The 120,234-nt window shown below is 33.7% G+C and overlaps 12 protein-coding genes across 16 annotated transcripts; 5 read left to right on the top strand and 7 right to left on the bottom strand.

Annotated features, from left to right (window-relative positions):
• Window positions 1-5,537: 5,537 nt before the first annotated feature.
• LOC123701304 (tryptophan 2,3-dioxygenase) lies at window positions 5,538-26,612 on the top strand. Its single transcript, XM_045648729.1, has 10 exons — window positions 5,538-5,663; window positions 9,373-9,542; window positions 11,783-11,916; window positions 21,614-21,736; window positions 22,004-22,095; window positions 22,464-22,608; window positions 23,186-23,307; window positions 24,861-24,988; window positions 25,529-25,622; window positions 26,251-26,612. The coding sequence occupies exons 1-10, from the start codon at window positions 5,647-5,649 to the stop codon at window positions 26,399-26,401; spliced, it is 1,176 nt and encodes a 391-aa protein (XP_045504685.1). The 5' UTR covers window positions 5,538-5,646; the 3' UTR covers window positions 26,402-26,612.
• A 250-nt stretch (window positions 26,613-26,862) lies between these two features.
• Window positions 26,863-32,415, bottom strand: LOC123701394 (galactose mutarotase-like). The gene is made up of 6 exons (XM_045648847.1): window positions 32,340-32,415; window positions 30,049-30,184; window positions 29,348-29,563; window positions 28,704-28,966; window positions 27,609-27,768; window positions 26,863-27,288 (listed from the first exon to the last, which is right to left on the bottom strand). The coding sequence occupies exons 2-6, from the start codon at window positions 30,175-30,177 to the stop codon at window positions 26,974-26,976; spliced, it is 1,083 nt and encodes a 360-aa protein (XP_045504803.1). The 5' UTR covers window positions 30,178-30,184; window positions 32,340-32,415; the 3' UTR covers window positions 26,863-26,973.
• Window positions 32,416-32,851: 436 nt separating this feature from the next.
• Window positions 32,852-35,910, bottom strand: LOC123701305 (galactose mutarotase-like). Of its 2 annotated transcripts, none has more exons than XM_045648730.1 (6): window positions 35,883-35,910; window positions 34,932-35,064; window positions 34,425-34,640; window positions 34,024-34,286; window positions 33,552-33,711; window positions 32,852-33,225 (listed from the first exon to the last, which is right to left on the bottom strand). In XM_045648730.1, exons 2-6 carry the CDS (start codon window positions 35,058-35,060, stop codon window positions 32,935-32,937), a joined length of 1,059 nt encoding a protein of 352 aa, XP_045504686.1. In that variant the 5' UTR covers window positions 35,061-35,064; window positions 35,883-35,910; the 3' UTR covers window positions 32,852-32,934. The 2 variants fall into 2 exon arrangements, with proteins under 2 accessions (XP_045504686.1, XP_045504687.1); XM_045648731.1 differs by having other exon boundaries at window positions 34,932-35,061; window positions 35,883-35,900.
• Window positions 35,911-37,262: 1,352 nt separating this feature from the next.
• On the bottom strand, window positions 37,263-39,915 carry LOC123701546 (galactose mutarotase-like). The gene is made up of 7 exons (XM_045649050.1): window positions 39,901-39,915; window positions 39,317-39,450; window positions 39,008-39,223; window positions 38,483-38,756; window positions 38,102-38,250; window positions 37,599-37,899; window positions 37,263-37,312 (listed from the first exon to the last, which is right to left on the bottom strand). Exons 2-7 carry the CDS (start codon window positions 39,443-39,445, stop codon window positions 37,263-37,265), a joined length of 1,119 nt encoding a protein of 372 aa, XP_045505006.1. The 5' UTR covers window positions 39,446-39,450; window positions 39,901-39,915.
• Window positions 39,916-42,341: 2,426 nt separating this feature from the next.
• LOC123701545 (galactose mutarotase-like) lies at window positions 42,342-44,981 on the bottom strand. Its single transcript, XM_045649049.1, has 5 exons — window positions 44,853-44,981; window positions 44,265-44,480; window positions 43,743-44,005; window positions 42,985-43,144; window positions 42,342-42,653 (listed from the first exon to the last, which is right to left on the bottom strand). Exons 1-5 carry the CDS (start codon window positions 44,979-44,981, stop codon window positions 42,342-42,344), a joined length of 1,080 nt encoding a protein of 359 aa, XP_045505005.1.
• A 2,646-nt stretch (window positions 44,982-47,627) lies between these two features.
• LOC123701300 (cathepsin O-like) lies at window positions 47,628-67,240 on the bottom strand. Its single transcript, XM_045648723.1, has 7 exons — window positions 66,955-67,240; window positions 65,936-66,234; window positions 51,795-51,927; window positions 49,481-49,674; window positions 48,937-49,056; window positions 48,036-48,230; window positions 47,628-47,861 (listed from the first exon to the last, which is right to left on the bottom strand). Exons 1-6 carry the CDS (start codon window positions 67,144-67,146, stop codon window positions 48,041-48,043), a joined length of 1,128 nt encoding a protein of 375 aa, XP_045504679.1. The 5' UTR covers window positions 67,147-67,240; the 3' UTR covers window positions 47,628-47,861; window positions 48,036-48,040.
• A 1,245-nt stretch (window positions 67,241-68,485) lies between these two features.
• LOC123701378 (ecto-NOX disulfide-thiol exchanger 2-like) lies at window positions 68,486-76,815 on the bottom strand. The gene is made up of 9 exons (XM_045648819.1): window positions 76,347-76,815; window positions 75,957-76,160; window positions 75,004-75,494; window positions 74,566-74,709; window positions 73,805-73,988; window positions 71,321-71,427; window positions 69,760-69,864; window positions 69,385-69,519; window positions 68,486-69,043 (listed from the first exon to the last, which is right to left on the bottom strand). The coding sequence occupies exons 1-9, from the start codon at window positions 76,630-76,632 to the stop codon at window positions 68,678-68,680; spliced, it is 2,022 nt and encodes a 673-aa protein (XP_045504775.1). The 5' UTR covers window positions 76,633-76,815; the 3' UTR covers window positions 68,486-68,677.
• Window positions 76,816-80,252: 3,437 nt separating this feature from the next.
• On the top strand, window positions 80,253-81,467 carry LOC123701544. Its single transcript, XM_045649047.1, has one exon. It carries the CDS (start codon window positions 80,253-80,255, stop codon window positions 81,465-81,467), a length of 1,215 nt encoding a protein of 404 aa, XP_045505003.1.
• A 2,170-nt stretch (window positions 81,468-83,637) lies between these two features.
• Window positions 83,638-85,391, top strand: LOC123701543. The gene is made up of 2 exons (XM_045649046.1): window positions 83,638-84,601; window positions 85,259-85,391. Exons 1-2 carry the CDS (start codon window positions 83,638-83,640, stop codon window positions 85,270-85,272), a joined length of 978 nt encoding a protein of 325 aa, XP_045505002.1. The 3' UTR covers window positions 85,273-85,391.
• Window positions 85,392-85,393: 2 nt separating this feature from the next.
• LOC123701380 (RNA-binding protein 41-like) lies at window positions 85,394-88,495 on the top strand. Its single transcript, XM_045648825.1, has 5 exons — window positions 85,394-85,407; window positions 85,505-85,780; window positions 85,886-86,435; window positions 87,038-87,185; window positions 88,329-88,495. Exons 1-5 carry the CDS (start codon window positions 85,403-85,405, stop codon window positions 88,445-88,447), a joined length of 1,098 nt encoding a protein of 365 aa, XP_045504781.1. The 5' UTR covers window positions 85,394-85,402; the 3' UTR covers window positions 88,448-88,495.
• Window positions 88,297-108,291, bottom strand: LOC123701379 (SWI/SNF-related matrix-associated actin-dependent regulator of chromatin subfamily E member 1). Of its 4 annotated transcripts, none has more exons than XM_045648821.1 (15): window positions 108,181-108,291; window positions 107,630-107,709; window positions 98,692-98,736; window positions 98,146-98,390; window positions 97,685-97,888; window positions 97,255-97,330; window positions 95,768-95,872; window positions 95,204-95,337; window positions 94,574-94,714; window positions 93,994-94,113; window positions 93,023-93,203; window positions 92,463-92,573; window positions 91,553-91,627; window positions 90,471-90,656; window positions 88,297-89,611 (listed from the first exon to the last, which is right to left on the bottom strand). In XM_045648821.1, exons 2-15 carry the CDS (start codon window positions 107,694-107,696, stop codon window positions 89,574-89,576), a joined length of 1,728 nt encoding a protein of 575 aa, XP_045504777.1. In that variant the 5' UTR covers window positions 107,697-107,709; window positions 108,181-108,291; the 3' UTR covers window positions 88,297-89,573. The 4 variants fall into 4 exon arrangements, with proteins under 4 accessions (XP_045504777.1, XP_045504776.1, XP_045504779.1 ...); XM_045648820.1 differs by lacking the exon at window positions 97,255-97,330 and adding an exon at window positions 96,436-96,517; XM_045648823.1 differs by lacking the exons at window positions 90,471-90,656; window positions 97,255-97,330 and adding an exon at window positions 96,436-96,517.
• A 4,779-nt stretch (window positions 108,292-113,070) lies between these two features.
• Window positions 113,071-114,471, top strand: LOC123701542. Its single transcript, XM_045649045.1, has one exon. It carries the CDS (start codon window positions 113,071-113,073, stop codon window positions 114,469-114,471), a length of 1,401 nt encoding a protein of 466 aa, XP_045505001.1.
• Window positions 114,472-120,234: the final 5,763 nt, after the last annotated feature.

Below are 120,234 nucleotides of genomic sequence, written 5' to 3'. Positions count from 1 at the left end.
ATCCAGTTGAAAATAAGTTTCCATTGCATTGTATCATGTATAGAGTATAACTAAGTATCAAGTCCTAAAAATAACTATTGAATCAAAATTGTTGATGTTTACTTGCTTACAACAATAATATATCATTATATCAACTTATTTATAATTAATATTATTGAATTATTTAGGACATGCCACCAAGTAATCACTTTGCAAATATGAGAACTAGATAATATATAGGCACTCACTAATTAGATAAGATAAAACTCCTAATGAACTCAGGATTATAGAATTATAGTTGAACTGGGGAAATTTATTATCTTGCCAATAATAACATCGGATGTGGTCTAAATTTTAACAGTTTCATAGCCCCGAGAATATCTGAACATGACTAAACTCTGATGTCATTTCCTCAGCTTGCATCATAACTATACAAAAAACCTTTAAAGGTACAAAGCCGCACAAATAATTTCATATTTTTCTGATAATATCTCCACTTATCACGTCATAATTACCTTTATACGTATTATCACAAAACAAAGGTAAAATATCCGGTAAACTATAATTTTACACATATTATACACACGATTTTCTTGTATCCTCTAGCTTTAGGTTTAATTAACTATTATGTATACTTACGTGTTTTATAATGCAGCGTTATTGTAGTATATTATTCACAATTAATTTGTAGTGTTTACACTTTAAAGAAACATAAAATTTCAACAAATTCCAATAATGCGTAACAAACAAATCGTATTTGACAAAATTGACACTTGACAATGTGATGTCATAATTTGACATTTTCTGTTTATACGCTAGCGTCAACGTCATTATTGGCATTTGGCATTGACTATCTTTGACTATCGCCCCGTCGCCCCGTAATTATAAACAGACTTCTACAAAAAATATCTAATTATCGCATATAAATGTACTAAAAACATACATTTTGTTAATTATATGTATTAATAGCTATTTTAACTCAGAGTTAGATGCTAACTACGTAAAAGTTTTTAATACCTTAAAATTTTTGCTGCCGGGATCATAACTAATACTAAAATATATTAGTATTGTTTATACCTACACTTGAAAAGAGGACACTATCCTCTACTCATGTTCAAAACTATGTTAGAAATAAAACTAATTTATATTGTGAACCGTTCATTCTAAGTGTTCATTATAAAACAGGCAAAATTACATTGACAAACAATTTTTTTTAAACTTTCCTGTGCTTAGAATAAAATAATAGAGATAATAAATCATTGAGCAAAAAGTTTTTCATAGCGTTTAATTATCCAAAAAAGAATTACGTAAATTGGTTAAGAAACCTTGGAGTAAGTAATCGGTGTACATACATCCAAAAAAAAAATTATACCGGCCGAATTGATAACCTCCTCCTTTTTTTTGAAGTCGGTTAAAAATATATACCTTTGTACCACTACAATTTCAAATCTAGTAGGTACCTACCTAACTTGCAAAAGTATCTAGAATCTATGTACGTAAGTACCCCATACTACAAAACGCCGTATTTGTCTCGCATGATTAGGCATGACGACAGTATCCATAAATGATCATATTAGTGTTTTCAAGGGAAAATGTATACTAAATAAATTAAATGTAGTGACTTAAAAATCTAAAAAACATTAAGATTAATGAGATTATCAATAAAATAAAACATTAAAATTCTGCAGTTGGCCATTTTGACTAAAACACGCGTGACGTCACGTTTAAATAAACAACTCACGTCAGATGTATTTTGTTGTTATGAATATGTTGAGAATACGCATTTTTATTTATTTTCTTTTTTTTCACGTATGCTTTATCGACTCAGAACAGAAATATGATTGCGAATTCACAATACGTGGTTTCGGGGTTCTCCACGCCCACTTTATACAATCATTTCTTATTATTTTCTCGCTTGAAATAATTACTAACACATTTTTGAGCATTATTTTTATGTGGATTCACACTGCAATACTGCACACCACTAATTATAAACTTTGAAATTCGTTTCTATAACACATATTAAATAAATATTTATTTAATTTTCTTCGGAATGCGTACAAATAATTACGTATTTACTAAAGAGTGACGTCACACCTACGCCATGACACCTGCGAGCTGTTTTGGCACAGTTTATAAATATTTTTTGAAAAATGGCTTTTATCTTCGTTAAATTTAAGTATATTACCGAAATATAGGGTTTTTCTTGTATAGTAAACGTATACACACATTATGGAAGAGGATTTCAAAATCTTTCGTCATGCCTATTAGAAGTACATTCATAAAATATACATAATATAAACAGTAGCCCTGTAGACCCGTCTTGAAAAAAAAAATCAATTTGAAATAGGTAGGTGATGTACGTTTCATAAATTTGCTTGAAATTCAATAGAAATCCATTTAATCTCCCTAAATCTAGACAAAATACTTTACGAGTTGGGTCGATCAACTTTTATTGGTCCGACGTGTACGGATCATGTCCCTGAAGGATAATTAATAAACATGAAATCATAAAGAGTTAAATTCGTTTTAATTATATTCCTTTTAATATTTTCTAGCATTATTGCGAACAATATTTTACTTGTTTTATTAATTTGTGCGTTGTTTCATGGTTGTCGAGGGACTAAATGCAATTTTCCAGTACTATCACATTTGTCCCCATGCCACAATGCATTAACAAACTTCGCATCACGAACACATACTATCACGACCATAAATACCAAATACACTCTTTGTTTCAGTACATAATTATTGACATCCAAACATACAAACCATTTTTTTTTTATTGGATATAATACGATTTTCAGGCATTTTACTTTTGTCCCCATAAATCACCTACATGACACAGGTCTCACAGACAACCGTAATTTAGTTATGAAACCAAAACACATATGGCGCGGTAGATTCCTAAACAACAAGCTAAACACAATAATTAACTGTCGGGCTCAAACGCCACTTTGATTTGTATAAAATCACGGCAACAGTCGTCCGAGCGTTGTTGGTGAGTGTGGGGTGGCTTTTTTGTCAGTCCGTCAGACAACTGTGATTAAAACGTAAGTACTTGATGCATTGTTATCAATTATACTACACGAGATGCGCTTTCGTCTATATTTTAGTGTGAGCTGAGATTAATATATAAAATAACAATAGTATTTGCTTGGCGGCTCAAAATTTAAAAAATGTCCCGCGGACAACCAGTCACTTGGTCAACCAAAGTGGTTGTACCATGGACAATTTGGTTGTCCCTAGGACAATAATTATATAAAACTTATACTTTAACAGTTAAATAGTTCATGTTTTGTTTATTACTCGGATGTTTCGGGAACACATTTTTATTACGCGATTTTATGTCTAGTTTAATTGTAATTTTAACATTTCAAAAATCAAGACGCTACTACTACAACTAAGATGTCCCCATATGAAAATCACATTATACTTCATTCATTCAGTTTTATCGAGAATCAGTTCATTTTAATTAAGTAAAATCAATAATACGATACGTAACAACCTCGCCTTAATAGTTTTTTTGTAAAAAATATCACTATTTCCGCTTTACTGAAACTTTTTTATATATGAAACATTATTTGGTTGTTCAAAAGACATCATTCGTTTCAATTTTAATAAAAATATTTCGTATTTTGGGTGTAAATAGAACAAATATCAAAATATTATTTATTATTTAATATTAGAAGAATTTGTTTTAATTCTTAAGGGAATTTAACATTTAAAAAAGTACTATTGTGTAAGTTGTCCAAAGGACATTATTTCCCGTGAATAGATCGGTTCGTGAAGTTAAATCCACAAATGTATTTAATCAACATCACTGCTGCTTATATAATCTTAATCTACGAAGAATTATCTTCTAAATGAAATAGTAAAATACTGAAAATTAAGTAAAAAAAAAAATACGAGGAAATTATGATCGGGACCTTTAAAAATTGATTGACCCAGTTACATAATTTTAGTAAAAATAGAAAAAATTATGGTAGAATCGAAGGTTGGAGAACAACTGAAAGTTGAAAGTTGAGTCTCTTCGCGGTTAAAATAAAAACAATATTTGTAAAAATTTTAAGGATTTAGTTAAATCTAAAAATTAAAAAAATAATGTAATTATAGTTAGGCCTTATTATTGCAATTATTAAATTGTATTATGATATTATCTTACGCTAAGTTATATAACGTAGATTTACAAATAAATAAACCTATCGAATTTCCACTATTTCAAAATGTACTTCATGCATTCCACGAATTACATAATTTATGGTGTTACATCATGCACTGTAATGATGAAATTACTAAGAAGTTTACATACGCTTCCTCTTTAATTGATTGAAAGTTGAAACTAATTAGTTATGTACATAATTAATTAATATTATGTAATATGTATTCTAATAAACTATAGGCATCTGCTACACACTTTCAATTCACTAAGTGTATTTTATTCTCTAGCTGTAGCCTGTACCTAGCGCCTGTGCCGCCTATATAAGCTATACTAACATAATATTATTATTATAATATTAATTAGGTATTGTCTCTATTCTCATAAGTTTAAATGTAACTCAGATCAAAAAGTTATATTTATACGGCTACATCTAAGAAAAATACCTATCCAAAACAATATTTTCCTTTTGCTTTGAAACGAAGAAATTCTGTATCAATTCATTCAAGCCGAAAGGCACATACCTACAAATTATATTTTGTGACAATCTTTTTTAAATTTCGAAAAAGCGAATGGTCACAGGCTCCGGCGCGGACGCGGCACCTACGTTTTGCGAAAGAAGAAAGAACCTTTATGTATGTAGTTACATATTATAAACATATCTAATCTAATCTAATATCTAATATATAAAAATCAATGCCACTTTTCGTTGTAATTCCATAACTCGAGAACGGCTGAACCGATTTCGATAATTCTTTTTTTATTATATTCCTTGAAGTACGAGGATGGTTCTTATGTAGAGAAAACGTTAATATGTACCACGGGCGAAGCCGGGGCGGACCGCTAGTATATTATAAAGGTGAAAGTTTGTAAGTATGGATGTATGGATGTATGGATGTTTGTTACTCTTTCACGTAAAAACTACTGAACCGATTACAATGAAATTTAGCACACATATAGAGGGTAACTTGGATTAACACATAGGATAGTTTTTATCCCGGAAATCCCACGGGAACGGGAACTATGCGGGTTTTCCTTTGCAAACGCGGGCGAAGCCGCGGGCGGAAATTTAGTAAAACAATAAAATCCATTAAAAATAATTGGTCTACGTTTCAATCACTGAGCAATCGTCAACTAAATATTAATAAATACCTAAATCGATGATGAAATATATATTCTTTTTGCAGCGAAGAATACCACTAAGTCATAATAGTGTACGAACTTCATTCAAATAATATCTTATTCATTAAATTGTAATATTGCTAAGAATGTTAGATAAACGAAAAGCATTCATAACAAGCGAAAACATTGAAAACATGAGATAGTAATAATAATAATAAATTAATGGCAATTCGTCGTCGACCCGCGACTGCGGCCGTCAGTCAGTTACGTAGTTTATTGCTTACTCTGTGGTCAGTTCAAATTGGTCGCGTGAAACGAAGGCGCGTATTTCGCGCGTTTAGTTATTTTGAAAAGTGCATTGAATTTATTTATTTATTTTGAAAAAAATGGCGTGTCCTATGAGGTATGTACTGAAATTTATTTGATTGGCTTCCTATTACAAGTTAAAAATTATTTTTTAAAGATAGCTTAAATTTTAAAATTAAATAAAAAATATGGAACTAGGTAGTTAGGTAGTTACGTCTTACTTAGTAACTTATGAGATTCAGAAATTTATATAAATTTGGAGAAGCTATTATTTTATCCTACTTTTTTAAGGCTATCGTACAATATTTTGACTTACAGAATCAATTAATTTCGTTTCGAACATCCAACAATTTTCTGCAAAATTATTTTCAAATAATCAACCAATAAAACCTAATTAACTGTAAAATATAATGCATACCTTGCAATTAACTACATATATTTTTACCATTTATCTAGATTTAATTTTATACCGAATTCAAAAAAAGGAGTAGGTTCTCAATTCAATTCAACATTTATGAAATTAAGTCTAAAATAACTACTTACCTACTTACCTAGTTATTAGGTACAAATAAAAAAAGCTTACAAAAATGTTATCAAAGTATCATCAACGAGAAGTTTTAGTCGTTTTCGTACAGTTCAATGACCCTTTATTTAATGATAAAAAAAAATCAAAATTTTCTTTATTTAGGTAACTAGGTAGGTATGATAACATTTAGATTTTTTTGCAGTCATATCGACTTATCCGAATGCAAATAGCAAAAAAATGAGACCTCTCGCACCCTTATCAGTTCAGTATCAGAAAACAGATAAGTAGGTCGTTAGTGTTCAACTTAAAAAAAACTAATGATTTACGAAAACATGATCTATAGTTCATATGACCTAACCTAACAACACGTGTGTTTGTTTATATTATGATGCATTTTGCACGTTACCAATAATTATTAATATAGTAGGTAACTAGGTAGGTATAATATTACTTACCTAGTTAGATACAAGAAACATTGATTTGTTTTAAACATATTATGAACTATGTTAGGTAGGTACCTACCTATTGAGCCTACTTACTAGCCTTGCTAATATTATAGGTACTTAATGCGAAAGTTTGTTTGTTCGTTTGTTTGTTACTCCTTCACGCTAAAACTACTGAAACGATTTTTATGAAATTTGGCACACACATACAGGGTAGGCACATAGATTAACACATACTTACTATTTATTATCCCGAAAATAACACGGGAATAGTTCCCGACTATGCTGCTTTTAAAACTAGTAACTACCTAGGTAGGTATTAAATATCATTTTCTGTATTACTCATTTGGAGCAGTTGATTTTATTTACATTGGAGATGGAAGGAATATTTTTGCACGCTTATCTGTCTTATTATATTTAGTCGTTCCATTCTAAACACAAAAAAAAAACTTGGCAAAAAAATGTCACTTGGAAATCCATACTAATATTATAAATACGAAAGTAGGTAACTCTGTCTGTCTGTCTGTTACTCAATCACGCCTAAACTACTGAACCAATTTTCATGAAATTTGGTATGGAGATATTTTGATACCCGAGAAAGTACATAGGCTACTTTTTATCCCGGGAAAATGACGCAATTCCGGAAATCCTACGGGAAACGGGAACTATGCGGGTTTTTTTTTGACTGCGCGGACGAAGCCGCGGGCGGAAACCTAGTAAGTAATAACGTAACTTTCTACGGGTGATTTTTTAAGCCTTCAAAAAAGCCAAACTTGAAACTTTACCTCTTCTATTAGTCCTACTAATATTATTTCAACTGCGAAAGTTTGTGATGGATGTTTGTTACTCTTTCACGCGAAAACCACTGAACAGAGTTTGATGATACTTGGCAGTGATGTAGCTTATGTATCAGTATGAGCTGATAAAGACTTGTTTTGGTCCCCTGGTTCGCCTGCGGATGGAACCGCGCGGCACAGCTAGTATGAGAAATATCATATAACCACGCTAGCTTACGCATGTGGTTTCTGTTATTGATACAATATTGAAATTAAATATAGCATACAAACGCAGCAGGACGTATGTGCATGTATCATAACTGCTTAGACCACAAATTACTTGCCTCGACACATGTATCCAATAACGAATTACTTAGGATTCTGTTTTATTTTATTCAGCTTATAAATTTTAACAGGAAATTTTTTAAGTTGACCAAGGATAAAGTACTTGAAAAAAATTAAATTAGGAATTATATAAAAGCCAAATTACAATTTACTGTTAGGTAAGTCTTATCAGTATACTAGCTTTCCACCCGCGGCATCGCCCGCGCAGTCAAAGAAAAACCCGCATAGTTCCCGTTCGCGTGGGATTTCCGGGATAAAACCTATCCTATGTCCTTTCTCGGGTATCAAAATATCTCTATACCAAATTTCATGCAAATTGGTTCAGTAGTTAAGACGTGATTGAGTAACAGACAGACAGACAGAGTTACTTTCGCATTTATAATATTAGTTTAGATTCTTTATAGACTGAATATCTTCTAAAATGGTACCTATATAGGTATAGGTAACATTTTAGAAGATATTCAAGTATACAGGTATAGGTATACATTTTACATACTGTAATCCTTATCGCAGTTACATTAATCTTTACCTTACAACGGTTATAAATTATAATCCATAGCTTATAAGGTCGCGAATAACACCTAGTACCATAGTATAAAGACATACTATGCTAGTACCGTAACAAAAACGTTAGACGGTTAAATAACGATAATTAATCGACCACTCATAAGCTGGGTCAACGGTTCTATTGCTCTATAAACCGTAAAGAATTATTAATTATGGACAATTCGATCATAACTCAATTCACTTAACGTTAACTGTGCTCTCGTTAAGGGAATTATTGCAGTGGGAAAGTTTAGGAATTCGTTAAGATTAATCAATAGCCCAATAGATTATGGTAGATACCTTATTATCATAATAATTTATTTACTTAATATCTATTCCTAAAAGTAGAATGAAATGCTAGAAATCAAATACATACAAACACCTTATTGCGATAGTTTTTGATCTGTTTCCTACTAAATAGAAAGTTTTATTTTTAACTAGAGGTCCGCCCCGGCTTCGCTCGTTGTACATATTTCGCAATAAAAGGTAGCCTATGTCCTTTCTCGGGTATCAAAATATCTCCATACCAAATTTCATGCAAATTGGTTCAGTAGTTTAGGCGTGATTGAGTAACAGACAGACAGACAGAGTTACTTTCGCATTTATAATATTAGTATGAATTTAAAATCGTGTCAAAAATGTATATTTATAAATAAATATACGTTTACGGAATTATTAAAATGTTGACCAACGCGGACGGCTCAAAATAAAAATACCTTCCTTTCCTAATAAATATAGGGTTGTTAAAAATAATATTCAAAGTGCATGCACCTTGCATGCACACGTGCAGTTGTCACATCAACAAGTTGAAAATAATTACATAATAATTATACCTACTGTTATTATACTCGTATAATTATGTCCGAATATTTTTTAAGTAACTATAAGGTAGTTCTAATTTTAGAATAAGAGCATAACGTAAAAAAGATTTTAGTCCGTGGGTCGATTTAGATTTTAGATAATTGTTTAAAGAAAACGATTCTATACCATACCTAAAAAATAGAGGACGAAACTAACATAATGTGAAAAGGCACTAAGAGTTGCGAAAATCCAAATAAAAAAGACGAAGGGAACAAAAAAACTTGTAGAGTGTAGACTCTATTTTCACTAGAAGTTACTTTAACGTTGTTACGTAAAAATTCGTTTAATGCTAAGTAAAATAATTCCCAGATCAGCAATAGAAGACATAGGGCAGGATGGCAATCACCTTGGCAACGAGGCTGGTATGCTTTATGGAGAATATCTGATGCTGGACAAGCTTCTAGATGCACAGCGGATGCTCAGCGCAGAGACTTCTAAACCAGTGCATGATGAACATCTTTTTATTGTTACACATCAAGGTTCGTTTATTAGGTATATGATATACATATAATCTATACTAATGTTTATAAAGCTTATAAGTTTGTTTGTTTGAACGTGCTATTCTCAGGAACTACTCGTCCGATTTGAAAAAATATCATCACGCTAAGACCAACAGGAGCAGAGCCACGCGAGTGAAACCGCGGGAGGCAGCTAGTAATTTTATAAAGATACGTTGAGGATATACTGTGTACCAGGGATGTAACGGAGGTAGTTTTATCGGAACCGAAATCGGAATCGGAGTTTTCAAATTTGGTTTATCGGAATCGGAATCGAAATCGGAATCGAAATCGGAGGCAGGGTCAGTTTGTTTAAGGACAAATAAAACATGATTTATAGTCAATTCTTTTCATTTTTATATTTTATTATAAAATAAAAAACAACTGTGAAAAAAATTGGCATAATTCCAAATGAACAAAAGATAAAATTAATGAATTTAAAGTTTAATTAAAATTAAAACCCAAAGTAGCGTGTTACATTTGGTGACATTACAATAAATGAACAATAGCTAAAGCAAATTAAATCAAAATGGACTCCAAAAGTAATGTATTGTACTTTATGAACAAAAGCTTTGATGCTTTGTTCCCATCCAATCTATTTCTTAAAGAGTCGTAAATTAGGCCAGCACCACTAAAAAGTTGTTCGCTAGCTACCGAGCCCGGTCGACATGACAAATATTGCCGGGCAATTGATTGTAGGGGCTGGAATTTTGTACAACTGGACTTAGGTTTCATTATCCCACACAAAAACAGATCACTTTCATTGATAATAAGCCGCAAAAATCAAAACAATTATCTATAACCTATAAACGTGTCTTGGGCGTAACAAATAATAACAAGTGAAAAAATAATTGATGATAGAGTGCACGTAGTGGGGGTCGGGGGATTCCCCGCGCGACATGTATGAACCTGTTCGGCACAGGCCGTCGCGCGCCGCCCGCTTTGTTTCGTTCGACCTCCGATTAACATCCGATACAAAAGTATCGGAACCGAAGTCGGAACCGAAAGTGTAATAATAATCGGAAGTTCCGACTTAACGGAACCGGAATCGAAGCTCCGTTACATCTCTGCTGTGTACCTGTGTACCAAATTCAAATTAGAATAGGATCAGCGTAGAGTCATATGACGTCATTATTGTATATTTTCTTGTTACGGGACATTCGAAAATTTCGTATAGAATTTTAAATTTAACTTGTTCAGTAATAAAATATACTACCTGATGTGGGTGAAGGCTTTAAATTAACTTTAACTTGAGTAACATACAGTAACATAACACTTCACAGTACTAATATGGACATATAATTTAAATTCTTTTTCTCGGCATCAAACTTTAATTTTGAATATTTGCAGATATTTTTAATAGCCGCTCGTATGCTTGAGAAAAAAAAATGACCCCTTGCTTTGCTCCGTGCATCAACAGTTGCAATAACACGATCGAAAATCTTGTTTCGTGCAACTGTGGTTGCAAAGCGACTTTCTTATTTCAATTGATTATAAACCTTATTTCATACTCTCAGAGTCTAATTTTTACGTATTTAAACCAAAGACAACTAATTGATTCATCTATTTCTACCCAATACTACCAACCTTTCAAACAGAATTTTGAGAATATCTTAGTTTGTATCTTATGTGTCTTAGAAGGAAGTGTTAAAATATGCCGTAATTGTTGTTTTTATTGATTTCTACTCGTGTTTACTTACCAAATTATTCTCTAACATGTGTTTTATTGTTATAAAGTAATATTTTAGTGACCGTTGTAATAAATACATATGTAATAAAGACGACTTTAAAAGTTAGTAGACTTGAGACGATTTCATAACTTTTAAAGGTATATGGTAATCATATATTGTTAAAATAACACAGATTTGTATAGTATTATTTCAATAGCAATCACAGATAGCAATCGATTACAATCAATATATTTGAAGTACTTACTCCTCTCGCGGAAGTCATAAATTAAGTTTTAATAGCGGTGGGTCGAACGCGCGGCGCACGTTCCAGAGCACTAGCAAAGTAGGCTACCTTTATTTTTTTCGGAAGCAATTTAGCGTATTTCATTTTTGCAACTGTGGTTGCACAAAGCATATGAGCGGATAGCCATAAACACAGAACCTTTTTAGCATTGTATTTGATCCATAGACACCATTTTCCATGTGAACAATGGTAGCCAAAACTATTGTAGTTTCTGCAAAGCTCTTCTTATTTTATCTCTTGTTCTTCAGCATACGAACTATGGTTCAAGCAGATTATCTTCGAAGTGGACTCAGTGCGGTCCCTGCTAAATGTGGAAGGGCTGGATGAAAGCCACACTATGGAGATTTTGAAGAGGTTGAACAGGGTCGTGCTTATATTGAAGGTAATAAGGTTTTGAAGTGAAACTTCTTTATCGGGGTTGGAAAAAAATATAGTGTAACATTTTACCGTTACGCGTGACTTTTTTCCGTTACGCGCCATCTTTTTCTTATCCCTACCACGCGTGATTCGACGTATTTTTGTAAAGTTGCATATAGTAAATTATTTTTTGAGAAATAAGGTCATAAAGAAGTTTCATTTCTAACGTGTGTACACTAGTGCACGCACACATTTTTTAATAGTAGGTATTACAAGCAATCCTAAAAATTTTATAAATGTTTGTGATGGATGTTTGTTACTCTTTCGCGTAAAAATCTATATTCCACGAAACTTTACAGTAGGTAATATAGATAATACATCTTAACATATGAAATAGGTAGGTTTGTGCCCGCGGGTTCGTCCGTGGATAAAACCGCAGGGCGCAGCTAGTTTTGTGTTTCTTTGCCTTTCAGTGGTAACTTGGTACTAGTATTACTTGTTCTTATTTACAATTTATTATTATCCGATATCGTATCTCATTTTACGACTAACTACTACACTAATAATTATTGTAGTGAATTTAAAAACGACGTAATCCAATCATTGCCTTCCTCTTAATCTCATCTTAATCTTAAACTGCAAATCATTGGTCATCATCGACCATAAAACATAATTAAAACGCACTTCTCAAACAGGATAAACCAGTAATATACAATTTCTTAATCACAAAACTGATTTGCATATTTATTAAAGCCTCGATTGCAATTTTAAAACCGTGCATTGATTAAAAATGATAACGTCAAGAAGACCAACTTGACCAACTTGACAGTTATACGTAATACTTTATCACCATGTTTATCACTATATTTTGTTTGTTCATATGGTCCAACCTTGAGTCCAACAAATATCTTCAACAAATTTCGAATTTACTTTTAAAATTGACATTTTCCCCAAAAAAAAAAAGTGTTGTTGTACATACATATTCTCATTAGAAAATATCTTTGTAATATTATATCGTAGCAATCCTGTTTATTTAGATTAAAGGTAGGTAGCTGAGCTGACGCACGTTTTAATTTAATTAAAAGTACCCTTATATACACACACCGGCACAATTAGCGGAACAGAAACCGATACGCGAGAACATCGTCTGGGATTTGAACGAATGGCAGCAGGTTCTCTTTACTGATGAGTGCAGAGTTCTTTTAAAACAGATCAATGGGAGACAGCGAATATGGAAACACAGAGGAGAACGCCAAATATAGTCTAATTTTGAACACACAGTGGCTTATGGTGGCGGCTCGATAATGGTTTGGGGAGGGATATGTTTGAGAGCTCGCACGGAGTTATTGATAGTCACAGGAGGGACCATGACAGCAGATAGATACATCAGAGACATTTAAGAAGAACATGTTGTACCATTTGCCCCATTTATTGGTGACTACTTTATTCTAATGCAAGATAATGCTCGTGCTCATAGTGCACAATCGGTACATCGGTAGGCATATCTGAGCCACGTAGGTATACCGGTGATGCAGTGGCCAGAAAATTCCCCCGATATGAATCCGATAAAGCATGTCTGGGACTTGCTAAAAAGAAGGGTTAAATCCAGAATGCCACCCCCCAACAATCTGAATGAACTTGGAAACGAATTACTTGAGAAGTGGGAGCGGTTGCCTCAAGAAATCATCGATAACATAATCTGTAGCAAGCCCAGACGAATGGAAACCGTAATCAGAGCAAGAGGGGGAAACACTCGTTATTAATTTTGCTTTAATTTTATTGTCAAATCATTTAATGCTTACTTTTTTATTTTTTTGTGATGGTTCATAATCATCTAAAAATTTCACTTATTTCAAATTTCTTAATTTTTCAATAAAAAATAACGAAGACTTTTCAAAGTCGTTGTTAAAAGATGTTAATCAACTTGTTATTTTGTATCTAATTACATTTTCGTCAATCATATGCGTTATTATCTCATAGTCTCACTTTTTTTTTTGTTCCGCTAATTGTGCCGGTGTGTATATATAATTTGTTATCTACATGAGCAGGAATAGTCCCGTCTTGATCAGAAAGAAAGTCATAAAAATTATAAAAAAATCGATTGAAATAGAAATGTAATATTGACATGATGTTAAAAGAGCCAGAAGAGAGTTTCTTGCCGGTTCTTCTCCATAGAAACTGAGTGACTCTTTTAAGACGTTATAAAAGTGCTTCTAGAAGAAGTCTTATTGATTAGTTAAATAAATGTTTGAGTTTATATTTTTAAGCGTATATATTTCAATATTTATTAAATTTAAATAATCCATTTATACAAAATTACGACATCTTGTTTTCGTTTTGCAGACATATTGATGTTGTGAATTATATATTAACATATTTGATGTCCTTGTCTCAAAAAATATTTACATTAAAATACGTCCTTGATAAGTAGGTACAATAATATGATAAGGAATATTGTAATTCCCAATATTTCTTGCATCTCAATGTCAATTGACCTACTTATAAAAAAAAAATTCTGGATATTTTTTGCAAACCTTCATATTTAATATTTATTAATAAATCATAAGTTAATGTTTGGTAAAGTAACTATACCCATTGAGCACCGAGCGGCCCAATCGGACCACGAGTCACGACACAACAGATTTTCTATTGTGTCTGTGATTCCGGGGGCTGAGTTATTACGTATTTAAAATCACAAAAATAACTTATAAAATGAGAAACACGAGCCTCTAATAATTTAGATAATTATTTTGTTAATTAATAAAATCATTTTTACAATACTGATTCCGTAATAGGCACGGCCTACATTATATTCGAGTTCTATTATAATTTCTACTACTTTTGATTCTTTTCCGCCTGCTTTTTCCAACGCTAATTATTATTACCTAAGTACTCGTATTATCGTAATTTTTCAGAAAAAGTACCCAATCAAACCTTTAGATTACCAGTATGTATAGATTGTTAAATATAGATTCATTACCTTAATATGTAGATTGTTCAATATTCTATTCCAGGGTTATTTCTAACGATCATAATATTATGTTATAGATGTAACTTTTGATTTAATAATTTTGTGGATGAATAGTTGCCACTATTTCCTGTCAAAACCTGCTTAGCTGTCGAATACTATAAAAATATGCCGCTTTCCTTTGAATCGTGGCGCATTCGTAGTTCGTACGTATCGTGCCTAGGGGCTCGGACGTTGTTTATACGACGCGACGTTCGACCCAACTACCCTCACTTTGCTAATAGTCGTTGACTTGCTGCGATTTGTTATCAACTACCTACATCAATTAGGTAGCTGTGTAGAATCGCAGTACATTCTTATTACATTCAAACTAATATTTAACCCGGCCTCGCGTGTTATTTCTTACAATAATTGTTATACTCCATTTATTATTAAACTGATTAATGAATATGCATATCTTTAAAGTAGTTATACCTATCTCATAATATTATGTAATTCTTTTAAACTTTTTACTCGTTAAAAAACCCGTTCACCAGTTGATTGACCATAATATAAAAACGATTAAAAAGTGTTTTAATTAGTTCTCTTATTTAGAGGAACCACAGTTAAATATTTTCGTCAATTAATTGAGATAAACCATGATGACTAGACTCGTTATCAAAGGTTAGAGAACAATAATAATTATGTTTTTTCTCATTAATAATATCTATGTATTTTTTAATTAATTGTATGATGATATTTGGATTAAAGTTGTGTAATTATTTAAAGATTTTTTAATAGATATGTTAGGTATGTTAATAAATAATAATAATATTATGTAAATGCAATCTAATAATGAAAGTAGAAGTAATAGATCCTAACGATTAATATAATAATAAAGGCAAAAATGTATAAGGTCTCAGTCATGTCTCAGTGTATCAGCATTTACCTAGCTTAGTACCTAGGTACTGCGAAATAAACTTCGTTGTTTTCTATATATCTTCATCGTCCATTAGAATAACAAATTCCGAATAAACTATGTCATCAAAACATTGCGATATATTCTAAAGGGTTTCCACAAGAAAATAAAAATGAAATCATAACAAAAATGTCGTAGTACCTGTGCGTAGTACCTATTCACTACATTACAACAACAACAACTTTCAAATCCATTGACGTTGATTTGATTTTTACTAGAATTAAGTTTAAACCAGTTTCATAACATCAAATAATATTTATGTATAGGCCAAGGTATAGGCCTGTTATCAGATAATATTTTGACATATGACATAGGAAGACGTAGTTTATGATAGCCTTATCAATTATCATAATGACGTCGAAATGTGTTCATAAATCGTAGACGTGATTAATTCATTAATAATGCACTAAATTGCAAACCTTTCTTGTTAACAGATCATTCAACTTGGTATTTTCTTTCTTTCATATTATGTGAATTAATAACACAATATACAGATACAAGCAGTAGGGAAACTTCATACAACACTTTCGAAATGGCTCACGCACACAAGCAAGCATGTTTACAAGAATCAAGGGTATTTTGACAATTAACGTATATCTATACAAATATTATAAAGAGGAAAGGTTTGATTTTTTGTTTGTTTGTTTGTATGAATTGAATAGGCTCCGAAACTACTTGGCAGATTTGAAAAATTCTTTCACTGTTGGAAAGCTACATCATTTCTGAGTGACATAGGCTATATTTCATTTTCAAAAAAAATAGGCATCCTTACTAAAATTACGATAACGTAATCCAAGGTGTGAAAAAAATATCAAAAAACTACCTTACATCGCGTGCGCTGCGAAAACTGTTGATGATAGAACAAAATGATATACTACATTTTTTTAGAACACACCATTGTCTACAAAAAATCAGCGGCAGCATATCTCTAACTATTACAGTCATGTCACAATAAGCGTTTTTTTATTGAAAAAAAGAAATTAAAATACCACCGCTACAAAAAGCTCTTTATTTGTACCTTGGTATTAACCCTTATCAAAATAAATGATGTATTATTTAATATTATATATAATATTTTAATAGCCATAAATATTACACTGTTTTTAGCTTTGTTGATTCTACACGTTGGGAAATGTAATACTTATAATAAATGCGAAAGTTTGTGAGGATGGATGTACCTACTCACTCTTTCACGCAAATACTACTGAAGATTACATTGAAATTTAGTATACATATATAGAGGGTAACTTGGATAAACATATATGTATATCCCGGAAATCCCACAGGAACGGGAACTATGCGGGTTTTTTTAAACGCGGGCGAAGCCGCGGGCGGAATGCTAGTTGTGTTAATAACTTTAAACTGAGAGAGACAGAGCCCTAGTTCATAAAATATGCATCAGAAATTCATTCTTCCCCTACACAATTTATATGGCCGTTTTACCAGATTAATTACGAAATCCAATAATAAAGTTACTTAGTACGTTTTATCACAGAACACTAAATAGTATTTTACTTTGTACACAATATAAAGTTTTGTTTTTAAACATAAAGATACCCAAAACTATTGTTTACATAAACATGTCAAGAAGCGATGCAATAGGCCACTGCGTTTTTGTAAACTAACTGCGTCACGAATTTCGTCATACTTTTAATCTACCTATTTAAAAATACTTGTAACATAATTCGAGAGAAAACTGAGGTCAAATATTGTTTCATATACCGAGATGATTGCTTTGTATAATTTTACTTAATAAAGTAAAAAGTTAAATCATTCGTTAACTTAGATATTATACCTAGTTACCTAGTTAGCTTTATTTCATAATCGGAGTACAATTATTGTACTCCTATCATTTACTAGATCAATCATTTGACTGGTTCTAGTAGGTATCTAATATAGTAGAGTATGATAATATGTACAATGTACCTACATTGTTTCTGACAAGGCAGACAAAAAATAATTTATTCTAGTTTCTAGATAAAAATACGTAATTAAAGAGAAAATTTGACAAATATAATATTATAAAAGTAGATAATTATTTGTTCTAAAAAACTGGAATATCCACAACAATCGCAATAGAATTTGTTATTCAATGACAGTATTATACAAATTGTCGATTAATTTTTGTTAAATCTTTATCCCACCAAAAACATAAATGTAAAAATTGGAGCCGAGTTCAATCGTTGACTTAATTTGCCAAAAAAAGAAATGAGATCTAAATGTGTGCCAAGTTCTGCAGACAGTCCAGAAATTTATTTACAAAGATGTATTAAGTTCTTAGGTTGACTGAAAACTCAATTGTTTTATTTTCCCTTAGAGAACATTGTTTATTCCAAAATATAACTTTTTTAATTTGAATAATATAATTATTTTCACAAAGCAAACAACTAATGACCTATTGAACCCCATAATTTGATGAGGCTAGTTTTTAGAACCTCACAAAATATAAACAGTATGTAAACCTAGCCTCATCAAATTATGGGGTTCAATAGGTCATTAGGTAGTTGTTTGCTTTGTGAAAATAATTATATTATTCAAATTAAAAAAGTTATATTTTGGAATAAACATTGTTCTCTAAGGGAAAATAAAACAATTGAGTTTTCAGTCAACCTAAGAACTTAATACATCTTTGTAAATAAATTTCTGGACTGTCTGCAGAACTTGGCACACACGATTGAACTCGGCTCCAATTTTTACATTTATGTTTTTGGTGGGATATCATTACTTTTTGTACAGAAAATTACTCTGCAAATTTGATTTACTTTATAAATATAAATACTTTTTATATACGATTTTTTTTCTTGCGGTTTCTCTGTATGGTTTGTTTAGTATTTTCTATATTTTCTTGTATGTTATGAATGTCAGCGCACATTGCCCCGTCATTATCTGCAATTTTTTAAACTCGTTTTCTGTTTAAAAGATTACATGATTTTCTAAACATCCAGCGTGAATTTGTACACACACTATTACCAAGATGCAAAGATCGTTGTAGAAGAATCGTCGCCTTACTCCATGACGTTACCGTATTGCCATGACGCGATCTTGAAATTTTACTCTAAACGCGCCTAAAGATGTTTCACTCATATTAATATTACGCAAATTAAATCATTTCGACCTTCGACGAAGCCTTCTTCCATTACACCATTTATGGTAATTATTTTTGCATGCTTGATTGCTTGTATTGGCTGAACATGTTTGTGCTTTGTATCACCATTGAATAGGGGAAACTTGCCTAATTCGTACCACTTAAGGAGAACCTCAAAAATTTTGGAAATGAACAATGATACACAGTTATTTATATTAAGTAATTATAATTTCACTAATGTTCTATTAGTATTTCAACAAAAAATAACATATATCTTATAAACTTCTGAGAAATAAACAATTTTCAAAAACTTAAAAAAAGTACGATTTAAGACCATTCATCTTAAATCGTACTAGTATATTCTTAAATCGTACTTTGAGATCCTATCATTGGTTTACAGTCTTAAAAATCACAATCTTAATAATCTTCTCCTCTTTTTCTTAATTTTAATGTACCTAGATTAATTCTTATTAATACAGCGGATGGTCTTTGCCAAATCCTGACAGTCATCGCAGTAATAACATTTTGTTTTTTTAGTTGTCCCTGCACATAGCTCATGTAGGTAATTGTGAAGTATGGGTAGGTACCCATACTTCACAATTACCGCATTTAATCATGTTTTCTTTAACGTCTTCTTGACATATTTTGCAATACCAACTGTCATTTTCATCTTGTTCTTGTTTCTTTTTCTTGTTTCCTTTTTGAGGTGTTTTCGTTCGTTCGTACAGGTACGTTTTAAGAAGTTGCTGCGAGTACGAAATAGGCACAAGTATCAAAAGAATTTCAAATTTGCCGCAAAAAAAACTGTCAACGAACAAGCCGGCTTTACTATGTGAAATATATTCACAAATATACGCATAAATATAAAATAAACAGTTAAACAACTTATGAACGGTATACTTGGAAGACAGTTCTTGTGAAGTGTGCGAAAAAATTACTCAAAAAGTAAGAAAAAACTTACTTGATAAATATTTTAGTCGGGAGCAACGTAACAGGTATTTATTTGTCACATGGCAATATGGCCGACTATTATTGACATTTTATGCCACCAGCGGCGCTGGTAACTATTACCCAAGCCGAGATATAGACGAGGTACGATTTAAGCGCAGGTACGAATTATGCAAGTTTACCCTACCATGTTTAAAGCAAAATAAAGATTTTATTTATTTATTTATTTACACTGAAATTAAAACTAAACTAAACACTCATAAATAAAGAATAAATAAATGTGAATATGTAAAATTATATAATATTTTTAACTGTATGAGCAATTTTCTTTTATTTTACGTTTAATAACAGTTTTGAATAAAGAAATCATGCAATCGAAGTAATCCGCCCTAGCGATACTAGCGCGAGTGAGTGTGATGTCAGAGGCGCTTCGAATCTACAGATGTTTCGTCCTAAAATATGTAAACTTCAATAATCTATATCTCAGTCATTTATTGATGGATTTCAAAATTTTTTTCGGCCACTGATTAGTTTTGATCTATTTTTTTAAGACTAGTAAGGTGAATATACTATTTTCTATTTTTTTAAACTTTTCCATTTTTCCATACAAACAAAATTTATGTCATTGAAAAAAAAATTAAATACAAATAAATTCAGTATTTTCTGATTTTTTCCTTTGTACACTCACTATTACCTAGTTGATTACAAAATTTGAACTTTCTAGGTCATCTGGAAGTGGGTTAGGTTTTAAAAATTGCGATTTTTGGATATTATGTTTAATCTGTATTTATGAAATTTGAGGTTCTTGTTTATCTTGAAGTCCTCTTGATATGTACCAAATTTGGTTTATATAACTTAAATAGTTTTCGAGTTATAAGGGGGTGAAAAGTGGCTCGAAATGGTTCGTGTAAATATACACACGGCTGCTGCTCGCCAGTTCTCTTCGCTTGAACTCGGCTTGACACGCTGCCGCGTGTCTAGATCAAGTTCATGACTTGTGACTGGCGAGTCTTAAGATTATATTATGTACTTAGGTATATTTTTTTCAAGAAAAAAAAACTTCCTTTATTTTTTCGACATTTGTTCTACAAAAATAAACACCATGAACCAGTATATATCTTTCGCGCGCGTGGTCATTTAAATTTTCATGGGTCTAGAAATTATCAAAACCCTTTTCATAATAGTGCTATCTGTCAATATTATGCCGATCAGTCCATCCGATCGGGCTGTGCATTGATAAATAGTCACCTTTACGGTTTATGCATATTATAATAATTAATAATTACTTAGATAATTATAAGAAGAATGTTATTGATATTTTTTGGTAAGAATGATGAAGAGAAGAAAGATGGTAAGCTGAGATGTGGCCTATGCTGGAGCGCGTTTCCCTAGAAGGTACCCGTTCACTCTTCGCTTGAAGACCCTCATATTGTACTCGTTGGGGAACACATACTCAGGAAGCATGTTCCAGTCCCTCGCGGTTCGAATGAAGAATGTCGATTCGAACCGCTTTGTCCGGGTACATGGAACGTCCACCATAATTATGGCGATGCCTAGAGTCTGTACGCCTCGACGATCTATGGAAAAACGGGGATGGCGGAATTAAATCGTGCAATTCCGCAGCGCTCTCACCAAAGTGTATCCGATAAAATAACTAAAACTTGCCACTCTGCGACGGTGGGCGAGGTTCTGGAATTTTCGTCGACGCCTCTATCGCCGCAAGCGCCTCCATATTTATTATTAACAAGAATATATTTTTCCAGCTGCTCGTAGACCAAGTTATGATATTGGAAACTATGACGCCTCTTGACTTTATGGACTTCAGACAGTACCTGCGTCCCGCGTCTGGATTTCAGAGTTTACAATTTAGATTACTAGAAAACAAGGTAAATAAATAAATGTATTTTAGATATAAATAGAAATATTTCTTTTTATTATCAATAGAAATATTTCATTAAGAACGAACTAGAATCATCTTTTTTTGTAGATAGTGTTGGTATAGTTTCCTAATAGCTATCTATTCGAGAACTACTTACTTAATTATTAAATAAAGAAATTATTATGTATTACTTAATATTAAAAAGAAAAGCTGTAAAATAAAAAATAAATTCTACAATATACTTAGGCATTAATAACAATATGTTTGTTTTCAGCTGGGTTTAAAACAAGCATTACGTGTGAAATATAACCAGAATTATCAAACAGTCTTCGGAGATGATCCAGAAGCAATGGAGGCGTTAAAAAAGTAAGATTAATGTTTGAAGTTTATTTTTTTGTTATGAACACAGATTAAGTGAATATTTTTTTATATGTAGTAGAATTGAGATTTATTTCGATGGGTAATATAAATGGAGGTAGAAAACATGGGCATATGCCATCGTTAGGCTATTATTTATTTCTTAACATACCTAAATTTGTAGTGTGCATAAAGATAAAATAATACCACGCTATAGGTACTTATCATATATCTATGATATAAGTTATAATATTACACAATACCACCCCTAAACTTCCAACCAATATCTACTCAATCAAATCTATATCAGTATTTTATAATATAACTTAGAATAGTTGAAAATATTATAATCATAAATCATCTATTTCTCCTTCCAGATCAGAAGACGAACCAGCATTACTAGCCCTTATAGAACGTTGGTTGGAACGTACGCCTGGTCTCAATACTCACGGGTTCAATTTCTGGGGGAAATTCGAGGCAGTTGTCAACAAAATGCTGGAAGATGATATTGAGGAAGCTATGGTAAGTTGTATGTGAAATAGTGCCTGACGAGTGTGAAATTAAATTTAACACAAGCACGCACACACACGTATAAACGTACATAATAATATATACTCTGCACGCAAACACACACACGCAAGCTCTCATTCAAAATTACGTTTATGCTTAATGCTCATTTTATTCAATAAGATAATATTATTAAAAAAAAATAAAAAACAAGCCGTTCGCTTAAAGGGGTTAAAATCTAGTTTAAAGGAGTCGGATATAAACCTACAGGCTACAGATGAAGCAAATAAAGGTTTAATAATATATTTTATACTCTAAGAAATCCTATTAATATTATAAATGCGAAAGTTTGTGAGGATGGATGTGTATGTGTATGTTTGTAACTCTTTCACGCAAATACTACTGAACCCATTACAATGAAATTTAGCACACATATAGAGGGTAACTTGGATTAACACATAGGATAGGTTTTATCCCGGAAATCACACAGGAACGGGAACTATGCGGGTAATTCTTTAAAAATGCGGGCGAAGCCGCGGGCGGAAAGCTAGTAAAGCATAGAAAAAATAGTTTAAAATAAAAATATTTCCAGCGTGAGCCAGCTGAAGTGGTGCGTCATCACCGTCTCCAAGACATCGAGAACCGGCGGGAGATCTACCGCTCGATCTTTGATCCAACTGTACATGATGCACTACGATCTAGGGGGGAAAGAAGGTAATTTTTTTTAGAAAATAGAAACAATTCAATCACGAGGCGGGATTCGAACCCGCGTCTTCCGCCTGGCGGATATTATATTTATAAAGCATTTGAATGCTATAAATCTAAAATATTAGGAGGTAAATAAACTCACATTCCAATAAATGTCCAAAATAAAACTCTGCCTACATGTATATTGGGCAGAGTTTCCTAATGAGTGATACAATAGACTTTTAATATTACTGACACGTTATGCATTGTCGCCTTACTCCATTACGTGTCGGTATTGTCATGACCTTGAAATTTTACTCTCAACGCGCCTAAAGAAGTTTCCCTTCAAAAATTCTTATTCCATACAAATGATTTATTAAATACTAGCTTTCCACCCGCAGCTTCGCCCGCGTAAATAAAGAAAAACCCGCATAGTTCCCGTTCCCGTGGGATATCCGGGATAAAACCTATCCTATTTCCCAGGGTAAAAAGTAGCCTATGTCCTTTCTCGGGTATCAAAATATCTCTATACCAAATTTCATGCAAATTGGTTCAGTAGTTAATGCGTGATTGAGTAACAGACAGACAGACAGACAGACAGAGTTACTTTCGCATTTATAATATTAGTATGGATTTCACTAATATAGATAACGTTGCTAATATAGATAGCTGCTAACTCTGCTTATGAATATGGACAGTCTTATTACTTTGAAGTGAAACTTCTTAAGACGCGTCGAGAGTAAAATTTCAAGGTCGCGTCATAGCAATACCGTCACGTCATGGAGTAAGGCGACGATTTCGGTATCTTTAAATCTTGTCAAAGAAGTTTCACTTTGACACGTGTGCTCGGCACACACGCTATTTTTTATAATTCCTAGAAGTACGGGGATGGTTCTTATAGAGAGAAAACGTATCATGTACCACGGGCGAAGCCGGGGTGGAACGCTAGTATTCTATACATATAATTTACTAGCTTCCGCCCACGACTTTGTACGTGCATCCCCGTTTTTCCCCGGACCCGCAAGAATTTCGGGAAATCCTTTCTTAGCGGATGCCTACGTCCTAACATCTACCTGCTTGCCAAATTTCAGCCCGATACGTCCAGTGGTTTGGGCTGTGCGTTGATAGATCACTATATCAGTCACCTTTTTAGTTTTATATATATACTAGCTTACCGCCCGCGGCTTCGCCCGCTTTCTCTAAAACCATTTGAGATTTAAACTATCCTATCTCTCAAGTTGGATCGAACTGCACATGGTGTGCGAATTTTATTATAATCGGTTAAGTGGTTTAGGAGTCCATTGAGGACAAACATTGTGACACGAGATTTATATATATTAAGATATGTAGATTAAATGTTCCACAGGTTATCCCACAAAGCGCTTCAAGGCGCTATAATCTTTCATAGTCTTGTCAAAGAAGTTTCACTTTGACACGTGTGCTCGGCACACACGCTATTTTTTATAATTCCTAGAAGTACGAGGATGGTTCTTATGGAGAGAAAACGTTACACGTACCACGGGTGAAGTCAGGGTGGACCGCTAGTATTCTTTACATATAATTTATTAAATGTTCCACAGGTTATCCCACAAAGCGCTTCAAGGCGCTATAATGATAACGTTCTATAGAGACGAGCCTCGCTTCTCTCAACCACATCAGCTGCTAACTCTGCTTATGGATATGGACAGTCTTATTACAAAATGGCGATGTAAGTTTGTTTTGTGTAAATTATTTTTTTATGATGTACTTAATTAATTGTTTTTTTTTGTCCATGTTAATTTTGAAGGCGTCGCTGGTTAAAAAAATTGCTTCTCTTCAACACATTAATATAGCTATAGAATTTTTTTTGTGAAAGAATTTAAAAAAAATAATGGTAAGTATGATGCCAAAAATATACGTATCGTTAGCACACCAAAACAACATACCAAAAAATTTATAATTCTAACATGTGTAAACTATAAACGACTTACTGCACTTGAGATATCGAGATAAGTTGTTATCTTATCAACATTTTTATGCCCCCAGCCAGTTAAATTATAGTCTTATTATTTGTCAATACAAATGTAGAAACATTTGTTCAAATTGTGGCTTACACACACAGTATTAAACTAGTTCGGGGGCTGAAGGATTCATTATTTTTACCTTTATTATTTTGTCAATAAATAATTTTATTATTTATTTATTTATTTCATTTTCATTTTATTTCCCACTTTTAACAATCAGATATTTACCTATTTAATTATTCCAGATAATCACGTTATAATGGTACAGCGTATGATCGGCTCTCAGCAGCTCGGGACCGGCGGTTCCTCTGGCTATCAATACTTACGGTCTACTTTGAGGTAAGATATACTTAAAAGTTTTACCAAAGTATAAAATTCTAGGCACATTTTAGTGAATTTTGATTGTGTGTATTAAGAAACTTACTAAAATGCACGCCGCAGATAAAAACAGATTACCAAGTATTGTTCAGATAGGTCCTTCGAGCCGGATTAGTCAAACCAAAGGACCAAACTCGCTAGTTACATGTTACTAGGTATCATTTAAATATTATTTATTATAAATTGCAGAAATAATAACTATTGTTATCAAGAATTGCAGCTATAAAAAGAGTATTAACAGCACACTTTAATTATCCTACTAATATTATAAATGCGAAAGTTTGTATGGATGTATGGATGTTTGTTACTCTTTCACGTAAAAACTACTGAACCGATTACAATGAAATTTAGCACACATATAGAGGGTAACTTGGATTAACACATGGGATAGTTTTTATCCCGGAAATCCCACGGGAACGGGAACTATGTGGGTTTTCTTTTGCAAACGCGGGCGAAGCCGCGGGCGGAAATCTAGTTAAAAATAAAATTTAAGTAGCGGGTGTCTGAAACATTTTTGATGTACTAAGTCTTTTCCTAATACTAAAATAATAAAATCTTATGTTTTGCTTGAAATATAAATTTTCCACAGCGACCGCTACAAAGTATTCCTGGATCTGTTCAACTTATCAACATTTTTACTCCCACGGTCTCTAATCCCCCCTCTCGATGACGGGATGAAGAGGGACCTTAACCTCACATGGGGAGACCAGGGGAGGGAGAATGAGCAAAATGGATCTTGATAGAAGTTAAAATAATAAATAATAGAGATTAAAATAACTAAAATAATCATGAATTGCAATAAGGAACTTAGAATTAATTATTCTGAGTTACTTTTCTTTGAGTAAGGCTACTTTTCAGGTTTTATATGTATGTTTTTTTATGTTTTTCAAGAATGTAAGAGTGCATTTTTTGTGATTAATTTAATTTTCAATTGAATCAATCTTATATCAATGTCCTCATATTTTTAAATGATATCAATGAAAATAAGATCCAATTAATGTGAATGTAAATTAAAATGTAATGAATTAATTTTTAAATAATAAAACATCTATTCAATTTATTGCATTTTTATTGTATCTCCGATTATATATACAATTTCATTTTGTACTCATTAAAAAATTTGTTATTATTGTGATTACATTTTTAATTCAAACGATAGAAAAAATTATTAAAATATAAGTACTACTTATAGTTATACATAAGTTTCAAGATTATTCATAATTAAATAAAAAAATATAAATACAGTTTATCAGTTACGGCTAAAAAGCCATTTTTCCGAACAGTGGAAACAAAATGAACCTATCATTAAAAATCAAACGCTGACAACACGTGGTCCATTGTTTCTTTCCACACCAAAACGGTATACAACTTTATGTTCATACACATCTCCCGGCTTCAACACTCCATCAGGGAAATTATTATGATGTATGGCATCTGGATAATTTTGGGTTTCCAAACAAAATGCTCCATGGCGTCTATATCCGACCCCATCTTTACCAATGAGGGCAGAATCTGATGGATCTGGGAGAGAATTGCCAGTGTATAGTTGGACTCCGGGCTGGTTGCTGTAGAGTTCTAGATATCTTCCTGTGTCTGGATGGTATACTCGGGAGACGAAGGTCAAATCCTGAAAGAGAAGAACTGAAAGCTGGGAAATACTCGTTTGCTATTTCTTTGTATGGAAAAAATAAGTTGACGGTATGATAAACTGGTAAACTTAATTTTCTTTCGGTGTTTGCCTAGTTTAAGTGGTCATTAAATTTATATTTGAAGGGTGAACCTTTTGAAAGGAATAAGTTATTACACAATTTTTATCTCCTCAAGCTGCGTCCTGTATTTTAATTATGATAAGTTTAAAAATCTACGCAAGTAAAAAAAAAATGATATTAAATTATTGACCCAAAAATAATTGAAATCTATTTAAATCATTTTCATTAGCATACAAACCTTTCTCCCAAACGTAGTAACACAGAAGTTATCATCAAACAAATCGTCTGCTTTGCTCATAGCGTCTCCAAGACGAATGGGAATACGTAAGTCAAACGGGGTCCCGCCCACTTTGGTAAAGCGGCCGGTGGGGATAGACTCTGAACTTGTTTCTGTTATCCTGCAATTTACGATTGACTTAATATTGAGTTTTCTTTTTTAACATTTAATTATAATTTCAAGATTTTATTGTTATTTGTTATTTTATTCTACATTTATTTATAATAGATGTTAGAGCGTGGTTGTATTACGTAATTAAATACTGATATAATATTTCTTAGACATCTTTACTCGACCAAAGTCAAGACAAGAATGACTTGCAATTTTTTTTGTAAGGTGTTTCTCAATGTTAGGCAGAAGGGCTTCTACATTTTAACGCGGACGCGGGGGTGAACTGAAGGTTCACCCTGGTAGCGACATGCACAAGGGCGTCCCCCCTTGACGGGGACCACGAACCTCGGCTTGAGCTGTCGCTTGAGTGGAGGAGGCCAGAAGGGCCCTAATCGGACGGGATGACTTGCAACTGCAGACGACCGTTATTTATAGTACGATCAAAACAACTATTCGAGTGGTGTGACAGTGTGAGTCAGCGCAGGTGTTATTTGTGTTGTTTTGATCGTTATTTTGAATACGACATGAAATATTATTATTACTCGATAATTAAATGATTGTTAATACTTTTATCCAATTGGTTATTGTTAAAATAATTAATGAAGTTAATCAATTGATTTACTTTTAAAATATAATTTTATCTTTAAATTAAACGCGCTAACATAGATATATCTATTTAATATTTAAGTATTTGGTTTTGCTGCAAGGTGCGTAGCATGCTAAGGTTCGGTCATTGTTTCGGCTTGCTTACATCCTTGCTTGCAACAACTTTTTTTTCTTCTCAAATATTTGAGAAGAAAAAAAAGTTGTTATACTTTAAAATTTATCGACACTTAAAGAAACGGCTATTTGTTGTTTTGGTTTGTTTTATGTTTATCAAGTGTTTATACATTACCTACTAATAAATTAATTAATGTTCTTTGTATTTCTTCAGCAAATACTTACTTATCAGCATTAATACTGATTACATGATCAAATAAACCGTCTGCACCGGCGTCATGGCCGGCCAGGTTGAAATACGAGTGATTGGTCAGGTTCAACAAGGTCTTCTTATCTGTTATCGACTTAAAGGTAAGATGAAGAGCATCGTCATCTGTCACCTCATAGATGACGTTGGTTATAAGGTTCCCAGGGTAGCCTTCTTCACCGTCCTTGGATAAATAACTGAATGTTACTTTTGTACCATCAACTGATGAAGTCCAGTTTACCTGAAATTATGATTTTTTTAGCATGAAAGTATTAAAGGTACTGCTACTTCTACGAAACGTTTGGTCAAGACAATAGACGAATAATTGACTAACGGTAACATTTCATTCATTGCATTTGTTTACTAAAATATCGTTAGTTCATCACTTCCAGTTATGTCATAGTACCTACGAACTCCCCCTCTCCGGGCTTCATTCGGTAACATTCATATAATCTCGCTAATCTCAGGAACTACTTGTCCGATTTCGGTGAAATTCTTTCGGTGTTAGATAGCCCATTTATCGAGGAAGGCTATAAGGCTATCATCACGCTAAGACCAACAGGAGCAGAGAAATAGTAAAAAATAGTACAGGGCACAGCTAGTTTTCAATAGGAAGCATTACCTTGTCAAATCCGACGATTCCGCCATGCAAGTGATCATTACCAATATTCTTAGCCACTATATACGTTTTGCTATCTATTTGGAACTCAGCACCTCCTATTCTGTTGGCACATCGACCAACTGTAGCCCCCAGGTAGGGGCTATTTCTGGTCACATAGCCATCTAGATTGTCGAAACCTAGGACCACGTCTCTGCTGATACCATCTTTGTCGGGTACCTGGAAATTATTGGAAATTATATATACGCTATGGAACTTTTTAACTATTTCGAATTTTTTTCAAGAAATGAAATCATTTTCGGAATCATAGATTTATCAGCGTACTTATACTTAATTTTTTATCTTTATAATTTCAGAGTTAGTAGTTCAAGAAATCTTAATAATAATTTTCTTGGAGTCGCACATAGATTCAGCTGTACTTGCTTAATTCTCTGCAAAGTGAAAACAAGTGCAAAATCTAAGAATGGTACTTCAATGTTATATTCTCATATCACTGAGTGTTTATTCACCACGTACCTTTTGCCGCATCTAGCTAAATTATAAGTTATTTCAATTAATTAATATATTTTGGGTAAGTATTTTTATTTAATTTGTGTAGCCTTTCTTTCAATTATTATCATTATTTTAATTTATGGCGTCATCGGAAACCCGCGTATTTCAGTGTCGTAAATTTTTCAATATGGTTGCTGAATATATTAACTTACCCGAATAGATTGTATGATGGCTCCATAAGAAATCACAGACACAGAAAACCCTCTATCCGTCCGCCAAGTGAACTTCTTCACTATTTCATTTTTAAATGTACCGAAGTCTTCTTGATTTAGATACACCATTTTCTAGCTGAAATTCCAGGGTAAGTATTTCACGTGTTAACAATAAAATTTGAAACCTAATGAGTTTATTTTTGATGGTAATTTAACAACCTTAATTAGGTAACTGCATCAAAAATATGAAGTAAATTTATAAAATAGCGCGTGTGAATTTTTGACCACAATATTGAAATACCTTACCAGATAATAACATTATGCAAAATAACATTATTATTATATATTGTGGTTTTGTGTGTCGATATCAAGAAAATTACATTTGTGCAATAGGTATCTTCCCGCAATTCCATTTATTCCATTTATCTCGATATCACGATTTATCAAATTCGGCTTAACAGTTTCTGATTATCATCCTACTTATAACACTAGCCGATTCTCTATTAAATTCTATTATACTAATACATTACACTTAAATGAAATAAAGATAATTTCATAAATAACTAGATATTATAGGTGCCTACTTGAATAATCGAGAGCATAGTGTATAACCACTGATTATAAGATAATGCAAAAATATTTATAAATAGGTACCTAGTTAGTTAGTTACTTAAATATGTAATAATATTTATCTTTTTATAAATATTTTTGCGTAGGTAAGTACACACTTTAGAGAGAATATTTTTGTGTAGGTAGGTACATACTTTAGAGAGGAAGTCAAGAAGTATTTTTGGCATATGTGGGTGCATAGGACCTCCTTATTTCTAAAGAGTGATTTTAATTATAACCTTTTCTTTGGGCCAGGTAATGCCGTAAGTTCTGGATAGATTCTGGACCTAAGTACTAACTAGGTAGTTAGGTACTTTTAGAAAAATATTTATATTTTTTTTGCGATTTGTTATTTGACCATCAATATATTGTTAGTCCAGTTTATTGGTATTATTAAGATAAGTATTTTAAATGTGAACAGTGTAACTCGTTAATTTAACAACTTAGTAATCCCACTTTATTACTTATATCGCGAAATACAAACCTAACTCAATTCAAAAAACATTGCCCACTATAAAATCATTGTATCAAAAATGTCATTGATTAGGGGAAACTTGCCTAATTCGTACCACTTAAGGAGAACCTCAAAAATTTTGGAAATGAACAATGATACACAGTTATTTATATTAAGTAATTATAATTTCACTAATGTTCTATTAGTATTTCAACAAAAAATAACATATATCTTATAAACTTCTGAGAAATAAACAATTTTCAAAAACTTAAAAAAAGTACGATTTAAGACCATTCATCTTAAATCGTACTAGTATATTCTTAAATCGTACTTTGAGATCCTATCATTGGTTTACAGTCTTAAAAATCACAATCTTAATAATCTTCTCCTCTTTTTCTTAATTTTAATGTACCTAGATTAATTCTTATTAATACAGCGGATGGTCTTTACCAAATCCTGACAGTCATCGCAGTAATAACATTTTGTTTTTTTAGTTGTCCCTGCACATAGCTCATGTAGGTAATTGTGAAGTATGGGTAGGTACCCATACTTCACAATTACCGCATTTAATCATGTTTTCTTTAACGTCTTCTTGACATATTTTGCAATACCAACTGTCATTTTCATCTTGTTCTTGTTTCTTTTTCTTGTTTCCTTTTTGAGGTGTTTTCGTTCGTTCGTACAGGTACGTTTTAAGAAGTTGCTGCGAGTACGAAATAGGCACAAGTATCAAAAGAATTTCAAATTTGCCGCAAAAAAAACTGTCAACGAACAAGCCGGCTTTACTATGTGAAATATATTCACAAATATACGCATAAATATAAAATAAACAGTTAAACAACTTATGAACGGTATACTTGGAAGACAGTTCTTGTGAAGTGTGCGAAAAAATTACTCAAAAAGTACGAAAAAACTTACTTGATAAATATTTTAGTCGGGAGCAACGTAACAGGTATTTATTTGTCACATGGCAATATGGCCGACTATTATTGACATTTTATGCCACCAGAGGCGCTGGTAACTATTACCCAAGCCGAGATATAGACGAGGTACGATTTAAGCGCAGGTACGAATTATGCAAGTTTACCCTATAAACGCCGGTATCATTTAACTCCGAATACTTATACAAAATTATAACGCCTTACAATTTAAGCCTATCACGATACTAAAAACTGCTGCTTTCTTTTTTCATGTATTTAGGTATATGGTAAATATTCTACACACTTACCTAAATATAAAACCTACACCTACACTTGCTATTTGTGAACTGATACGAAAAAAGGATGTCATTTTAAACAATTGACAATATATGAACTGAAGTTAGCTGCACTCTCCTATCTTCGCGGCGTGTTCAATTGTTCAGTTTTCATTCTATTGCGATGATTCATCACTTTCTTACATTACTATGTATTACAATTTAGTTAATTATATAGAACTGTTATTTACAAAGAGTACATTGTCATGAAGAATTGTAATATTTATAAGTCTTAGTTAAGTTAGCTGGCTAATATTGTTCACATAAGAAGTAAGTAGTTTAAATTTAACAGCTGTTATAGTTAGGCAGGCAAACTGGTTTTACCGACCGGTAAACTAACATTAATTATTATTAAGATTTGTGAAATTATATAACATTTTACTCACACATCTTACAAATTTGAAGCGACTGCTCTATTTTTTTAATTTTGTAAGCTAAAGCCACCAAAGTAAAAAATATTGAATTAAGACAAATAAAAAAAAATATAGTTGCTTTCATACAATACATTTATTAACCAAACACATAGCAGTACAAACAGATACTTGTCTTATATCACATAATTAAAATATTATTCCCTCATACCACCAAAATTGTACATCACCCTATGATCATAAACTTCCCCTGGCTTCAACACCACAGACGGGAAGTGGGGGTGATTAATAGCATCAGGGTACACTTGGGTCTCGAGGCAGAAAGCTGCGTTTCGTCGATACTCCACCCCCTGCTTGCCGATGATGGCCTGGTCTCCAGGGGCTGGTAAGAAGTAGCCAGTGTAGACCTGAACACCAGGCTGGTTGCTGTATACTTCCAGGGTTCTACCTGATGCAGGGTGCTCTACTTTTGCTACGAAGTTGAGGCCCTGAAAAATATCGTGTACTTATATTGTCTGTTGTGCTACAAAGAGGTTAATTAGTCGATAACGCTATTACCTAAACATTGTTCGACTTTCAATAATTGTTAGGAATCAGAACTTTGTTTAGCCGTAGTTAAAAAAATGATAACTTGAATAAACTAACCATTTTCGATTTACTTAACAAAATTTATGCTGAACTGAACCGATTGAAGCTTGCCATTCCTTAAATTGAGGTACATATACCTAAATATTTTACGAATTCATAAATTCACAGTGTAATTTTAATTATAAAGTACTTATGTATAATAAATAAATAAATACTTAAATCTTACCTCCATGCCACTATCAGATACACAGAAATTATGATCGAATAATTTCTCATGTTTGCTGATAATATCTCCAAGTCGGACTGGAACACGTAAATCAAAGGGAGTTCCTCCAACTTTAAGAAGACGCCCGGTTGGTATGTTTACTGCGTTGCTCTCTGTTATCCTAGGAAAATGCAATAAATAAAAATTACGTTTAATTAATGAAGGAGAATCGAAGTGATTTGTTTCATAAGAAGCAAGTACTAAATAATGTACACAAATTATAGACATTATCATTAAAAGTTGTAAACCTAGTTCGTCAAATTACCAAATAGTTTTAAAACATTTACAATGAGCTTTAAATTGTGCCAAAATCCTTAAACATCTATGAAATAATCTAGAAACATACGTCTACCTATAGTTAATAGACAGTTCTACAGAGCGAGCAGCCTCGCGAAGCAATTGTTACGCGAAGCAGCAATATTAAAAAACTTACTTATCAGCGTTAACAGTAATCACGTGGTCAAACAACCCTTGCGAGCCGGACTCATGACCAGCCAAGTTAAAATAGGAATGGTTAGTCATATTGACGATCGTCTTCTTGTCAGTAGTAGCCTTGAAGTCGATGTATAAGCAGTCATCATCCTTCACTTCGTATGTCACGTTGACTAGCAATTCTCCAGGATATCCCTCCTCGCCATCTTTTGATAAGTAGCTGAAGACAACCTTAGTGCCGTCTACAACGGATTGCCAGTTTACCTGTAAAAAAAATATAGAAAAACGGTGTAAAAATATTTGCGCTATCGAAATGGGTAAAATTGCGTGTTTCATTTTCTTCGCTTAGAAGTCAAATATTTATGTCATATAAAAAAAGAAGAAACTTCATATGTTACCTACCTTATTGAAACCAATAATCCCTCCATGCAAGTGATTGTCTCCGTTATTCTTGGCCAGTTGATAAGTAACTCCATCCAACTGGAAGGTTCCACCGCGGATTCTATTAGCGCACCTCCCGATGGTAGAGCCGAAGAACCGAGCGTTCTTGGTCACGTAGTCTTCGAATGTATCATATCCTAGGACTACGTCTTTTATTTCACCATTTTGGTCTGGGACCTGTAAAATTATGAAATTATGTTTTACTGAAAACTAACCTAATACAACGTTGGTAACTCAGGTATACTTATAAATACAAATGTACTGGGTTCAATTCTCGGTGAAGACTAAAATGGTCTAACATCACACAAAAGGCTGATATCCTATTTGGCCGCAAAGAAAAGCGATCAATGAAGCAAATGTATTTTGCAGTTACCTCATACTTCACCAGAGTACAAGGCTTTACTTATACCAATTTAATTCATGATGTATATTATGCGATGAAATAATCAAATTCTTAAAAAAACTTACCTTAATAGATTGTACAATAGCTCCATAAGATATGACAGACACGGAAAATCCACTGCTGGTTTGCCAAGTAAACTTCTTCACTGGCTCCTCATTGAAACTTCCGAAGTGTTGTTCAGTTAAGTGCACCATGCTTCTGAAAATATTCCATAAAAACTGATTAAACAAGTACTTAATTATAAAAAAATATTTTTGTATTTATTGTTGTTTAATCAGTAGTTAAGGTAAAGTTCAAAAAGCCAAAGTTCGCTTACTCCAATTGTTCAAAAAGCCAAAGTTCGCTTACTCCTTACTCAAATCCTTGCCTACTCTAATTACTAATATACAACTTTTTCAATAGATAAATGTAAAATTAAATAATTAAATATGCTTCCGACTACCTTTTAGTGCCAATAAAAATATAAGCCTTGTGTTGGAGTTAGAGAATTATATAGCAACACAATTTAGAAAACGAGACTATCATATTAATTATTATGGTCAAATTGATGATAATGGTGACCTTAAGAAATAAAGGAATTTACATGGTTCATACTTCATTGTTACATAATACAAAAGATATTGTTTTCAAGCCAATAAATAAGTTTAAGAAATGAACTAATTAATAATGACCATCGTTTCTCTTTCATTGTTTCAGTAGCATAATTGATAATAGTTTTACGTCTTCACAAGGAAAAATTACATGCTTACAGGACAGGTACTACTTAAGCGTCTTCATATCGGTTATTTCAACTATACCTAATTTCTTAAAAGACACGTACGTCTATTTTCATTTTAGCGTAAGATTCATGAACTTATTTTTACATTTTTATCTTTTGAGGATAAAGTAGAACTGTGGAAGAAGTAGATTCGAATTCCGTCTCATAATTTTTTCTTAGTTAATAACTTATTAAAGGAAATAATTGATCACATAAAGCCGAATCTTAAATAAAATAAAATTATCAAATAGGTACTTACAATATATAAAGCGGCCGGTATACGATAAAGTCATGTGTTAACTAATCGTTTATCTTTGTTTTGTTTGTATCCATTATCATTATGTAATAAAATTATAAACATCTTATATTCCTCAATATATAATGACTATAAAATAGCACGTACGCCAATTTTTCGTTTGAGCAGATTCAAAATGATAGTTGCAAGCAATTGTTTCATAGTTAAATAAATTCAAGTTTAGGTAGTCCTACACATCTATTTTATAAAATGGCAAGATTGTTCGTTTGGTAATCTATGAGAAAAATATAAGAGTTTGTTTGTTTGAACGCGCTAATATCGGAAATATATAAGAGTTTGTTTGTTTGAACGCGCTAATATCGGGAACTAATGCTCCGATTTGAATCACACTAAGACCGACAGGAGCGGAGCCACGCGGGTGAAACCGCGGAGCGCAGCTAGTATTCGATAAAAATGGCCTATTCCCTACAGGCTACTGCAATCATATCAAACATAATAATAATATGTAAGGGTCAGAAACTCTACAAAACAGATTTTTTTTATATTTCTTGGTAGAAATAATGGGACTATGAAGCTTATTTTAGAAGCTACTGTATGGATTTGAAATATTTAAGGATTGGACAGAACATTTATAGACGGGGCCTGTCAACTATTTTAAATAATGCCATATGACCAATAATCTTAAGATCTAGACATAAGGCAAGATCTAAAAACATATAATAATAATAATACTTCAAAACCATTGCATTCGGTTCGTGTACGGTCTCCGTAAATACGACCATGTCTCTCACTTTCGTAAGAAGCTCAAGTGGCTCCCAATCCGCCTTCGCCGGAATGTTCATTACCTACTTCTTTTGTATCGAATCCTTTTCAATCCCAAATCTCCTTCTTACCTAAAAGACCAGTTCCAATTCCTGCACTGTGATAACTATTCTCTCCGATCTGTGGACAGGTTAGTGCTATCTATCCCTTCGCACCGCACACATTTCTATGGTGGCTCCTTTTCTGTTACTGCCGCCGGTTTATGGAACTCCCTGCCCGTTAGCATCCGAAAAGCTCAAATATTGTCTAGCTTTGCCAAAAAAGTCCGAAGCCATTACCATAACTTAAATTAGTATTTTGCTTTATTTTTTATTGTTATGGTTTTCTTCTTCCTCTTGGTTTTAAGGTATTGTATGAATAATGTATGTATTTTTTATATAGTGTTATTTAGTTTTATATTTTATTTTTTATATGTATTATAAATATTGTATGTATTTTGTGCATATGAGTATGTATATGGATTAGTAACATGTATGCATATATAAGTGTATGTATTTATTATTTATGTAGTTGTGTACTTCTGACCTACCTCCTCCTTTATTACTTCACACAGTGGGTTGCCTAGAAGAGATCACTCTTTAGTGATAAGGCCGCCCTCTGTGCTAGTTTAGCTATAAGTTTTAGTTTTATGTTATTTGTATAACTAGCATAGTTAGTAAAGTGTCATAAATAAATAAATAATACACACAGAAACTTTTCTGTTTTCCTTGGCAATATGTTTTGCAGTAGAGAGTAGTCTTGCTGGTTTTATATACCTATTATTCTGCTTATTACGCATGAGTTTTTTCAATCGAAAATAAATAAAACACAATCATACAACAAACATATTATTTATTAACATTTACAGAATCAACCCATAACCTTCACCCCATTACCATGACCATTACCATTACTTACCGTTTCCATTCCCATTCCTAACCACTCCAAATTTGTACTCCGTTTTATGCGTATAAACTTCCCCTGGCTTCAGGACTATTGAAGGAAAGTTTGGATGATGTATAGCATCGATATATTTCTGGGTTTCGAGGCATAGGCCGCTGTGACGACGGTAACCGACACCCTCTTTACCAGGAATGGATGGAAGGTCATCAGAGGGCATGAAGTTGCCCGTGTAGAAATTGATTCCGGGCTGGTCACTGTACACCTCCATGAAGCGGCCTGATGATGGGTGCACCACGCGGGATACGAAATTCATGCCCTGTTATCCAATTGCACACAAGACAGTAAATTAATTATATGATTGCAAAATCATGATATAATTTTATGTGTATAAATTGAACCTGCAGGCGTAAAATAGAGCTCTTAGACCAATTCAATATCGAATTAATAAACCTTTATTTATTATTACAGATTACTCCTTCTTTAATAAAGCTCTTATAAACACCGGCACCGTGCCTTACCTTATTGCCATTTGTAGCAACACAGAAGTTGTGGTGGAATAATAATTTCGAGAACTCTATAAATTCGCCCAAACGCTTTGGCGTATACAGATCCAATGGTGTTCCTGCTATTTTGATTAGTTTGCCTGTAGGAATCCAATCCGATCTGGCTTCTAACATTCTGTAAAGGTAAAGGGAATTTTAGTCTACGCTTTATTATAAATATGTATCTATTACATTGATTCAATTGTGAGATAGATTGAAATATGAAATGCTCATCACTTATTTTCTTGTAAAGAATTTCGATCAATGGAACCGATACCTACTGATGATAAGATACTTTTACAACAATTAAGGGACGGGATTTCATTTTAAATTCAATTAACATTTATCAGAGTTTACTCAATACATACTTATCAGCATTAATATTAATAACATGGTTGTATAATTCTTCAGCTCCAGTCTCATGACCAGCCAGGTTGAAGTAAGAATGATTAGTCAGATTAACAATAGTTTTCTTATCTGTAACTCCTTTATACTCTATGGACCACGTATCATCATCTTTAACTTCGTAGATAATGTTGATGAGAATGTTTCCTGGATAACCTTCTTCACCATCTTTTGATACTCTGCTGAAAATTACTTTGGTACCATCCACCGTGGCATTCCAGTTTACCTGCCATCATGATTATGTTAAGGTATGTTAATATTAAGAAATACCAACTTATTTGCTAAGTATGTAGTTAGTACATTATTATCAAGATTAAAAAAAAGTCAAATGAATGATTATAAAGTTTTTTATAAGTGTGCTTTTATAATTCAGTTTTTAACATAGCAAAAATTAAACAAAAATGTAATTGTAAACTGAACTGAAATCCTGAATATTTCATTTTTATAGAAAACAAAGCAAAGGACCAACTATAGAACCTTGTCGAACCCTAAATGGCCGCCATGTAAATGATGTGGACTGCGATTTTTGCTCAGGTTATATTGAACTCCATCTAGTTGGAATGATCCCTCAGCAATCCTGTTGGCGACTCTACCAACAACACAACCATAGTTCTCTGTGTTACGATCTATGTAGCTTTGGAGATCATCAAATCCTAGTACAATATCACTTAAATTTCCATCCTTGTCTGGTACCTGGAAAAAAAAATATTTTACATAATGCATAACGTCTTCAAGATATTATTCGATCTTTATACGGACAAATTTTGTATATTAACTATTAATTACATGAATATTTTGTACAATAGCGCCAAAAGAGAGAGCGGTAAGTGAAAATCCACTCTCGGTCCTCCACGTGAACTTTTTCACTGTTTCCCCATTCCACGTTCCAAATTCTTGTTCTGTTAGGTACACCATTATTTCTGAAAAATATTTTGATTGTTTGGTTTAGCATCATTCTGACTTATGAGTAAAAAAAAAAAATAATTTGTAATGTAAGTTGTAATGCATGTCGATGTTTTTTTAAGATCATTTTTTTCTGTTCTTCGGTATAAGAAGAACAGAAAAAAAAATATTAATTAATGAGTTAATTATTTTTAGCTTCTAGTGTTATAACTGAAATAAGTTTAATATATAATCATTTTAACAATCACTTAATAACGAAAATTTAAATGCACAGGTAAATTGTTATACAGTAATAGGTATTACATAGGTACAAGTAGATGCATATCATATTTGAGCTAAGTTCATGTTTAAATTATCCAAAATTAAACAGTTCACTCAAAGTAAGAAAACGATGAAATAAATTAACTTTAGCGTTAGTTACTAAATAAAACAGTTAAAACCCGAAAGAAAAACATACAATTACTTACTTACAACACGACCTATCACCAGCTTCTTGACAAATCACTATGGGTCATGGGAGATATCAGGCAGATGTCATAAAATATATCTTGATATTATGTAAACACTTTTGTATATAATATAGATAATATTTATCGTATTCGGTCATTTCCATAAAATATTACTGATTTTTTGAACGCATCTTGTGTTAAAAAAATAAAGATTGTATTCAATTTGTATCAAACCTTTTGCTGTTAAATGCCTTCAAGAATTACCGAGATTTTGGTATATACCTATATATTTTGATATACCATATACTCAGATTTTTTTTTAATATTAAAAGATCACAGCAATAATTTAAAAAATCGTAGTTACTTAGATACTGTAAAATTATGATCTTTCCATAAACGCATCAGGTATATCAGCAGTAAACAGGTAATACATAAAAACAGGAAATAAGACAACATTAAAGATTTTAAATTACTCAGCAATGATTTCCATGAAGCAACGCTTATTTTCAATCTTGCTTTTAATTTATAAGCATTATTCGCTACATTATTTTAATGTTGAATTCCCTAGTGCTTTACGTCGAAAGTCCGCCCTTGAAATTAATCGTAAAGATATATAAAAACACTATAATATTACCCTAAATAACAAATTAACTATAAATAATTTATAAAGAATAGAATAAATTCGATCACGATGCGGGATTCGAACCCGCATCCTTTCACGCCAATCATGAGACGCCTTTTTTTTTTTTTTTTTTTTTTTTTAGTGGAGAATGCATTTAAGCATACCCAGGGCACTCGGGGAAAGAGCCCTGGGTTATGTCGGACTCACCCTGCTGAGTGCAGGGACCTACCGACTAAACTCCACTGTGTTCCGCCGTGCCGCTTTATAGACGGGGCCGCGGGTATTCGGTAGAACCGCGTCCGCAGAGATCATGCGACGCCTGACCAATTCAGCCACCCGTAATTTTTTTTATTCAATGCCATAAAACCAAAAATATAAAATTCAACAAATTAGCTATAAAAAATTAGTATCTTGTTGTTATAATTCAAAACGACCTACCAATTATCACAGCCTTGACATTGGACATGTTATCAAAAGTTAAATTGACCACATAATGTAATTATTATCTATCAATGTGGTCCAATAAATTTTTGGGAACATGAGATATGGGTTTTTATAACTAATAAAATTCGTACATAAAAATATTATAACTATTATAGTTATTATGGTAATACTAGCTTTCTGTCTGAGACTTTGCTGGCGCTTTGCATTCAAAATCATACAGCGGACCAACAATGAAATTGTAACCGTTTCGAATTTAAATTGATTTAATAATTAGTATAATTATTAAGGTCGTCGTCGTCGTCGTTTCAGCCGTGGGACGTCCACTGCTGGACAAAGGCCTCCCTCAGGGTTTTCCACCACGACCGGTCACCGGCGGCCTGCATCCAGCGGCTCCCTGCCACTCGGACCAGGTCGTCTGTCCATCTTGTGGGTGGTCGTCCCACGCTTCGTCGCCCAGTACGTGGTCTCCATTCGAGAACCTTTCTGCCCCAACGGCCATCGGTTCTGCGGGCTATGTGCCCAGCCCATTGCCACTTCAGCGTGCTAATCCGGCGAGCTATGTCGGTGACACCGGTTCTCCTACGGATCTCCTCATTTCTGATTCGATCACGTAGGGAAACTCCGAGCATAGCCCTTTCCATAGCACGTTGAGCGACGCTGAGCTTGTGCACAAGGCCCTGGGTTAGAGACCACGTTTCTGTACCGTATGTCATCACTGGCAACACACATTGCTCGAAGACTTTTGTCTTCAGGCACTGAGGGATTTTGGATGAAAAGATGTTATGTAACTTCCCGAACGCTGCCCATCCGAGTCGGATTCGACGATTGACCTCTTTCCCGAAGTTGGACCTGCCTAATTGGACGGTTTGTCCTAGGTAGACATATTCGTCAACAACTTCGAGAGTAGAGTTTCCAACAGAGACTGGAGAGGGCACAACATGGACATTCGACATGATTTTCGTCTTGTCCATGTTCATGCTAAGGCCCACTTGTTGTGAAACTCTGTAGAGGTCATCGAGCATTGCATTAAGGTCTTCCAGGGATTCTGCCATGACTACGATATTATTAAGGTAATAATACCTAATACGTAATATGTGTCTTATACACTTATAGGTTCACAGGGAAACGTTTGAGAAAAACTATGTCAAAATTTTTATTTTTTCCCTTAAGATTTTTAACAACGTCTATTTCAAAAAAATACAAATTAATATAATAATTGAAAAAAATAATCATAACTGTCTTTGGCATATACATGAAGAAATTAAGCCGAGCAGAGTATTCAATAAAAAATAATCCCATTCAATAAAAAATAAAACACACATCTTTAATTTTTATCTTAACAATATTTTATTTTACGCCGCTTTATTTATTTCATCTTTAACAATATTTTATTTTACGCCGGCGCAACAACTCCATTTTGTTTTACAACACCGAATCTGTACTCCGTCTTCTGTTTATAAATGTCGCCAGGTTTCAAAATAACAGTAGGGAAGGAAGGATGATGTACAGCATCTATGTAATTCTGTGTTTCTATACACGTTCCTGCGTGACGGCGGTAACTAGCGCCATCTTTTCCGACAATCCCAGCTTCTTCTTTAGTGGGGAAATAATTCGCATTGTAAAAGAGAATACTGGGCTGATCGCTGTAGACGTCCATGAAGCGGCCTGATGGTGGGTGGTAGACGCGGGAAAGGAAGTTTAGACCCTGGAATTATTTAAGTTATTTTAATTTTTTAATCTTGCAAAACTGGAAACAATAGGTAACATTGGAGAAGCTATTTTATTGGAAAACAAGAAGAAATAAAAATGTTACCTGGTGGTTATAATGATAGCTTTTAGAGTTTCAATATATAGTATAATTATCTGATATGAATAAATTGTATTAGACAGTATTCCTACACAGTACCTATAGTTTCCATTTTATAATTGGACTAATCAACAAGGTGGGCAAGATGTACCAAACATTTTTTTTTTTTTTTTTTTAAAAAAGAACGAGACGTATTTTTATCTAACATAATATATTATTAATTAAGTACCTTGTTACCATTCTTCGTCACACACAAATTGTGGTGGAAAAGATTCTGGGAATTTTCTATAATATCTCCGAGGCGTTTGGGACTTCTAAGGTCAAATGGAGTTCCTCCGACGGGCAGGAGTCGGCCAGTTGGCACCCAGTCGGATCTTACTTCTACCACTCTGCAGACAAAATTAATTTTATTATACTGATTTTATTAAACCTTTATAACAAACGACTGGTTTTATAAAAGAAAGAAAATTTGAGTAACTATTATTCGATAAAAAGTAAACACAGGTACTATACTACAATATATCATACTCAAATTTCTAGAATCATTAGTTTAGCATACTTCGAATTCTTCAATTATAACCACATAGAGGAAAAGTTTACAATATCTACACGTTGAGAAAATCTACATACTGTAGGTTGTTGAGCTTAAGCATTTACACCAGACCCGATCACGATCACACCACAGCAGACAGCATTGAAAACCTTATTATAAGTTTCCAATTCCTACTAATATTATAAATATGCGAAAGTATGTGAGGATGGAGACGTGTGCCGTGTGTGTGTTTGTTGGTTAGGTACTCTTTCACGCAAATACTACTGAACCGATTACAATGAAATATAGCACACATATAGAGGGTAACTTTTTTTAACACATATGATAGGTTTTATCCCGGAAATCCTACGGGAACGAGAACTATGCGGGTTTTTCTTTGAAAACACGGGCGAAGCCGCGAGTGTAAAGCTAATAGTTTCATAAATTAAACTTACTTATCACAATTCATAGTAACCAGATGGTTATATAGGCCTTCAGCTCCACTCTCGTGTCCCGCCAAATTAAAGTATGAATGGTTTGTCATATTGATGATGGTCTTCTTAGTGGAGCTGGCGGTATACTCTATGTACCAAGTGTCATCATCCTTCACTTCATATGTGATGTTCACCATCAGGTCCCCAGGGTAGCCTTCTTCACCATCTTTTGAGAGCCTACTGAATACCACACGGGTGCCGTCTACGGTGGAACTCCAGTTAACCTAATTTTATTGTGAATAATAGATAAAAATATTGAGTAAGGCAATTTAAGTAGCTTATTACACACGTACACTGTAATTAAATCAAATTATACGAAAAATAAAATTACTTTTGCTTTAGTATCTTTTTTAACTCTAATTTCTACCTTTTATTAAAATTAGAGTGCACCAGTTTTAGTGAAATTCATTCTTTCCAACTTGGAAAGCTTTTTCTAGTTATTTTTTTTTTCGACAAACTTCTACAACGATTTAAAAACTTCACCTTATCAAAAGCCAAATTCCCGCCATGCACATGATGTCCGTCCTTATTTTTCGTAAGACGATGAGTGACCCCATCAATCTGTATGGTTCCCTCCGCGACCCTATTGGTGCATCTCCCGATGACTCCACCGAAATTCTTTATGTTCCTCTCTACGTAACTCTTGAGGTCATTGAAGCCAAGGACTACGTCGTTAATATTGCCGTCTTTGTCGGGCACCTGGTGAAATATAATTTATAATTATATAATAATCATTTATTAATAAGTAGGTAGGTACCTACATACCTACTTACCTATGGTTAGGTGCAAACACTATATTTTTATGTATGTTTGTCACAGAACTCGTAACCTCGTAAACGCCTTGACCGATTTTGATGATTTTTGGGTGTCAGCTGGATTTTAGAATGGTTTAGATTTATAATTCCAATACGAACGAAGCAGAATACACAGATTAGAAGAGATAGCTACTTTCTTAATAATAAAAAAAACAATGTAAGTATGCACTAAATAGTTAATTCCCAAAATTTGAATCATATCCTTAATAATTAATTATTCAACCCATAATGTAGTATGCATAAGGTTTATTGTTACCTGAAGGCTCTGGACAATGGCGCCAAAAGATATGGCACTTAGTGAAAACCCGCTGTCAGTTCTCCAAGTATACTTCTTCACGACTTCATCATTTATTGTCCCGAACTCTTGCTCCGTTAAATACACCATGTTGTTACTAAATCAATTATTAAAAGTGTGACATTATGAACATTTGAAATGGTGCCATTTCACTTTATCGTAGAAAAGTAACGTAGGAAATAAAATAGTTTTTGTAAAGATATTTATTATATATTGTAATATAAGTAAGTATTTGTCTTATTAAGATTATATTCGACTTGTATTAAAAGTAAAGAAAAATATTATAAAAAAAACCATCTACATTTACATAGACTTATAATACAATATTGATTAACTTCATAATATAAATTATTTTATTTTTTCATACAGTAATATCAATAAAATTGATACGGTACTTACATAACACAACCACGTCAAGCGCAAATCAGGCACTTAATTCACAAACAATTATTATGGTCAAAATATCAAGTTATCTGTTATCCAAAGTATCAACTATCGTTATATTATTTTGTAAACAACACCTCCATGGTTTTGTCGTAAAAAATCGAGATATTGAATACGTTTGTTAAACATTTATTAAAACAAATAAGCATGAATTGCTAAAGCACGTTACATGTATAACCGATTTAAAAAAAAAGAGTCATTAATTGACAATATTTTATTATATTTTACTTTTCAAATGCGAACACTTATTTCGTATTTAACGTGGTCAAGGAATTATGTGCCAAATTATATAATTTAATTATATAGGTAGGATTATTCCGTTTAGTGTATTTACACATTAATTATAGTGCGTAAATATTTATCAAATATAATAGGTAGGTACATCAAAATATCAAAACTAGTTGCGCCGCGCCGTTCCAACCGGCATAAAGATTGACAGGCAAAATGGCAAGCACTGTAGCTTATAAGTTACTGTTACAAGCTCTGTTACATCACTGCAAAGTATCATCAAAATCTGTTCAGTACTTTTCGATACGATTATAAGAAGTAGGATGTATGCATATTGGTCAATTGCATATCTTGCAAAGTATGTCACTGATCCTCCACACACCACACACACTAAATAAATAAAACAATTTCGTTGAATAAACATTTATTACAAAAGGTATAAAAATACAAAGGCACAATTTTTACAAACCTCATAATTTACTCCCCTTGAGAAATTTCTGAGAGAAAACATTGGAATGGAATGTTATAAATTGTCTCGAGTTTCAAATTACAATAACAATAATCAATTTTAATACAGTAGTTACGAATATAAATTTAATAATTCGAATTCTAATACAAAATTGTAATGTTAAACTTGTATAAATTAGTCTTTTAGTTTCTTATTTTAAAGCTTAGCCATAAATGATAGATATTTGTATTCTTACAATAGTAATAACTTAAATAATAGGAATGTCATGTGGATACTTAAAATAGAATATTAAATAGAGATTTTTTTTAATATCAACTAAATACATTGAATAATAATAACAACATTAAAAAAATCCTTTTGTTTCTTTATTTTCAAAATAATATGCTTGTTTTTCGAAATTTCAAACGGACGGATCGAATAATTATTGATTACAATTTAGTTCAATAGACGAACAGAAAATATAATTTAATGTATTAAATGGTTATTATAAAATATAATATGTGTAATAATTAATGATAAATATGTAAATGAAACAATAATATACTTAATACAATATAAAACGTAATAACTAAGTAATGATATACTAACTATTAATTATTATTTAAAAATAAACAATTACTTAGAGTCCTGTACTTAGAAACATCATGACATAACGTAACAAAAAAATATTCTAAATCCTATATTTATTGCAGTTTATTGCTATCTCTGTCTTTATCAACCAATAGACAAAGTGTGAAAGAGAAGGCACTATATGATCACCAATTTTAAAAATACTTTCATATTAAATTATTTTAAAACTTTCACCAATAAATATTCTTCAATAATAAATAATTATAATTTGAAGAGTACTTATTTATCAAACTAAATTTACAGTACGATTCACGAAAGATGACCACAAATGGCGGCCGTCTGCGCACGTTCACTCATGAAGAAAAGACATAAGACAAAATAATATTTTAATGTTGCTTAAGTAATTTATTTTTTATTTATTTAAAATTAAATCCGCCCGCGCCTCACCTCGCCTCCATGATAGGGACCTAAAAATTAAAATATGCCTTCTGCGTCGTGGTCATCTTTCGTGAATCTTACTGTAATGTAATCGAAAGAAAGTCAATTAATTATTCGAGATTTATTATTGAATACAATATTGTATAAGGTAACATTTTATAGTCGTTCGTCTTTTGTGACAAAAACGTTACATCTTATGTGTAAAGTTTTAAGGTACAAAATGGCAAGAGCTTAAGAATCTACTTTATATTAGTAATAATATCGAAAACACAATACACAACGAAGTTACCGTTATCCAAAAAAATAATAAATTAACATTTTACAGAATAAAATATTAATTTATTTTTCAAAATAATATGGATTTCAGTGAAAAAATAATAATTGAAACAGGCCGCATTGATCTTTTCCACTACATTTGTATAGTCCATATTTACCCGACTGTGGCCGTACCTTATCTAGAGCGGATCGTGTTAAGAAAACGAAGTATTTAAGAAAAGCAATAAATTAAACAAAATTAAGCTCAACACAATGATTATTTTAAGGTAAGTAGTTACAATGTTTTTCAAAAAAACATCTTAAATTTAAAAACACTTGTAGAGAGCAATCAAAGTAATAAAGAAAATTGATTCTTAATTATACTGTCATAAATTTAAAGAAGCTTTCAGAGAAATTAACAAACAATATTTCGAGAAAAATAAGAAATATTACGCACACAGTGGGTTTTCCTTGAGTATTAACACTTTAAGGCCACTTAACACTTTTCATTGACACCAACACTTTCCCAAAGTGACAAACACTAACACTTAGACACTTTAGAACACGTAAAGGGGTGACAGACGTACGAGTAAGTACGCGAACTTGTGGCTCGACGACCTTTTTCGCTCGTGTGTCACCCCAAGTACGCGTACTTAAAAACCGTCGAGTGTTCGTTGACGATCCAACATGTTTGAAATTTTACTCGAAGCCCGCCTTGGCTCGCACGTCTGTCACCGCCGTAACACTACACTATAACATCAACGCTAGCCACTTCATTGGCCAGGCCGCACACATTGCTCCCAATAGCGAGTTGTATATACCCGTCCAACCCAAAGCCTGTGCCCCACGAATTCTTTGCTATATAGTATGGAACTTCGGCTGTTAAATCGTAGCCTACTAATTCCACCGCGTGGTTCAAGTCTGCTGGTGCTCCACTGGAAAAAAATAACAAATAAATAAATCATTTGCCTAATTTATTATGTTTGTAAACATTCTTGTAACCTTTTAAGCCCTTGTGAAAAAGATAAATAAATGTATTTATTATTATTTTATTTATTGAACTTTCTAAGTTAAATCTTACATATACATGTAGGATTAATAGTGAAAATGAGTTTTTAGTACAAACGAGTGAATTTAGAAGTGATGGAATATGAAAAGTTTTTATGTTTTCATATTTTTTCATTGAAAACTAAAACTATATTGATCATAATATTAACACACAAAAATATGTTACGTTCGTAATTCGTATAATAAGTTCGATTACAGCATTAAAAAAGTTTAATTCAATTTAAAAATATTTCTACTTTTACGATATTACTTGTATTATTAAAATCTTATCCATAGTCTATCCAAAGAAATCTTGATAGCCAAAAGAGCAAATATCATGTTTATGCAAATAAGTGATAATCTCTTCAATATCAGTCCATCCAAGGTCAAATTTCTAACGGATTTTATATATTTATCCAAGTGTATTCATAATCCAGTTTCATTAGAGAATTTAGTATCATATTGATGACAGTAAAACAAAAATATTACCTAGTCTAGAAACATTATATACGATACTTGACTCAAATCAATAACAATAACATCTAGCTCCTCAAAATAATTAATATTCTCATGTTTTAAAGTCGGTAAAATTACCTGCAATGATACTGTATCACGCCACCAAGGTAGTTCTGCCACGTGAGAGCATTCACAGCGACCGCTACAGGACCGTGGGTTGCTATTGTGCTTAGAATCTTATCTTCTGCGCCGACTAGGCTGAAATCATAAAACATTTTTGGTTAAACATCCTTCATATATAAATATATGATTTACAGGGGTATAAAAATTTGTTTCCAACCTACCCAATATACCAATAAAATTTCATAAAAATCGGTCAAGCCGTTCGTCTCATAGGGCTTAGATAGTGATGTTATAGAAAGTGCACTTCAGTTTGCAGGTTACACTATAGCTATAATCATTGTAAGAAATTATCAAATTAACTAATAGTTTTAAACGCTTGTTTTCGAAGCTATTTGATAGGAGTCGAAATTCTCCTTAACCCAATAGATTTTCTATTGTGTCTGTGGTTCCGGGGGCTGAGTTATTAAAGCCACTGCTTACAGTATTACCGAATATCCAACAAATCTAAGGAAAGAAGAATAAATTATAATACAATTATAATCATATTTTAAAAACTCACTCATCACAAGTAAACGTCTTCACCCTGACTCCGGTCGCGTTCGCGTTCAACGCACAGACACCGTTCATCAACTTTAGCGGATATTCCTTATCACTGGCCACGGCTGTATTTGTCATTAGTAACCAATCGAGTAATAGGCATATATCCCCGCCAGCACAACCACTGTTACCTAAACCAGCGCAGTCTATTACTTCCTGGAATAAAAAAAATCAGGATAAATAATATAATTTTTAGGCCCTGCGCAATCTTTTACCTCCTGGAATAAAAAAGCCAGGATAAATAAGTATTTTGAGCTGGAGAAAGACGTCTAAATGTTTTTTCGTTTTGTAAAAATAAATAAACTGAAAAGTGTAAGCAAGTATCACAGCTTTATAGATCTGTAAAACCTACTTTGTTAAGCACATAGACTAGAAAAATCTACTAAATGTAAGTTTGTCCGCCTACCCTTCTTCAGTACGAGTATTACTTAGGATTAATAAAATAATTTTGAACAGCAGTCAAGCTCCTAGTATCGCAAGAGGACAGGACTAAATTCGAATAAAAAACAATTAAAATTGTAATTAATGTTTTACAATATTTCTTCATTTTTTTCTAATGTATGCATTTGTATTCTAAAAAGGTCGCATTCGCAATCCATTCTCTAAATAAAAATAAAAGATACCAAAGACATAAAACAGAAATTTAGACCCTAATCAATGTTATCAGAGCATATTTTCCTGTAGCAGGATAGTCCCATAAAACCAGTGCACCCATCGAGGCAGCTAATTATAATGTTACAGGGAAACCGCAAAAGTGCGAATTGCATCGAATGACCATAAGCTCGCTAAGCTTCGCGAACCTGCGGCGTGTAATATGAACGTTCTAGTGTCTGGACATGAGGGAACCCACTGTGAAACCCGCTTTGCATTGTGAATAATATATGCTATTGATTTAATGACGTTTTTATTTTCTTTTGTACCTTAGTTATCTATCATGGTATAAATACGTGAAGCAAAATTTATAACCCCTTTTTACGAAAATTGCACGGCACGATCTGCGTACTACACTCAGTATGGTCATATTTTCTTTTTTAAACATTTAACACACATATCCATATGATTTCTGCTCATGGTTATGGTCCAATTTTGCCTACTGGGCTACCAGACCATTAGTAAAATTAACAAACAGGGTGTTCCATTCCAACATAATATTTTAGAAACGATAGTCGTTACTTTCGTATGCAATGGAGATTTTCCAAATATAAGTTTCCTCTCGATATGTGCAGTGGAACGCAAGAGACATTAGAATGAGAAGGTCGTATTTCGTCCACTTCTTACTTACACGATAAGTAAGGCGATTTGTCAAGAGTCAGATTACCCATTGAATTACTGAGCCGTGGAAAATGTTGCAACTAAGAAGTGCTGAATGTAGAATTTGTATCTTGTTCACAATTTACTAGAAGTATTTTAGACCTCTATGAAGGTAAAATTTAATGTTCCTGGGCCAAATATTTTAAACTACTAAAACGACTACAAATTCATCAATCGAAATCGAAATTACAACCAATTTGCTTAATCTATTTTGTATAATAATTGAATTAAGTTCAACTAATAAAGGATCGCAAAACACCAGAAACAACCTGCAGGGCCAGCCAGTTTTGAGTTCAATGTACTCTTTTTGGATGGGATGTATAAATAAACATGTGTTTTATTTTTAACTTTTGCACAGGCTATATCCGGACCCCGTAACCAGGTCAATTCATTTTAGCAACAAGTTTTTAAAGTTATATTAACTCTGTCCGCGTCTTAATGTAAAGATTTTAAGCTATATTTTAATGATGAGTAAACTCAAAAATTAAGAATTTTTCATTATTTCTAAACAATAATGTTTGATAAATAACCAACTTGACTCCCATTCTAATGAGGTCATCGAAATTTTCAGTGCATTTCGCGTGTCAATCTTTAGTCTATTGTATCACTCACTAGAAAACTCTGCCTAGTATACGTGTAGACAGAGTTTTAGTTCTGTGTGCCTAGTGCGAGTTTTTATCGAGTACGAAACGTTACTATCGCGTTTGCGTCACAGCCGAATTAGTATCGGAAATCGAACAGCGCCCCTAGCGGACGTATGGGGAAGCTTTGATTCCCCATACAAATTTCGCTGTGACGCAGACGCGATAGTAACGTTTCGTACTCGATGAAAACTCGCACTAGGCACACGGACAGTTTTAGAATTGTGAAGACAATGTTTTGAAATTACTATTTTATCATCGTTTTTCTATTTTCTTCTTGCTTTTTTATTTTATTTTTGAGCATAAGCTTAATATTCTTCTCACCTGAACACTCAACGGTTGAAACTTCCCCGTAGAGATAGCCGCCATGGCTTCCATAGCCCCGATGGTGCTGAACGCCCAGCACGCACCACAGAGCCCTTGGTCCTTTACTGGACCGATTACACCTTGTGCCCGCCTATGGAAAAGAGAAAATAATTGAATAGACTTCCATTGGAAGGATATAGCGCTGAATATTGTTCCCTCTTAGGAGGGAAAACCAGGCAGATAGAAACGACACTAAAATTTAACATTTAGTTTTAAATTACGTGTATGTACTTAGTTTTAATTATCTTTGATTAAAGAAGACGTTTATCAAGCATGTTTAACCCTTTGGGTACGGGACTCCAAAAACGAACTAAAATGTACAGCTACAGACGCTACAGTTAATTTTCTTTTTATAAACGGTCAGTTAAAGTCAAAAAGAAGTTAAAACCAACATAAAATCTCTAGAAATATCTCTCCACATCCATACAGAATGTGAAAATTACATCCTGTATATGGACATGCAAATTAATTAAAAAAGTTATTGAAATAATTTTATCCAAACAATTTTAAGATATTTACATGGTTATCAGTTTGTCTTCTTATAATTAAAAGGATGTATAATATTAAAAGAAATTTTATTGTTTTTCGAATTTGTATTTTTTTTCAAATACACGTTCTCTGGGTAGGTTATTATTACTTAATACTTATAAACCTTTTAAGATTAGTTCGAAGTTCGAACCCAGGACCTTGTTCTGATCGGGAATAATTTGCAGACCGTATACCTATACAGTGTGTCCGGACATGACATACCGATATTTCAAGGGGCTATTCTCCAGGTATTTTTATCGACAATTCAACCCCTCTACAGTCCCATACCTCACCCCCCTCAAAATGGCCGCCATTTTAATCTTTACCTACCAATTCGGATAGTGAATTTATGAAAATTGTAATAACTTCGAAAGTGAGCGTCACAAAATACTAAATTTGGTTTTATTTGAACAATAACAAGTTGTTCTAGGGACCACTAAACAAATTTAATTGATAAGAGTGATGAAACATACTTTAAAAAATTCGAAAACACAAAAAAACATAAAAAAATTCCGAAAAAAATTACATTTCTGCACATAATTAAAAAACTAGCCCCTTATGATGATATTTTTTTATTTTATTTGATTAGTTAGTTATGTTAGCTACAAAATGACACCAAACTTGTAAGTAATAAGTAATCCGCTATAAGAAAAAAAAAACATTATTACAACTCTGACATAGGTCGAAATAAAAGTAATTTGGCATTATTTTTAAATTTTTATTATTTTTATCCTGTACTCTTCGAAAATGGAAAGGATGTAAACCTTCTCTCTTGAGCACTCTCCAAACCGCCCATCTTGACAACTGCAGTCTTGCAGCGATCCTCCTCACACTGAGTCTCGGTTCTCTGGTAATCATACTCAGAATATCTTCTTCGTCTTGCGGAGACACGAGCCGGTAACGTTCGTTGGGTGGTCTGCGAATCCCATTTTCAGCTAATCTCATGAACGTAGAGACGAATGTCCGAGCATTTGGCGTAACTCGGTTGGGATATCTTCTTCGATATTCTCGAACAGCAGCGGCAGCACTGCCATTGCAAAAACCATAAACAAAAACAATATCAGCAACATTCTGACTTGTAAATTCGTTTTTTTTTTTTTTTTTTTTGTATGGTGTTTCTCAATGTTAGCCAGAAGGGCTTCTACATTTTAACGCGGACGCGGGGGTGAACTGAAGGTTCACCCTGGTAGCGACATGCACAAGGGCGTCCCCCCTTGACGGGGACTTAAATTCGTTGCGAGAACGATTTGCCATTGTAAAGTTCACAAAAAAACGCTTTAATTTAAGGATAACGTAAAACACAGTGGAGATAGTAGAGAACAAAGTTGACGTGCGATCACAACGCGTAGCGAGGGACAACAACTAGTCAACATAACTGTAACTAGTTTGATAACCATCCGGACGTTTCCGTAGCAATGTCTCGCTCACACTCATAACACATTTGTAATTTCCTACCTGTTCACTCTAGGAATATAGGGTCGGATCCGCTACCTGGAATGGGACTGCTTTCGTAAGGTCATTGTTTTTTTATGAGATTTGTAAAAAATAATTCATATTAGGTCAGCAAATTTGGTGTCATTTTGTAGCTAACATAACTAACTAATTAAATAAAATAAAAAAATATCATCATAATGGGGCTAGTTTTTTAATTATGTGCAGAAATGTAATTTTTTTCGGATTTTTTTTATGTTTTTTGTGGTTTCGAATTTTTTAAAGTATGTTTCATCACTCTTATCAATTAAATTTGTTTAGTGGTCCCTAGAACAACTTGTTATTGTTCAAATAAAACCAAATTTAGTATTTTGTGACGCTCACTTTCGAAGTTATTACAATTTTCATAAATTCACTATCCGAATTGGTAGGTAAAGATTAAAATGGCGGCCATTTTGAGGGGGGTGAGGTAGGGGACTGTAGAGGGGTTGAATTGTCGATAAAAATACCTGGAGAATAGCCCCTTCAAATATCGGTATGTCATGTCCGGACACACTGTATAATATTACCAATACCATTTTAATTTTTGATTTGTCTATTTGTTTTAAAAAGTTGAATGAAATACTGTTCTAGTTACTATATTCTCAAAATAAACTCGTCAAACAAGATTATTAAGGTACATTACCATAAATTAACCGGTCTTGGTATCAGTTACAATTATATTTGAAACTGCAAAATTACCGGCCGCGGCGTGATGATGAAAATTAATTATTTTGTATACCTATCTATTACCTATAGGTAGTCCTTTGAAGACAATGTTATTCTTATAGCGGTTTACCGCTATAATTTTTATAATTTTTAAATTATGATACAATAAAATTCAAAAGACTAAACACCTTTGTGTTCCATAACGTATTAAAAGATAAGGATTGAATAAAACTATATTCATTAAAAACCTGATAACCTTGATCGGGATCAAATTCTTAAGACGCCTTGTTATTTTACGTAAAATATTCTTTATATTTCAAATTAACTAATATGATAACTGTATTAATTCATTCTGCATTATGCATTATGTATTTCATTCATGAAAAAATACTTTTGCTTTTTCTTCCGATACTTTTTCCTGTTATACTTACATACATAATTTCTATGAATTATTTTATTATACCGGTTATCTTATTTGTATGGACGTGATTTGTGACTAACACATTACACAACATAGACCTATGTTACCTGTATAAAATTATTGATTGGGCCTGTAATTTAGTAGGTATGCAAGGAATTTATAGGTTGGAATGGGGTACCTACTTTCTAAGGGTAGGTACTTTATATTTATACCACACGTTGACAAACTAGATATTTAGATTATAATTACGGACACAGGACAGGTGATGTTTATTATTTGTAATAAATTAGATGGATTAAAGATTATAATACCATGTAAATTATGCATTATGATTTATGGATAGTCTTAACGATGTTGAGATAAATACGAAAACGAGTTTTTAATTGGTACACTTCGTTTTATTTTCCTATAGCGCAGCGTGATAAAGTTCAATTTACCTTACTAAAAAGTTAGTTTTTTGTTTTTATCCTTTCTACTTTATTATAAATGCCAAAGTTTGAGAGGATGGATGGAAGGATGGAGGGATGTTTGTTATTCTTTCCCGCAAATAGGTAGGTACTACTAAACCGATTACAATGAAATTTGGTATGTAGGTATCTGAAGACCCAGGAAGAGACATACCTAGGCTACTTTTTATCCCACAGGAATGGGAACAATGCGGGTTTTTCTTTGAAAACGCAGTTGGAAATCTTATTGTTTCCTATGAGATAGGTATCGTAAGGATGGATTACGATGACGTAATGAAATGTACCTATGTACTTAGGTATTTCACAATTATAAATATATAAAAACATGTTATATAACTAGTAAATCTTTGTAAATTAAATAAGAAGCGATGCATAATTCCGGATAAAAAATATCGGTTTACATAATATCATGTATCGTTGGTATAATACGATCATGTGCATTTTAACTCCTTAGCGATTTAAAAATGGCGCCGAGTTCAAAGGTCAACCTTCTACTTCGCAACAAGGAAATCTGTTGATATTATAATATTATTGTTATTGTATCTAGCTAACTCACATAATAACCGTAGGGTATCCATTTCGCTGTGGTTCAAATAAAATTTTAGCAAACGTCAGTTAAATGTACGCAATATTTATTTTTAATTGAAGCAGATTTGTATTATTTAATGATAAAACAGCCACATTACATACCTAACAGTAAACAAAAAATTAAATAACAACATGAATGGCATACCTAGTTAATGACCCTAATTATATAATACTAGGTATGCCGCGCAGTTATATTATACCCAAGGGCAAAAGTAATAATAATAATAATAAAGTAGAAAGGCAGGTGCCATAGTTTCCCATAGTCCACAGTACCAGTCCATTTAGCATCCCAATCCATAGCCCAATTATTAAATTTCCATACCCTGCAATAGTCCTACATCGGCCGCGGACTGCCTAGGGCTGTATCTCTATAGTGCAGTCATGGGCAGGCTGCGGCTGGTGTCCCACAACACATTAAAATTCTCGAAAGGGCCTCTGCGTGTTGGATCCGTGTCCCCACGTAAGCCTTCCAAAGATCCGGGTACCGTCCTTCTGGTGGTACCCGAGTATTATGGAAATGAGAAACATAATAATAATAATAATAACCCCCCCATGGGATCACCTTGTCGTGGTGGGGGGGCTTACGGGTACTGGGAACAGGATATTGTGGTCTAAACATCTTTCCACCTAATAATTATCACACCTACCTAAACCAACGATCCCAAACGTTGACGTTAAGTTAGACACACCCATTTTATGGAGAAAAATATGGATAGTACAAATAAAAGATATAATTTGCGGCCGCTGCCCGGGGGTCGTCGGGGCACATCTGGAGCCAACGCTGGATGTGACAGCATGCGAACCGTTGGCGACGGGGGACTGAGCAGGCGGGTTCCCCTCGAACAATGGACGACAGCCGACCGATCATCATCACCATCATCCATTGCATCATCTGAACATTCCCTTTTTTCCAATGCCCCATCACCATCCTCTACTCATACTCTCTTTCGTTCCTCTACTTCCTCCCCCTCTTCCGATTATTCCTTATATTCTACAAGGACAACAACTGTTGTGCAGGAGGCATTAGCCATCGACCCTGCACCCACTGTTGGCCAAATACGTGCGCGAAAAAAATGGACTGAAGATATGAACCGATTCATATGGCGCACATACCTTATAATAACTAAATGTGAGACTACACAAATGAATAACTACCTGGAATCTCTTCATCTACAATTTAATAGTAAATACCCAAACATGCAGGCCACTCGACAAAGAATAGGCGATCAAAAAAGAGCGATTTTACGAAATAAGCTACTACCACAAGAAACACTAGATCAAATTTATAATGAAGTTACAAAACAAATACAAACTACACAGAACAGTTATACAACACCCCACAATACAAATGAATCCACACAACAAACATCCATAAATTCCACACAAAATACAAGAATGAAGTGGACAGACGAAATGAATGAAGAAATTATCAGAAGCTACTTAACCGTAACTGAATTAGAATCCGATTTGACAGCCTACCGAAGTAAGTTACATGCTATGTTTATAGAAAAACTACCACATTTGTCACACATCTCAGAACAAAGAATTGCAGATCAAAGACGAATCATATTTAGAAATAAGTTATTTGCACATAAAATATGTGAACTTAGAAAAGAGGTTGAACAAAAGTTATTGGTATCAAATACTAACCTATCGTGCAACATACAACCGGCAATAACTGACGATACTAATTTTAGTTTAAATGAAGAAGTAATAGACACTTTAAACACACTTACACGCCAAGATTCAGGAATTCAATCACACATCGATACATCTATCCCAAATATTTCACACGATAGTCACTTATATAGTAAAATTGAAACTGAATTTAATAATGCAATAGAACGCTTTAAGAATGTTAACCCAGAAACAAGACCATACATACCAAAACAAAAGCCATCACGAAAACTCTCTCAAATTATAAGTCACCTTAACACAACGGTTATCCCGAAAACTTTAAATCATGAGTTAGATTTTTGTTCACTTCACACTATCATTTATTCGGCTGCTTATACTGCAGCCCTTTGTAATGGAACAAAGTTTTATAGTAATCAAAATATAGATAATACCAGCAAAAACAGAAAACCCACTTGGCAAAGAAGAATCGAAAGCAAAATAAAAAAATATAGACTCGAAATAGGCAGATTAACACAATTCATAGCAGGAAATAGAAACAACAAAATCATTAAAACTGTTAACGAAATAAAACTAAAATACCGTTCACATTCCCAACACGAGGAGCCAAACACAGAACCGCAACATTTTCTTGACACTTTAAAGCAAAAGTTAAATGTAGCCTCATGTAGATTAAAAAGATACACCAATTGTACAAAACGTAAACAACAAAATTTTACCTTCGTAAATAATGAGAAGCTTTTCTATAGAACCCTTAGCGACAATCGTTCTGAAACTATTCAGACTTTTGACGCACCATCATCGCAAGAATTTCATAAATTTTGGGCCGATTTATGGGAGAATCCGGTAGAACATAACACTAACGCCACATGGTTAACAAAAACTTCTGATACAACTCACATAACGTCAATGGAGTTTGATAACCTTCCCATAGACACTTTCCTTCAAGTTATCAATCGCACTCACAACTGGAAAGCCCCTGGAACTGACAACATACACAACTACTGGTACAAGAAACTCACATGCACACAACCATTTATTCACGCCCACATAAACAAATTTATACATTCACCAGACATGTTACCTGAATTTATTCTACATGGAGTAACATACATGATACCAAAAGGTGGAGACCCCCAAAACCCTGCAAATTACCGACCAATAACGTGTTTACAGACTATATATAAAATAATAACAGGATGTATTAGTCACCTAATTTACCACCATCTTGATACCCATCACATACTCGCGGAACAACAAAAGGGTTGTAGAAAAAACAGACAGGGTTGTAAGGAACAGTTAACTATAGACGCAATCGTAATGAAACAGGCACAAACCAAAAACAGAAACATTCACACTATGTACATTGATTATAAGAAGGCGTTTGATTCTATTCCTCACAGTTGGTTACTTCAAATTCTAGAACACTATAAAATTCATCCTATGCTTCAATCATTTCTAGGTACAGCCATGCTTCACTGGCAAACCAAGCTTAAATTACAATATCAAAATGTATCATTAACTACAGAATCGATTAAAATCCAAAGGGGTATCTTCCAGGGAGATGCCCTCAGTCCACTGTGGTTTTGCATTGCCCTTAATCCATTGTCAGAATTACTAAATAACACTAATTTAGGTTTTAAATTAAAACATAATGGTTCATACTTCACTCTTTCACATTTACTATATATGGACGATATCAAAATATACGCCACAAATAGCCAGGAACTTAAAAAACTTGCAGACATTACACAGACATTCTCTACAGATATTAAAATGCAGTTTGGGGTGGACAAGTGCAAAATACATTCAGTTATTAAAGGAAAATCACAATATAATACATATTTACTTGATAGCGGTGAGCAAATTGAACCCATGGACGAATACAGTACATATAAATATTTAGGTTTCCATCAGTCAAGGCAAATTCATCAAAAACGGGCGAAATTAGATTTAATAAAAAAATTTAAAGTAAGACTTAACCAAATATTACGAACACAACTTCATTCACGCAACACTGTTAAAGCTATAAACTCCTACGCGATACCAGTTCTTACTTACTCTTTTGGGATTATAAATTGGTCCCAAACAGATTTATTAAAATTACAACGTATAATCAACACACACATGACAGCACACAGAAAACACCATCCTAGGACATGCATACAACGCCTTACATTGCCACGCTGCGATGGAGGGCGCGGTTTAATTGACATTCAGAATTTGCACAATAATCTAATAGTAAAACTAAGAACATACTTTCAAATCATGTCAGAACGTTCACAATTACATAAATACGTTACAGAAATAGACACTAAACTAACCCCACTTAATTTAAGTAATAAAAACTTTCAGCCCAAATTATACAATAAACAACAGAAACTGAATTTGTGGTCACAGAAATCTCTACATGGGAGACATCATGCCGACCTTGGTCAACAACACGTGGATAGAGATGCATCGAACGAATGGCTGAAGCGTGGCGAACTGTTCCCGGAGACTGAAGCTTTCATGATCGCCATTCAGGATCAAGTCATAGATACCCGCAATTATCAAAAACATATCATCCGCGTTCCTAACTTGCACACTGATTTGTGCAGAAGATGTCATAGTAGCTCGGAAACTATCCAACATATCACCGGTGCTTGCAAATCCATAGTACAAACGGACTACAAACATAGACACGATCAGGTGGCAGCGATCATACATCAAAATTTAGCTCACAAACATTCCTTTGTTTCCAAAAAAATCGCCTACTACAAATATAAGCCTAACACAATCCTCGAAAATGACTCTATTAAAATTTACTGGGATAGAACAATCATTACAGATAAGACTATACATTTTAACAGGCCGGACATAACAGTATTTGACAAAACTAAAAACACAGTATTACTGATTGATATAGCAGTATGTAACACACACAATCTTCTTAACACATACACTGAAAAAATGTCAAAATATATTGAGCTCGCTACTGAAATTAAACGACAATGGCAAGTACACACTGTTAACATCATCCCCATTGTAATATCTACAACCGGTGTCACCCCAAAGTCACTCATTTCAAATCTGAAAATACTCCAAATGCCGTTATCTACACTTTCACTTATACAAAAAGCAGTCATTCTTAACACCTGTCGTCTCACAAGAAAATTTCTTAGCAATACACCTACATCTACTTAAGTATCATGTAAACCAATGCACTTGGCTCAGGCCCGTGTATTGGTTTTAATTTTACCCTCGAAAGAGGAGAAAAAATAAATATAAAGAGAAAAATAATAATAAATCCTTTATTTGCATTTAAACATGGTATTTTAAGGTGTTATAACTTACAATATAATGTTACAGCATGTTTAGCCGTTATTTAACAGCGTGCAAAATTATTTTATTACATAATATCTATATTCAAAGTATCCAATTAATTTGTCATTCATTCACATTATTCATTATACAATAAAAATTTCAAAATTTATTATACCTAACATACATCATAAAAATCAAGAAACAAATATACAATCATGAGTCCAAAAATTCCTTAACACTATAAAAACATTTCTGTTGAAGCCATTCGTTAAGTTTTTTTAGAAATAATTTAGAGTCTAAGTTTTTTAATTTAGTTTGTACCTTATTATATATTATTACACTCATACAAAGACAATTTTTATTATATTTTTTTAGTCGAGGATTATCTTTTAAAATTAATTTATTTGCATCTCTGCGACTACGGCTATTTAAATCACTTGCTTTTTTGTATAGGTACATATGTTTAGTCACAAACACGCACATCTCATAAATGTAAAGAGATGGTAAAGGCAGCAGACAATGTTTTTTAAATATCGGTTTGCATGACTGGTCCGACCTCATACCATATAAAGCCCGTATACATCTCTTTTGAGCCAGAAATGCTCTTATTATATTAGTACTATTACCCCAAATCACAAGTCCATAACGTAAAACAGATTCCACATAAGCATGATAAGAAATAAGTGCGGTTTTTACGTTTGTAACACTTCTTACTTGCCTTAATGCAAAAACAAATTTATTTAATCGACTACAAACATTTTCTATGTGTAATTTCCAGTCTATATTAGTATCTATTGTTACACCTAGAAACTTTATATCATTGTTTGATTCAATTTTAGGAATGTCAAAGTTTAATTTATTAAATTGTAAATATTTTGATTTGTCCAGATTTATTTTTAAATCATTACTGTCAAGCCATTTTATTATGTTGTCAATACTATAATTAATGTCATTTATGTGGTCATGAATATTATTTTTGTCAGAAGTTACAATTAAAGAAATGTCGTCAGCAAATAAAATGCACTTGTGATTTGTTACATTTACTATGTCATTTACGTATAATACAAAAAGAATGGGGCCAAGGACACTGCCTTGTGGTACGCCATATTTTATTATTTCATAGTTTGAAAAATAATGCGTTATTTCATCGTCTTTATTTACTTTAGAAACTACTACACACTGCTGCCTATTTTGAAGGTAAGATGTTATCCAGTGTAGCGTTTGCCCCCTTATACCATACAATTCTAATTTTTTTAATAGTTTAAAGTGTGACACGAAGTCGAACGCTTTGGATAGGTCAAGGAAAAGAGCTGTAGTTAGTTTGTTTTGATTTACGCTACCTAAAACTTCATCCATCAGGGAGTATATAGCCAAAGTGGTTGATTTATTTTTCTGAAACGCATTCTGATCCTTAACAATAATATTGAATTTATTGCAAAAATTAATCAACCTTTTATGCATACACTTTTCAAATATTTTTGATAGAATGGGTACCAAGGTAATAGGACGATAGTTATTTACGTCATGTTTGTTTCCTTTCTTAAATAACGGCTTTACTATCGATTTTTTTAGAGCCTCTGGAAAAATCCCCAACAAAAAGGAGGCGTTTATAAGATAGGTGAGAACATCTAAAATTTCAGCGATACATGACTTTATCACTTTAGTATTTAATCCATCATAACCCACAGAGCCAGTCGATTTCAAAGAATTTACTATTATCTTTACTTCATCAGTCGTCATGGGATTTAGAAACATAGTATTCGCATTGAAACTAATATTACTTTTATACCTCATAAAATTGTCATTTGTAATGGTTGAAACTGAATTTATATAATGTGTATTAAAAGTATTTGCAATATGTGTAGGGTCTGTAATTGTAATATTGTTGTATGTTATTTTATCTATGAAATCTATGGTTTTTTGATTAACAACTTCATTTTTTATAACTTTCCAAACTGCTTTAGTTGTATTAGCACTGTTATGTATAAATTTAATGTTAGCTAGTTTTTTTGACTTATAAATACATTTTTTCAAGACATTCGAGTATTTCAGATATCTAATTTTATTACATGCATTTTTTGCTTTATAGTAATTGCATCGAAGTAGACGCTTTGTTTTACAACTTTTTCTTAGACCCTTACTGATCCAATTTTTAGGTACATTTCCGATAGTGTTCAGTTTGATTTTAATATACGGAAAGCAAAGGTTATAAAAAAGGCACAAATGTTCAAGAAATGTATTAAATGATGCGTTAAAATCTATCTCTTCATAAACACAAGCCCAGGAGAGACTATTTAGACATTCTCTGAACTTTTTTATGTTATCGAGGCTATAGTCTCTTTTAAAAGTATAATGAGGGGTGGAGAGGCGTTTAGTGGTATTTGTTGGAAAACTTATTAATTGTGCTGTCTCATGATCTGATAAATAAAGAGGCAAAACAGACGCAATTGCATTTGATATATTACTTAATATATGATCTATACAGGCTTTTTTTCGAGTTGGAACGTTAATATGGATATTCAAATTAAAGTTTTTCATTAAATGCTTAAAATCATCCGCGACTTTGCCTTTCCTTAAGGTGTCAATATTTAAATCTCCGGTAAGAACAAATTTTGTTTTTGATTTGTATTTTAAAATTAAATCATGTAAAAGTCGGTCAAGTCTATTCAAAAACGAATACGGATCTGATAGAGGTGTTCGATAGACACAAATAATTATTAATTTTATGCTTGGAATCTCCACACCACATATTTCAAATACATTCTGTGAAGCATATTGATTAAGAAATAGTAGTTCTTTAAATTGTAAATTGTTTTTTAGTAGAATGCATGATCCACCGCGTTTCTGATCACGGCAGAAACATGCTGCCATAATATAATTATTAATTTTAAAAAAACATTCATAGCCCTTTTTTAAAAATGTTTCAGTAAGGCATATGACATCTGGATAGCAATCAACAAGTTTTAATTCATTTATCGTTAATTCTAAAATTTCCTTTTTTGATAAAATACTAGCTATATTTTGATGAAAAATTTTAAAATTTGTAGGAGTGGCTTTATACGCGAAAAAACTTACTTTTAACGTTTATTTCTTTCTCTATATTACTGTTTAAATTATAAACTACGTCTTTGGTATGAGTGCAATGATTACGATTTTTAGACCAATAGTAGGGAAGCGTACCTTTTTTGGGCTCACAATGTGCTGTATTTTTTTTGTCGGTTTTATCCTTAATTATTTTTATCAGATTAGATGGTTTAATAATATATTCGTTATCATAATCAATTGAATCGATATAGAAATTAATGGATTTACAAACATTAAAGAATCTAAAGTTATTACTACAATTTATAAAGTTACAATTTTTATACCACCTACACATTCTATTAATACTATCATTTAATTTATACAGATTCAAGTAATTGTTATTTTTGACATTCAATACAATAATAGAATTTTTATCAAATTTTTGTAAAACACTCTGCAAACATGAAAGTACCATATTTGGGTTTTGATCATTTTCACCAATACACAATATTATTTTATCATGAGCCGTCAAATTTAAGTTAATACAGTTCTTAATAATCTCCTCGCTGCAAGCATTTGGTTTTATTTCAGCGTACACTTGATATTGTTTGTACGAAGTGTTGTATCTAGAAGAATCTAATGCTGCAGCTAAACCTGAACACTGCTGAGTTCCATAAATATATATTTTTCTACGAGATACACACGGTGCTGGACTGCAGACAAGCGTTGATTTTTTCGCCAACCGTGGAACATCCACTTTGAAATTTTGTAAACGTTCAGTGATCGACAGTATTTCTTTACATGCCATATCTAAATTGCATTGTAGTTGCATAATTTTTCGCTCCAGATATTCCAATTTAATTGTATCACTGAAATGGACACGTTTATCAGCCACAGGTGAATTTTGTAATGATTGACTAGACAGTATAGGAAGTACATTTGGGCATAAAGATGAATTTCGCCTGTTTGTATGAACTGGTTGTGTATTTTTCGGGGGATATTCTTGAGGGTGAGTATCAGAAGAGTTTTTTTCTTTTTCTGGGGACTTGTCGGAGTTTGGATGCGCACTTTGTTGTTTAAGATGCATATTTTCCGATGTTAAAGAGTCAATCTTTTTTAGGGCGTTCTGTAATTCAATATTTAGTTTTTGTATTTCATCTTTAAGACTCTCGATTTCATCGTAGCTGTTTGTAGAGATGTCTTGTAGGCTTCTTGATTGAGAGTTTGGTGTGAGTGATGTGAAAGAAAGGTTTAGGGATTCTGAGGATACATTTATTCTCCTTTTCCTTAAGGTTACGTTGCTGACACACAATTTCTTCTCTGCATTTTCCATTTCTGAGTGTTAATGAGCTTTTTTTATATATATCTAGTTATTGAATTGACGTTTTTATTGTAATTCATAAATTTATTTATTTAATTTAATTTAGCGCGCTAAGTAAGTAGGTACATATTTCAAAAACCGTCACTGCTTAGTATTATCAAAAACCATTCAGTGGTTTTTGCGTGAAAGAGTAACATACATACAATACAATATCAACATTCTTACAAAATTTCGCGTGATTATGTAAGGGGGTGTGGATTGAATTGACCATATTAAAGTGATGTTCATTCAGTGTGATATAAAGAGCACTTTCATCATATCAACGTCAATTTATATCACAATATTCAATTGATAAATGGTAGAGCTTGTAAATTTCAATGTATATAAGTACAATGCACATACTAAACTTATTTGGTAATTTCTGGATAAGCTTTATATTGATAGACTTATTATTAAAGACACCGGTTCATCCTACTAAATTTAGTAGAATTCTTTTAATATTAAATAGAAGACTTAAAAGATGATACAGTTTATATTTGCCTCTCTCCTATCATCATCCCGCGGTCTCAATAGTATGATACTTTAATAACATTAGTCAAACACACGGGTCTAACTAGTTGTTTCAGCTTAAAAAATAACAAACATCCATCCACATACTGAAATAACTTACCAATCAACTTGAAGTGGCAACGCTGCTCTTTTATTCCGTATAATAATGTACACATTATCGTGAGATTCATTTGGCGTGCGACCTTGTTGATTTCCAACCCTGTATCTATTCCTATCATGGTTATCTGTATCGTCCCAGGTCTTAGTAGACTGTCGTCTATTCGGCTGCTCATCAGATAGATGTATTTCTTCAAACTCTGCTTTGGACATATCTGACAAGTGAGTTAAACCATATTTAGCTCTTTGCTGTTCTGGCCCTCGCGATTTTGAGTTCAGATCGTCTATTTCCATTACGGAAGCCTGTAAAGATATAGGATTATAAACACTTGCGTTCAGTTCTTGGCTCTTTGTTAATTAAATTATTGCGAGTAATCTACTTATGGTAGGTATTATTTAAAATATTTCTATTAACTATTATGAGCATAAAATTGTTATATATAAGAAATAGTTTATATTTCTTGCATTTTAAAAATTTCATATATTTTATACTTAATTATTGGATAATAATTTATTCTTATATTATTGATAATGTATATTGATTCCTAAATTCTAGTACTATCCTTAAACATTATTAATGAGTATAAAACAAAGTAACTACTTTCACTTATATACTCATTATATTGCTGTTGTGAGTGTTAATAGTTTTCCTTCACACAGGTATAACAAATAAATTCCTCAGCTCTGTGATAAGTATAATAATGTATTTAACTATTTAAAAGCTGATTACTTCTGTATGTGTAAAAAAACAAACTAATGAGATGTGAAATTGTTGTAAGAAATTTCACCATAAATATGACATAATAATAATTATTCCTACTATTAAAAAGGTATTAACTTGTAATTATTATTATTGGAAATGACATTACTTAGTTACATTTAGATAATCTTTGATACGACAACTTTTTCTCAAGCAAATTGTTGACAAACAATTAACATAGTATTGTTAAATGCACGAATAAATTGCAATAATTCACTTATAGTAGAAACTCAACTGAATACTCAATTTGCTAAGAAACTCACCACGAAGTGCTCAAATCTTGTTTCATATTCCGCTGGGTTGTTTTTATAAGTTTTATTGTACTTCTGAACATATTCTTCAAACATTGGCCGTAACTCCTCTTTACTCCTACCTCCGGGATAGGAAAGAGGTATTACAACGAATAATAAGCACGCCAAAGCAAAGGCGAGAACCCAGTTCCACCATTTTTTCATTATAAAAAATTGTTGTAAACTTGCGAGTCCGCAAGTTTAAACACACACACAAGATACGTTCCGCCGCCAACGCACTCAACTTTCGAATGATTAATTAGTGGTGTGCGGAATCGATTATCATTAATCGATTAATCGATTGTCAAGATGATCGTTTGCAATCGATTATCATTTCGATACAATCGATTGGGAGTAAGCCATTTAAGTTATGGTAACCCTACACAACAAACACGTGGCAATAGCTTGTCTGCTGGATCCACGTTTTAAAAAACTCGGTTTCGGTACGGATAGTAATGCAACAAATGCCCAACACCGTTGTCTTGAAGAACTAATTTATCTCAGAAACAGCACTCAAGGGACTATAGTGAGCTAGTAATTACACAATCACAACAACTTGAGCAAGTAACTGCAAAACCATCGATCTGGGATCATTTTGAGCGAAGGAAATCAAATTTTATTGCAACATCTACATCTTCAACTGAAAATATAATAACATTACGACAATACTTAGAATTACCTCTACTTGCAAGGACAAGAGATCAGTTGACAAATTTAAGGAGGAGCAGCCTGCTGCCAAAGCATCTAGATTACATCATTTTTTAAATGCTAACTGGTCACTGATTGGGAATTATTGATGTATTTGTTTGATTTTTAATATCTAGTAGTTTTATTTTAAATAAATATGTGATTTAATTCAGTTTTGTTTCATTTTTGTAATCTGGAGGTAAGACAATGTAAATTTTTTTATTTCGAACAAGATAATCGATTAATAATCGATTATCTTGGTTCGCATAATCGATTAATCGATTAGATAAATAATCGAATCGGCACAGCACTGTGATTAATTGAGGAAGAGAGGAAGGCGGCAGCGGGCAGCGGGCGCCGGGCAGGTGGCAGGTGCCACAGAACAGTAAAAACTGCAGGTGCCTGGTGCACAGATAATAACAAAGACATGACAAGGTTCAATTGACTTTGACAGTTGACAGAAGTGTAGACACAGAGTAGTAATATTCTGCGATTCCTATATCTCTCAACTATGTAAACTTCTTAATTCTTTTAGTATAGGATTGAATAGAAATAAGCGTCGTAAGCTGAAAATAGATGAGACATTTCAATAAAAAATGCTTTATAGTCAATAATTTGCATTACATTAAACGTATAAAGGTGGAATGAAATATTATAAAATATTAGAAGCAATATTTCATTCTATTACATTCCATCCTGTCTTATGGATTCATATTTCGTATTTATTCGTTTCATAAGATAATTAAGCTTTGTAGTTTGTACTGAACTTAAGGATGATAGGATAGGAATGATAGGATTTTCAAAATAAAACCACACATTTATTAAAAATTATTTATTGTATCATAAAGATGTTATAATTTAAACCTTACAATCTAATATACATACAAATTCGCAAAAATACTTTCAAAATTTTCACCGAAATTTTTGCATATCATCTTCAAGAGAGTCTTCATTACATTGATACGTCATAATATTCTTATCTCAAATACTCATTCCACTTGCAAAGTACCTAAGATTCACTTTTAATCACGTCGAACGTGACGAAACCCCACCTATGCTCTATAGACGCCCCAACTCCTGACGTCTTACACAAAAATACATCACTATACTTCTGCAATATATTCAATACTGTGCCCTGCGTGACATTTGGAGTCATAGACCTGACATAGGAGACCAGATAATCCAAGGAAGCTCCCAGTGGATGGACCATGAGGAATGCAGTCAAAATGCTGATGAGTTTGGCTTCAGAAGGTGGAACTGCTGGTCCGGTGGTGATCACTTTGTTATCATCAGGTGTTGGAGGAGGTGGCATTGGTTTGATGATCGCTGATGGCTGGGCTGGCTCACGATGTGGTATCGGTAATGGAGGGTAGACCTAAAAAATATAATTTTTAAAGAGATCCAATAACTATTTCAATGTATTTTGCGTGATTGTTTGTTTACTTTTTGATACAAAATATAATTCAAAGAAATATAGCTTTTTTATAAAAACTATTTTTCTTATTCTAGTTCAAGATAAAATGATATTGAAACAAATGTATTTTTTTTTTTTGATAAAAAAAAAACAACTTGAACAAGGACAAAATAATATCATTCAATGAAAACTAACATAATATATACATACAATATTCAATGTACAAAACATATCAATCACAGAAGAATAATTATTTATATGTATTGACTAATGAACATAACATACACATATTATAAAATTACCTGTTTATTCTGCAAGGCCTGCTGCGCGATGAAGTGCGCCTTGAACTTCTCAAATTTCCTCTCCGCCTCGTCTTTAGCCAGATACGCTTCGTTTTTGTAACCTTCCAGTTCGTACGTCAGATTCTCATTCTCTTTCTATAAAAAATAAATTGTATAAAATTTTAATGAATAATAAAGGCCTGTTAATAAAAAATTAACCAAAAAGGCAATTTTTTTAAAGCAAAAAATTAGATTTTTTTACAAGAAGGCCTTTTTATGAGAATTATTGTTATGCATGTGACAAAAGTAAATAAAGTTTTAACAAATGATTATTATCCTTTGAGAATTTATCTAAAGTCTCCATAAAAACATTAAATAAACATAAAAATTACTCACCTTCAACTCCTCAAACTTTTCAGCGGAAACCATGTTCCTGCCGACTCTTTCCGAGTCATCCTCTTCGAATGTAGAATTAAACTCTTCTTTTATGTTTTCCAGTTCCTAAAAAAAGTATCGAGTCAGTTTTGCATTTTGGTTCGAAAAATTTTTTTTGTTGAATAAACAAATAAAACTAAATTAATTTTCTCATTCGATGTCACAGAGCAAAGATACAACCAATTAACAATTGAATACAAACAACACATTTAAATGATTTAATGTTAGCGAAACTTTAAACCTAAGATATATTGTAATATTAAAGTACATTATTAAAGAAACTGTAATCCTTCCCATTTCATACTCACTAATGTAATATTTTGACAATATTTTTGTGAAAGTAAGACCAGACATTTTACATCGAACATTGTAAAATTATTCTTTGAAAAAAAAAACATAATACCAGCATTGAGTTAATATGTATTAATATGTATTAACTCAATGAATACCAGTAATGATCGAAATTAGACATTTAAATTGTGAAGATTCTCATCTATTTCATTGCATGTAATACGATGAAACTTTAATTAAATAAATGCAGCATTGTAATGTGAGAACAAGGATATATTATCGTGTTTCATCCATAAATATACTCTACTATACTATACTCTTCAATACTTGGAAGATAACAGATATTGGCGTATTAAAAAGTCGTTTATTTTACAATATTTTATGAAAGTGTTTATTGTAAATCGTCGAGTTCTCGTCGTCGTAGATAAGATGACCTCTGACGAAACAGCAGCCACTGAAGATATCTCGAAGCAACAGCAAACAGCAAAAAGACGCTCGTAGCCACCAAACATTAAACACTTCGTCTAGTCTTACTTTCATTCGCACAATGTATTATAATAATCTTATTACGTCCTATAGATTATTTATCAGACAGATTACAGCCTTAATACTCACTGATAAAGTCGAAATTTCTTTGAAATCTTTCTCTGTTTACTGCCCGTCGCCTAATTTACTTACAAGACCAGACTGCTCGTATGATCTAAAAGGAAACGATACTTCCAAATTTTCCCTGGTCTTCTGCCGCTTAGCACCGATTTCCCAATTGTCAAGAAACATTTCTTGCAAGTTAAAACGATTAAATGATCATCACATTCTGTTAAAATTACTTTTAGGCGCTATATATTCGCTATATATTCTCTATTTCCTGATAATTGAGCAATCGATCCTATACCTTCTTTCTTGCTTTATCCAACCTCCAACCTCACTATACACATAAAACGTCGACCTCTTGAAGATAACAGCTTTTTTCTCTTTGCTTTTCCATCTTCCCTATTTCCTGATAATTGAGCAATCGATCCTATACCTTCTTCCTTGCTTTATCCAACCTCCAACATCTCCATCTGTACCCTAAAGAAAAAATGAAAGTGCTGGACCACCATCATAAGCATCATTAATTCTTGGCCTTCTTGCTTTGGAATCAGCCACTCTTACTCCTCCTACTCTTCCTTCCTAAAAACTTTACTTACCTCGATAAATAAAAGTCAATACTGTGACATTATTTCATAAATACCTCTGTCATTTTGAGCCACATCTCGATGTTCCTGCGCTGTTGCTTCGTGAAGTGATCGGAGACGCGTTGGTGTTTTGCCGCTGAGAGAATTTTCGCAACCTGCTCGACTGGTGTTAAAACTGTTTGTTAGCAACTATAAAATAAGATTTAAAAAATACCAGCTTTGCCATATTGTATAACTGTAGTAGCGTGGAACAAACATGCTGGAAACATTGCCCAAGTTCTTTCCGGTTAAACATATTTTTTTAAAATCGGTTAAGCCGTTTTGTAGTTAAGTTGTGTAACTAATACGATTTTCTTTCATAAATAATGTAATATTTTGCTCGCTTTATGACTTACTAGACAAAACATTATTATAGGGACTTGGTTAGCATTCTGTTGTTTTCTGTTAAATAATCGAAGGAACCCTTGATAGTTGAAATGACGCAAATCTTCAGAGTACCTGTAGGCCCTAATTTGAAAGTTGAAGAATCAAATATATATCGCAACATAACATATTTAGCTACCACCTTTACAGGAGTTATCGCAGCCGCTCGAAGGAAATGTCTACCTTTTTGAAATAATATTGATGTGATGGCTTAAAATTAATACTGTGTTGCTTTCATTCTTCTTTCTTCTTTTTTGCATCGCTTAAGGTCTTATTACAATATTGTAACCAACTAACCAGAAAAAAAACAATTTTAACTCGTTACAATATTATAATAAGTATTGTACATATGTACATCCCTTTATCAAATAAAACAGCACAGTACCTAATGGAACTACACAATTTTTCATTTATAATTTCTACGTTTTTCTTATGTATAGTTTTCTTCGATCATTAATAAGATACTGTATGCTGGTAAACTGGAAGCGCTGCGTCCGCCATCTCAGGATCCCTTAGAATTTAGATTCTTAAAATAACAATATACTTACCTTAATTTATATAATAATTTCTTACTGTGAAGCCTATTGTGAGTGTTAATATTTTTATTTATTTATATTTAAATATAACCCACAGTGTTATATTTCAATTTTATCATGAAAAATATAATTAATATAGTTCAATATGGTCCAATGTTCGATGACAAAAGTAGGAGAATCATAGTCATACCACAATAACAAAATTTTAATTTTTTTCTTCATTTAATAAAATCAATTGAAAAACAAAAATTCAATATTATTTAAATAATAATCATTTAATGAACAAAATTAAATGGTAGTTTATGATTCTTCCACTGGTTTTGTTACTTACTAGTTCCAACTATACAGTATCCTAATACAGTTACTTACTTTATTTTAGATTTCCCCTCAATCTTACCAGAAAGTGACATATTTTTCATCAAGTCTTTACTTTGCACACAATTCCTATTTCACATCTTAAAAATTCCGGGTCTCCTACACCTTACAGTAGAAATACCTTTAATACTTACATTTGACGTTTATGAAGCGTAGTCCTATATGTTCTGGTTGCGAATGAAGCTAATCCCTTTTTCATGTGCCATTCCTTTACAGGTCAGTGGAGAATCAACATTTTGAAACCAGCAGTGTTGTCTTTTAGTTTCAGCATTTGTTCGACGAAGGTTCACATTTACAGTCGGTTTCACCAATGTCCCTGATAGCCTATTTTCTTACATATAAGTTTTCCCAGAAGTTGCAAAACTGGCCATAAATGTCTTAATTCATAGTTATTACTTACAATACTTAATATGGAGCACTTGGTATGCTTGCCTCGATGTTTACAATCTTCCAATTGAACATAAAGTCGACGCCACACGCAGCACAAAGAAACTAAAAAGATCTTGTTCACGTTCTTCCTCCTTTTTATTCAAGACTTACCTTAATTATTTCAAAATAAAACTCCATCACCACATTTGATCATGTCAGCTGTATACGTGCATACAAAATTATTTCCCTGACTGTGTAATAATAAACAGGTCACCTAAATGCAGTAGTTGTAAAATCTCTTCTTCAGAAACATCTCTATAAGTAGATAGAAAACATAAAATCGCTGAGAATATTCCTAAAAACGTATTCTTTAACCTGTCTTGTGATCAAGTTTCTTAACTCTACTATCTGTATAAGTCCTTACCGCGGCATTTGCTTTTACTGGACCATCTTAATCTCCTATCACAGGATTCTTTCCTCCTCCACACTTGTATACAATTAATTAATAACTCAGCCCCCGGAATCACAGATACAATAGAAAATCTATTGTGTCGTGGTCGGATCGGGCCACTCGGGAGATACAATAGAAAATCTATTGTGTCGTGGTCGGATCGGGCCACTCGGGGCTCAATGGGCTATTACGTTAGTAAGTAAGAAAACAACATAGAACATTGAACTCTCGCTATTAAAACTCACTATAGGCTACCCTATTACTACTAACAGCTTTCCTCCATTGTCCTTTCTCCTATCTCCAACTGCAGTAAAAGTCCGCCATTTTGTTTTTTTCAACTTTTTTATATCAGCGCCATCTAGTATCGGAATTATAAAACTACTCACATTGATGGATGATATGGAGGAATTTCTCTTTCAGAGTTGTTTTCATGTTTTGTAGCTCGTCGTCCAGTTGCATTTTTTCATTGAACAATCTTCTTATTTGATTGTTACTGGTTTGTATCAGGGAATAGAACGAGTTGGCGTTCTTCTTGTTGCATTCGCCGCGTTCCAACCATGTTGCTAGTGTCTAAAAGATTATAGATAATATAGTAAATCTTAAAATTGAATCAATTGAAGCAATTTTTTACAGTAAAAAAAAAAGGGAAAGATTATAATTTAATAATACAGTGGCTGTTTGACCAGCTCATATCAGTTATCAAAATTAAATTATTTATGACATAATTGTATAATCATAATATAAATATAATCATAATTGTAAATAATAATTGTAACATCTTTTCTTCCGTAAAAATAATATATTTCTAGTGGGAACGTAGGATGCCTTCCCCACTAGAAATAAATTATTAACCGACTTCAAAAAAGGAGGAGGTTATCAATTCGGCCGGTATGTTTTTTTTTATGTATGTACACCGATTACTCCGAGGTTTCTGAACCGATTTACGTGAATCTTTTTTTGTTCGATGCGGGATAGTGTCGAATTGGTCCCATAAAAATTTTATTCGGATAGGCCCAGTAGTTTTTATTTTATGAGCATTTTTGTCTGTAGGTATTTGTAAATGTTGCAAGTGCAAGTTTGAAGTCGGTTGTTTTTAACGCAGTTATCACTTGTTTTTAAGCTAATAACAATACAACAAACTACTCACAGGTGCAGCCTTAGCAAATTCTTCCTCGCTCTTGATTTTCTCAGTAATCTCGTTAAATGTGGTTGGTGTGAACGGCTCCACCTTTGGCGGGGTCTGCTCGCGGTGACGCTGCCGTCTCTCATATTCGTTCTGATCGTCGCGGTTCTACAAATATTTAATAATGTATTATAATAATTATAATACAGATTGGTGATTTTATTTGAGAAATAATAAAATCGTTTCTTGCCACTTATGTTGTAACAAGTCAATTTTGAATTGATACTTACAATTGTTGTGAAACTTACAATGTAAACGAAATAAGATATGACAGCTAAATTTCAAGAATTTGAAATTAATTTTTCTATGTGAGTTTACTAAATATAATAGAAATCAATCAATCAATTGAAGTGACACATTGGACTTACTGGTTACTGAATAATTAATAGTTCTCAAACTTACCAAAGCATAATCAACAAACATAGTAGTAGCTTCATTCTCTCCCTGCTCGTGGGTTTTCATTCTATAACCGGACAAGAAGAACGACTGTTCCACACTCTCTGGCCTCTCAAACCGCACGTAGAACACCCCACGCCTCGGCGTCTTCACATCCTCAATATTACCAAAGCGTTGGAATATCTCGCTGATTGCATCAGATTTGACGCCATTCTGGAGACCACCCACGAAGATAGTGCGACAGCCTTTCGGCTTCTCCCGTCTTTGCGGAGTAGTTACACCAGGAATCGGCGGTAGTAGAACCGCGTTATTAATGTATATCGGCTGGTTGGGCATCGGCATCATGCTCTGTTGACTCATCATCATCATGTTGGGATCCATCATGTTCTGCATCATGCCTCCCATCATATTCATTTGGGGCATCATGCCGGGCATTCCACCGTCCATCGGCTGTTGTACCATCATGTTGTTCATCATTTGCGGGTATTGCATCATGCCTGCAAATTCTTTCAATAAGTAATTTTTTCTTGTTTGATTTGTTTACACTTAAAAATTATGTATATTGTGCATATTTTCCTTCAAAATCTACTGGATTCATAAAACAAAATTATCAAGAATATTATAATATTACCAACACTATCTATAACTTTAGCAAATTTTCAATAAGTTACCAATAAAAAAATTGCTTTATCTATTAAGGGTTAAAAACTAAGTAGTAAGTAGTCAGCCGGAATCACAGACACAATAGAAAATCTATTGTGTCGTGGTCAGATCGAGCGGCTCGGGGCTCAATGGGTTAAGTATTATTAAACATGTAAGTTTATGAAAGCAACATAATTAAAATATTATTATGAAATTTGTAGCATTAATTAGATTATAACAGATAACATCAATATGTGTTCAAAATAAATATGTGTTAATAAAGTTAAAAAAACGCAGTATTTACAAAAAACATTTACCTGGCATCATCATACTATTATTCCCCATTGCCATTTGCTGTGAAGCATTCATCTGAGTGTTGTTCTCTTTACTGCTATCCCACTTTGAACGTCGATCACGGTCCCGTCTGCCTCTATCGCTCCTATCTCTATCGCTACGATCATTCCTGTCTCGTCTGTCATTTCTATCATACCTGTCCCTAGATCGTGAACGGCCTCTTCTGTCTGTATAAAAAAAAAAACAGTGTTTAATGCAATTGTAGTATTAGAATGATGAAAACAGAGAATGGTTACTGTTAAATAGTGTCATTTTTTCCTGTTAAAAACTTATTGTAATTATATGTAAACATAACAGTATAATTTTAGTGCTTTTCTTATTTAGTTAATAACTTAACTTGCATATAAACTTACTTGTCAGGTGATCTCTATCACGTCTTGACCTCTCGCCTTGTCGCGAGTGGCTTTGTGTGCTCGTAACATCATTTTTCTGTTGATCAATTTCTGTGACTTCATTTAGGTTTTCTATCTCCATATCTGGCTGTACTGGGCCTATTAACGGCATCGGTGGCGGGTTCATAGGAGGGACGTTCATTTCAGGCATCATGTGCATAGGCTGGAGCATGTTGCCCATATTATTCATAGGCCCAGGCGGCATACCCATAGCTTGCATTGCAAATTGATCGTTACCCCAGTTCATTGTGAAACTAAAAATAGCTTTAAGGAATCTGTTTTGATATAATCGATCAAATGAGTGAGAAAATTTTGTTTTTACGTGCAGCTATAAAGTATTTAAAGATTTTTACGTGATATTTGAAAATGTAATAAAATAAATAGGTAGGTAGGTACGCCACAGAGCAAGTAATATAGGTAAGGTACGCCACAAGCCTGAAGCCACAACAAAGAGTACTATAATAAATAATAATACGCGGCAGAGCCACAACCAGCCACAACTATCAAAACCAATACGCAAATCACCAAGTGACAACTGACAAGTGACAAGTTAAGTCACAACCACAGAGCAAGTAAAACATAGTTCCATGCATAGCACAGTGAAAATATTGCCATGCAATTTTTATTACGCGTACTTACCAGTGCAAACTTAGCACCCCATCTATGGAATTTTGGGTCGAAAATGACCTTGATCGTTAGGTCCCCGTTAGGTCCTTTAAGGTCCCACAATTTTTTCGTTAGGTCCCCTTTAGTTTTTTTTTAAATAATTTTTTAAATTTTAGGTATAAAAAAATGCAACTTTAGCACCCCATCCATAGAATTTTGGGTCAAAAATGACCTTAATCGATAGGTCTCCGTTAGGTCCTATAAGGTCCCACAATTTTTTCGTTAGGTCCCCTTTAGTTTTTTTTTAAATATTTTTTTTTTAATTTTAGGTATAAAAAAGTTACACTTTAGCACCCCATCCATAGCAAAATTGGCGAATTTTATCAAAATCGTATTCTTTACCGTTAGGTCCGTAGAGGCCCATCATTGAAATTGTTAAATTATTTATGTTATTAAAATCTATATATTAAATAAAAGAAAGTCGTGTTAGTTACTCCACTTATAACTCAAGAACGGCTGAACCGATTTAGCTGAAAATTGGCAGGGAGGTAGTTTAGAGCCAGGAGAAGGATATATGATACTAAATATGTACCACGGGCGAAAACGGGGCGGACCACTAGTTATAAAATAATTGAAACCTGCGCATGCGCCTTAGAGCATTAAGGCATGCGCACATCATACATAAACAATGCGAAATTTAAATTGGTATCGTTTCATTTATTAAATTTAAATCAATAAATAAATCTTGTGTCTATACTAGTCACGTCTGGTTCGAAAGATGAAACTGGCTTTTTATTTCGAAAAATTATTTGGCAACACTTGACAGAGTTGTTGATGTATCAAACCTTGTCAAAGTGATTTTTTTTTCTGCGATTTTAGCTTAGGATTTTAGTGATTTCTAAAAAAAAAATTTAAAAAAAAATATTTTTGAAAACTGAGTTGAAAACATGACTAAAACTTTAAACTATGATTAATAAATTTAAAATGAAACAATTTGAAAGAGATGTAGTTTTCAAGGAAAAACAAGAGTGTTTACGAGAAATATCTCAATGCATTGTTAAGTGTGACTTGATATTTTGATGCTTTTCATCTTGATTGCATTGCACATTATTAAAAGTAGGTATGATTTGTTTAATATTATTATTATTATTTTGCATGGATGATACCAGTAATCCAGTTAAAAACTATTCAAGCAACAATATAAAATTGAACGATCTGTCCGTTCAAAATGTTTAAAGACACAAAATCAGTATCTCGACGAGATTTATTCTAGGACCAAACGGTTATTCATGTTGAAGAGCAGTACAAAAAAAAAACAAGATGGAATAACTGCAGACATGGAAGAGTTAATGATGTCAGAGATAATGATAGTGATTCTTATTCTTTATTCGCGGCTGAACGCGGCTTTTAGATTTAATATGATTATATTGATTAAACAAAATTTAATTGTATTTTATTATGTTTTTTCTTACTTTCACTAGCTGTTCTTTTTTTATCTGTATCAGATAACTGTACCAGATTACATATATATAATATCATATAGATGAAGATGTTGTTAATCTCTCAAAAAAACAAAGCTCGTAATAATAAATTAAAGTATCAAAACTTTATTTCCAACTATAACCTAAGTTACCATATGATGATTTTTTGAATTTGCCGCCTTTTCATTCGTTAGCCGGACTCTATCACTATCACTACATAGTATAAAACAAAGTCGCTTTCTCTGTCCCTATGTCACTTTGACCTTTGTACGCTTAAATCTTTGAAACTACGCAACGGATTTTGATGCGGTTTTTTTAATAGATAGAGTGATTCAAGAGGAAGGTTTATATGTATAATAACATCCATTAAATAGTGGAGAAGTACTGTTATTTTTGAGGTTTCTAATGTGATGTCGTAAAAAATTACATGTTTTCCGCTTACATTGCAAACGCAGGCTGAACCCTACGAGTTTTATCAAAATAATGTACTAAGTATTATGTAAAACCTACTTTTCAACCTAGAATTAAAATAACTATTAGTGTATTAAGTAGTGTCAATCTATGGTGTATATATTAATAAATAAGCACTCTCAGAACAATAGATTTATTTAATTAATGAAACGATACCATTTTAAATTTCGCGCTGTTTATGTATGATGTGCGCATGCCTTAATGCTCTAAGGCGCATGCGCAGGTTTTTATTATTTTATAATTTTAATAAAATAAATAATTCAACAATTTAAATGATGAGCCTATACGGACCTAACGGTAAAGAATACGATTTTGATAAAATTTGCCAATTTTGCTATGGATGGGGTGCTAAAGTGTAACTTTTTTATACCTAAAATTAAAAAAAAAAATTATTAAAAAAAAACTAAAGGGGACCTAACGAAAAAATTGTTGGACCTTATAGGACCTAACGGAGACCTATCGATTAAGGTCATTTTTGACCCAAAATTCTATGGATGGGGTGCTAAAGTTGCATTTTTTTATACCTAAAATTTAAAAAATTATTTAAAAAAAAACTAAAGGGGACCTAACGAAAAAATTGTGGGACCTTAAAGGACCTAACGGGGACCTAACGATCAAGGTCATTTTCGACCCAAAATTCCATAGATGGGGTGCTAAGTTTGCACTGGTCGCGTACTTTGACTTTAGAAATGTCAAGTGTGAATAAATTCCTCTTTTAATAGATCAGGTCATACGATCTAAATCCTGATATCAACGCGAACGTAAAAAATAATAAAAATCGTATTGAAAACTTGGAAAAAACCAAGGTATTTACTAAATCTACACTGTGCAATGCACAGGTGCAATGTGTCTGTACTCTGTACTGTCAAGGTGCTGTCAAGTGTCAACGTGTCAAGTGTCAACTTTCATTAAAAACTTCAATATTTTGACTGATTAGTGATTACTCCCTTCTTACTTCTTGCCCGGTTCGATGCTTGTTTGTGGTAGTGAACGCACGTGTTATTGAAAATTTTTTCATTTTAGTTTTCTATTTGGCGTATATTTCATTCAAGCTACGATTTTTCTTTGTTTTTGTTGGTGGTGGTTGTAGTGTATCGTATTTAGTGGTAAGTAAACTAGTCTAAGTATGGATATCCCTCCGGATCCGCCGGATCCTCCTGATCCTAACGATTCTTCCCAAAATGTGCAGGCTCGCCTTCCTCAGAAAAGGCATTTGGATGATAATATATCAAACCTTACAAAATTAAAAAAAACTTCCGTGGATAATAATCCCATAGCGACATCTATCCAGACAGTTTATACTCACCCTATGTTATCTGAAAGTGAAAGAAGGTATTCTGAAGCAGACACGGGCCCATTCCTTGTCCACATAAGTAAAAATGAAACTGATCCTGCTTCTGGTTCAACTTTGAGATCTGTAAAGGTAGGCCAACTTTTAGTTACTAATGGTATTAAGAATATTAAACGTGATGGCATTAAAAAGATAGGTAGGAATCGAGTTTCTGTTGAATTCTCTAATGCTGATGACGCCAACAAGTTTTGCCATAATCCAGTTTTGAGTAATAACAATCTTACTGCCTCCATTCCAACTTATAATTTTTCTCGCATGGGAATAGTCAGAGGAGTTCCTACTGACATTTCCATGCAAGAATGTGTAGAAGCTCTGGAGATTCCCCAAGGTTTTGGAATCGTTTTAAAGGCCAGAAGGCTCAACCGGAAAAAAAAAACAGACGAAACCACTGAATGGATTCCGACGACTACTGTTGTTCTTACTTTACAAGGACAAAAATTACCCGACAGAGTTTTCCTTTATAAATCCTCTCTAATCATTGAGACATACCAACTTCCAACTATACAATGCCGGAAGTGCTGCAGGTTCGGGCATATTAAATCTCAATGCCGAGCAAAACCTCGCTGCTTCCGCTGCACCAAGGAACATGAGGGCATTGATTGTAATGTCTCTGAGTCCTCCGCTACATGCATCAGTTGTTCAGGTTCTCATCTAGCTACTGACCCAGTTTGTCCTGAATACTCAAGACAAAAAAATATAAAACATATTATGTCTGAGGAAAGCATTTCCTATTCCGAAGCTTCCCTACGTTTCCCCATGTCCCGCAAATCCTTTGCTGATGCAACCCGTCAAATCCCTTCCTCTCCAATTACGTACTCTTCTCAAAATCCGTCCTCTCCCCCTACCTCCTCCTCTTATAAGAAAACCGTTTTCTTTATGCCTCGCCCCAGAGCTCCTCTTGGAAAAGGCTATGATAAAGCAACCCATAATGACATTGTTCGAGATCCCCAACTAGAATCGCAAAATGGGTGTGCCTTATCAGGCACTACTCCAATTACCAGATCTCAAAGAGAGAGCAACGTCCTCATCTCCTGCCTGACATTCTTTTATGACATCATTAAAACATGTAGTGATGTCGACTTACCGCACAACGTGAAGGAAATGTTATTCAAAATTCTTGACACTATTAGATTAAATAATGGCTCCGAAGAGCTTGATACAATGGAATGCTAGAAGCGTAAGACCAAAGAAACATTCAATCATAAGCCTTATTAACGAATATGACCCTGTGATATTTGCCATATCTGAGTCGTGGTTAGTTCCTAAGACTCGTTTTACCATCCCTAATTATGTGTGCCTGCGCAATGACAGAGCCGACGGTTATGCCGGTGCTGCTCTGATCATTAAAAGATCTCTCCCTTTCTCCCAAATCCCTATTCCCAATCATAGTGAGGATATCAATGCTGTTGCAGCAAAAATTTTTGATTTTACTGTTTTATCTATATATATCTCGAAACCTTGTTCCTCTTTAATCCCCGATTTGTACTATATATTGTCCTCTCTTCCCCGTCCTATTTTAATTTTGGGGGATTTTAATGCCCATCACACCTCATGGGGCTCCCATAAATCCGACCTATTTGCTGTATCTCTATTAGAAATGTTTGATGATCTCAACTTATGCATTTTAAACAATGGCTCCCCTACTCATATTGTTTTACCTAACCAAAATCCTAAAAGTGTTGTTGATTTGTCCTTGTCTTCTCCCTCCTTATCTCTGTCCTGTAATTGGTCCACTCTCCCTGATTCCCATGGGAGTGATCATTTCCCTATCCTCCTCTCCTTTGACCATAACATCCCCGAAGCCCATTATGTTCCTTCTCTAAAATTTCACCTGTCTAAAGCTAATTGGTCTAATTATTCATACTCATTAGAGAATAAAATTAATCTTATTCCCCCTATTTCATTTAATAATGTATTGCTTGTTTATTCCCAGTTTGAATCCTCCATCCTTTCATCTGCCAATGCTAATATCCCTCAGAAAAAACCATCTCATTATAAACCCGCTACTCCTTGGTGGGATCAGGAATGTACAGATATTGTTCGCCAAAGATCTGATGCGGAAAAAGTATACATTTCTAGTATGACACCAGAAAATTTCCTGAACTTTAAAAAGATTTCAGCTAATGCGAAAAGAATTCTTAATTCCAAAAAGCGTTCCGGATGGCTCAATTTTTGCGAATCCCTCTCCCCTAAAACCCCTCCTTCTCTAGTCTGGAGACAAATTAAAAAGTTTAGAAAGTCATATTCCTCAATTTCCTTAACCTCTAACAATAATTCCGTTTGGCTAGATGAGTTCATAAATAAATTAGCTCCTTCCACCGTCCCTGCCTCTGACCTATTTCCCTCTTCACCTTCCTTCCTTCCTCCTACAAATAACCTTGATTCACCTTTTTCCATGGATGAGCTCTTATGTGCCCTTGATGGACTCAAAGATTCATCTCCTGGTATTGATGATATTCCCTACTCATTTTTAGTACAATCAACAGAAAAGACTAAGGTATTCTTTCTTAATTTAGTAAATTATTTCCTCTCCACCGGCTTCATTCCTCCTTCCTGGAAAACCCAAATTGTAATCCCTATCCTTAAACCAAACAAGAACCCATCAGATCCAAACAGTTACCGCCCAATCGCCCTTTCCTCCACTTTATGTAAAATAACAGAAATTTTATTAAAAAATCGGCTAGAATGGTTTGTTGAAAATAACAATATCCTTGCTAAATCTCAATTTGGGTTCCGCAAGGGCTTTAGCACTTTAGATAGTATTGCTATCCTCACTACTGACATCCAAATTTCCTTTAAAAAAAAGCAATTCCTTGCTGGAGTCTTTCTGGATATTGAAGGTGCTTATGACAACGTTATTCTTCCAATACTCAGGCAAAAACTGCATCAGCTGAGTATCCCCGAGAGGTTAACAAGGTTCATTTGCAATCTCCTTATGGGCAGATCAATCCAAGTGAGAGTTGATGGATCTTTAAGTTCTCCTAGATCCATCTGGAAAGGTCTCCCGCAAGGATCTGTGTTAAGTCCCCTTTTATATAGCTTGTACACCTATGATTTGGAGTCATCTGTCAATAGTTTTTGCAACATCTTACAATATGCCGATGACATTGCGTTATATTGCAGTTCATCTTCTATATCTGAAATAGAATGTAATCTAAATAGTGCGCTTTACTACCTACATGAGTGGTTACATTCACATGGCCTATCTTTATCCGTCTCAAAAAGCTCCTGTGTAATTTTCACCCGCAAAAGATTAGTTCCTCCTTTAAACCTTTTTTATAAAAATGATCCCTTCCCTTTTCATGATAATATAAAATTTTTAGGAGTATATTTAGATTCCAGAATGACTAGTTTAGTCCATTCAAATTACATTGCTGGGAAATGTGAGAAAGGAGTTAACGTTTTGCGTGCGCTGTCTGGAGTTAGCTGGGGCGCGCACCCTTTCTCTCAGAAGCTTCTGTATAATGCTGTGATCCGTAGCCACTTTGATTATGCGTCATTTTTATTGGAACCATGTAATAAGTCCGGCAATCAAATTTGGGACAAAATCCAATCTAAATGCTTACGGATTATTCTGGGTGCTATGAGATCCACAGCAATTAACGCCTTACAAATAGAATCCGGTGACCCCCCTCTTCATTTTAGGAAACAGTACTTGTGTGATAGATTTATTTGGAAACTTTTTCAAAATTCTTCCCATCCCCTCCTCGCTAGATTACAAACTTTACACAGTTTAGTTGACAATAATTCATCGTTCCCCCTCTTAAAATCCTACTCATTCATTTTAGCATTACCCTATACTTTGTATAAATCCCCCTCCAATCCTATCTTTTGCTCTCCTTTTGAATCCCTTCTTTTTCGCCCGAATATTGAATTTTTTAATATTTTAAAACAATCCCCCGACGCCAATCATAAATTCAACAGCATTTTAGCTGAGAATTGGAGTGGATGGACCCCAATTTTCACTGATGCTTCAAAAACATCTGATAGTGAAAACGTGGGTATAGCTGTCTGGATGCCAAAATTTGCTATCATGCTGTGCCGTAAATGCCCACCAGTTACTTCTACCTTTGTGGGCGAGGCTTTAGCTCTGTTAGAAGCGGTACTCTATGTCCTTTCTCATAAGCTGACTAAATCGATTATTTTCACAGACTCCAAAAGTTGTTTACAGGCATTGACTTCCAATCAATTTCGGTCAAAGGTGAAATACCCTGTAATTATTAAATTAAAAGAAGTCCTGTTAGAGTGTAAAGTAAATGACATAGATGTTACCTTGGCTTGGATTCCTGGACACAGTGGTATCACAGGTAATGAGTCCGCCGACTGGTGCGCTAAAGCAGCCATTAATATATCATCAGAGACTCATGACCTTACTTACTCACACGACATTGTTGCTCTTGCGCGGCCTAGACTCTTTGAAACATGGACGGATTTTTGGTCTACGTCAAGTAGAAGTAAGGGCAAATTCTACCGCTCTATACAAAAAGAGATTCCTCCAAAACCATGGTTTTTTAAATATAAGGACATCCCCAAATGTGTTACCTCTACGATCTGTCGTATTCGACTAGGCCACGCAAGTACTCCAGTGCATCTAGCTAAAATCAGGGTGAGGGACAACTCAATTTGTGAATGTGGTATTGATGAAGCTGACCTGGACCATATCTTTTTTAACTGTATAAAGAACTCTTCCCTATATGATAACCTTCCCCCTACTGTTCCTCGTCCTACTAACATGAAATCCCTTCTCTCATTAACTAGTACTCGATTTGTTTATGTTATGTCTAAATTTATTATTACTAACAAAATAAAACTATGAATATCAAGCGTCCAAATATGGTTTATAGATTTTAGATTTTATGTTATAATTTATTCAATTAGTTTACTGTTCGTCCTTTATAACAATTAAATTAACTTGGTGTTGGTAATTTTTATATATTGTGTGTGTCATTTGTTTTTTGTTGTAGATATCTGCGCTTGACTGATACATTTGAGCTTCTTATAAATCTATGAAATGTAAAACTATCCACAACGTGACATTGGCAAAATTGTGGCAACGCAGCACTGCCATTCATAAAATAAAATTGAATTGAATTCAAATATTTTTCAAAATGTGGTATGTAAGATAAAAGTACTCTGTGTATGTAAGTAAATAATAGTGAAATAACACACATTATTCTTATCCCATTAATACGTAATTTAATGTATTTTAGCACGAAACTGCCTCAAGAATTTGTGAAATCCACAGAAGTCTTACCGTTCACAAAATATGGAGTTTCGACTTTGGAAGATTTTGAAAAAGCTGAAAAACAAATTCAGGATTTGGAATGGTTAAAACGAGCAGGACTCACAAATGACGAAATCAAACTTTACCAAGAAAATGAAGCTGGTCTTCTAGACCTACAGACTAAAATAGAGTCCACGGTATTAGAAAATCAATTAGTTTTAGTTAATAGTAAAATTAAGAAATATCAACAGGACATAGAGAGGTAGGTAAAAATGTACTTCAGTTCTGTATCAGTGAAATTCTTACACAGTTGTGCCTTTATTCAACTTTAATGAATAAGTTCATTAATATTTTTGAATTATTTAAGAGAGCAAAATGAGGAGCCATGTAAATCTAGTTCTGAAACCGTACAATCTACGCAACAACAGTCTACAACTTTTTACCCAGAAGGACATCCAATTCACGAATTGAAACAAATAGAGCAAAGCTTATTTGGACATTTAAATAAAAATGATGAAGTCTTGCCTTTAACAAAACGGCGTAAAATATTACGAAGGTTAGAGAGGAGGAAAGAAAGAATAATATCACAGCAAAAGCAAATACCTCTTGAATCTGTACCACATTCCTCAAATACAAATCCTGGAAGCCTTTGGGATGTAAAGGATACAACTGCAAGGGTTGTACAGCCAAAAGCAAAACCTCAAATAATTGGACCAAAACAACAAGCTTTATACACAATAAAAGATAATAAAATTGTGAGGTTGGAGCAGAAGGCACCAGATGAATTCCAGGCAGTGGACATTGTATTACCTCAGAATAGAGCTGAAGAAAGATTGTTAGAAGGAACCAAAATGAGTTTGGATGATATAAAGAAAATTGAAAGGTTCAAAGACTATAAACCAGGTGCACCTTCTAAGGTTTGTAGTATGTTTTGTATAGATTATGGTTTTGTTTTATATTTACGTAAATAATAAGTTTCTTATAATTAAACAGCCTTACTAATAAAAAGTTAAACAATGGATAAATTTCTACCATAGCTTTGTCCTGCTCTTGCTCATATGAAACGTCAATCATAATAACAAGACAGGTTATTGTATTAACTAGTCCATTGCAAAGTGAATGGGTAACATTTTATTACTAAGACCGTAAGTGCATATATTGTTCAAGCATCAAACAAATATTTTATTTTAAACATTTATTACTTATTATCTATAGTAACATTACATATTATAATAAAATTGAGCAATAACGTAAATTAGGTCAAGCTGCATCGGCAGCATTAACGTACGACGGCCGAGCCGGCCGAAAAGCGCAGTTCATTCATAGCAGCGCCCAAGTGCTCTATCTATCCGCTCGAATCCGCGTAAATCATATATTATAAGCAGCAATTAAAGTGTTCCCAGTTGTCCCATATCCTATCATTATTAGCAGCTTTTAGCGCCTATATACAGTACACTATTGAAGTAATATGTAAACCGTACAAATATTACTTTTACTCAAATATTTCATGTAATTTCAGGTGTTATATCTCAAGAACATCGCTCCATCAGTCACAGAAGATAAGCTTGCAATATTATTCAATCAATTTCAGCTTGAAAATGGAAGCCCTATAGAAGTCAAACTTTTAAGTGGACGCATGAGGGGACAGGCTTTTGTCACATTTCAAAGTAATATTTTCTTATTTATGCTATACTATGGTAGAAGATCCGAACATAAGTCGACCTTCACCGGCGTGATAATAGAATGAGACCAATTTTATAATAAATTTAGTCTATTAAAAAATATATTAAAAATGGGTTGACTGGGAAAATCCTGGACAGGACATTTTTAATGAATTTAAAAAACACATTTTTTTTAATTAATTGCAGTATCAAGATAATAAATAAAAAATTATAATAGACGTAAAGTATGAAACCTACAGAATGTGCAGTCATAGTCGTTTTCTAATATTTACCGGGACAAACAGCTAGGTTGGCAGGTATAAACAGGTATGTCGGTACCAGTTACTATCACTTGATAGGATGATGAAAAAAAAATTATGTCAGCTTTGTTTTATTACAAAATTGGTTTATTATCTCGAAACTGCAATTAATAAAAAATGAAAATAAAAGATTTTTTAATAATTAATTAAAAAATATCCTGTCCAGGATTTTTCCAGTAAACCCATTTTTAATACACTAAATTTATTATAAAATTGGTCTCATTCATGATTCATCACGCCGAGGAAGGTCGACCTATATTTGGATCTTAGACCACTAGCTTTTCGCCTGCTCTGTCTAAAACATTAAATCCATACTAATATTATAAATGCGAAAGTAACTCTGTCTGTTACTCAATCACGCCTAAACTACTGAACCAATTTGCATGAAATTTGGTATGGAGATATTTTGATACCCGAGAAAGGATATAGGCTACCTTTTATTGCGAAATGTGTACAACGGGCGAAGCCGGGGCGGACCACTAGTTTTATTATATACCTTCCTCGAAAATCACTATCTATTACAAAAACCGCATTTAAATCAGTTAGCATAGTTTTAAAGATACATAGGGATATAGAGACAGAGAAAGCAACTTTGTTGTATACTATGTAGTTATTTGCTTTTTATATTTGTATTATAATATTGAATATATGTATTACTGATGAGCACTTAACGAATTTTGAATATTCTTAATTAATGAAAAAGCTGCAATATCCCTGAGTGAAATAAGCTCTAATTTATTTTGTACAAACATACTGTTTTAATATGGACAGGACAGTGAAATAAATAAAAATTCAAGTTTATATGTAGTAAACATATTTATTTCTACAGGCGAAGACCTAGCGATACAAGCACTTGATGAAGTAAACGGCACAATACTTTCGGGCCGACCAATCATAGTGCAGTTTGGCCGAAACAGTAACAGAGTACAAAACGAGGACAACAGATAATCTATGACATGTGCTTGTCTATGACATTAAAATATTTATGCTAATGGATATCATTGTCTTATTTAACGACCCTACAACTACTAAATATTTGAAACTAAAAAAAAAAAAACGATATTACTATGGAAAAACATCTAGTGTTACAAAACACCTGTCAAATAGTTTAATTGCATTATAAAACATGAAAAATGAATCTTCTAAATCCTAATTAATAGGAAAATAACTACAAAATTTATTTACAGCATAGTCCCATATCATAATAGCTTTTTAAGACTAGTTTCCAATTTATTAGTTTTTTAAGACTAATTCTGTTAATTTGTTTCTGTAACTATCTATTGAATATAAACATACTTCTTAATATACATAATCAACCTCACTACATTCCATTAATAATTAATTGATTAGTCCATTCAACCACACTATTTAAAGATGTATTAAAAACTACTTTACTAAAACTATAATATTTTTATCAGAATTACTTATTAAAATGTATGCTTAACTCTTACCATATTTATTACAAAGAATATATCTAGAAAACTAATTACCTTTTTGATATACAAAAATATGAAAATCTTCGCATAATTCATGTAAAAACCTCCTAAACTAAGAGAGAAACTATTCCAAATAGAAAATCCCTAATACTTCTTAATATCATAATGTAATATGAATTTAATTTACATTCTTATAATATAGCTAAATTGAAAGATTTGATAGTCACTAATGTAAAATAAACTGAAAATTTCATTCTCCGACAGTTATGCAATTTAGATAAATATTTACTGTTGATGAAAATACTATTGCAATTTAAATATAATAATTAGAAGTGACCTTGTTCCCAAATATCTCTGCAAAATTAATACGGGCGTTTTCCGTTTTCATACCAAAGGATTATGATAAACTTTAGCATAGACATGAACTTTGTAGGTAATTTTGTATGTCAGAACTTCATAACACTACAACCATAGCCATAGAAAATCTAATTAAAAAAAAAACACTAACACTGTCACATCTGTCAATGTCAGATTTTATTACATTTTTTTTCACACACAATTCCACCGAACTCTATTGTCTATGACTCCTCCTTGGCGGAGGACTTGCGCCGTCGTTTGACGACGCGTTTTGGTGACAATCATTCGTTCTCCTTCTTGACTGGCGGCTCCTCAGCCGCTGGAATCAAATGTTATATTGATTATATTGAATTGGTATGGGTAGTTATGGATTATGATAATAATTTAGAATATAATTTTCTTCGAAAAATATCAACATACAACATTTCAATAAGTTAAATAAATACTATGGATAAAAATAAAAATTTGTAAAAATGACAATGATTAAAAATATTTTTTTGTGTTTTAATCATCAAAATTCGTTAAATTAAAGTGGGTTCATTAGTTTTTGAGATTGAGAGAAGCCTTTCCCATATTATGAATACATGCTTAAAAATCTTAGAAGTAGTTTATACAGGTAATTGATGAATGAGATGATTTTTTAGTAACAGATGAATATGACCCAATGTATTTGAAAAGAATGAGTGCTTCCATAAATAATTTTCTTCTATACTTATGTATTGTACCTATAGAAAGAATAAGAATGTATGCGCGCATGTTAACACGCTCGTGTGTGTGTGTGTGTGGAAGGTGCAATTGTTACACCTAGCTTGAAAGAGTAATTAATTTGTAATGAGAGCAAGAACACATGCATGTTTGCGTTTCTTTGTGTATGTGATTGTGTATATGTCAGTAAGCTATACAGTCGGTGATGCTGCGCGGCGTAGTGCTCGTAGCTGCAGATAACTTGCCGGGTAACCACGCCGCTGATTGTAACCCTGTGTATGCATATGTATTTGTGCGTGTAGGTATAAAATTACGTTTGTATATAAATTTGAAATGTAGCACGCGAGTGAATTTGTGTGTGTATATGTGTGTGAGTGTATACGTGTGTGAATGTGTATACGTGTGTGAGTGTGTGTGTGTGTGTGTGTGTGTGTGTGTGCGCGTGCGTGTGTGTGACTGTACGGGGCACTCACGCTTCACGTCGTGGTGGTGGTGCGGCGGCGCGTGGTGGTGCGGCGCGTAGTGCTCCGGCGCGGGCGGGAAGTAGTGCGGCGCGTAGCCGGCCGGGTAGCCGCCCGCGTAGCCCGCGTAGTAGCGGCCCGCGTAGCCGCCGCCGTAGCCGCCCGCGCCGCCCGCCACCGCGCCCGCCGGGTTAATGGCTACCGTGCGTCACCCCATGTATGAGACCCGAGCCACGTATTATGTACAAAGTACTGTTATGAACCCGAACCGCGTATATACAGAATTCAGATATTATGAAGCTTCGATCTTTAAGACAAACTAGATACGCAAACTGAAAACTACTTTAAAAGTATTCCAGTGATAAGAAACAAATGTTAAAGCAAAATCAAGCTTACGAACATTTCTTTTAGGTGTATTCTCTGAACGGTTCTCTTGGGTTGATATAACGATCAAACAGTGTGTAGAAATAGGTACACCAAGACAAAAGTTGGAATTACAATGCGCCAAAACTATTTTTTGTGGCTGATTGTGTATCTAGTTTTTATAAATGATCGAAAGCTCGAAGTGAACCGGTATGACACCCTAACCACATGTAAGATAAAAGACCCAAGACACAGTAATATAAGATTTATGTGAACCAGAGCAGTAAGATACATGTAGGTGATGGAAATGCTTTCTGTTCAGTACGTTATATGGGTCTTTTATAATCGACCACATGTTAAGTATGACTCTAGTGCTAAAAAAGTTGCTCTTGCGCGCTAGCTCTAAGTATCACAAATAACCATCATATTTGACGATTTCAAGTTCGACTTTTCACTTTGATAATGATAAGTTCCCAATGTCTATTATGACGTCACCATACCATGTTAGTTTATATACAATCAAATAAATAGAAATAGATCATGCTTTAAAACCTAGTTAACATTGAAAATAGACATAGAATTATTACCACATCTTTTTTTTAAAACTGTGCTGAATAAAATATATAGATTGAACAGAAAATGTTATAGAGAAAATTTTCCTAAACCAATTTATTGTGATGGGTTATTTACTATGACGTATTAATATTAATATATAAATAATTATAATATACCTGGTGGGGGAGGTGGTCCACCGTGTGGGGGTGGTTGATGCGCAGGCGCATTTGGGTTTGGCGGCATCATCATTGCTGAAATAATTATTCTGGTATTATTTGCGTTGCCGTAAAATTGTAAAAACTGTAACATTATAATCTAACTCGCAGTATATCGCATCAACTTATAAGCTGTCGAAATTTGTTATTGCTACAACATTTTCTTAAAAGAACAAGGTTGTTGCGGAATGATCTACCATCTCAGGTGTTTCCAAGCGTTCTCGACAAGGAAACATTTAAAAAATGGGCAAATAAACACTTTATTGTCACTGTCCGAAGGCATTTAATGATTAATTTATTGTTTATAAAACGGTATTATATATTAAAGGTGTTCATTTCTGTAATAGGCGTATAATATTGATGCATTTTTGTATTACTTACAATTCACTCGCGCTAGAGAAAATGTAAACAATAAAATTATACAAATGTATTGTAAGAAAAATTTGAATTTTTTTGGACTAACCAATAAGTTTTATTTTTTATTTTATTTAAGAAATACCAACGTTTAATTACATTGAAGCATTAACTATTAACTTAGACTTAAATGTTTTAGTAAATGTAACAAACAATTACAGGTATTTACAACATGCAAAATATAAGTTTCACAAACCAACCGTTAATTTTATATACTTATTACAAATAACAAAAAAAAATTATAATGTGAAACAAAGGGTTAACTTATATATGTATACTAGTAACAATCAGTAAAATCTTACTGCTAACATTAAACAATAAAACAATGTCTCGCTACTTTTAAATTTAACATAAAAAAGCTAAGATTATATAATTGTATAATTTCAATAATTAGAAATACATGATTATTCTTTTAACTTACATAGAAACAATTCACGTTAAATGATTATTTACATACCGGGATGTGGCGGTGACGTCATATGCGCTTGCGGCGGCGCGGCGGGCGGACCGCTCGGCTCTTTGTTCTCCATTTTCACTTCTACTGGCGGTTCTTCCTTTTTGCGATCCCCTGAAATACGAAATATTTTTTTTATTTTTTTTTACATTTTAATGGCTGTGAAAGTATACTTCAATTTTGTCAATGTGAATGGTTTTTTAGTAATCCCATTTTAACTGAGTCCACCAACACCAAATTTTCTTATTACATAGTTGATCTGCATTGTTAATAATTTTTAAGCTATTGCATAGCTTCTATCGCGGTCCTTGAGCGCGGGGACCGAATCGAGAAATTCCGTAACGAAAAACCTCACGCTCCCCACTCCGACGGGCGGAGGTGTGGCTTGAAGGCATAGCATGCAATAGCTTTACCGCGGCAGTCCCCGAGTGACACACGTCGTTTTTTTCATTATTTATAATGTATCTTGGAAACGTCATAAACATCCATCCACCAAGCCATCTCAGCCTACACTAAACTTTTTAAGTTTTTGTTTCTAACTATTAACACAAAGGCTAACTTACCATCATTCTCCTGCACCGGTGTACCATCAGGCACTTCCTTTTTCGGCTCCTTCAACTCAGTGGTCATGTTATCGTCCATTTTGTTCACCTCCGTGGTCGATACTTTGTCCACTTGAGTGGGCGCGTTTGGCCCGTTCGTCTCTTGTTTGATCGGCTGCTGAGATTGTTCTATGTTGCCCGGCTGAAGAAGATAAATAGGTATAAATAAATAAATCATTTATTTTCTCTCACAACATACATGTACACAGTTTTTTAATTACATTTACAGGTATTAGGGTGTTTAAAAAAAAATCGATAAGGATGCGTGATTCTAAATATCAATATAGAATAGATAATATGTTACGAATATCTTCCTTTACACATGCAAGCAATTTGTGAAATAATATAGGAGGTGATTATAAAGGCTTTGATTTGTTTGAAATTTTAATATTGATTTTTAAAAAATGTGATGATGCAATTGTAATTGTTGTTAAAATCAGTCTTATGACTGTTTTCAGACATTTTTGATATTGATGTTTCGCCCATCACTCCCCAATTTGTATTTTGTATAGATTGTTCTTGATGGAACAGCATTTACTTTACTATAGCTTTCGACTGTTGTGACATATAAATATTTTTAACCGACTTCAAAAAAAAGGAGGAGGGTATCAATTCGGCCGGTATATTTTTTTTTTTTCTTATGTATGTACACCGATTACTCCGAGGTTTCTGAACCGATTTACGTGATTCTTTTTTTGTTCGATGCGGGATGGTGTCGAATTGGTCCCATAAAAATTTTATTCTAATAGACCCAGTAGTTTTTATTTTATGAGCATTTTTGTCTTTAGGTATTTGTAAATTTTGCAAGTGCAAGTTTGAAGTCGGTTGTTTTTAACGCAGTTATCACTTGTCTATTAGACAATTCCTAACTACTTGCCATAAAAGCAAGGAGTGCGCTTTAATTTTCAAATAATAAATTATTAAACACAGACCTCATCCTTCCTCTCCCTCACAGCGGAGGGGTGTGCGGGGTTCACACCTCTGCGCAATTGTTCCACCGCCCTTTCGACCATACGACCGAATGTCTCTTCGTCTACTGCTGGCTTGCAGTGCTGAAAACATAATATTAAATGGAAATAATGTTAAATACTAATATTTGGGAATTGTTGAATTTAATATGGAAGGAAATACTAAAGTTCTGCTACTACCATGCTTGAATATAAGAATAAAAAAATCATCCATTTTATAGACTTGTTAATAAGTATCTGTGGCTTTTTTTTTAATTCTATGCACATATTATTTTCAAATATATTATATTTTTACACTAGAACAATGAGCAAATTCTTAACAGCGTCCCAATTTTATTAGTCGATAATTCCCGAACATACATCGTATATGAAATAATATAAACAAATAAATAAAAAGAAAAAAATATATACAAGCTACGTCGTGTAAATATAAACGTAAACACGACGAAAAAATTCATCATCGCCGTTTAATCAAGAGCCTAGGCTATTAATGAAACGGCTGATTTAACTAGTGCGACAGGTATTAACCTTATTAAGGTATTACCTTCTTCAACTCCTCCTGGAATGTCTCGCTGCTCTCAATGAACTTACGTTTCTTCGCCTCAAACTTCTCTTCTATTTGCTGTAATTCATCTTCCAGTTTCTTCTGATGCATTGTTAGTGATTGCACTTGTTTCTTTAGGATCTGTTATAGGAGTTAAATATTTCATATAAGAACTTGGTAGGCCAGACATTGTTTTCCTAGTGTTTTATGATATTTAATAAATAATCAACTTTGATATTCAGCTTTATTTATCAGTTGATCAGCAATGTTGCTGGAAACTTTTAATGTTCGTTTAAAAGAGTTATCAATAATATGCAGCATTGCCAGTAACTCCTCAAGGTGTTTATTTAATTAGAAATGAAAGATTTGAACGGATTTTAATCACGAATTTATCACTCTATCCTTTGCCGTCGTTTTTTTTACTCGGTCCTCGTTGAAAATCGAACATAAGAAAATTCTATGTTAATACATTTTTGTGTCTACACAGGGGATTTTCTCGATGTTTCGTAATCGATCCTCATGTAAAATCAAACCAGAAAATGCTAATTGGTACAACTTTGTTACTAAACATATATTCCCTGGCATATATTCCCTGAAACTAACAAAATAATTGAAAATAAATCAACATACCTGCATACGAGCGGTAGTAACCACAGATCGCACGTCAGGCACCACAGTGTCAGAAAATATTTCGTTTATGAGTCTATGGTTACGTAGATAACGTGCGTACGCAACGTGCTTCACTGAGAGACCTTCGTCTTGATCTGAAAATAATAACGAAGGAATAAATTATTAATACCTAAAGAGATGCATAATGATTTTTAAACTAATTGATTGAAACTTGATTTATGGACCACAGTAATTGAAGTTCATTCTCTCACATAGAATATGTGTATAAGAAATTTTGACAAAAAAATAACCTCAAAAGTATCAACGGCAGTAATATATATTGAAATAACTGTTTAAACAAATGAAAAATATAATGCATACAACTAGAAACATGGGACATAAAATAGATTTAAATACACGCAAGAATACACCTACATTGTGCGACTTAAGTTAACTTAATAATTTTGATTTAAATTAATATCCACAGAACAACTTATGAATACATGCCCCATATATGATAACTTAAAATAATAAACCATACATGTTTCACTTTTACGAGCAAAAAATATATTTGATAAAACCTACCTTCTTCATCTTCAGCTGGTTGTATGTCAATTCGTCTGTCTTGTTGTTGCTGCTCCTTTTGCGAACTGCCTTTCTTGCTCGAACTCTCCTCTTCTAAATTACCAACTAGAAGAAAATTATTTAATTAAAATATAAAAATATGACAAACAATTCTAGAACTGTAGTTAATAAGCCAAATTAAAATAATCAAGTAAAATGTTCGAACTTTTTATAGTTTGAAATATGACTGTGTACTTGTTGAATAAATTTTAATTATTTAATGAACTTTAAAATAAATAGAACTATGTATTAACTATACTTTAATATGCAAAAATAGCAAATAGCAATATTAAAAATACCTTAGTATTATATTCAACTATTTATTAAACAGCCTGTATATATCGTTGATACATTTTATTATGTACCATTATACACCTATCATATTTAAGGCTGGTTGCAGAGCTTGACCGACCGTCAGTGCGTACGCCAGTCGCGCTTGTCATATGTATGGAAATTCATAAAACCGTTCATAGCTAGACCGACCATACGCACGCGTATTGTCATGCGCATTAGTGTCATTAGTCATACAATTGTTGATGCGTATCGTCAGGACCGACGGTACGCACTGACGGTCGGTCAAGCTCTGCAACCAGCCATACAGTCTACAGACATAAAAAACAGTTACTTACCAACAGCCTTATTCTTAGCAGCCACATACGCCAAGTACGCCGGCGAGTTATGATACGCCTTCAGGCTTTTCTCGTACTCCGACTAACCGTTGCAATGATCCCGTGTGCATTAGTTATGAGTGTATGTGCATGGAAAAAATTCGTATGTGCGTGTTAGTCACGTAACTATCGGCTATAGTGATTTCGGTGAAATGGGGGTGGCATTTGATGTTGAAAATTGAAAATACGTTTCGAACGAGTAGGATTTTACGTTTCCGGACGAAGATTATTTTGTAGTGCAAGTTTTTTTTGATAAATATATATTTTTTTAAATATGAGCTAGTTAATTGTTTTTTTATCCCATTTAAATGTCATCGAGTTAAAAGGATCGCGTTTCCATCAATTTTTATTTATTAATAGTTAATACAAAAATAATATTTATTCTTATTAACTCAAAGAAAATAAAAAAGATATTGTGACAGAGTATAAACAAAAAGAATATGAATTTGTTATTTTAGAAACATATAACACTTTAGTCAGATAATGTTCATATTTTAGTATTTTGCAAAAACACAAGAATTTATACTGGTTATAATATGCTTCCATAAAACTATGTTTATCCAATTTACAAATCCCAGGAAGAAGTTTAACCTCACGACCCTAGCCGAGGTACTATAAACTCTAATGTTCGAATTTCCTAGCAAAATAAACTCTGCGCATTACACCATAAGGTTTATCATTTATAAAACTAGATGGATACACAAACAAGCGTGATGTGAATGCGGTGGTACACAAATTTGATCCCTGCATTACACCCTTAGGGTTCAATTTAAATTGTACCTCTGTTTTTATGTGCGAGCCATTGTATGTATGCCGGGGAGGATTGGTACGCTTTCAACATTTCTGTGTACTGCGCCTACGCCCAAATAAAAATTGTGAACTTTATATCTATGTTATTGTTACTATTTGGCTCCAATCATGTACAGTACTTTAACACATTGATTAATTAAAATTGAGAAGTAGTAATTGAGTAAATAAAACTTATTAACAGATTTTTTGAAATAACTATCATCAGTAGAAAGCTAGATTATTTCTCAACAGTACAGCAGGCTGACTGCTTGTTTTCACGACTTTTACGTCAACACGACTCTATTTTCACGATATGATTGGTTCAGTAGCTTTCACGTAAAAATATATCAACTAAATATTGAAAAATACTTTATCATCAAGAAATTAAACATTTTATATATCTTAAATAATTATACAATACCTTCTCAGCTTCATATTCATCGACAAACGCATACTTCTCCGACTGCGGCAGGTCCCTCCACATGCCTCCTATAATCCTGCCAATCTCCCATAGCTTTAGATCTGGGTTTGCCGCCTTTACACTGTCCCACACTCGGCGAGAATATCTCATGTATGGCATCAACGGCTTTTCTGGTGGCTTCGGTGGCTTTGGGAGTCCGGCAATCTGGAATATTTGAAATAAAAATGTATTTTCATTAGGTAGGTTCCATGGTGTCATATTTTTTAGATTGTTTTGCTCTAAATTATAATAAATATGAAATTACTTAACAACTCTTGAGATTATACAACATTTTCCAGCACATAAATACCATTTAATTGATAGATATGGAATTCTAAGGCCAACGTTAAACTCTCGTCAATGACATTATTTTCATTAACAAACAGTCCCTGTAAGATAAAATATAAAACACTTTCACTTACTCCGCCTGATCCCTTGCCGATCTTCTGCGGTTGGAAGCCGGGATGCGAATGCACAGTGGACACAAAGGGGCTAGTCTTATCATCCTTGCCGGCCTGCGCGGCCCCCCCCGAGCCCGAGGTGGACCGCCTCGCGCTCTCTGCACCAAAACGCTGTTGTTGCCACCCATACCCCGGGTGGCCCATCGGCCCACCCTGGTATTGTGGGTGGTACTGGTAATTATGGTGCGGCGGTGCATTCATACCGCCTTCAAGCCAAGCAGCGCGGCAATACAATGAAAGAAAAAACAAAAAGCGTAAGGGACAGGACGGGAACGGGCGCGGCAAAATAATAAAACGTATGCAATTAAATCTAAACGAATTAGTGCGGTGGTGAGGTAGCGAAAATATTTTAGTAGGCTAGAACAACAGTGATTGCGAGATATGGTCGGAAAACGGAAATGTGATAATTGTTTATTATAACATAAAAAAAATCCCCAAAGTCACCTAGAATCCAAAGTGTGAGTGACAAATTTTGAATAAAATAAATAAATCACATTGTGGCATTACCTTTCATCATACCGAAACTCATTGGGGCCCCCGCAATCATGTAGTCTGTTTCAACATAACATAACATGTAACAAAACCAACATAAAAGAATAAGTCTATGCGTAAAGAATAAAAAAGAAAGATTCGGTTACAGATGCACAATCGTTCCGAAATGAAAGCAGAGAGAATGCGTCATGCTTCTCAGGATATGTAAGAGTTAGATACCAGCATTAAGGTTGCATCCATAAAATATGATATTACATTCAATCTATATGTGCCTTAACTATTTTATAAATATACAACTGAGAATGAACTTTGGAATTTAAAAAAAAAATGTGAAACAAATTAAAAAAGTGGTCCTATGAACAACTAATAAAATTTTTTTTTTCATATATTTTTAGCATAAATAATATTATCAGCTTCCAGATTGAAATGACACTATCATTTTTGAGCAATATTTTGAATCAACAATTTTTTTATGCTCAATCTAATGAGGATGGTAAGACTATTATTAGGTTTAAGTAAAATTTAATGAGCTTATTATGAGGTTAATCATCCATAATTATGCTATTAGGTTTTTGATACGAACTTGTGTAATATTTGTATCATCATCAGCCCATATACGTTCCCACTGCTGGGACACGGGCCTCCTATGAGGGTACAGGCCATAATCCACCACGCTGGCCAAGTGCGGGTTGGCGGATGACACATGTCGTCGAACTTTTTTTAATTCTTCGACATGTCGGTTTCCTCACGATGTTTTCCTTCACCGTTCGAGCAGTGGTGATGTTACAACATGCGCAGATAAATTGAAAAATCAATTTATTTCCTGCGCGCTCGCCTGGTCTCGAACCACGGACTTATCGATTCGAAGTCCGAGGTCTCACCACTGAGCCACCACTGCTCCTTATCCAATATTTGTATGCTACAGTTAATATGTTTTATTCGCCAAATTGTTCCATATCTTTACCACGAACATAAATTTGAGTATGTTGAATACACTAATCTCAGGAACTTCTGGACCGATTAAAAAAACTACTTCATCATCTTTCACATATTAAATACTGCAATTCTGCATCAATAAGTATTTCAGTCAAGTTTTTACATACATTACAACATAACAACTTTTTGTTGCTTATCTAATTAAGTTGAAAATTACATACAATTATAGTATTTAAAACTAGCAGTCCGCCCCGGCTTCGCCTGTGGTACATATTTACATTTTCTCTAATAAGAACCATCCTTGTACTTCAAGGAATATAATAGAAAAAGAATTATCGAAATCTGTCCACCCATACACGCGTGATGCTGTGACCATGTCTGGTTCATTACATACAAAAAAGGATTAATGCCATCCGACTACCAATAGATGCCGCTAAGTGTATCATTTTAACCAGCAAAAAATAAAATTAGATTTAATTGCAATTTCATTGCTTTTTATAATTTTTTACATACTTTTGTAAATGGAACCTACCTATTTAATTTCATTTTCGCTCGATTTTAACTAATTTTACAGAAAAGTTTATATTCAAAACAACGCCATCTCATGAAACTACTATAAACAAGTTATTCTCCTCCGATTTGGCGATGCGAAACGAATAATAGGTGGCACTACAGACTTTTTACGTTACTTTTCACGTTTTTAACACAGACTAATAATAATATCACAGACCACAGACTAATAATAATATACTACGTTTTTAATACATAGTCTCATTGCCTTTGCCACCTATAAAAATATTGTAAATGGGTTAAAGCCGTTATTAATTATTACAAACTGCGTTCCTGTAGCGGCCTATATTAGGTAGGTACCTAGTGTATTGATAATTTTCATACGAAAAATGAATTGTCGGAAAACTTGCGAGATTGTGTGAATATTTGATTGCAAGATCTCATTACAAAATAATATACAACCACAGACTAATAATAATATACTACGATACAACCTATACATACTTAAACCGTAGTAAGTATATTATTTCTAGTCACATTTAATTATATATAAATTATAAATAAATATTAAAGGACAATATTACACAAATCGACCTAGTCCCACAGTAATCTCAATTAAGGCTTATGTTGTGGGTACTAGACGACGATAAATATAATATCACAGACTAATAATAATATACTACGTATACAAATAATATAATATTTTATAAATACATATATAGATAACACCCAGACCCAAAAACAAATAATCAAGTACATCACACAAATATTTGCCCTGACCGGGGATCGAACCCGGGACCGTCGGCTCAGTAGGCAGTTACTTTACAACTGCGCGCGCCAACCGCGTCGTTACGAAACTAAAGTTAAATACCTACCTACGTCATCTTGTTTTATTTTCTAAATAATCCTATCAGATTACCTTTATATGAAGTATGAACCAAAAAGTTTTGAGATTTAAACCGTAGAAAAGGTTTTGAATGATCCTTTGCGTTTTTTTTCTTTATGCGCCTAAAATTAAATATTTCGACATCGATTCCCATATGAATGAAGTATTTTCCCGTTATAAAAAGTAGCCAATGTTCATCAGGTAGGTATAATTTTTGCTTCGAATGATGAAAGAATTTTTCAAATCAGTCCAGTAGTTTCGGATCCTATCCAATACAAACAAACAAACAATCAAATCATTTCTGTTTTGTAGATAAATACGAAAGTTACTCCGTCATAGTAGGACAAAATAGTGGGACCACGAGAAAATAGGTATTCCCGCACGCGTCTGAACCGATTTTGACGGAAATTTCGATATATAAGTACATACCTACGTTGAAAAAGGACATCTCAATTTTGTTGCATAAATAGGATTCAAGGGGTAGGAACAGGGATTGAATAAGGCACACGGTTGAAGCCGCAGAATGAAAGTTGGTAATTTATAAGATTAATTTATTGTAAAATAAACTACTTCATTTTACTTAAACATATTCTATTTATCATTCATTGACTTATCATAAACTTTTGAGTCTAGTACCTAGTTAAGTACTTAGGTACCTATTATGTGAAAATTTTGAAAAAAATGTTTTCTTTAGGAAATTATTAGCATTAATTGATTACCTTGTCTTGTCATTAATTTATTTACCTACTTGGTAATAATCGGTCGAACACTTGTTTAAAGTTTATTTTCCTTGTCCTTTCCAGGTAATCTAAATTATTTAATTTTTGCAGTAGGTAATTAATTCATTTCGGCTTGAACAGACAAGGCCATTAGGTGAAGCGAGATTACCAAATATGGGTGATCTGTAGATATACATAATCCACAAGGAAGCATCACATTTGCTGTAGCTTCTTATGGGTAGGTGAACGAAGTGCCTTAAACTACCTAGCCAGGTCTGCAAACTGTAAACTGTCCATACCCAAGCACCACTCAGCAGCTTTCAAGGGTAGCTTTCGATACAATGCCACTGTGTTGGAACAACATTCCACCACTATTAACCAGTTTGACAAATATTAATAATTTTCGTTTCCAATACCGGAAACATATTATTTTTAAAATCCTGTTCTAACCCTTAGTGCATTTGTATCGAATTACAGTTTACACATAAACTTTAATTAAATATTTATTTTATTTACTGGTTATTATATAACATAACATTATATAGACATTTATTTTCTGCCTATTTATCATTATAATTATAAACATTGTATATGTTAACGGAAATGTATGTAATCCGTCATTGTATAAAATTCCTAGGAAATGTATGTAATTCCTAAAATCGCACGTAAATGTGTGAAATAAATCATTTTATAGTACACATTTCCTAGGAAATCTATACATTTCCTAACTAACAATCGGAAATGTAAAACATCTAAGATATTGGAAGGTACGCGGGACTCTCGGCATATTACAAAATGCCGGCCGTTTCTATTATACAATCCGACTGCGACATGTACACGGGGTCAGCAGGACGAGGGGACTGATTACTTACCAAATGAAAATTTGATTTGATTGAATATAAGTTGATTTAAGAAATGTTAATTAGTAAGATAATATGAACATATTGTTATTAGCCGGGGCGAACTGCTAGTTTATTATAAAATTGGTCTCATTCTATTATCACGCCGTTGCATTTCGACTTATATTCGGATCTTAAGTGTGCTATTACGGATTTTTTACAAAAACACGCTGTTTTTCGGTACCATTTTAACTTAAAGCAATTACACGTGAGAACATAGTAATATCTTAATTTAAAGATAATATATTCAGCTCTACGTTCATCTTATAAAAATTGTACGACGTTATACAAAATTGTCGCTGAAATACGATTTTCCCAGCACAATAATCGCATAAAATGCAAAAAAATGGGGTCTAAAACGGTACCATTTTAAGAAAAGTAAAAGCCTAATCTATCTTCTTACCTATACATTATTGAGGGATATATAGTCCTTTATAGATTATGATAATTTTTTTGTATCTAAATCAATTTTTTTTTTCAATTATTAGCTAAATTAAAAATACTTGTCGATTTCTTCATACATTTTGCTCTCGCGGGTCGTCAGACCGCGCTCAGAAGCGCTCTTGGAAGGACGGGTGTATCGCTCCTCGTCCCAAAAATAAAAACGAATAAGAAAAAGATTATTATGCGTGCACTGTCGTTTTCGTGATTTGAAATATTTGATACTTTATAAGTAAGAGTAAACTGTATAAGTTTCATATTCAAATTATTTGTAATTTAAAATTATGTTTTAAAAATTACGTTGACTGAGATCCCCTTTTTTATGGGTTGTTGAACGGATTGGTGGGGTAAAGCAATTTGACAAAACTTAAATCCAAAATGGCGCCGACGAAAATTTTACATCTTTTCGTCATGGGTGTCATTTTCATGGTTTTTGGGGTAGCTATTAACGAATATGAGGTCAAAACTAAAATCCAAGATGGCGCCGACAAAAAATTTACATCTTTTCGTCATGGGTGTCATTTTCATGGTTTTTGGGGTAGCTATTAAACAATATGAGGTCAAAACTGAAATCCAAAATGGCGCCGACGAAAATTTTACATCTTTTCATCATGTGTGTCATTTTCATGGTTTTTGGGGTAGCTATTAACCAATATGAGGTCAAAACTAAAATCCAAGATGGCGCCGACGAAAAATTTGACATATTTTCGTCATGGGTGTCATTTTTGTGGTTTTAGGTGTGTCTCTTTAAATGATGTATCTCTTTAAAATTATTTTTAAGACTGTCCCACTCACACTCTGTATAGGTTATAGCTTTGCATACGCTAAGTACGTAAAAAATACTTATAAAATGCCAGGTGTATCTTTTTTTTCAATTAGATTAATTCATAAAACTCTTTGTGTACACCCCGTAAATGCAACCCGCCCAACTTTGTCACCCGCACGTGAGCTATCGTTTAATTATGTTTTCATAGACAAAATAATCACATTAGCGAAACGGTATATGCCGGCTGCACGAAGTTAGAGAAGAAAACATGGATTTTCAGGAAAAATTTAGCAAAATTTTTTTGATGTAATTTTGTTGTTTAAGTATTTTTACGTGATTAGTGTATGCAAAACTACAAGTCCCTTAGCACTTAGTATACCGATAGTGGGTCACCCTGTATAGTCGAATTCTTATATACTACGAGAGAGAGAGAGAGAAATAATCTTAAAGAGCATTGAAATAAATGTTTAGGAATCGTTGTTGGCGCCATCTTGGATTTTAGTTCTGACCTCATATTGGTTAATAGCTACCCCAAAAACCTTGAAAAAGACACCCATGACGAAAACATGTAAAATTTTCGTCGGCGCCATCTTGGATTTTAATTTTGACCTCATATTGTTTAATAGCTACCCCAAAAACCATGAAATGACACCCATGACGAAAAGATGTAAATTTTTTGTCGGCGCCATCTTGGATTTTAGTTTTGACCTCATATTCGTTAATAGCTACCCCAAAAACCATGAAAATGACACCCATCACGAAAAAAAGTCAAATTTTCATCAGCGCCATCTTGGATTATAGTTTTGACCTCATATTCGTTAATAGCTACCCCAAAAACCATGAAAATGACACCCATGACGAAAAAATGTAAAATTTTTCGTCGGAGCCATCTTGGATTTTAGTTTTGACCTCATATTGATTAATAGCTACCCCAAAAACCATGAAAATGACACCCATGAAGAAAAGATGTAAAATTTTCGTCGGCGCCATCTTGGATTTTAGTTTTGACCTCGGGTAATAGCTTCCCCAAAAACCATCCACATTTGCAAAATATGTGTTTGCTCCTTAGGAAAAGTTCAGATTTCCTAGGTAATGTGACGAATCTAATTTATTTAATTCGGACCGTAACTCGGAATAACATACATATAACATACATACATATTTTCTAAGAATTGTATACAATGCCGGATTTAATACATTGCCGGTAACATAATAATATGTATGATAATTCTTAAAAAAGTACATATTTTAAACATTTCTTAAAAAGCTTCTAGATATTGCATACAATTCCTAGAGGTTTTGTAAAACACACACTTTTTTTAAAGTTAGTTACTAACATACTTATCACAATAATTATTGTACCTACCTAGTTACTAATAAAAGTATAAAAATGAATTTTTAAAATTCGTAATAAATTAAAAATAATATCAAGTATGAAGATGGTCTATAAAATGGAATGCGCTATGTTTACGTGAGCGTGATGTTCCCGCGAACCACGTGGCGACGTTAGATACCTAAATTTGAGTAACGCAGATTTGTGACAGCGTCCTTAAACCACTAGGATTTGTATACAATTCCTTGATTTCATACATTTCCGGTAACATATACATAATTTCATTTTATTTATTTACATTAAGTATATACATAATTACATATTGATATTATATCTACCAGCTACCTATATTACATGTTTTAACTGATGTATTTATTTATTAGTATCTATCATATTAATAGAAATATATCTTTCACATAATATACTCATGTTAAATTATCATTATATACAATTCTAGACTGAAACTCCAATAGTCACTTGGGGTCACTGAAAATCAGTGGTGTTCACATTGCCATCATATACTGAGTTGGCTCCATTTATCAGGTCACTCACTGCCACATTACAGTTCTTAGGAATAAGATTATTTTTATTTAATTATTTTTCTTTTTATTTCTTTTTGTTTTTCCTTTGTTTATAAATGTATCTCGTGTTGTGATCTTGACAATAAATGTGATTTATTTATTTAATGTCTCTTACTGCATGCTTTTCATGCAGTTGTCCGCACCATATGTATTGTGGTCTTTGTCCATACACACTTTCTCCAAAGCCCTGCTTTGGTCATGTTTCATGTATAAGCTCCTGTATAGTAGTAAAATTTAATCAAATATTTAATTCTTATTTCTTGAAATTTGGTATAGTATTTTTTGTGTGATACAAATCAAAACCAACAGTCAGGTTAGGTAGACTACAACCAACCAACAGTAGGTTAATGAAACACTTGACTCGACTGTAAGCTTGTATTGAACTGCTTAAACTGTAGAACAACAGGACTATATATTCTAGACGCACACATACAATAGATTACACACTACACTGTAAACTGTAGAATTAATATTAAAGACATAGTTCATTATATTTTGTAGTCTTTGATTATTTATAGAACAGACTAGAAATAAATACTATGTATGCGATTATACCTATTCTAGCCATCCATTTTCGTGTTCCTTAAAATTAACCCATTGAGCACCGAGCGGTCCAATCGGACCACGACACAATAGATTTTCTATTGTGTCTGTGATTCGGGGGGCTGAGTTATTAAGTACATCTTAGTCAAAGGGCAACTTATTGTGCCCTTGCCCGTAATGCACTCATAATTTCAAGTTGAATGTTTGTCATTCTTTATGTACCAAACACAGTCACGGCAACGGCGCTCATTCCATTTTACTGGTATTAAAACAGATGAAATCCTTCATGATCCCATATCCTTCTAAGTAGCAAATGTAGAAATCCCTTTCTTGTGTCTACAATGTTTTTGTGGAGAATCGTATTATTATTTACATTTGGGATGGATTAATTCTTCTCCTCTCTTGAACAAATTTGTTATTGCGAACGTAAGCAATAAGTCTGTAATAAAACAATCTTATATTGGGTTACAAATCCATAAACCAATCATTAAGAATCATGTTTGTAAAAATTTATGTTCTGAGAAAATATCAGTTTACCATTTAAAGCTTATTTTCTGCCTGTAGATTCTACATAACCTCACAGTCCATCCATAAACCTAACATATTTAGCACTTATTTTTAAAATATTAGTCAACAATTAAAAACGAAAACAAACAAAGCTTCTCGTTTTGGTTTTGACAGAATCTCGTAAATAAACTGAACTAAATACCAGTCAAATTAATGTACTCTGTGACTAAATAAGTCAGTTTACTTTGTTTACCTATTTAAAAATCCGAGTAGGTATTTATTATTATGTTGATTGACACTTGACGCCACAGACTTGAAAATAAAAGGTACGTGTACATATATTTACATTAGTGCCATCTAGTGGCTCTGGAAGGAAAAGAACTTCAAGTCTGTGTTTAACGTGCCATCTAGTGTGTTAAAAGCAAAAGACCAAGAGATATAATCGAACATGTAGTACGTTTTTTCCCCACTGGCGCTTTAATTGCGCAAATTCATAGTGCAACTTTTTTTGTATGGAGTGAACCGTCTGTTGTATACGTAGTATATTATTATTAGTCTGTGCTGTGACCAAGGAAAACGGGTTTCATTTTAATATATATAGATACATACATAACACTACACAATGCATATATTCATATTTTATGGATGATTGAAGTACTTTACCATACAAGCCTTTGGTCAGGTTGTGTACTTTGCATGTTAACTATGTTAGTATCTAACAACATTCTATACAACTCAAAATAAATTCTATGCTTTTGCAATTTGGCATTCTAGTAATATCTATCTATAGTTTTAAATATTGTTTATTTATTAAAAATAAAGGAATACAAACGCGGGTTGTTTTGTGGACTTGGCATCGACATTGATGCGTTTTGTTTATAACTGCTGGGTGTTGCCATAACACATTACACACTGAAAAGAAACAGTTTAGCTTCAGTATTAATTAACATTAACTTTAAAATCGTTATTTAATTGGAAAGGAAATTCCATCTCATCTTGGTACATAATTATCATAAAATTAGCAAGTGCTTTAGACAACATATCACTCGCAATCTATGCTTGGTAACTTAATTATAACGGAGCTAAGATTAGAAATTATCAATGAAACAAAAAGCGTTATTAAAGTAGTCTGAAGTAAAACATGTCGCCAATCGCTATGATAGATTTGTTAGAACACGAATCTATTTTGATACAGATTTACAGTAAGGCAAGAATATGAACTGCTTAATGTTTTTAAAATAATGATAATATCTCGATTCCTTTACACTGGAATAGAATAGAACAACAACGGTTGCAATAGAGGTGTCATAAATGTTATGACAGCGAAATTGCCACTAAAACAATACACAATACAAATATATGTAAGATTTCTGTAAAAATTACCTAGTGGAAATGATATTACTGTTGTACTCAGTACAATATCTTTAAAAACTCAAATATTCTCAAATAAAATGATAGCGTCACACTAGAACAGAAGCACAGAATAGGACGCCATTTTCAATTTTCATGCGGCTTGTCATAGTCATGTCAATTTGACATTGAAGTATCGGATAGTGATGTTTTTTTTCTGTTAAGGCAAGAAGATAGTGATGTTCCTCTGTAAATTATCTTTAAAGTAAATTCGATCTTTATTTTAAATATTGTCACTGAAAACATTGCTCGGGCTCTGGCTGATTTAAATAAATAATAAGTTTTCTATGAATTTTTTTATTTGGTTGTTTGTCACGTTATCCCTATAACTTTCGATAGAGGGCGTTAGTGATCGTATTTTAGCACCACAGTTTAGCACAGTATTCTAGCCACATTCTAGCACTAGCTAGCACTATTCTGGCTTATATTCTAGTCATTCATAGTTCGAGCTGTTATGTTTTTTTTTTCTCGGCCTACCTTTTAAAAAACTTCATTGAGCTGATTGCCTTCTGCACTAGATGCCTGGAAGAGATAATTACTACTAAGTGATAGGGCCACCAAAAACGCCAAACAAAAAATATTTAATTCAACACAAATGAAAGACTAAAATAAAAACAGAAATTTAAAAGAAAAACACAGTAAAAATTGACTTATTATAATATCAATTTGCTTATAATTGTGTAAGACAAGTCACACCCAAATATATTTTATGACATCAAATAAATTATCGATTCGGAATCTATAAGTTTTCTTTTATTTCATAAAGTACTATGTTATTTATATACTACTAGTTGTACCAGTGTAGGTACCTATAGGCTGGGAATAATATCTACCTATGCTATGGGATGAAATGCTGTTCTGAAGGTTCTTGATAATATACCTAGTCCGTATAAATTTCTTTTATCACATTCACTTATCTTGGTTTGACCATCTTCACTCCTGTTTCAATATTATAATATTCTTCAGGTTCTATGATATAAAAGGGATTCTAAATTTCGGACTTTAAAAGACATACCTCGTAAAAATTATTCAATTTTTTGTTTAGCAATGAGTAGAAACGCTTTTTTATAAATTGTTTTGAATCTCATTAGCTCTATCTATCTTTAATATTTATTAATTGACTTCATTAACAAAGTTAGTTTAAAAGACAGAGCAAAACAGTGAAACGAATATGTAAAATTTTGCTAATAAATATTACATTCGGGGTAGGTAGGTAATTAGGCTAGAGATGTATGATCAACGCCATATAATTTAATTGCGTGTGATATTATAATGATGATCTATTGGACAATTTGGCATAAATTCCACGGAAGTAAATCGTACCTTGCCAAATCAGTGAATGACCGATTTGGCGAGTGATCTATATGAATAGGGCTGTGCTACAAAATACAAATGTGACATGACCCAGTGACATTTGATTCGGCCGAATGAAAATGGACTAGGGCAACGAGGTTAGTGCACCGTCCAAACAATTGCATTTATTCACGGCACTTATTTATATAGCAAACATTACGAAGTCATTGCTATTATAATATTTTAAAAGGTTATCATTTGGGGAGCACATGGCAGCACATTTAAAGAATATTTTTCCTAATTCTAGCGGTCCGCCCCGGCTTCGCCCGTGGTACCTACATATTTATTATTTACGTTTCCTCTACATAAGAACCATCCTAAGGAATATAATAAAAAAATAATTATCGAAATCGGTCCCCCGTTCACGCGTGATGCCGTGACCAAGGAAAACGGGTTTTATTTTTAAAATAATATAGTTTCATTCCAGTCAGCTATTAACGAGTATGATCTTTCTGTTCATTCGCGGACAACATGTACCAATCATCACAAGCGGAAAAAATCAGTTAACGATTCCGTTTTATCTGTTTATACCAGTTTTATTTAGTTACAATGAGTGAACACACTAGCAAATAAAAATGACTCCTTATAATTATTGAAACGAATTTATAATGCGATCGTGGACCTTCAAACTCTTAATACCTACATTAAGTATAAAAAAATCTAGATTTTTTTTTTCAATAATGTAGGTATAATTATTATTTATCTAAGTACCCACCCAACTACGTAAAAGGAATATAATATTTCCATGTTTGTATCATACTAATCTATTAATTTTAAGATGTGATATCCAAGATTTTTTTTATGTGATAATCGGCAATGGAGTCGTGGGCGCCTGATGTTAAGCGCTACCACCGGTCATATGCACATTTGCAGAGATGTATGACGAAAAAATTAAACAATCCTCTTTATTTCAAATACATATCATAATGGAATAGATAGTAGTAGATACATAAATGGAATACATATAACGTATTTTGTATGTATAAATAAAAAAGGATTTCTCGTTATCGCACTAAATTATGTTAAATTAACAATGAGCCACAGTTAAGATAATTCTTATATAGGTACATGATGTAATCCTTCAAGAACAATCATAAAATTAAATTTACATTGTGCTGGTGTTTCATACAGTTTATGACAACCATACTTTTGTGCACTGATGTAACTTTAACTCAATATGTAACCACTTTACAACGAGTGAGTCATTTATATTGTCTTAGGCTAAGCGCGCACTACGATTTTAATTTTTGCGACACGATTTCAAAATCGCGCTGTAGAAAATCGCAGAGAGTATGGTGCGCGCACAGCGATAATTTAATAGTGATCCTTACTCATTTTCATCATGGATTTCGTACAAGTTGCTTGTCTTTATTTACTACTTCGGTGGATAAGAAGAAAAAAAAAATAAAATTCGTCAATATTGGACTCATTCTTTTATAGCAGATAGAATTGTCAAAGGTTTCTTATATCCATACTAATATTATAAATGCGAAAGTAACTCTGTCTGTCTGTAAATTTGGTATAGAGATATTTTGATACCCGAGAAAGGACATAGGATCGGTTTTATCCCGGAAATCCCACGTGAACGGGAACTATGCGGGTTTTTCTTTGACTGCGCGGGCGATGCCGCGGGTGGAAAGCTAGTCAGAAATACAATGAACTTCGGATGTATCCCAAAAAATTCTTTGGCTATTATAGAATGAAAATTCCGCCAAAAGGCCGCCCTTTGTGCTTTTTTAATTTTTTTATTATTGTAACCTTTATGTATATTTTGTTTCTTGTACAATAAAGTGTTAAATAAATATATAAATTCAAACTTTTGACAGATTATTGAATTTATGTTTACCAAACAGTACCTACCTACTCAAATTTCGACGGACCGAAGGACGTTTTTTAAAAAGACAAGATTTAATTTAAACGTCTTTAATATGTGCTCTCTACATCCAGAATGAAAACTTAAACTATAAACTTATCGTAAAACAAAAATGCAACGCTGCAATCTATGTTCTAAGAAATACAAAATGCATTAAGGCGATGCAGGGTGGCCGTAGTTATGCTGCGTTAACAAATACGATATCACATGCATGTACTGCGGGTTGCCCCGACATAACTCCTCCATCCTCAGTTTCAAGAAAATCTGAAGGATTTTCTTGAATACATATTTTTCTTAATTTAGACTTAATTACTACCACAATTACAATTATAATTACGATTAATACAAAAGTTATAATGTTAATCACTCCGACGGCACTATTCACTGTACTACTAAACTGGTTTTCACTATTTTCACTATTTTCAATTAAATGCCTAAGCATATTTATGTCAGTTAAATTTGCACCCTTCAGGTTAACAGGCTTCCTGTCGGTCGGGAAGTTCATCAAATTTGGTAATATAATTTTTGGTAAACTTGGGTATATAATATCAATTCCATTTACTTCATATTTCTTTAGTGTTATATCTCCGATTTTCACGTAACAGCCAGTCTCGTCTAACGTCAATAAATAGGTACCATGAAGGAATTCTTGGGTTACCTCGTTTTCACAGACCTTGGTAAGTACTGTTTCCACATTTACGTATAGTATCCATCTATTTGGCAGAACATTGTCGATTTTCACGTCATCTATGGAAATGGGAATCGGCTGACAACTGGAAACATATTTTGTAGATAGCCGCAAAAGATCAGCTAAACAATCGTCTTTATATAATGTTGATGTCAGTATTTCCGGGCATAGGAACCGGTCTTCATCTATTTCTTTGCATGGTTGTGAAAGTGGCATGGTTTTCAACCCCTTCACAAGGACATATGGGTATTTGGGTAGGATAAGGGAAGTCTGACCTTTTTCTTCGTTAAATATAGGTAAAGGTATTATTTTAAAATATGAATAAATGTCGTCAGTAATTAATGGAATAGTCATTACGAATTTTATTTGACTTTGTTTTACATAAGTTTGTACTTCTATTAATTGTTCAATTTTAAGAACATTATCTAAATTTACTGGAAATGGCAACTTAGAGCTAGTTTCAATGTTTTTTAATAAAAGTAATAATTCCTTAGTATCTACAACAGATTGGTGTAAAAGTTTAATTTTACTAAAAGCTACAGCAGTTTCTATTTCACTTAACCTAACATAAAGAGACATAAAATTATGTAAGAATGCAGAATATGTATGTATAATTTCATTAGTCTTTTGATGTAAATTTGTGTCATTTAAAAGCGAATCAATTACATTTAGCTTATTCTGGATTGCAATGAAATTGTTATTAGATATTTCAGCTACATTTAATAACGAACCCACCATCTCAGTAACGATCGTCATCTTATGTAATATAGAGTCTTGTTTAGTCTTTAATTTTTCAATAGTGTTTTCAAATTGTATAGCATCTTCGTTGTCGAGGTTACCGGTGATAATTTTTATAACTGAACCAAGTGGATTTAATTTGGTTAACACCACAAATTCGCAAATTAACGTTGGTTATTGTGCGTGACGGTGTGGTATTCGGGATTTGAAAATGTCCTCCGTGGTAAAATGTGCAAATTGCAATGTAGTGATCAACGAAGTGCTGGCCTTCGTCCATAATAAAATATCTGTAATGGACGATGAAAGTATTAGCAGAATCTGTGCAAGCGCTTTCTCTGAAAGTGAAATTGTAGCGGCGAAGAAGTTGTTGTTCGAATCCTTGTCGACAACGAAACGTAAGATAACGAGGAAGAAGGCGGGGAAAAATATTCGTGATATAGACGACATCATCTGTCTTATTCGCGATACCGACTCCGAGGATATCCCAGTCTTCGTGGCCCGCGATCTTGAGAAGTTACCCCCGGTTCTGTTCGATCATGTCGACGTGACGAGGCTACTGAAAGACATTGTTAAGCTACGGCAGGATCTCGACATGATGAAAGAAGACTATGCTACAGTTAAGCAGATGGACCAGTTGAGAAGTGAGGTGCAATATCTTTCATCAGGATGGCGCAATGTAAACACCAAAAGAGGTGCATATGTCGCAAGACTCACAAGTTATGAGTGCGATAGTGGTCCCATGGGATTGCCGTTAGAGTGCAATGAACGCAGTAGTGAATATTTTCAACAAAAATCTGCGTTAGAATCTCCTCTAAAATCCGTTATTAATAATCAAATAGCGGAGGGTAGCAGTGAAGCTTTGCCGCAAGGTATGCAATACGATTCGACCGTCGAACTTCGAGAAACGGCTACGATGACGCACATCGCGGGTCAGCTGATCGAGTCGCTTGCGACTCCTCACGCGCAGTCCGCACCCGTTCCCCCGCCGGTGCACGGTGTGGCCGACGGAGCTTCGCCGCCGCCGCCGCCGCTGTCCCCCGCGCAGGCCGGTGGCCGCGTTCCCCTGTCCCCCGCCCCGCTGCTGATGCTACCTAGTCCGGCCGCATGTACTGAGCCGCTACCACCACCAGTCGAAAAAATTGGATCCGGCCCTGTCGCTCCTAAATCGCTGGCGGAGATTGTTCGAGAAGGCCAATGGAAGACACAGGCCCCGAGTGACCAGTGGGTTCGTGTCCAAAACAAAAGATCACGAAACCGTTTCGTTGGGAAGCGAGGAAAAGCGGAGTCTGAGCCTGGAAGTAATTTTAAGGCAGCGGAAACTAAGGTTCCCATGTACATTTATAATGTGGCGAAGGGCGTGTCCGTGTGTGACATCCATACCTACATAAGGAAGAAGACTAACATTGATGTTACAATTGAAAAAATGGGCATGAAGTTAGCGAAGGATTACGAATCATACAAAATATTCGTACCTAAACATTCGTTAATAAATTTCCTGAATGATGACTTCTGGCCAAAGGGGGTAGCCTATCGTCGATTTATCAACATTATCAGACGTGATAAGGGAAATGTCCGTGTGACGAGCGAGAATATTGACAAGTCTAATTTATGAATAACATCAACTTGATAAGTTTTAACTGCAAAAACGTGACGAGATCAGTGGAATGTGTGCGGCAGCTTTGTCGCTCGGCGGATGTTGTGGCGCTGCAGGAGACGTGGCTAATGCCGCACGACCTCGGTTTCCTGGCCGCGATTGACGACGACTTCGCCTGCACGGGTACCTCTGCAGTGGATACCTCGGCAGGGGTCTTACGCGGTAGGCCCTACGGCGGAGTTGCCCTACTGTGGAGAAAGGTTGCGTTTCCGACGGTGACCGTAGTGAAGTGCAATAGTGTGCGGCTCGCCGCGATAAAAATCGAGCTCAGTGATCGTTCCATCTTGATATTTTCTGTGTATATGCCTACTGAATCCAATGAAAACTTAGTGGAATTCACAGAGTGTCTCAGTGAAATGACAGCCATAATTGACAGTCACAATGTGCAGTCAGTGTTTATGTTAGGGGACTACAATGCGCACCCCGGTGAGTCTTTTGCTACCGAACTTTTAACTTTTTGTGCGGAACAATCGTGGTCCTGTGTAGACCTGGAACTTATGCCGGCGGACAGTCATACATTTGTAAGTGATGCGCACGGCTGTCGGCGCTGGCTCGACCACTGTCTTGTGACAAGTGCCGCGCGGCAATCCGTGTCCGCGGCCTGTGTGTTGTATAATACTTATTGGTCTGATCATTACCCTGTATCTATACGATGTAACTTTAATTTGCTTAAACCTAGGATTTCTATACCTACTACTTGTATAAATAGGGTAGTCTGGGGCGAACGTGACTCAACTCAGATAACGAAATTTAAAACTGTATGTCACTCTAGACTTCGTGAGATTGATTTTCCTTCAGAATTAAGAAGCTGCTCAGATGATATGTGTCGTAACCAAAATCATAAAATCCTATTAGATAACATGTATGACGAGATTATTTCTATTCTGTCGGAGGCCGCTATTAGTAGTTATAATGTTACCGAAAAGCGTAGATGTAAATACATTACCGGGTGGAATAGGCACGTCCGCGGCGCTCACGAGAAGGCTCGGCTATGTTTTCAGGCTTGGTTGTATGGGGGTAAGCCCGGGGCCGGCCGTCTTTATGATGATATGTGTGAAACAAGGCGCACTTTTAAATCAAAATTAAAGTGGTGTCAGAATAACCAACAACAAATAAAAATGGATATTATTGCTGAACTTCACTCAAACAAGAAATTTGGTCAGTTCTGGAAAAACACCAATAAAATGAATCATAAGCCGGGCCTCCCCGTCAGCGTGGCGGGAGTGCACGAGCCAAGTGAGATCGCCACCTTGTTCTCCCACCATTTCAGGGTGGACTCGCCTCTGGGGCCAGCGCGGCAGGGGCCCGATGCTGAGGAAGGTGGTGAGCGTAGTGTTTATTTTACTACGAAGGAAGTGCGTGCGGTGATCAAAGGCATGGTGAGGGGTAAATCCCCGGGTCACGACAGCCTTAGCATCGAGCACCTGCAGCACGCAGGTGTACACCTACCCAGAGTGCTTGCTATGTTTTTTACCATGTGTTTAGGCCACTCCCATCTGCCCGATAATCTAATGCGTACTATAGTTGTACCAATCATCAAAAATAAAACTGGTGATACATCGGATGTAAACAACTATAGACCGATCTCACTAGCTACAGTGGTCGCCAAAGTACTGGACAGTCTGCTTGGTCAGCACCTGGATAAACACGTCTCGTTAAACGACGCTCAGTTTGGTTTCAGGCCCGGGCTTTCCACCGAGAGTGCTATCCTGTGTCTCAAGCAGACTGTACAGTATTACACGAGTAGAAAGACTCCAGTCTATGCATGTTACCTCGATTTATCCAAAGCATTCGATCTTGTATCGTACGATATTCTATGGGGTAAATTAAGGAATGAAACTTGTCTACCTAGGGAAATTGTGAAATTGTTTATGCATTGGTATAACAATCAAAAGAATTTTGTAAGATGGGCAGGCTCTCTTTCGGGGGAGTATGGGCTGGAATGCGGGGTGAGGCAGGGGGGGTTGACCTCCCCCATGCTTTTCAGCCTGTACGTCAACCGACTGATCGATGAGCTCAGCAGCACCGGCATAGGGTGTCATATAGATGGAGTCTGCATGAATAACATCAGCTACGCAGACGATATGGTGCTGCTGAGCCCGTCGATTGGTGCCTTACGAAGGCTCTTAAAAATTTGTGAATCCTACGCAGTGGCTCATGGGCTCAAATACAACGCGAAAAAGAGTGAAATAATGATTTTCAGGCCGGACAACAAGCGATACACATTTGTTCCGAATTTCACTCTGAGTGGTACAGCTCTAAACAAAGTCGAGCAATTTAAGTATTTGGGCCACTGGGTCACCGAAGACCTTAAGGATAGTGTGGACATTGAAAGGGAGCGCAGGGCGCTGTCTGTCCGATGCAACATGTTGGTCCGCAGGTTTTCACGGTGCACGGGGACTGTCAAAGTTGCACTTTTTAAAGCGTACTGTCAGTCCTTTTACACCTGCAGCCTGTGGGTTAACTATACACAGCGGACATACAGCGATCTGCGCGTTCAATACAATAACGCGTTCCGGGTGCTGATGGGGCTGCCGCGCCACTGCAGCGCCTCCGCGATGTTCGCGGCGGCTGACACAGACGGCTTTGCGGCCATCATGCGTAAACGGTGCGCATCTATCATGCAAAAAAAAAAAAAAAAAAAAAAAAAAAAAATTCTTTATTACTAACACTAGTATGTAAGCTCGCAATTGTACTAACACTATATGGATGTAATCTTAGGATGAATCTGAAATAAATGATTATTATTATTATTATTAATAAACCACGTTTAGATCTAGAAGACGGAATTAATTGTTCAATTTTTTCAATAGTATAATTCATATGATAATCTGTTTGTAATTCTGTTGTAATAAAATCAGAACCTAACGCTTTTACATCAATACAACTATGAACCTGATTTCTAAATGATAGATAACTATTTATATTAAATTCTAAATCGTCATATATTAACTTTAAATCTAAGACCTTAATAACTCTCCATGTGTCATTGCTGACGACTGCATAGCCTTCACGGAGAGGTAGTATCCCGGGGTTCCGTTTAATCTGGTGCAGTTGAAGACCCTGGTTTTGGATCACGTGGATCGCCAAAATTATTAACCTGTGGAGGACGCTTAATGTTTTTAATGGGAACTTTAGTTTCACGATTGTGCGTCGTTACTGGCACAATATTTTTATGGATCGGTCCCGTGACTATCGCTTTCTGATACCTAGGCTTATCTATAGCACGTCTCGTGTTAACTCCTTTAATGTAAACTGAATCTCCTATGTCTATGTTAAAATTATTTTCACCGCCATACTTATCCTTAATAACCTGTTTCTTATGAATAATTTTGTCTTTAAGATATTTGTTTAAAAATTTTGTACGTTTGTAGTGATCTTTTACAAATTGTTGAGTTAATTGTTCATTAAAATCTACAGCTTCATCTAGAATCAGTATGCCTTCCCTATCAAGATCGCGAGCTGAGTGAACCGTATCTGTATTTTCGCTATTATTGCTAGACGCGGTCAAGGTGCTTTCCGCGGTTATTGTACCACTATCAGGTGACGGAATCGAATATGGGGACTTCGGGCGATTATTTTTAGTGATAGGCACTGTTCGGTCTGAATCAGACGAAATTGTAATCGGCGTCAGGGGTCGGTCACATTTTTCTGCCTGATTGTTACTAACTTTTACTATTTCATCGGTTAAGTGTTTTTGAAGATTTCGCTCCTTTTCATCTACATTTACTTTCATTGACACTTTGACTATTGCTGCTGGCATACGAACGTTTTCACGAAAAGTCTGAAAATCTAATATAGCGTCACCGTTCTTATGGTTAATTGGAATAATAGATACTCTAGTTTCTGATCGAGGCTCTAAGCTGATTTTTAACGGAGGGTTATATATTATCGGTATTTTGGCGTTAAATGTTTCTAAAACTTGGTGCTTCATATCGATATTTGCATCTAGGTTCTTAAGTAAATCAGATCAGATTAATCCATCATACTTACTGTCTACATTGTATACATAAAATTTGTGGGAAAGTGAGCTTCTAAAAGTTTTTAATAACGGAATTACTATAACCTCATCATGAGTGCTTTGCGCATGTGTACTAACAACTGTAAATTGTTCATATTGTTTATGGTCTCTAAAATATTCTTCTGCTTTGGCCGGACTTATAAAGGAACGACTGCTTCCTGTATCTATGAGAAACTTTGCTTTTATTTCAGGAATTATAATATGTGGTAATTTTAAAATGCTGTCGCAATAATTTAAATTTATTATTTCACTGTCTCGTTGGGGGCCGGTAACAGGATATTCGTTATTTTCATTAAAATTGCTTTCGATTACTTCCGGATCGGTATACTCGTATAACTCGTTCGCGGCGTCTTCTTTATAATTTAAGGGTGAGTTATCGTAATTTTCATAATTTGGTTCATCGCAGTAATATAGGTTATGAGTTACGTTTTGCCTTATAGGTGCCGTGCGCATTGATACATCGCTATTTAAGCCGGGGTTCGGTGCCTGAGCATGTGGTATGCCAAATTTAAAACGAGGTTGGTCTGTTTGTTGATTTGGGATTCCAAATTTATAACCGGAATTTTGAAAAGGTCGCAATTGGTGGTTATTATTAGATTGTGTGCCAAATTTATAGCCTTGGGCTTGTGGTGTTTGCCTTAACTGTTGAATAAAATTTGGTCGAGGTGGTTGCATTAAATTTGGTCGCGGTTGTTGAGGAATGCCGTATTTAAAGTTTTGATTTAAAGGCATTGTGATAAAATTAGGTTTAAATGAATTTTGGAAAGTGTTTTGAGTTATAGATTTTGGCTTACTAGTCCTTGCGTTATATTGTTGTATAAAATTTACTTCTTCCGTAACTACGCTAAGTGCATTTTCTAAGTTTGTACAACCCCTTAATCTAAGAATCCGGATCATGTCCTCCGGGAGGTTGTACAGAAAAACATTTAACGCAGTATTATTGTATATGATCATCTTCGCGGCTTTGACTCCTTCATCCGTGAAGCGGTTTACTTTTGAAAATAGGGAACTTTTAATATTTTGTATTCTGTGGCAAAACTGTATGTAACTTTCACCTTGTTTTATTTTTAACCCTTCTAACTCTAGTGCTATACACTCTTCCGATCGCGGGTCTCCGAAATGTTGGGTAAGTATTTCCTTTAATTCAGTCCATGAAGTTATATTTTGGTAATCACTAAGCAGTGAAGCTGCCTTACCGATAAGCCTACTCGTTATGGCATGGTATACATATAAGTTTTGTGCGCTATTATTCGCATCTTGGAATGATCTTATAATATATTCACTTTTATTGATAAATAGGTTTAACAGTTTTTCATCCCCATCAAATTTGGGGATGATACATAGTATTTCTCTTGGTATGAGTTTAATCTCTTCCATTTTAGTTTAATTAGTTAGTTTTAGCGATTAAAACTCTTAATATAATAAAGATAAAGTTTTAGAGATTAAAACTCTAAATATAATAAAGATAACACTAATTTTTACTAAAAACTAACACTTAAAATTAAACACTAAAAATTACGAATTATCACGATAATTGCAACGAACAAAATCAAATAAACGTAATGATTAGGCCGACTATTTTGGGTCGGGGATTTCGTGAAAACAGGGAATATGAAAAACAGGAGTGAAGAGGTTTACTCACAGACTGCTCGCTCCCATGTCCTTCACTTATGATCCTGGATGCTCGTCCTTGAGGTCAC

This window comes from Colias croceus, chromosome 21 (genome assembly GCF_905220415.1).
Source record: "Colias croceus chromosome 21, ilColCroc2.1".
NCBI classification, from domain to species: domain Eukaryota; kingdom Metazoa; phylum Arthropoda; class Insecta; order Lepidoptera; family Pieridae; genus Colias; species Colias croceus.
Note: the sequence above shows the minus strand (reverse complement) of the source record. Positions and strands in the feature narration are given on the sequence as shown.

Excerpts from the sequence above, each read along its gene's own strand:
- LOC123701304 (XM_045648729.1), top strand. Across the intron at positions 22,609-23,185 it reads ATGATATTGAGGAAGCTATG|CGTGAGCCAGCTGAAGTGGT; the intron begins GTAAGTTGTATG and ends AAATATTTCCAG. Across the intron at positions 24,989-25,528 it reads TCTTATTACAAAATGGCGAT|ATAATCACGTTATAATGGTA; the intron begins GTAAGTTTGTTT and ends TAATTATTCCAG.
- LOC123701394 (XM_045648847.1), bottom strand. The coding sequence starts at position 30,177 with ATGGTGTATCTAAATCAAGAAGACTTCGGTACATTTAAAAATGAAATA. Across the intron at positions 29,564-30,048 it reads CCATCATACAATCTATTCGG|GTACCCGACAAAGATGGTAT; the intron begins GTAAGTTAATAT and ends AATAATTTCCAG. Across the intron at positions 27,769-28,703 it reads ATCAGTATTAATGCTGATAA|GATAACAGAAACAAGTTCAG; the intron begins GTAAGTATTTGC and ends CGTAAATTGCAG.
- LOC123701305 (XM_045648730.1), bottom strand. The coding sequence starts at position 35,060 with ATGGTGCACTTAACTGAACAACACTTCGGAAGTTTCAATGAGGAGCCA. Across the intron at positions 34,287-34,424 it reads GGATTATTGGTTTCAATAAG|GTAAACTGGCAATCCGTTGT; the intron begins GTAGGTAACATA and ends TTTTTTTTACAG. Across the intron at positions 33,226-33,551 it reads TATCTGATAGTGGCATGGAG|GGCCTCAACTTCGTAGCAAA; the intron begins GTAAGATTTAAG and ends GATATTTTTCAG.
- LOC123701546 (XM_045649050.1), bottom strand. The coding sequence starts at position 39,445 with ATGGTGTACCTAACAGAACAAGAATTTGGAACGTGGAATGGGGAAACA. Across the intron at positions 38,757-39,007 it reads GCCATTTAGGGTTCGACAAG|GTAAACTGGAATGCCACGGT; the intron begins GTTCTATAGTTG and ends TCATGATGGCAG. Across the intron at positions 37,900-38,101 it reads TTGCTACAAATGGCAATAAG|GGCATGAATTTCGTATCCCG; the intron begins GTAAGGCACGGT and ends ATTGGATAACAG.
- LOC123701545 (XM_045649049.1), bottom strand. The coding sequence starts at position 44,981 with ATGGTGTATTTAACGGAGCAAGAGTTCGGGACAATAAATGATGAAGTC. Across the intron at positions 43,145-43,742 it reads GTTACTATGAATTGTGATAA|AGTGGTAGAAGTAAGATCCG; the intron begins GTAAGTTTAATT and ends TTTTGTCTGCAG. Across the intron at positions 42,654-42,984 it reads TGACGAAGAATGGTAACAAG|GGTCTAAACTTCCTTTCCCG; the intron begins GTACTTAATTAA and ends AAATAATTCCAG.
- LOC123701300 (XM_045648723.1), bottom strand. The coding sequence starts at position 67,146 with ATGAAAAAATGGTGGAACTGGGTTCTCGCCTTTGCTTTGGCGTGCTTA. Across the intron at positions 51,928-65,935 it reads TTGCCACTTCAAGTTGATTG|GCGGGCACAAGGTGTAATCG; the intron begins GTAAGTTATTTC and ends TCTTTTCCATAG. Across the intron at positions 48,231-48,936 it reads GTGATACAGTATCATTGCAG|TGGAGCACCAGCAGACTTGA; the intron begins GTAATTTTACCG and ends ATTTTTTTCCAG.
- LOC123701378 (XM_045648819.1), bottom strand. The coding sequence starts at position 76,632 with ATGAACTGGGGTAACGATCAATTTGCAATGCAAGCTATGGGTATGCCG. Across the intron at positions 76,161-76,346 it reads TGATAGAGATCACCTGACAA|ACAGAAGAGGCCGTTCACGA; the intron begins GTAAGTTTATAT and ends TTTTTTATACAG. Across the intron at positions 71,428-73,804 it reads CCTCCATATCATCCATCAAT|TCGAGCAGGTTGCGAAAATT; the intron begins GTGAGTAGTTTT and ends TTTTAACACCAG.
- LOC123701544 (XM_045649047.1), top strand. The coding sequence starts at position 80,253 with ATGTTATCTGAAAGTGAAAGAAGGTATTCTGAAGCAGACACGGGCCCA.
- LOC123701543 (XM_045649046.1), top strand. The coding sequence starts at position 83,638 with ATGACTAGTTTAGTCCATTCAAATTACATTGCTGGGAAATGTGAGAAA.
- LOC123701380 (XM_045648825.1), top strand. Across the intron at positions 85,781-85,885 it reads TATCAACAGGACATAGAGAG|AGAGCAAAATGAGGAGCCAT; the intron begins GTAGGTAAAAAT and ends GAATTATTTAAG. Across the intron at positions 87,186-88,328 it reads GGCTTTTGTCACATTTCAAA|GCGAAGACCTAGCGATACAA; the intron begins GTAATATTTTCT and ends TTATTTCTACAG.
- LOC123701379 (XM_045648820.1), bottom strand. The coding sequence starts at position 107,696 with ATGGCAACACCCAGCAGTTATAAACAAAACGCATCAATGTCGATGCCA. Across the intron at positions 94,715-95,203 it reads TTACTACCGCTCGTATGCAG|ATCCTAAAGAAACAAGTGCA; the intron begins GTATGTTGATTT and ends CTCCTATAACAG. Across the intron at positions 90,657-91,552 it reads TGGACCACCTCCCCCACCAG|CCATTAACCCGGCGGGCGCG; the intron begins GTATATTATAAT and ends GACGCACGGTAG.
- LOC123701542 (XM_045649045.1), top strand. The coding sequence starts at position 113,071 with ATGTCCTCCGTGGTAAAATGTGCAAATTGCAATGTAGTGATCAACGAA.